This window comes from Cricetulus griseus, chromosome 6 (genome assembly GCF_003668045.3).
Source record: "Cricetulus griseus strain 17A/GY chromosome 6, alternate assembly CriGri-PICRH-1.0, whole genome shotgun sequence".
In the NCBI taxonomy this organism is placed as follows: Eukaryota; Metazoa; Chordata; class Mammalia; order Rodentia; family Cricetidae; genus Cricetulus; species Cricetulus griseus.
The window spans coordinates 138,534,310-138,671,122 of record NC_048599.1 but is presented as its reverse complement, the minus strand read 5'-3'; the positions used below and the strand labels follow the sequence as shown (position 1 = coordinate 138,671,122).

General features: G+C 47.0%; 10 protein-coding genes, 1 long non-coding RNA gene and 3 other non-coding genes across 23 annotated transcripts in view; 7 read left to right on the top strand and 7 right to left on the bottom strand.

Moving 5' to 3' along the window:
• Adamts13 (ADAM metallopeptidase with thrombospondin type 1 motif 13) overlaps positions 1–12,522 on the bottom strand; it is a 31,630-nt gene extending 19,108 nt beyond the window's left edge. The window contains exons 1-11 of the mRNA XM_035446936.1: positions 12,406–12,522; positions 12,051–12,120; positions 9,826–9,974; positions 7,314–7,397; positions 6,965–7,089; positions 6,696–6,842; positions 4,076–4,222; positions 3,467–3,629; positions 1,859–1,963; positions 1,005–1,156; positions 840–903 (exon numbers count right to left, since the gene is read on the bottom strand). Of these exons, the coding sequence (XP_035302827.1) occupies positions 840–903; positions 1,005–1,156; positions 1,859–1,963; positions 3,467–3,629; positions 4,076–4,222; positions 6,696–6,842; positions 6,965–7,089; positions 7,314–7,397; positions 9,826–9,974; positions 12,051–12,120; positions 12,406–12,522 (1,323 nt within the window). The remainder of the gene's footprint in view (positions 1–839; positions 904–1,004; positions 1,157–1,858; positions 1,964–3,466; positions 3,630–4,075; positions 4,223–6,695; positions 6,843–6,964; positions 7,090–7,313; positions 7,398–9,825; positions 9,975–12,050; positions 12,121–12,405) is intronic.
• Positions 12,523–22,530: 10,008 nt separating this feature from the next.
• On the top strand, positions 22,531–36,766 carry Rexo4 (REX4 homolog, 3'-5' exonuclease). 5 transcript variants are annotated; one of them, XR_004770436.1, is made up of 9 exons: positions 22,540–23,066; positions 25,081–25,424; positions 26,992–27,132; positions 27,331–27,524; positions 29,023–29,111; positions 31,191–31,265; positions 31,861–31,935; positions 32,859–33,100; positions 35,725–36,766. XR_004770436.1 is itself a non-coding variant. In XM_027423002.2 (8 exons), exons 1-8 carry the CDS (start codon positions 22,869–22,871, stop codon positions 32,979–32,981), a joined length of 723 nt encoding a protein of 240 aa, XP_027278803.1. In that variant the 5' UTR covers positions 22,531–22,868; the 3' UTR covers positions 32,982–33,700. The 5 variants fall into 5 exon arrangements, 3 of the variants coding, with proteins under 3 accessions (XP_027278803.1, XP_027278801.1, XP_027278802.1); XR_003486713.2 differs by lacking the exon at positions 35,725–36,766 and adding an exon at positions 33,563–33,700; XM_027423002.2 differs by lacking the exons at positions 26,992–27,132; positions 27,331–27,524; positions 35,725–36,766 and adding exons at positions 26,937–26,952; positions 28,040–28,046 and having other exon boundaries at positions 22,531–23,082; positions 25,266–25,389; positions 32,859–33,700.
• Stkld1 (serine/threonine kinase like domain containing 1) lies at positions 33,934–55,435 on the bottom strand. The gene is made up of 19 exons (XM_027422735.2): positions 55,172–55,435; positions 54,994–55,116; positions 50,620–50,664; positions 48,636–48,710; positions 47,323–47,427; positions 45,074–45,144; positions 43,530–43,645; positions 42,245–42,363; positions 41,892–42,055; positions 40,810–40,940; positions 40,286–40,369; positions 38,372–38,488; positions 37,408–37,548; positions 36,894–37,022; positions 35,949–36,077; positions 35,746–35,874; positions 34,658–34,798; positions 34,403–34,482; positions 33,934–34,181 (listed from the first exon to the last, which is right to left on the bottom strand). Exons 1-19 carry the CDS (start codon positions 55,433–55,435, stop codon positions 34,032–34,034), a joined length of 2,313 nt encoding a protein of 770 aa, XP_027278536.1. The 3' UTR covers positions 33,934–34,031.
• On the top strand, positions 55,322–68,730 carry Surf4 (surfeit 4). The gene is made up of 6 exons (XM_027422994.2): positions 55,322–55,481; positions 61,812–61,998; positions 63,110–63,186; positions 63,947–63,990; positions 64,431–64,617; positions 66,613–68,730. The coding sequence occupies exons 1-6, from the start codon at positions 55,434–55,436 to the stop codon at positions 66,877–66,879; spliced, it is 810 nt and encodes a 269-aa protein (XP_027278795.1). The 5' UTR covers positions 55,322–55,433; the 3' UTR covers positions 66,880–68,730.
• On the bottom strand, positions 68,595–72,341 carry Surf2 (surfeit 2). Of its 3 annotated transcripts, none has more exons than XM_027422996.2 (6): positions 72,210–72,341; positions 71,883–72,037; positions 71,211–71,314; positions 69,708–69,890; positions 69,403–69,566; positions 68,595–69,032 (listed from the first exon to the last, which is right to left on the bottom strand). In XM_027422996.2, exons 1-6 carry the CDS (start codon positions 72,285–72,287, stop codon positions 68,943–68,945), a joined length of 774 nt encoding a protein of 257 aa, XP_027278797.1. In that variant the 5' UTR covers positions 72,288–72,341; the 3' UTR covers positions 68,595–68,942. The 3 variants fall into 3 exon arrangements, with proteins under 3 accessions (XP_027278797.1, XP_027278798.1, XP_027278799.1); XM_027422997.2 differs by having other exon boundaries at positions 68,595–69,029; XM_027422998.2 differs by having other exon boundaries at positions 68,971–69,097.
• Positions 72,326–74,959, top strand: LOC100770865 (surfeit locus protein 1). Of its 3 annotated transcripts, none has more exons than XR_004770626.1 (9): positions 72,326–72,452; positions 72,646–72,697; positions 72,904–73,028; positions 73,108–73,190; positions 73,730–73,921; positions 74,152–74,224; positions 74,321–74,565; positions 74,666–74,747; positions 74,827–74,872. XR_004770626.1 is itself a non-coding variant. In XM_027422992.2 (9 exons), exons 1-9 carry the CDS (start codon positions 72,378–72,380, stop codon positions 74,894–74,896), a joined length of 915 nt encoding a protein of 304 aa, XP_027278793.1. In that variant the 5' UTR covers positions 72,326–72,377; the 3' UTR covers positions 74,897–74,959. The 3 variants fall into 3 exon arrangements, 1 of the variants encoding a protein (XP_027278793.1); XM_027422992.2 differs by having other exon boundaries at positions 74,321–74,483; positions 74,827–74,959; XR_003486712.2 differs by having other exon boundaries at positions 74,321–74,747; positions 74,827–74,888.
• An 81-nt stretch (positions 74,960–75,040) lies between these two features.
• Rpl7a (ribosomal protein L7a) lies at positions 75,041–78,050 on the bottom strand. Its single transcript, XM_027422995.2, has 8 exons — positions 77,903–78,050; positions 77,559–77,679; positions 77,085–77,234; positions 76,204–76,344; positions 75,941–76,020; positions 75,555–75,685; positions 75,288–75,357; positions 75,041–75,201 (listed from the first exon to the last, which is right to left on the bottom strand). Exons 1-8 carry the CDS (start codon positions 77,903–77,905, stop codon positions 75,097–75,099), a joined length of 801 nt encoding a protein of 266 aa, XP_027278796.1. The 5' UTR covers positions 77,906–78,050; the 3' UTR covers positions 75,041–75,096.
• LOC113830843 lies at positions 75,759–75,830 on the bottom strand. Its single transcript, XR_003486731.1, has one exon. It is a non-coding gene; the product is annotated as a small nucleolar RNA SNORD36 (small nucleolar RNA).
• On the bottom strand, positions 76,090–76,164 carry LOC113830842. The gene has a single exon (XR_003486730.1). It is a non-coding gene; the product is annotated as a small nucleolar RNA SNORD36 (small nucleolar RNA).
• On the bottom strand, positions 77,322–77,395 carry LOC113830844. The gene has a single exon (XR_003486732.1). It is a non-coding gene; the product is annotated as a small nucleolar RNA SNORD24 (small nucleolar RNA).
• A 58-nt stretch (positions 78,051–78,108) lies between the features above and the next one.
• Positions 78,109–83,510, top strand: Med22 (mediator complex subunit 22). The gene is made up of 4 exons (XM_027422999.2): positions 78,109–78,453; positions 79,709–79,789; positions 80,513–80,721; positions 82,771–83,510. Exons 1-4 carry the CDS (start codon positions 78,331–78,333, stop codon positions 82,958–82,960), a joined length of 603 nt encoding a protein of 200 aa, XP_027278800.1. The 5' UTR covers positions 78,109–78,330; the 3' UTR covers positions 82,961–83,510.
• Positions 83,511–84,856: 1,346 nt separating this feature from the next.
• On the top strand, positions 84,857–90,657 carry Surf6 (surfeit 6). The gene is made up of 5 exons (XM_027422991.2): positions 84,857–85,026; positions 87,603–87,800; positions 88,168–88,256; positions 89,542–89,742; positions 89,905–90,657. The coding sequence occupies exons 1-5, from the start codon at positions 84,933–84,935 to the stop codon at positions 90,382–90,384; spliced, it is 1,062 nt and encodes a 353-aa protein (XP_027278792.1). The 5' UTR covers positions 84,857–84,932; the 3' UTR covers positions 90,385–90,657.
• Positions 90,658–90,869: 212 nt separating this feature from the next.
• LOC103164322 lies at positions 90,870–109,280 on the top strand. 2 transcript variants are annotated; one of them, XR_003486711.2, is made up of 3 exons: positions 90,870–91,216; positions 91,317–91,434; positions 108,668–109,280. It is a non-coding gene; the product is annotated as an uncharacterized LOC103164322 (long non-coding RNA). The 2 variants fall into 2 exon arrangements; XR_004770517.1 differs by lacking the exon at positions 108,668–109,280 and adding an exon at positions 92,378–92,434.
• A 24,713-nt stretch (positions 109,281–133,993) lies between these two features.
• The window catches only part of Abo (ABO, alpha 1-3-N-acetylgalactosaminyltransferase and alpha 1-3-galactosyltransferase), a 10,616-nt gene continuing 7,796 nt past the window's right edge, over positions 133,994–136,813 (top strand). Inside the window, exons 1-3 of the mRNA XM_035447088.1 lie at positions 133,994–134,155; positions 134,529–134,663; positions 136,311–136,422. Coding sequence (XP_035302979.1) covers positions 133,994–134,155; positions 134,529–134,663; positions 136,311–136,422 — 409 coding nt within the window. The remainder of the gene's footprint in view (positions 134,156–134,528; positions 134,664–136,310; positions 136,423–136,813) is intronic.

The window sequence follows — 136,813 nt, the reverse complement described above, 5'->3', positions numbered from 1 at the left end:
ATGCGTATAAAATAAATTTTAAAAAAAGAAATGATGACATAAAAAAAAGCAGAAGCATTCTGGTCATATCATAGACTGTTCTTCAGCCCCCAAAAGGAAGGGAAGTACCGACTCATAGTACAACATGGACAAAGCTGGAAAATGTTATACTATATCAAAGGAGCTGGCTCTTTGCATGATGGTGTTTCCATATGTTCATAAATGCTTACTTATGTTCTGCATAAGACAGAAAATAGCTTTGAGCTGCTGGGATGGGGAAAGGAGACTGCTTACTGGTGTGAGGTTCCTCTGGGGTAAAGTTTGGAACCAGATAATGGTAGTGTGCTGTCTGTGCGCTGTGACCTTTGAAATGGTTGTCTAAACAAGATGCATTTCACATCAGTGTCTGAATGAAGCACTTCTTATTGTGTGCTCCTGGGGCCCCATTCCCAGAGTCAGTCCTCATCACAGGGATGTCATCTCAAAGGTAAATAGAAACTCTTGGAAAGCTGGGTGGTGGTGGCACACACCTTTAATCCCAGCACTTGGGAAGCAGGTGATCTCTGTGAGTTCGAGGCCAGCCTGGTCTACAGAGCAAGTGCTGGGACAGGCTCCAAAGCTACACAGAGAAACCTTGTCTTGAAAAATCAAAACAAAAGAAAGAAAGAAAGAAAGAAAGAAAGAAAGAAAGAAAGAAAGAAAGGAAAGAAAACAAAAAGAAAAAAAGAAACTGTGGGAAGGAAGCAGTCACATGGGTCTTTGCTAACCACCGTTTCCTTCAAAAGGGAGGCATGAACCCACAGGTGAGCCATTCTGGTGGCTAACTCCTACCCACCCTCCCATCTAGGAGATCAGCCTACCTGTGTGTTGCACATCTTAGCCTGGAGGTCCTCACCCACACATGTACGTCCCCCAAAGGCAGGCCTGGAAATGGCCACAAAACAAAAGGGGTGAAAGGTGACCACTGCTGCAGCCAGAGAATGGGGTGCAACTACCCTCCCTGCAGGGAAGCCTTCTGTAGGTACCTGGGATTGTTGCACCACCGTCTCCTGATGATCACACCTCCTCCACAGGATCGGGAGCAAGGACTATCGGAGCCCCAGCTAGACCAGTGTCCATGGACTGCTGCCACAGGGCTTAGCTCAGCTAGGGATTGGCAGCGAGCCTTGGAGCACCACTGCAAAGCAGGACAGCCCTGTCTCCCTCTTCCACAGGGACTCAGCACACATACAATGTGGCTAGCATACACAGGGACACTAACACCTGAGGGACCCTCCAGAACCCAAAGTTCCCTATCACACATAGAGACTTCCAACACAGGGATCATATCCCTCATTAGAATCTCTAACACACACAGGGATCTCACTGACAAGGAGCACCCCAACATAGAGACCCCCAGTACAGGCCACATACAGGGTCTCCCAATAGACAAGAGATCTCCCAAAACATACAGAGACCTCATAAACAGGTACCCTCCACAGAGGGACCTCCAACATTGGGCACAATCACACACCTCATTCTGTCTGGGAGCAAATGCTTAAGGGAAGACATCAGGCTGCCAAAAGAGGAAGGGTTTGGGTACCCAGTGAAAATGGGAGATGGTACAGGCAATGAAGGCAAGCAATCTCAGCAGGGATGCTTGGACCTTGCTGTCACTCAACAAATTGCTCTGTATATAAGAGAGGGCTGGAGGGTGGAATGGACAAGGAGTGGTACAGTGCCCTAGAGTGAGAGCTCAATAAGACCCTACTCAGGAAAGCATGGGAGTGCAGAGCAGAGGATCTGGTTCTCTCCCCACTCTCACCCTCATCCTCTCATTGCCGCCCCCTGACACAGATCCCCCCCCCTTCTCTAGCCTCATCCTTCATACTGCTCTAACCTTTTCCACACCACATTCTGTCCCATCCAGGAGAGGAACAAGGAGGCGGCTGCAGCTGCTTTGGTCCAGAGGGTCTGTGTGGCAGGATAGAGCCTGGCATACATCCTAAGAGAGACGGACAGGTGGTGCTTTGAGAGGTTGCCTGCCTAGTGTCCCTTCTAGACCAGTAAATATCCTGCTCTGATGAGTATAGCCTGGGAGAACAAAACACAGCTGACTGACTTGTCCAGCAGAAGCAAGGATGGACCTGGCCAGGACCTATCACCTTGCTTCTAGGGGGCATGAAAATGTCTTAATATTTAAAATCAGAAAGATGGCTCAGTGGTTAAGAGCATTGGCTGCTATTCCAAGGGATCCTGGTTCAATTCTCAGCAGCCACATGGCTATTCACAGTTGTCTGTAACTCCAGTTCCAGGGGATGATAGTCTACTACAAACATACATGCAGGCAAAACACCAACACACACGAAATAAAAATAAATAAATTGGGGGGGGGCTGGAGAGATGGCTCAGAGGTTAAGAGCACCAACTGCTCTTCCAGAGGTCCTGAGTTCAATTCCCAGCAACCACATGGTGGCTCACAACCATCTGTTATGAGATCTGGTGCCCTCTTCTTGTGTGCAGATATACATGGAAGCAGAATGTTGGATACATAATAAATAAATAAAATCTTTAAAAAAATAAATCAATCATTTACAAAAGTAAAGAAAAATAAGCATTCTAACACAGACCAATGAACATAATAATTCAGAGATGTTTGCATTTTATAAAATACTAAGCATAGCTTTTTAAATATAAGGTCTGTAGCCCACACTTACCTTGAACTCCCCATGTAGCCAAAGACAGCCTTAACTTCTGATTCTCCTGCCTTCACCTCCAGAGTTCTGGGATTACAAGTATATGCCACCACACCCAGTTTGTGTGGTCCAAAACCAAATTTGGGGTTTTGAATATGCCAGCAGAGAAAGCACTTTACCTATTAACTGTATCCCCAGCCCCTAAACATTAATTCTTAATGTTTTTGTAGAGGGAGGGAGGAAGGGGCTCACCTGGGCAAAGTGGGAAGGTCCTATACCTCCTAGGGAGAAATCTGACTTGGAGGACTCTGGCCTCTCCATTTACCAACTCTTGTGAGCCACATTCCTACTCTGTGTAGAGTCCAGAGGCTGCTATCTTCTGCAAGCCCTTTATGCTGAGCCCACCCCATAGGTTAGATGCCTTTATGCCAGGGACCACTGCATAATCTGTAAGGCCAAGTCAAACAAAATGTGGGGACTTCAGTTAAAAAATGTTTAATACCTCCAAGAGGAGGGTGGGGGAAATGGGTAGAAGTGATTGTAACGAAAACCTAATGACCTGAGTTTAATCCTCAGAACCAACGGTAAAAGGAAAGAGTCCACGCCGCACAGTTGTCGTCCTCTCTTCTTCACTAGTGTACTGTGACACACACACATTTCTTATTTAACAATAAACTAAACACAAGCATTAGACGAAAGTCAAGCCTGGGTGCATTCGTCAGCTGTGCCTGACACCCACCAGGTGGGGTCATTGTACCGGGGGAAATGAGCAGAGTGGAGTGAGACTGGGTGTTGGTGAGGGGTGAACTCACCAGACCCTCCCTGGAGAAGGTGCAGGCGACAGCCCCAGAGCCGAAAGCCACACGGCACTGATCGTCCGCACTGTAGTAGAGGCCAGGCTGTGCCATCAGCTGGTGCCATGAAAGTGCTGGCTGCGTCCCAGGTGGGTCCCAGAAGCAGTGCATTTGCCCTGTGCTGTGACAGATCAGGCAGGGCTCAAGACCTGGGTGGACACCAGTGGGATCAGGGTGGAGGAGGAGATGTGGGGCTGGGGACTTTTAGCTGGGTAGAGACCCGACAGAGATGGTTGAAGAATGGAGCAGGTGGAGTGCTCCAAGAGGGATGGAGAAGGCCATGGACCAATGGACAGGAAATGGCCTGGTATGGACGAGTGGAAGTAGGATGTACGGGAGGTAGAGAACAAGGGGCAATTGAGGGATGGGCCCAGGAGTGGGTCGGAATAGAGGAGTGAGTTCAGTGAAGTAGATAAGAATGACGGAGGAAGAATGGGAGGGGCCGGAGGAACGGATGCGGAAGTAGAGTGGGCTCTCGGACAGGGCTCTGGCAGCAGAGTGGGATGGGATAAAAGCTGTTGAGCAAGATGAGAACGACAGCCAACCTTGTCTGGGTGGAGGCTGTACCTGAGCAGGTGCTGCAGTTGCCTTTGGCTGCAGGTGGACCACTCCAGGGACCCTCCTGTAGGCACTGCACCATCAGATGCCATCACATGGCCACTGGCCTCACAGGTGCTGCCACTGCCTGGAGTACCATCATGGTCCAGGCCGAAGCTGTAGGGAGAAGAGACTCAGTCAGCTGGGGCTGGGGCTGGGCCACCTTTGTGTCCCCTGAACCTGGACTCTGCTAGTAGCTAAGCCAGCCCAACAGAAGGAGTCCTGGAGGCCCTGCCTCACTTTCCCATCTATATGAGGAGGGGAGGAGAGCTGGTCCAGCAGGGTGGCTCTTTTCTCCTTTGGCTAATAAATAGCAAAAAAAAAAAAACTCTGAGGATAGACTAACTGTCCAAATCCATGGTTACCAGCCTGGGGTGTAGAAGTGGGAACTGAAAGCCAGGTAGAGGCCTAGGGGCCAGCAGGTTGTTCTTCTGATGGCAGATAGCCTGGTTGTGTTCAGCTTTGGGAACTCTATCTATGCTGTAGCTGTCTTGTGTTTGAGAAACCCAGGAGCTGTGGCAGTTTTCCTTTTTGTTCCTAGATAGTGGTTTCTTTCAGGCAAGGCCTGAATATCCCCACGCTTCAAGCAGAGCAGACCCTAGGAGCCTAAGAAGTTGGGGCAGTGCAGAAGCTGTTGGGGTCAAATCCTCTGGGAAATCGGGAGAGCCTGGCTTCCACCCTTGGGAGCCTACACCATTCTTTTTCCATATAATTTATTTATTTTTATTATTTTATGTGCATCGGTGTTTTGCCTGCATGTATGTCTGTGTGAGGTGTCAGATCTTGAAGTTACAGGCAGTTGTGAGCTGCCATGTGGGTGCTGGGATTTGAAACTGGGTTCTCTGGAAGAGCAGTCAGTACTCTTAAACTGCTGAGCCATTTCTCCAGCCCCAGGAAACTCATTTCTTTACTTTGCAAATTTCCATATCATTTGATATTTTTTACCACAATTGGTTTATATTTGCCTAACTTAAAAAAATCCTAAAAAATCAAAAAGAAAAGAGACAGATATCTAGATAAAATGATAATACACAGGAGTGAAGACTTGCCCACTAGAATATACAATTCACACAGCAGCAAGGACTTAGAAACACCCTAACTGTCCAATCAGAGGAGACTATGCTGTAGTATATACAAAACAAAATGTAAAAGATCTGTGAGCTGAGAAATGTTGGGATGTATAGTTATATTAAAAGGCAAGATTTATGTGGGCTGATGATACCTACCTGTAATCCTGCCCAGCATTTGACAGATGGCTGAGCAACCATGTGAGACCGTCCTTTTTTTTTTTATGCAAACTGTACGAGGCTTTATTGTTGTTTAACAAGCTAACCCCATGTTAGCTCGGGTCTTTCATCCATCCACCATGGCGGATGGCTAGAAAACACGGCTCGAAGCATCTGCATAGAGAACTTATAGGGCATCATAAGGGGAGTGTCTAGGGGTACCCACAGGCTCAGGATTGGTGTGCCTCCAAGATTGGAGGGTTTGCCCTGTGTTGATTGGTCAACTGGTTGTTATGGCCCATAGGCCCTCCCAGGGTGGTTGCTATGCTCTGTGTGTCATTGCTGTGCACTTGAGACCCTGTCTTAAAAAACCACAATAGAATCAAAGTAACAATGTATGCTACAAGTCTGGTGTGTGCGTATTAATGACCAAAATTAAATATAAATCTGAAGAAGCATTTCTATAAGTGGTGTGTGGTAGTTTAAATGAGAAAGCACCCTGCCCCTATATATTTGCATGTTTAATCCCCAGCTGAGAACTGTTTGGAAAGATTAGTCAGTATGGCCTTTTTAGAATAGGTGTGTCCTTGGAGGAAGTGTGTGTCTGGAGGTGGACTTTGAGGTTCCAAAAGTCCATACCAGGCCCAGTGTCTCCTCTGTCTTGCCTGAGGATCAGGATATAAAGCTCTCAGCTATTGCTGCAGTACCATGCCTGCCTGTGTACCACTATGCCCCTTGAATGATGGACTGATGATCATGGACTAACCCTTTGAGACTGTGAGCAAGTTTGCAATGAAATGTTTTCCTTTATAAGAGTTCCCTTGGTCATGATGTCTCTTCACAGCAAGAGAACAGTAACCAAGACATGGCAGGACTTAGGATAATCTTCAGTTTGTTTTTGTCTTTACTGAATTACCTACAATACTTATTTTCTGGTCTGGCTCAGTGGGTAAAGACACTAGCTGCACAAGTCTAATGACCTGAGTTCAGTCTCCAAAATCTATGTAAAAGTGAGAACCAATTCCACAACGTTGTCCTCTGACTTTTACATGCATGCTATGGCGTGACCCTCACCCCACATCACACACACACAAAAATACATTTTTTTTAAAACTTTGAAAATTAAATTGTTTTCTAATTGCTGTTTGTTTATTTAGAAAAAAAGAGTTTATGTTAAACACTGTGTGATGTCAGCAATCATCAGCTTTCCCCTGCCTCAGCTTTTCCTGCTAAGACACTTGGACTGGTGGTATAGGCGTCTGACAGGCGCTGCAAAAGTTTGCTGCCTGCCTAGGCCAGCCCTCCACCCTAGGGCTCACACCAGCTGTCTGACCAGACTTGGCATAGCTAGTGAGGCCACATACCTGTGTCCAATCTCATGAGCAATGGTGACCCCTAGGTCGAATCCAGTGTCCTCAGTGATGAGGCAGCTCCAGGACAGGGAGCAGGCACCTCCCAGCTGGGTGACCCCCCGAACCTGCTTGTTACCATCAGGCAACTCCAGGTCAAACCTTGATGACAGAAAAAGAATCACATGGATGGCTCCACCAATCATATTGCCAGCGCAGAAAGCAGGGAAGGTCATAACGCAGCCCTTCTAAGCAAACAGCAGTCCTGTGGGGAACTCAGATACCTGGTTATATAAAGAATCAGGTCAGCATGACTTGGATCCCTGTCGTCATGGGGGTTGATTGTGTGGCTCCACTCACAGACACTCATCAGTGATGACGTGATGTTGGTCGTGATATTTGGAATACTCTAAGGAACAACCAAAGAGTCTGTTTCTAGGGAAGTGGTACTGCTGACTGTTGCCAGCATGCTTCTCGGTTGGTCCATTTTATAAACAATCCTATTGCTACCCCACATTACAGATGGAGAAACTGAGGCTCTGAAAAGCTTCAGGAGAGCCATCTGCCTCACAGTTACCACTCCCTATCAGTTAGTTGTGCAGGGAAGGATGAAGGGAATAGGTTTGTACCCACCTCTGAGTCAGAGAGAATAATCAGTTTCACCAGGTGCACTTGGAACTGAGCCCCCAGGGATGGGTCCCTCAACAGTTTTGACCCCTGCAGAAGACAATGGGGGAAGGGATGTGGCAACACATATGTTCAGAGTGGGTCCAGGAGTCCCAGTGGCAGGGCTGGTGGTGAAGAGGGTGCCTCGTGGAGGCAGGGGTGGGGTAGGAAGCTGAAATCTTGTCTGTGTGCTAGGAGCCAATTGCAGACTGTCAGATAAGCCTCTGGGCCTCTCTGTAGCTCATGCCTTGTGAATACCAACTAACAAAAAGAGCTGATTGCTGGCCTGAGTTTGAATCTAAGCTCTGCCTCTTCCTAGCTGTGGGCTCAGGTCACTAGTCACTATAACCACTAAGCCTAAGTTTCCTTATAGACTCTCTGGGTTTTTTTGTTTGGTTATTTGTTTGGATTGGCCTTTCAAAACAGGGTTTCTCGCCCGGCGGTGGTGTCGCATGCCTTTAGTCCCAGCACTCAGGAGGCAGAGGCCGGTGGAGCTCTGTGAGTTCGAGACCAGCCTGGTCTACAAGAGCCAGTTCCAGGACAGCCTCCAAAGCCACAGAGAAACCCTGTCTCAAAAAACAAAAAACAAAAACAAACAAACAAAAAAACAAAACAGGGTTTTTCTGTGTAGCCCTGGCTGTCCTAGAACTCACTCTGTAAGACCAGGCTGGCCTCAAACTCACAGAGATCCATCTGCCTCTGCCTCCTGAATTCTAGGATTAAAGGTGTGCGCCACTATTGTCCAGCTAGACTTTCTGTTTTTATTAGCAGAAAATAAAACTAGATATTCTGGTTCAGATACCACCTGCCCAGCTCTCCTAAACCAGTGGTTCTCAACCTTCCTAGTACTGCTACCGTTTAATGCAGTTCCTCAGGTTGTGGTGATGCCAAACCACAAAATTATTTTCGTTGCTACTTCATAACTGTAATTTTGCTACTGTTGTTAATTATAATGTAAATATTTGCGTTTTCCTATGGTCTTAAGGCATCCCTGTGAAAGGGTCATTTGATCCCTGCCCAGAGGGGTCACAACCCACAGGTTGAGAACCACTTTCCTAATGGCATGGATAACTCAAGGAAGCCTAGGATTTGGCAACTTAAAATTGGAGGGAGGGACCCCCAAATTTAAAGACAATGGTTTCCAATTGTCAGAAGTAATCATTTTCACTGAGACAGGCTTGTAGACAAAAAGCCTTACACAGGTTTGTGTGGACTTAGACCACACCTGTAAATGGGAGGGCAGGCCTGGGATAGATAGCATGGTGGCAGGAGACCTTTGGCCCTGAGCCTGGTGAGGTGGATGCAGAGAGGACTTCCCCTTTCTCCTGAAAAAGGTGACCATGCTGACACTGGAGCCATTCTAGAGAAAACGATAGTGCCTGGGACCAAATGCTGCCCTAGAGCCACAACCAGGATCTCTTTATGACTCTACCTCCTACCCCCATGTCTGCTGCAGACCTGGGAAAAGAGGAGAATGTTGGAGCTGTCAGTCACTGGCTGAAACTATTTCCTAGAGTTGGTCCATCAGATTTTTTTGGGGGGGTGCGGGTTTGGAGACAGGGGTTTCTCTGTGGCTTTGGAGCCTGTCCTGGAACTGGCTCTTGTAGAACAGGCTGGTCTTGAACTCAGGGAGATCTGCCTGCCTCTGCCTCCCGAGTGCTGGGACTAAAGGCGTGCGCCACCACTGCCTGGCTCAGTCCATCAGATTTTTACAACTTGTTTACATTTTTTTGTGTGTGTGTGTGTATGTGCACACATACGGAGGCCAAAGGACAGTTTGTGGGAATTGGCTGTCTCCTTCCACCATGTGAGTTCTAAGATTAAATTCAGGTTGTCATTCCTGAAGGCCTGGAATAGTCATATGTCCTGTGTGTGCTGTATAGATGTCGATACAGTGTTCCATGTTTTATCTAAGAGAAACTTGATGTTACTTATGTCTTGGCTGACACATTGCCATTCTGACATAAGGGTTAATGGTGTGAGGCACCTTTGCTCTCCCAACCATTTGATCACAGGGAGAAGGTTCCCGAAAAAAAGGGAGCCTCACATCTTCAGCCAGACTAACATCTGTTCACACCTAGAGTGCTCATCTGCTCTGTGCCTCCCCAAGGAGCAAGAGACCTGAAGAGAGAGCAGTGTTGGTCAAAAGAAGACTGGGGCAGAACTGAGAGGCTATGGGGAGGATACTTGTGTTGAGAGGGATTCCCTGACTTGGTCCACCTTTGCTCAGTGGAGATGGCGCTGGGGGTGGGGGAGAGACAGTAGTGACTTCCCTTTCTCTTCAGGGCTATGAGCTCTGACAAAGTTCATGTCTCCATGTTCTATGGGACGTTCAACACACTGAGTTGAACTAACTTTTGATCACAAGCTCTGAGGGTGGGACACTGTGTCCAGAGACTCAGAGGGAGAGCCCATAGACCCACCAGAGGTCTTGAGCCCACCTTCCTGCACAAGCCATTGCCGGCCCACCACCACTCACGATATTAAGGTTGGTGAGCACGTAGCGTTCTGTGTCCTCCTGGTGAACCTGGTAGACATCAGGACCCACAGCGACCAGTAGCTCCAGGTGCAGAATGTCCCCCGAAGTCCTTCTCCATCTCAGTCTCTGGAGGTGAGAGGAAGGGTGGCCTAGACAGGGAGGAGAAGGTTGAGGATAAATGTTTTTAAAAAACAGGTGCTGGGGAGCTAACAGAGAAGCGGTGGCCAGTCCCAGAAGTCAAAAGGCCGACTTCATGTCCATTCCCAGAGGCCAGTTCTCAGACTGAGGGAGGTGGTGAGGGAGTGGGCAAGAGGCCCAGCTCAGGCTGGAAAGAGAAGGTGAAATATTTTCTTAGGACCCCACAATGTGGATCCCCAAGCCTGTTCTCACAGACAAAGGGAATCAGGGCCTCAGTTAACTGAGTCACTGTAAGAGACAAGATCCACCTCCCTTTCCTTTGTTCCTCCCATCTGGGACCCTCCTGCTAAGGAAGAGGAGTCAGAATTCTTTCTTTGGTGAGAAGGGGGAGGAATCCAGGCTTGGAGACAGGGTCCTGCATTAGAGCCCTGTTCTTTCAGGCTCCAGAGTGAGCAGACTGCAAATTGCCTACTGTCTGGAACCTTGCCCGAAGGCTGGATCAGCTCTTGGCAGAGTCTCAGTGTCAAAATGGGTGTTCCATAAATAAGCCAACAAGGAGAACACCTCTGGACCCTGGACCATAGGAGTCCAGCTCACTGTCTTCTGCACCACAGGACTAAGAGCCCAGGTAACAGTGTCCTAGCCCTTCCAGAGCCCAGAGTAGGAGGACCAATGATCCAGACAGTGTGTATTCCACCCAGGCCACATAAAAACTGGTTGCAAGTAGGACATCCTCTAATCTTCTGTACCCTGACTGCTATCCCCATCTGTCTCTGGACCTTGCCAGCATCTGGTGATGTGTGGAGGCCAGAAGTCAACTTCAGAGTCATCCACCTTGGTTTTTTTTTTTTTTTTTTTTTTTTTTTTTTTTTTTTTCTTTTTTTTGGTTTTTTCTCTGTGGCTTTGGAGGCTGTCCTGGAACTAGCTCTTGTAGACCAGGCTGGTCTCGAACTTACATAGATCCACCTGCCTCTGCCTCTGGAGTGCTGGGATTAAAGGTGTGCGCCACCACCACCTGGCTACATCCACCTTGTTTTTTAAGACAAGATTTCTTACTGAGACCCAAAGCTCATCAATTAGGCTAGGTTGGCTGACCAGCAAGCTCCAGGGATTTTCCTGACTAGTGGTTAGGATAAAAAGGATTAGGAGATAGACCATTTGTGACCAGATTTTCCATGGTCTTGGAAGGATGCACACTGGGTTCTGTCTGTCTCTGCTCAGCACTGGAATTATAAATATATGCTACCGTGCCCAGCTTTTTTTTATATAGATGCTGGGACTAGAACTCAGGTCTTCCTGTTTCCACAGAAGCACTTTACCTAGCTCCAGAGTCATTCCCCCAACCATGGTGGGTTTGTTGTTGTTGTTGTTTTTGTTTTTGTTTTTTGTTTTTGTTTGTTTGTTTGTTTTTTGTTTTTTGTTTTTGTTTTTTGTTTTTTGTTTTGCTCTTTTTGGATTTTTGAGACAGAGTTTCTCTGTGGCTTTGGAGGCTGTCCTGGAACCAGCTCTTGTAGACCAGGCTGGTCTTGAACTCACAGAAATCTGCCTGCCTCTGCCTCCCGAGTGCTGGGATTAAAGGTGTGCACCACCACCACCCGGCCCAACCATGGTTTTAATCAAAATCACGAACTACTCTTCTGGGAAAAGGGATGGCATCCTGAGAGACACGGCCATAGGTCATGGGAAAGCTTTCACCAGGAGGAGATCTACAGGACAGGAGCTTGGCCTGGCACCTACCTTGTTCCCATAGAAGGAGTAAATATTTACAGCTATGGCCAGAAGTGACAAGTTCCTGAAAGTCAGCCAGCCCTTCGAAGGCCATCCATAGGCCAAAGAGGCCAGCCAATGAACGCCCCTTCCCTTGTGATACTAAACAGGACTCCAGTGCAACCAGAACACCCAGAACAGCTTTTATCAAGTTGGCAGGAAGCAATGAAGCTAATTTAACAGAAAGACACAAAGCTTCTATGACTTCCTCCTTCCATGGCCACCAGAACCCTCATGGCACTGACTCAGTGGGAACTCCCTCAGTACCCCACCCAGGACTCAAGAAATCCCCCTGACTCAGAGAACATCAAGACAGCTACCTGTGAGTGCAGCAGCATTGTTGCCAAAGTAAGTGGTTACCTTCTTGGGTTCCAGATCTTGAAGAAAACTCTGCAAAACAAAAAGACATAGAGGAGAAGGAAGAAGGAGACAACGCCAAGAAAAAGGGGATGACGGGAGATTTAGAGACAGAGAATGAGGGACCTTGCCTAATCAGGAAGCAGAGGAGAGCAGTCCACACAGGTCTGCAACAAAATAAAGTCTGTCATCTTCACCACAATAAAGGAATTTCCTTTTCTGCCAGCAGAAAGACCACACTCACTCAACCCAAGAGCTTTGGCATCCCCCTCTCCCAGGTGATGCCAACACACAGCACCAGATCTTATGTAATCTCACCTTCTGGAAATCAGAGAGCCCCCAGCAGCTCAGAATGAAAAAGGCACCTGTGAGGACTCCTCTGATACTGGCAGCATGAAAAGGCTGGCATGTCACCCATAGGCAAAGCTCGCTCATCCTTAGAAAAGGCAGCCGATGGCTGGACAGGAGCCCTGTGACTGGGAGTCTGGTTAGTGTGGAATGTGACAGACTTCATTTGCTGGCTGGGCGGGACATCAGGCAGTGTTTACTCTTGGGATCTTCCTCCCAGGGCAGGGCTTTGGGGCGGGCAGCAAACAGCTTTCTTCTGCTAGGAACTTGCCAGGGATGGTTCCCAGGGAAGAGCACCCCACCATGCCCTGTACCAGGAAAGTCCTCCTGCTGTGCACACCTAGCCTCCTGGGAGGGTCTGATCTAGTAATTCACTCTGGGCAGGAACAAGCTCTGGATAGGACCCTCAGGCTGTGGGTTTATGTGAAATGGGAGGCCTTGGATGGCTGAGATCTCTGACTGACCAATGAGAGGATGCATTAAGGACATGACAGTTCTGGCCCCTCGCCTGCCTTTTCTCTGGCACCTCCATTTCCTGGCTCTCTCTGTATCTCCTGTCCCTTTGTGCTTAGCAGAGTTTGTGCGTCTCACTGCATTTCACTGTACTTGCAGATGCCCTGTGCCCTCACCTCATTTCCTTGTCCTCGTCCCTACCATTTGACACTATTCACCTGGTCTGCACGTGCACCTGGTGGGAAATTCATGGAGCAAGCGAGTGGCCCCACATCTCTGCAATTACTGTCACTAACTGCCTGGCATCTCACTGCACCTCCTGGGAATTTCTCTTTCACTTGCTCCAAAATACTCTTGCATGCTCTTCACCCTGCCAGTCCCCTGTTACAGCTTGGGTCTCTGGGTGAGTTAATCTTAGTTGTCAACAAGATCGGATCTGGAATAGTCAAAGTCACACCTCTGGATGGATCTGAGGGTACTTCCTGGGAAGATTGACTGAGAGAAGACCCTCCTCCAGAGTGGGCAGCACTTCTTGGCAGCAGCCCTGGTATAAAGAGGTCCAAGGAAAAAGCAGAGCTGTTTTTGCCTTCCTGCTTTCACTCCTTGCTCATGAGTACATGCACCCTGTTGCTACTGCTACTGTCACCACCATCCTTCAAGACCGTCAGAATCCAGCTTCTTTGACCTTTTAACACAGAATGAAGACCAGAGGCTCCCCTGGAATCTTCCAGACCTTCAGTGACAACTAGAACGCTGGCTCATCCAACCTCATGCACTGAGCAGTTACCAGGTCCTCTGCCTCCTGAGTACACAAATGACCATTGGTGAACTTCCTAGCTGAGGTGGCTGTTCTTGGCTGTCAACTTGACTACCGTAACGATAAGTCTTTCCATCGCAGCCACCGGAGCCCTGCCGCCACGTGGACACTTTCTGCCAGGCTGCCCAAGTTCTGCCCACCACCGTTAAGGTCCCAAGTAACACACAGAGACTTATATTAGGTGCAAATGCATCTTGGCCAATGACTAGGATTTCTCATCTTATAGCTCAGTCTTAATTATCATAAATCTATGTATTTTATAAGACTTGTCTTATCGGACACCAACGGAAGCATCCTGTCTTCCCGGGCTCACATGGTGACTCCAAACTTTCTCCTACCTTTCCCAGAATCCTCCTTCACTCCTAGCCCCACCTATCTTGCTTTCCTATTGGCCAACAGTACTTTATTTATCAAACAATAAGACAATCATATACACAGAAGGACCTCCCCCATCATCTCCTCTTTTCCGTCTAAATAAAAAGAAGGGTAACTTATCTTTTATAATAACTGAAGAAAACTATAACCATATGTAGGGAGCCGTTCCTGCATTCTCCATTACAATGATGGTGCCTGCAGGCACCAAATGTAAATTATTTCGCAGGCGCTGGGTAATCTCCATTCCTTTGATCTCTGCCTATCCCGTGGCTCATTTGGCCTGAGGAGCTGAAGCCATTCATAGGGTAACACGTCCCAGGCGGCCGCGGCCAGCAGGCACCATCATTGTAATGGAGAATGCAGGAACGGCTCCCTACAACCATAACTATCTGTCCTCAACTCCATCAAAGACCACAGAAGGATAATATATAAACTCTAGAACTGACAGAGACATTTCGAGGCCTGGACAGTCACCCAAAGTTCCTCTGTAACGTTGGGGCATCCATCTTCAGCCTATAGGCCAGTGTGTCTGGCACACGTCTCCATTTCAGCAGGAACTGTTCAGTACTGTCTTGTTTTGTAAGTTCAGCAGTCACTTTCTTGTGGGTCCTATAAGTTCAGTTTATATAGCAATAAACAGTCCAGGCAAGAGCAGTTTCTTGCCCAAATGGCTAATCTTGTTGAAGGCAAACTCCATAATGAGTTTCTTCGATGCCCATCCTCCTTTCTGACGTAATTGATGTGCCAGCAGCAGTTGTGTCTCACTGTCAAGAAAAACCCTAAACCATTTAAATGCCATATTTCTGTAGGTCTTTGAAAGATTTGAATATCTATCCACCTCAAATACATCTCTAGAAAACCTAGCTAATCTAATTATAATTTTTAACTATTATAGGTGACTATATAATCTTATTTAATTATTTATTTAATTTAAATAATTAAAAGATCTGTATAAACACAATACCTAAATAAGAGGAGACATATACATATCACAAATTGACCTCATGGTTGTTAATGATAGATAATTTACACTGTTAAGTTTTAATCCTCTTTTAGACTAAAAGGGGAATTGTTGGGGAAATGTTAGCCACGCCCTGTTGGGTGCTAGCACAGGTGACGCAGACCACACACACTAGGGCGTGGTCAGTGACGTGGCAAGACCTTAAATATGAGGGTTGCACTCAGGTGGCTCTCTCTCTGTTCCATGGTTCGCCTGGTTTAGAGGACTGACTTGTTGTGTGAGTACTTTCCTATTAAAACATCTGTTCTTCAAACTTGGTCTGACTCCTTTGAGGTACACATTATTTGCGCCCCACTTTAGACTACATCTGGGATTAACTAAAACCCAAGTTGCTGGGCACAGCTGTGAGGGGTTTTGGCTAATTGGATAATTTGAGGCAGGAAGACCCTAAATCTGGGTCATATCTTCTATATGATCTTCTTCTATATGAAGAAACCTACAGAAAGGACAAGGAAGAAAGAAGCTTTTGTTCTTTGTCTCTGGGTTCCTAGTCTCTATTCTCTAGATTCTAATGGTGTATACTGAAGACCAAGACTGGCTGAGACATCCAGACTTGTGACTGAAAACTACTGTATTCTTCAACTTTCCATTGGGAGACAGCCATTGTTAAACTGGCTGGACCACAGCCTGTAAGCCATTCTAATAAAATCCCTTTAGATGATAGATAGATAGATAGATAGATAGATAGATAGATAGATAGATAGCAGATAGATAGATTCATTCTATCAGTTCTGCTCCTCTAGAGAGCCCTGACTAATACACTAGCCCATATCATGTAAGCCAATCCATTAAATGTTCTTTGTGATATATACTCATGCTACCCATTCTCTTCCTCTAGAGAGCCCTGACCATATAGATTTCAAATGTTCCTTGAAGGCACATCAATTGATGGCTTGATTGCCAGCCTGTAGAGGCTGGTGGAACCTTTCAGAGATGGGATCTAGTGGGAAGAAGTTAAGTCATTGAGACTGTGGCCTTTAAAGATATGGGTGACTGGTTCTTTCCTCTCCAGCTCATGGACTTCTGATAGTCATGAAGTAAGCAGCTTTTCTCTGTCAAATCATTCTGCCATGGTACTCTGCCTCGATACAGGTCCTAAGCAACTATGACTGAAACCATAAGCTAAAATTAACCTTCCCTCCTTGTAAAGTTGATTACCTCAGATATTTTGCCACAGTGATAGGAAACTGACTATTACCTCTCAATGATGATTACTTTGGCTCTCCAGCTAAACTTGCAGCCTCTCTTAGTCCCTGTACAGGGAGAATATGCACCCACCTATGCTGGGCCAGACTGGTTCAGGGTCCTTTCCTACCCTCTTGCTTCCTTGAGGTGTATTTTTTTTTTCAAGACAGGGTTTCTCTGTGGCTTTGGAGGCTGTTCTGGAACTAGCTCTTGTAGACCAGGCTGGTCTTGAACTCACAGAGATCCACCTGCCTCTGCCTCCTGAGTGCTGGGATTAAAGGTGTGCGCCACCAACGCCCGGCTTCTTGAGGTGTATTTTTAATGAAAAATTTTAGTTTATTTTTATTTGTGTGTGCATGTGTGCCTGCTTGTTTAAGTGTGTACCACCATGTGAGTTCAGGTGTCTACAGAGGCACAAAGAGGGCATTGAATCCCCAGCGTGGGTGCTGAGAACCAAATGCTATACAAGGGCAGCAAGAGATTTTGACCACTGAATCACCTCTTCAGCTCCTAGATTTTTAATTTTTATCTTTGAATTGTGTGTATATGTGTCATCACTATGTGGAGTTGCGCATGTAAGTACAGGGCAGGAAGCACTCTAAACTGATGAACCATGTTTTCAGTTCCTCTCTCTGATGTTTTGCTCTTTCAGCACTCTTTTCCACTTGCATTTTGACTCTGTCCCTCTACTAGATTCACCCACTCATTCATTCATATGGCATACATTTATCTGAGCTCTTGAAAGGGGTAAAAAAAAAAAAAAAGCACTGTACTAGACTCTAGAAAAGCAGCTTTGGGTCAATCAGAGAATGACTATTGATACTTGGGAAAGAGAACCAACAGCAAACTAACCAGATATACACACCATACATAAAAGACCTTAAATAACACCTTGCATTCTATTTGACCATTAAGATTAAAGCTATATGCCAACAACAAAAGAAATGACAGAAAGTATACAAACTCATGGAAGCTGAGAGGCTCACTACAGAATGAAAATTGGCTCAATTTTCATTTCAGAAATCAAGGAAATTTTAAAACATTTTAGAATTGAATTGAATAAAATGAAAACACAACACACTCAAACCTATAGGACACAATGAAGGTGGTCCTAAGAAGCAAGTTCATAGTGCTAAGTGCCTACATAAAAAAAAAAAAAAACTGGAGGTATCTCATATTAGTAACTTATTAGTAACATCTGAAAACTCTAAAAAAAAAAAAGAAGAAGAAATAATTGCTAGCAGTGGTGGTGCACACTTTTAATCCCAGCACTCAGGAGGCAGAGGAAGGTGGATCTCTGAGTTTGAGGTCAGCCTGGTTTATAGAGTGAGTTCCAGGGCAGCCAGGGCTATACAGAAAAAGCCTGTCTCAAAAAAAGGAAAAAGGGGGCTGGAGAGATGACTCAGAGGTTAAGAGCACTGACTGCTTTTCCAGAGGTCCTGAGTTCAATTCCCAGCAACCACATGGTGGCTCACAACCATCCGTTATGAGATCTGGTGCCCTCTTCTGGTGTGCAGATATACATGGAAGCAGAATGTTGGATACATAATAAATAAAATCTTTAAAAAAAAATAAAAAAGGGAAAAGGAAGAGGAATAATAACCAAAAAATAGATGAGAAGAAATAATCAAACTCAGGTTGAAATCAACAAAACAGAAACAAACAAAAACAATACCAAGAATCATAAAACAAAAAGTTGGCTAAGAGAGACATGCATGATACCCCAGAGAAGAAGAATCTTACAGGATCTCCTGAGCAAATTGGGAGTATGGGGGTGGGGGAGAGGGGAGGGGAGTGGGGAGTAATAGAGAGGAAGAAGAGGAGGGGAGAGGAGGACATGGGGGAGCAGGAAGGTTGAGTCAGGGGAAGAATAGAAGAGAGCAAGATAAGAGATATTATAATAGAGGGAGCCATTAAAGGTTTAAAGAGAAATCTTGCACTAGGGATATTTCCAGAGATCTACAAGGATGACACCAACTGGCATCTAAGCAATAGTGGAGAGGCTACCTTAAATGCCCTTTCTTGATCATGAGATTGATGAAGGCCATCCTAGAGCCTTCATCCAGTGGTTGATGGAAGCAGAGGCAGACACCCACAGCTAAACACTGAACTGAACTCCTTGAACCCAGTTGCAGAGAGGGACGAATGAGCAATGAGTCCAATGAGCAATGGGGGTCAAGACCAGAAACAGCTGACCTGAACAAGGGGGAGCTCTTGGTCTCCAGACTGATAGCTGGAAAACCAGCATGGGACTGATCCAGGCCCCATGAACGTGGGTGTCAGTGAGGAGGCCTCAACAATCTATGGGGCCTCGGGTAGTAGACCAGTATTTATCCCTGGCATACAAATGGACTTTGGGAGCCCATTCCACATGGAGTGATGCTGTCTCAGTCTGGACACGTGGGGGAGGACCTAAGCCCTGCCTGGGATGAAATGACAGACTTTGGATATCCCCCATGGAGGGCCTCACCCTCCCTGGGGAGCAGAGGGGGGATGGGGTGGGGGCTTGAGGGGGCTAGTGGGGGGTGGAGGAGGAGGGGAGGGAGAGGGAGCTGGGATTGACATGTGAAGCAAGTTTGTTACTAATTTTAAAAAAATAATGCTTGAACAAAAAGAAAGAAAGAAAGAAAGAAAGAAAGAAAGAAAGAAAGAAAGAAAACCAACAAACTTTTAGCCAAATTAACCAAAAGATGGAAGAGCCAAATTAACAAAATTAGAGAGGAAAAGAGAGAGAATACAATACACAGCAAAGGAATTCAGAGAATCATAAAGACATATTCCACCAAACTGGAAAACCTAAAAGAAACTGATTAATTTTTTGAAATATATGACTTACCAAAGTTAAATAAAGATGAAATAAACTAAACTAGGTCTGTAAGCCCTAGTTATGAGATTGGATTTAAGGCCTGCTGATTGGATTTAAGTCCTGCTCCATGAGATGGGACCCATACAGGACACTGCTAAAGTGGCCAAGCACCTGAGACCAAATATGTTATAGGTCTAGGAGGAAAACGACTACTATTATTCTGCTAAAGGAGCCTAGCAATAAAATGACTCCTAATGACATATTACTATACCCATAAATCAGTGCATCTCATCTCCATCAGAGACACTTCTCGCTGTAGATGTGAATTAACATAGAGAACAACTGGACAATGTGTAAACAGTGAGAGACTTCAGAGCACTTAGCCCTAAATGGGATGTCAAAATCTTCCCCTCAAGGCTCAGGCATCTATTTGGAAGAGGAGGTGGGAAGAATATAAGAGAGCCAGTGAATGACTCCAACAAAACAGTGTCTTTCAGATTAAAACACGACTCATACAAACTCACAGAGACTGAGACACCATTCATAGGGCCTGCAAAGGTTCAAGCCAGACAAAATCCTAGCACTGAGTGAAAGACCCCCGAAGGGATACTTTTGTAGAGGGAGACTCACACCCAGGAATCAGCGAGGCCACGAACTGGATGTAAAAACAAGAGGCTTTATTGGAGACGCGGGTACCCGGGGCGACTTAGCTTTTCTGAGGCCAAGCGCGCCGAGCCAAGGGAAAGGGGTCCTTATATAGGGAAAAAGGCGCAAGCTAGGAGCAGGGATTCTATTTGATGGTTCAAATGAGGCACAGAGCCATTCCAGATCAGCATATTCTCAAGGTCTGGTGTCTGGTACAACAGACTTGATTCCTCCCTCCGCGCCCAGGTGGCTGACCTTGGGGGCGGAGACCTTGGGACGGAGTGTTTCTCAACGGGGGGGGGCGTGGGGGCGAGGGGTGCCCTTTCCCTGCTCGGCCCCAGCCCCGGCGCGGTGCCAGGGCAGCCCCGCCTGGGTGAACCGGCTTGGGAGGGAAAACGGCAGCCGGGGGAAGTGGAGGCCGGCGGGGGCAGGGACAGCAGGATGAAGGTGAAGCAGGGCGGCTCTGCGGCAGCTCGCAGCTCCCGGACAATTATCGCCCCGCGCTGCACTCTCCAGCCCCTGGCCGTATCCTGGCTCTGCCCTGCTCCAGAGAGAACACCCAGCATCAGCATAGGCGGGGGGGAGACAGAGAGGCAGCGGGCCTTTCATGAGAAAGAGGAAGTAGACACAAAGTCCCACCCCTAACCAGGAAGTCATTTGTGATTGTTAACTTGCTGGGAAAGGTAAGGTAAGTTTTCTTCAGTGGAACGTCATTAGGTATATTAATCATACTCCAGGACAGGCTCAATGTCCAGGAGCAGTTGGCCACATAAAACAGACTCCATGGGGTTTTCCGTGGGCTTTTTGTTTTGTTTTGTCATTTGCATTTATTTTGATTTTAGTTCTGGTGAGAGACAGGGGAGGGAGAAAGAACCTGCAGCTGGGTGCAGAGTGAGAAGGGGGAGGATATGGAAAGAGGTGATGGAAGGAACAATAATCAAAATTGTATTGCATGAAAAAATTAAAGAAGGAAATAGCATGAATATTGACATTACAGGCCACAGAACTCAACAAATTAATTAAAATCCCAGTTCCTAGGATGAAAGTATAAAGGTAGAGGGAGTACTTGAGTAGTATGTGTAAAACCTTGGGTTTGATAGCACCAACAGAAAATTGGAAATAAATAAATCCTAGCTCCACCATAGTAACTATGTGACCTTGAACAAATTACTTAGATTTTTCTGACCTATTTTTCCATCAGTAAAAGTTAGTATTAAAACAGACATTTTTGGCTGGGCGTTGGTGGCGCCACGCCTTTAATCCCAGCACTCAGGAGGCAGAGGCAGGCAGATCTCTGTGAGTTCGAGGCCAGCCTGGTCTCCAGAGCGAGGACCAGGATCCGCTCCAAAGCCACACAGAGAAACTCTGTCTCGAAAAACCAAAAAAACCAAAAAAACAAAACAAAACAAAAACAGACATTTTGAAGGTGCGTGGTAGCACACACCTTTAATTCCAGCACTTGGGAGATAAAGACAGGCAGATCTATGCTAACCTGATCTACAAGCAAGTTCCAGCCCAGTTGAGCTACATAGTAAAAACCCAAAAACCCCGGCTCAAAAAAAAAAAAAAAAAAAGTGCCTCATCCAGTAGCTGGTGGAAGCAGAAGCAGACACTCACAGCTACACATGAGCTGAACTCTGGAATCCAGTTGCAGAGAGGGAGGCGTGATGAGCAAAGGGGTCAAGACCAGGCTGGAGAAACCCACAGAAACAGCTGACCTGAACAAGGGGTTGTTCATGGACCCCAGACTGATAGCTGGGAAACCAGAATGGGACTGTTCCAGACTCCCTGAATGAGGATTTCAGTTTGGAGGTCTGGTTAATCTGTGGGGCCTCTGGTAATGGATCATTATTTATCCCTAGTACAGGAATGGACTTTGGGAGCCCTCTCCACATAGAGGGATACTCTCTCAGCCTAGATACACTGGGAGGGTCTAGGTCCTGCTCCAAATATGACAGATTTTGAAGATCCCCCATGGAAGGCCTCACACCCCCTGGGGAGTAGAATAGGGTTGGGATTGGGGATCAGTGGGGGGCAGGGGAGGGAGAGGGAACTGAGATTGACATGTAAAAGGAGCTTGTTTCTAATTTAAATTTTAAAAAGCACCACTTCATGTATTGTTGAAATTACATAAATCAAAGTGTGTAAAAGCAATTGTCACGCAGTGAATGCTCAATAAATGAAAGGTTTGGTTACTACCAAGAGGTCATACCCAGAGGACATTCTGTAATAAGAAATGAGTAATCATGAAATGTGATTGTGTTCTAAGCAGACAGTACCTTGAGAGGGGAAAAATACCCACTTCGATTCTAGATCTCGAACTACCACGGATAACTATGCAAGTGCTAAATTTGCAATTTACAAAACTTCGTTTCTCTCCTAGTCATTGAACTCATCTGGATTCCTTGGGTCTTTAACTTAAGTAGAGAGGGATGCCAAACATGTTTGGCACAGGGGTTCTCACCACCTCCACCAAGTGTCTCCCTGACCTTCCTAAGTGGCCTGTGGACTTGCTGTACTTCTCAAACGAACGAAGGTGGAGGCCTCATCTGTGTAAATTAAGGGTCAAGCATGGATTGCTGGTCATTTATTAAGGCGGAGGTTAAGAAAAATATATGTACATTTTCACAATTAAAATCTTGTTTTATCATTGCTCTCAAAAATAACTGGCTTGCCACGCAGCCGTAAGATTCGGTAAACAGGACTAGCAATGCGGTCTGGCTGTGCAACCCTCAAAAGCTCCGCCCGAGCTCCTTCCGGCCTCCCGCGCGGTGCCACACCAGGAGTGGTCCTCCAAGTCTTTTCCGGTGTCGCTGCTTCTCATCATTCCCGCCCTCTGATGACTCCTAATTTTGGTAAAGGCCTGGGGTCCCTTCTGTCAAACTCTGGGTCCTCAGCCGCGGCGCCACTCACCAGAGCCGGCAGCCTGTATGGTGTTAACTGGCGGACCTGTTGCCCACTTCCCATGCGTGCGGAACCAGAGGTGCAGACTCGGTTTCCAGCAGATTGCGAAGAGAAGCGCTATCCGGGCTTCCTCAAGCGCTGTGGAGGTACTTTTGCGGGTGTGCTTCCGCCGTCGCCACTGAGTTCGAGTCTCTTCCCTCCTGGGTCGGGCTGCTGAGAACGACAAGATGAAGGCGAAGGCCACGGCGCCGGTTTCCCAACCTGAGCCTATCAAGGAGCTCGTTCGGAAGAAAGCCAGGAAGAGGTTCAGGAAGAGCAAAGCGCAGGGAGGAAGCGTGGCCCCGGGAAGCCTCCCAGCAGCTGTCGCAGTCCGACCGCCAAAGGCCCCAGAGAACTTTTCTCAAAATTGGAAGGCGCTGCAAGAGGTGAGACTGGCGACAGGCCACCTTCATCCCAGACTTTTGGTCGGGTAGCCACAGACCACGAAGGAGAACTGTGGGTGATTCCAAAACGTGGAAGGGCTGGCCGCTCCACATTGCGCAGACTCCTTCACAGGAACATCGGCCTTGTAGGCACGGCAGTAGTGCAGTTGTGGCTGTCTGGCCTTTTGACAATTTTAGTAGTGGCCGATGCTTCTATATACTATACAAGTTGCTCTTTGCTTTACTCAAATTATTATTTTTTCAATCATAAATCCCATATCTTGGTTGCTACCCTGCCAACGTCTTAAACTATATCCCAGAACTCTGGCCCCGACTACTCTGGAACTTGTGTAGCTCAGGGTTTTCCTGCACTAGTGGTAGTCCTCCTATGTTAGGTAGCCTCCCAAATGCTGGGATGACTGGTGTGAACCACTATATCAACCCTCACTCATACATTTTTACATTCTTGTGAGGTGCTTTTACTGTCCTTGTTTCTTAGATGGGGAAATTGAGACAGAGAGCATAGCATATAAACAGCAGAACTGGGTTACTGGCCATGCGTTTTGATCTGTTAAACTACAGGTATTCCTCTGGAGTGTATGCTATGGAGCCTCAGTTAATAAGAAAGAGTACAGACATTCTTGAGGTCCATAGCACTCCACCTTGTTCCTTTGTGTGGATTTTCCTGTCTGGACACACAGGACCAGCCAAACCCTGTGGACAGTTCTGTAAGCCAGTTCTTGTTTTTTTCTCCTAAGATAAAGTAAAATTAAATGTGTGGAATGCATATTTACTATAGGGAACTTTGAGTTGGCTCTGGTTTCTACAAGAATCTTAAACCCATTGTATCATCTCAGTTGTTTACCATCTTGCTGTGGTCTTAATTGGGGATTTGAATACACAGAAGAAATTGCTCTCCTAGCCTCTGCCTGGATAAGATCAAAGCTATGGCTCTTCTCACCATCCGTTGTTATGGGGTTTCTTCCTGCAAGGTCTGAGTAAACAGACCTAAGTAAACACACAGATGCTATATTAATTATAAAACTGTTGGCCGATGGCTAAGGCTTCTTACTGGCTAGCTCTGTCTATTTCCATTAATCTAAGTATTTCCACGTGGTCTTATCTTACCGGAGAATGGTCCGGACCTGTTCCCCTTCCTCTGCTACATGGCGAGCCTTTCCAGTGCTTCTCTGCCTACCTTTGCCAGAATTCTCCTTGTCTCCTAGCCCCGCCTATCTTCCTGCCTCTATCTACCAAACAGTGTTTTATTCATCAACCAATAAGAGAAACATATATACAGAAGGACATCTCCCATCAAACCATCTATGGTTTGACATGATTTCTTTCTTTCCATTGAACTCCCTTCCCTTGGGTCTTCCTCAGACCCTGAGGTGTAGCCAACCTCCAGAGACAGTGTAAAGGAGGTGTTCATTGTGTCCTTGAGTGTTGACCATGAATCACTCTAAATGCAACTTCTTATGAAAGAAGTGAAAATGATGCTCCTGCCCCAGGCTTAATGAAGTGCTCTGGTGTATTCAGTCACTCGGGTACACATGGTATAGAGCTTGAAATGCAGAGTGCAAAAGCAGCATTGCTGGGTTATGCATTGTAATAAGCAGAGGAAAGGAATCTCAATGCCAGTAAACCAGGCTTTTCCAGGGGCTGGAGAGATGGCTTAGTAATCAAGAATGTGGATACTCTTCCAGAGGATCCTGGTTTCATTTCTGGCATCCATATGGTGATTACAACTGTCTGTGATTTTAGTTGTAGGGGATCCAATGTCCTCTTCTGTCCTCTTTGGGCACCAGGCATGCATTTGGTGCACAGACACATGCAAGCAAAACACCCATGCATATAAAAATAAATTTTTAAAATGCTTTCCCAAATAATTTCCTATTGGGGATGGTGACTGGAGGTGTGTATGTGGATGGTAGATACATTTGCATACAAGTTTCTTTAATCTGGTATGTCAGTTCAGAATTGAAATGTGGCTTGTATTTAATTCTGATCCCATTAGCTGCTGAAACAGAAGTCACAAGCTCCAGAAAAACCTCTTGTCTCTCAGATGGATGACAAAATGCATCCCCAAATAATCCAGCAGAACAAAAAAGAGACTTCAGATAAAGCAAAGGGAGATGGGAAGAGGACAGAAAAAGACCAGACCATTAAGGGTTCTGTTACCGCTCTGTCTAAGAAGGACAGGAAGAGACCTGTACCTCCCACAAATTCCTCTGGACCAGAACAGAAGAAAAGTGCCCAGAAGAGGACATTTAGTGACAACGCTTCTCATCAGGAGGACATCAAGCATAAATGGAAAGCTAAGGAGGTAGCTGTCGTCTTGAATCAGTCCTCACCTACTGAGTGAGTATCAACTCTGCTGTGGTGACTAGTATGTCCTTTGCTGCCTGGGCCACAGATTCAGATGGTCCTTAATGTGCATCTAGCCTCCACTGTCTTCACCGATAAGAAGAAATGACCATTCGGCCCTGGTGCAGTCTTCCTCACCTGACACTATGGTGTTTGTTTTGTTGTTCTCTTGTCACGTGTTTCCCCTAGAGTGTGGGTTGCTGAAGGCAGACTCTATTGTACAGTCAGTGTGGTGTCCTTGGACCCCAACATAGAGCTTGGCATAAGGTAAATTCGAGCAAGAACTTTGGCATAATGTAGGCTGGAACCAGAATGAGTCATGTGAAACCCAGTCCTGCCTCTTGCCAGTTGATGACTTTGGGCTGGTTTCTTTCTCAGTGTGTCCTTCTATATAATTAGGGGGACTGAGGTGCAGCATGTGTTGCTTAGTGTCTTTTGGCTACTTAATGAGCACTGTAGTGACACTTCTCTTGGAATGGATATGCTTATAAGGCAAGCTGGCTCCTGCTATCTGAGCCTTCCCTTCCCTTCCCTTTAGCCTAAACAAAAGCATCTCCTTGGGAACCAGAAGAAGGAAATGTATTTATGAAAGCTTTGTCAAGTCAAGCTAACAGCCCCTGACAGACTACAGGACATAGTACTGAAGGGTAAAGGGATGTGGGCTTGGCTGTCTCTTCTGAGTCATATAGGCAGGCTGACCTAGACGGGCAACATAGGCGTCTTTCCTAAGGCTAATATAAGCAGGGGAGGCACATAGATGTTTACCTGAGCATTTGTAAGGGGGTGGTCAGGGTAGCCTAGTGAAGAAGGCAAAGAACACAAAACAGGAAGCCTGTCAGTTGAGCACTTTTGAGTAATGACATTGAAATCAGGCTAAAAAGCTGGAGTTTACAAAATAGCCGTGGAGCATCCACTATCAATTGTCTTTCTCACTCTTGCAAAATGTGAAGACAGTGCAAGGCATATGTCCCTATCTGTCATGCAGTCCTCCTACCTGTGTGTCTTGATAGCACATCTATTGTTTAATTAGAAAATGTTAGTGGTCCTTCTACTGGTGAGTCACATGTTTCTGTTTTACATTTGTTGTTTTTATCTGTAGTTCCTAAGTCTTGGATAATAGGTATATTTGCAAATTTAAAAGAACAGCGGTGAGGGGCTGAAAAGATGGCTCAGTGGTTAAGAGCACTAGCTGCTGTTTCAGAGGCTTGGATTCCCACATGGAAGCACACAACCTTCTGTAACTCCAATTCCAGGGGATCCCATGCATGCCCTTTTCTGGCCATCACAGGCACCAGGTATGCAAGTAATACTTGCAGGAAAAACACCTATACGAATAAAATAGTCAAGGAAAGAAAGAACAGCAGTAAAAGGGAAGTGCAGCAGCAGGTTCAGCTGGACAGTGTGTGCAGGGGAAATAGTCCTGCAGCCCTCATGGTGCTGCCCTCTCACTGCCAGCCTTCCTGCTCCTCACAGCCTACCAACTGGGCAGAGAGATTCTTTGAATAGGCATCCAGTGCCCCATGTCTTTTCACAGCTAGGTACTCTCATCTTTGCCTCACAGGGAAGACATCTGGTTTGATGATGTGGATCCAGATGATATTGAGGCTGCCATAGGCCCAGAGGCAGCCATGCTGGTACGGAAGCGGCTGGGACAGAAGAGCAAGAGTACCATCTCCCTGGTGAAGGAACAGGCCTTTGGCGGGTAAGCTGTGCTTGGGCCATGACTGCTGGGAATGCTCTGCCTTCTGGGGCTGGAATCTCTCGGGAGGAGAAGGGAGCATTGAGCCATGACTGCCCAGCAGGTCTTAGGGTTGCAAAATGGTGATGAATGGGCTTGGCTCACTGGCCTAGAATCCCAGCCTGTGATATTTATTATACTGGGGCCTTTGGTTCCCCTCAGCCTGACAAAAGCCTTGGCCCTGGATTGTGAGATGGTAGGCGTGGGCCCCAAGGGGGAAGAGAGCATCGCAGCCCGTGTGTCCATCGTGAACCAGTATGGGAAATGTGTTTATGACAAGTACGTCAAGCCAACTGAGCCGGTGACAGACTACAGGACAGCAGTCAGTGGGATACGGCCTGAGAACCTGAAGCAGGGTATGATGCCTGTAGGATTTGAGTTTAGTAATGGGGATGATAGCAGGACTCATTTCTCTCCTTCTTCCCCTTTTGAGTTCTGGAATAAGGCATGACAGAGGTCCTGGCATTTCTTACCTCTTCCCTAGAGTAGCATACTTGCGGATTCAAAAGGTACCTTTCCTGACTGTTGTGTTGTGTCCTGTGTTTGCCTCCTACCCAGGGCAGTGCTCTTGGATTGCTTTCTGTTTTATGGCAGTGAGGGATAAAATGGAGTGTGTTAGGGACTAGGAAGGAAGCCATGAAGGGTGAGTAGGTCACATGGTGGGAACTGGGGGACAGATCACAGGGTGGGAAACTATTACAGTGTTAGCATTGAGGTGTCCAGCAGGATCCTTGGTCATGACATTCAGAATAGGGTTGGAAGTCAGAAAACTGGTTCTGAGGTGTAAATGGAGTTCTTAATTGGTCTAGATAATAAAAAGCCAGAGTCAGATATAGAGGGAAATGCTGAGAGATCAGAGAGAAGGAACAAGCCACAGCGTACCTTACCTCCTTACCGTCTCAGCAGACAAGAGAGTAGTGATTTCTTGTTTCTCCCTGCTTATATCCTGATTCTGCCCAGCTACCTCACTGTCTGTCTGTACAGACCTCCAGACCTCTATGGTTAGCCAATGGCAAGCTCCATTCTCTGACCCTCTGACAGGCTTTATTTGTACAAGCAAGATATTACTACACTGAGGCAGGGGTTGGATAGGGCTAGGTTGCTGGAAGACATAGCAGAGACTGGAGATTTGAGAGACCTGGAGACCACTAGAGATGCAACCTTGTGATCTCTCCCCCAGTCCTCCCTGCACACTCCCTGTTTGTTTATCTTGGTATCCATGGCCAGCAAGGTGGCTCTGTTGCTCCTTGAACCACAGGCTGACCAGCAACTCTTGCTTTCTATCTCAGAAGGGAGGCTGGTCCTATTAGCTCTGAACAAAGTTGGACAGTGAAGTGGATTTGGTAGGAGTGGGGGCAGTGATCCCCAAAGGGTGTCTGCTGGGAAAGAGCAGTAGAGCAGACTCTAGGGTCCATGCAGCCCTCCTTGCACTGTCTGTGGGAGAGATCCAGTCTGAGTCCACTTGGGAAGTCCTAAATATGAGTTGTATTGAGTGGGAAGCATATTGTCAGGTGTTCCTGAGAAGTCTTAAATGTTCTTGTGCGTCTCCTGGGGTTTGCTAACTGCTGCCAGTCCACTGATAGTGATTGGCTTTGAGTAGAACTTGTCTTTTTTTTTTTTTTTTTTAAACTGTCCCTAGAAGTGGGAGCAGAGCACAAGGCACAGTGGGTCCCTCCTAGCCTTTGCACTTCCCTGGGGTCCAGTGAGACACTTCTAGGGGCCTATCTTCCATCAAAGCTTGTGTATCATTAAGGGCCTGACCTGTTGTCATCAGCCTGGCCAGGGAATGGGAGGAACTTCCTTAGAATCTTGGTGAGTTATGTGTTGTTAACCATGTCTTTGTTTGGTTTTCAGGAGAAGAATTTGAAGTCGTGAAGAAGGAAGTGGCAGAAATGTTGAAGGGCAGAACCCTGGTTGGGCACGCGCTGCACAATGATTTAAAGGTGCTGGGCAGCCGGGCGGTGATGGTGCACACCTTTAATCCCAGCACTTGGGAGGCAGAGGCAGGCGGAGCTCTGTGAGTTCGAGACCAGCTGTTACACAGGGAAACCCTGTTTCGAAGAAAAAAATAATAATAATAAATAAATAATAGAGGTGCTGGGCTTGGGATCATAGCTCTTTCATGTGAGCTACACACAACCTCACATGCCTGTCTTTAGAAGCAACACTATGGGGGATTTTTCATTTTGAATTTTTATCTTGACTTGGAAATTCTTTAGGAATAGTATCAGGTACCTGAGCTTTGGCTGTGTTCAAGAGAACACATTAGGTACTTGTTTTTAGAGTCCTGACTATACTGTGGTTCCAGTGCCAGGGTCCTGACAGCTCTATGTAGGGAGCTTTGAGTGTCACCTATCTGATATGGCAGAGGGCCTGATGACCAGAGACAAATTTCTCTACACTGTCAAAGCCCTAGAGTTCTTGTTGTATGTCCATTTTATATCTAGGCATTGCTGTGATGCTGGAAGTCCAGCCTCCTGTTCTCCCCTGGCATCTGAGGAAGACCTAGCCTGGGTTTATTACATAGGTCACTTTAAGTTCACAAGTAAACTGCTGTCTGATCCATTTGAGCATAACCTACTTGATAGAAGGGACACCTCTGCTGCCATCTGGTGTGATGGACTTCTAATGCCAAGCATCAGTGCCTTAGTGGGGGGCACCAGCAATTACATAGTATAAACAAATCTTGTTTAATCCTTTGGAGATGAGGAATAGGCCTGTGGGTGGCAGAAATGAGTTTTAGGGTGTTGGGAGAAGGCTCCAGGAGAGCAGTGGGTATGCACTCAAGATACCTCCCCCACTGATCCTCAGCACACCAAGCTGGCAGAGCTGACTGTTGCTGCTGCTATTTCAGCTGTTCCTGGGGGTCAGGAACTGGATGGGCATGTGTTTTCTCAAGGCATTCATTCCAGCTAGTCACTTCCTTTGAAGGCTGGCCAATTATCAGCTAGTTAGGTGATTGAGCTCAGAGAACTCCACCCAACGCTGGAGCATCTGACCTCTAGCTTCTGCCTTTTTAGATGCCCGCTGATTAAACAGTGGACATTGTCCTTCCTGGGTATGAACTGTGGTGTCACTTTATTCATGTGTTTCAGGAATCTCTAAATGGGAGTTTAATTCCCATTCTAATGTGTGGGATAGGGTTGTAGCGTGGTGGCAGAGTGCACGCTTTGTATGTATAAGGCCCTGAGTCTCATCCCACCACCAAAAAGATGAAAATAATATGTTAACAATTAAAAATTAACTAAAGTCGGGCTGGAAAGATGGCTCAGAGGTTAAGAGCACTGCCTGCTTTTCCTAAAGTCCTGAGTTCAATTCTCAGCAACCATATGGTGGCTCATGACCATCTGTAATGAGGTGTCCTCTTCTGGCCTGAAGGCATACATGCAGACAGAACACTGCATATAATAAATAAATCTTAAAAAAAAAAAAAAAATTTAACTAAAGTCACCTGCCTACTGATATGTTGAATCACCTTAGAGAAGACTGTCACCAGGCCACACTTGCTTCCTCTAGTAGGTTACTTTTTTGGGCTGTGTGAGTCTAGAAGTCTAAGTTGCAGGGTAAGCTGCTAACTTTCATTTCTTTCCTCCCCATGAACAGAATTGGCTCAGATAGAGAAGGTCGTTTCAGGTTCATTAACTTTTTCTCAACACCTTGATGTTAAGATTCTATCCTATTCTTATTCCTATTATTATTCCTAGTCCTTGTCCTTGTCCTAGCTCCTATCCTGTCCTGTCTCATATCCTATATCCTGTCCTGTCCTGTCCTGTCCTGTCCTGTCCTGTCCTATCCTATCCATTTTTTGATCCACCTCCAGAGTGCTAGGATTAAAAGTATGTACCACATATGGCCAAGATTTTTATTAATATTGGGCATCACCTTAAGTAAGAGTGATTAATTTGAGAAGCTCTGCCTTTTTCTAAGTATTATATCCTCTGACGTGCTGTGAGATGTTCTTTGGAAAAGGGGCTCCACTACTGTAAGCTGAAATGAATATACTTGTCATCATTTTCTTCTAGGTTCTGTTCCTTGATCATCCAAAGAAGAAAATCAGGGATACCCAAAAATTCAAACCTTTCAGAAGTCAAGTAAGGGTATGTAATGAATGAGTCTTGAACTGTGGCTAGTCCCTGGCACTGACCCCATAACTAGAGGGGTTTAATTTGTTTTGGTTTCTCATTTTAACCTTTAAGAGTGCTTGCTGCATAAGTCTGGCAACCTGAGTTTGATCCCTGGAACCCACATGAAGGCAAGAGAGAACCAGCTCCACAAGGTTTCCTCAGACGTGGCTCAGTAGTTAAGGGCACTTGCTACTCTTGTAGAAAACATGGGTTAAATTCTTAGTGCCCATGTCAGGTGATTCACAGTCATCTATAACCTCTAGCCTTTTCTGCATGTATATGCACATACCCATATGCAGATAGACATACCTATATATCACTAATAAAAATTGAAAAATTAAAAGCACTCTACCAATTGGTAGATCTCCAGCCTCCAACTCCTCCTTTATTGGCTGATAAGCAATGTCATAAGCCATAGCAGGCTAATTGTTGCAGCCCTTAGTGTTACAGATACTCCTGGTGAAAGGGAAACTGAAGGTAACTTAGGTGTGCTCAGTAGCCAGCCCTGTCCTCCTTGGCAGAGCCTGTGAAAGCAGCACATTCAGCTGTGTGCACCTTTTCTCTACAGAGTGGAAAGCCATCTCTGAAACAACTTTCTGAGAAAATTCTGGGGATCAGGGTCCAGCAGGCAGAGCATTGTTCGGTAAGTATCATTGGGTAACAGCCCCTGACTGTAATAACTAGGCATGTGTCACTGACAGTAGACACAGAAGAGAAGATCCTAGGTATATCAGACTTACAAAAATGTTGACTATATCTTAAATATATACATTTAACTTGAACTCAATTCAAAAAATAATATACTGACCTGGATCCAAATTCACCAGTCTAATTGAAGGCTATTAGTATACTTAAATAGTTTTTTACTAAATACCTGAGGTCGGGGACTTCATGGTAATGAGGCTTAGCTGATCAGAGAGATGCCAAGGAGGGAGGAGCAACAGTTCACTCTTGGCAGAACTAACTGGTGTCCCAAGAATTACCTCATGTGTTTCTAGGACCCTTTGGTACCCCCACATTAGGCCCCAACCCTGAAAGGTCCCATTACCCCTATAATGCCATGCTGCAGACTTATGGCTCCGTCACTTGAGCCATGGGAGACAGCCTTTCCAAACCCTAACAGGTGCTTTAGGACTTTATGGCCCTAGGCTCTCAGTCCCAACAGCTCCTCCCACTCCCACCCTTTGGCCAGGAAGTCTTTTTCTGGAGAGCAGGTTCCCCTGAAGTACAGGCTCTAACTCTTTGAGCCCTTGTGCCTATCTCAGCTGTGTCTGCTGTAAAGCTCCAGCTTCCTGCTGCTGTAGGATTTCCCCTTCTGTCGCTGTAAACAGAATGGCTGAGTCTGAAGCACAGGAGTTAACTTGTGCTCTGATGGCCCAGCCATTTTTCATGGTTTTCTCCTTCACTGCCTTACCATAGTCACCTCATGAGGCATGCGCCTCTCTTGGCCTTGCAGCCTCAGTGTTGTGGCTATTGTGAAGACTTGGTAGTCATAGGGTTGCTTCTGTGGCCTGTGGCCATGTGTTCTCACTAGCTGGATAGTCAACATTGCTGTGTGTCACCCAGGTCCAGGATGCCCAGGCAGCGATGAGGCTTTACATCATGGCAAAACGGGAGTGGGAGAGCATTGCTGCAGACCGGCGCCCCCCAGCCACCACCACCCCAAACCGCTGCAGCGAGTACGCTTAGCACCAACCTACTGCTGTCACCCACCCCACCCCCATCCTTCAGTGACTCTTCAATCCAGTGACAGTTGTGATGGGGCCACGGAGGCCCTTCAGGTCTCCGCACAACAGGGACTCACTCTGGTGAGCATTTTCAGAGCCATGGCTGCAAAGGGTGTCATGTGAGCCACTGGAACTTCTTCCTCCTGGACTCTGCTACCAGGGCCTGGTCCTGCACCTGTGTGTTGAGGTAGACTAGTCAGATACCAGGACAGAAATCAGGGGTGTGATGTAGGTTTACAGGAAGGAGAGCATTGGAATGGATGAATGTTCTGCAGTGTCTATGTTTGCTGACCATCTGTACTACCACTTAACAATGAACACAGCTGGATTCAGCCAGGGCACTCAGCACCTTCCCCTAAGGAGACCAAATGTCTTCTCTTGTGGGTAATGGGACAAGTACTGCTGCACTTAAGGGATCCAGGCTAAGGGCCTTCAGTCTGCTGCAAACCAATCTGTCTAATACAGCAGCTGCCCAGTGAGGACTTTCTTAAAGCTACTGTGCTGGAGGTACTTTCTCACTCCTATGTCCTTTGCTTGGTCCAGATTCACCTAAAATGCCAACATCCAGCATGGTGTTCTCCACACTGTCCTTGGGATGAGACTTGGGGCGCAGGTATACCCAGAGGTGTAAGATCCTACTGCCTGGGGCACTGTGAACAGAAAGGCTGTCTGCCTGCTATCTACTAGCAACAAGTGTGGAGTGACCAGTTAACTTTATGGACCTACCTGGCAACTCTTAGAATGGAGCTGTGGACTGGGGTGTGACTTGGTACTCTTCCACTATGTGCAAGACCCTGGGTCCCAGTCCCAGCACTGTCAAAAATAAATGGATGGATAAATGGAGTTTGTGGAAGCTTAGCTTCTTCCCATCATCTAGAATTTCCCAAAGCCCTGCAGTGTAGGACCACTGACACCACAGCCAGGCATGCCATGAACAACTTAGGGCTTCTTTATTAGTGCAAAATACAATACTGGTCCTGGTGATACTTTCCAGGATCAGAAGGGCAGCATCTCAGCGCTGGAAGATAGGATCTTCCTGATGTGGGAAGGAAACCTTGGGGGCTTCCAGCTCTGAAGCAGGTTCAAGCTGCTTCTCCTGGGGCCTGGAACATGCAGCTGCCTCCAGTGCCTGAAGTACTGTGTCAGCATAAGAAATCAACTCCTAGAAGGAGGAAACAAGTGAACCATTTGTTACAGTGGCTTCAGGGTCCAGGAGCAATTACGTTGATGACGTAACACCAACTGGATAGTCTAACTGCCCTTCTATCTTGGGATTGGATTCAGCCCAGTCACAGGAAGAGAGTAGAGGAAAAGCATCACATGGAGCTCTGGGTCAGTGTCATTCAAGTGTTCTGGCTTGATAGGGATGTCACCATGACTTACCAGGCTAGAAGTAAACCGCCCCCGGATCACACGGACTAGGTCCTTGATGCCTGCAGACTCCAGCTCTGGCAGGATCTCCTCTGCAGTGGAGCAGAGAAGGTGATGAGGCTCAGAATCCCTGCCCACCAGCCAGATAAGGTCGGTCAAGTGCCACTTTTGCTTGGAATTAATGAGTGGAAAGTCACAGGGGTTTCAGAACAGGCTCTGGGGCTCCTTCCCTTCCGGCCAGGGAGAGGACAAGGAAAGGGTCCTTACTGTAGGAAGCCAGGTAGGCCAACAGCATGCAGAGGTTCTCAACCACCTCAGGGTCATCCTTGTAGAGCTGGTACATATCTTGGAGGAGGTAAAGGCCACTGCTGCCCTCTTCCATTACCACCACTTGGAAGGCCACCAGTTCTGGGGGAGAGAGGCAAGGGAGTTTGGGTTTTTAGTACAATTTAGTGTAGTCCCTTTGCAGCTGCCCTTCTCAGCTCCCTGTGCCCAGTGTCCCTGGGAAGGAGCACTATAGTTGTAGGGTTGCTGGGAGAGCTCTCTTTGGCCAGGAATCCCAATCTTTTGTGAAGGAAGCTCTTGAAGTCAGGGTTGTCCCCTGCTCTGTGTAAACTGTTGGAAGAGATGATTGTACCATTTTATCTGGTCCTGCACCTGTAGAGTACAGCTTATCTTTGCACCTGTTGGCAGTAAGCCCCATACCCAAGAGAAATACAGCGCTTGGGTTCCTCTTCCCCTTAGAAAAACTGAAGCTGTGGTGTAGCACTGTGGAGAAGGGTCTCCTGTGTAGGTGGCCCTCCCACCCTGCAGCAGTTAACAGGGTTCAGGGGTGCTGAACCCTCCCCACAGGGTGCTTTGTATAAGGGTGTCAGGGATAAGTCAGGGGAGCTAAGATCCCCAACTGCTTCCAGGAGGACCCACCAGCTTGAGTAGCCCAGTAGAATGGCATGAGTAGAACCCAGGAGTGAAACCAAGAAGACAGCTCCTGGAGCATGGGAGAGGGATCATTACAGACTAAGGATGGGAACATCCCTGCCATTCACTGCTGGTGACCATGGCTTGTTCCTGGGCCCAGGGTTCTCTACAAAGGACAATAGTACCAGTGCTTAGTGTGAGACCTGGCATAAGCCTGGACTTGGAGACAGACCTATATGTAGGAAATCCATACAGCTGTGAGACGTGTGTATTGGAGGGGAGGTGGTACCAAAACACCAAAATAGAGATGTCCCAGTGGTGTTTCCTGAAGGCTGGTTTTTCCTGTTCTAGTTTATGGTCACTTGGTGGACATCACTGGAGGTAGCTAACTTTTGGTTCCACCTCCATGGTGGCAGCCTGTCTTGTCCCAGACTTACCGGACACCTTTGCAAGGCTAGCCAGGCCACGACAAGCATTGTTCACCAGCAATACTCTGCGAGGGCACAGCTGGATGCTTCTCAGGAACAGCTCTACCACGTGCTCAAACTGACTCTCCTTTATGCAGCCTGCAGAACACAAGCCTTGTTGCCTTATGTGTCCAGGCTCACCCTCCCTGTTACCAAGACCTCAGGCTGCTCACCCAACAAGGACAGCAGCCAGAGCACAGCACAGCCAGCCTCAGCTATTTCCACGTCTTCAGGATACGTGGTTAGCACCCAGGTGACCATGGTTGAGAGCGTCTTCAAGGGCTCTTTGTCCACATCGGTAGCTAGAACCAGGACAAAGATGGGAGACACCAGGCCAGGTATGAACAGAAGTACCTGCTGTATATGTGCCCCTTCATACTGCTCCCTCCCACCAAGAACAACAGAGGAGAATCAAGGGAACAGATGTCTTCAGAAATGGGAACTGGCTTTCCAGTGCCAGAGTCTGCAGTAGTCATCAGTAGAGGTGAGAACTTTCTGCACTTGTGTTAACAGGATCTCTGCAGTTTTCTGGGGTTGCCATGTCTTGGAGCCCTCTTTCCTAGGGCAAGACAGTATCTAGAAGAGGGGGAAGGACAGGCCTCGAAACCCCATCCTAAACCAAAAACCAGGACAGAGCATCAAGTCTGGCTGACCTCTAAAGCCAGGGACTGCCTACTCACTCATTGGACAAGACATCCTGAAGGCCTTCCTTTCTTACTTACCTCTCTTGTGTCTCCCTGTGCCATGTGCTAGCTTCACAGGGGCTGGGGTTGCCCTCCTGTGCTTAAGGGATAGAGCAACAGTTCTCAACCTGTGGGTTGCAACAGACTGAGAACTGCTGATACAAAGGCTCTAGCACAGTGGTTATCAACCTTCCTAATGCTGTGACCTTTTGATACAGTTCTTTGTGTTGTGGTTACTCCCAACCATAAAATTATTTGTGTTGCTATTTCACAGCTAATTTTGCTACTATTAACAAATCATAATGTAATATCTGTTTTCTGATGGCCACCTCGGTGAAAGGATTGCTGGACCCCCAAAGGGGTTGCGACTCACAGGTTGAGAGCCACTGCTTTAGCAGGTCTCATGCAGTGGGGCTTGTGGAGGGAGGGCCTCACCATCTATCAGGAGGGACCAGAGCAGGCTCAGGATAGCGAGGCAGATGTTCCTGTTCTCCTGGAAGTTTTCTAGGTGCTCTTGGATAAGCTTGAACAACCCCCGTTCCTCCAGCTCTTCAGTGAGCATCCCTGTGGACAGCCACAAGCATTTGAAAGAAGGGTACCCAAGAAGCCTTCCCCAGCATTGCCTTTTCCCAGTGGGCTAATGCAACACCTAGTCTGTCTGACTGGTCTATTTTATGCCTACCTTTAATACCTCTCTCACCCAAGTGGGCTTAGTGTGTGTGAGAGGTCAAAGATCTGAAGTGACCCAGTGCTTAGCCTTGACCTGACAGTGGCCATCTGATTCTTGACCATTGTCCTCAGCTTCCAAGTAGTGCCCATGGCTGCCATTGAGAGCAGACAATAGTATGTCTGTCCATCTTAGGAATGAGCCCCTCTCCTGCCAAGGCCTCTGTTCTGTCCCTGAATTTTTAGAGCAGAAAGGAAGGGCAGAAGGCCAGCACACACTCACCTTGGCTGGAGATGATGGTGAGCAGGTTGTAGACTGTGGTGATGAGCCTCTCAGAGCCAGGGTGGCTCCTCAAGGCATTCATCAGGAAGGAGATGATAGAATCAACCCTTGGGATCTCAGCTTCTGAGTCTTGTGCCAGTGCTGTTTGGGCCAGAGAAAGAACATGGGTTAACCCTACAGTTGGGGCTCTAAGGTAGACAAGTTTCCTCCCTCCTTAGCGGGGACAGCATTACTTTTTCAAATTAAAAAAACAGATCTGCCTATTCTCTAGTCACTGGGCAAGTCTTTGTAAATATGGGGGCCATGCTTACCAACAAGCTTATAACATTTTGTTCCAGTTCAGGATCTTGCTGGTCCTTCCCAATAATTGGGCATGAACATTTAGTATAAAGTATTTATGGACTCTTGCCTAGTGGTAGAGTGCTTATCTAGTATGCAAGAGGGCCTGGATTTGATTATCCCCCACCCCTGAGAAAAGATACAATCTGTGTGGTGGTTAGGCCCTCGGTATTAAGACTAAAAAAGTAAAGAGTAACTAGATGCTCTAGGCTTAAAGATGTAGCTGATTTTCTTCCTGTTCCTGAGAGCTGGGGGAGCTCAGCGACAGAGGCATCTACTAAGGACTTGAGTGCACTGCTGTCCCCTCCCAGCAGTCACACCCTCCAAACCTCTCTTGGACAGGAAAGCCCACTAGACCATCCTGTCCAGCTCTTATAACATAGCTGGTGAATAGTTGAGAGAGACAAGCTTATCCAGGGTCCCAGCTGACTGGGTCAGGCCCTATGTAGATCTGGTATATGCAGACATTAATTATGCCCTCTATCACTCTGTGATGGAGTCACATAGGCACAGAAGGGTACAACAGATTGGAAAGGCAGATGCCAGGGATGGGTGGGAAGTTGGAGGAGCTGGTGAGGCAGAGGACCCAGGAGGGTAGGGCTTCTCCACCCATTCTGGTGCCTACCATGGCCCAGAACACGCAGCAGCAGGTTGCAGGTATTGAGCAGAATGTCCAGGATCCTCTCATGCTGCTTCATGATGGCAAGCACCTCCTCCAGCAGCTCTGTGGGCCATGGCAGGCCTGTAGAGTGCATAGCACAAGTGAAGCACAGGAGCAGCTGAGCTGTGACCCAGACCTGATGCCCGGATGCTGCTGGGAGCCCACTAGTGAATACAGAGGATCCAGGTGGGTAGATACAAGGGCAGAGAAGGATGATCAGCCTATGTGTTCACAGAGTTCATGAAGCACACCACTGCCAAGGGTCACATTCTATGTTGTCCAGGCTAACTTGGTGTTCCTGGGCTCCAGTGGTTCTCCTGCCTCAGCCTCCTGAATAAAAGACCACAGGCACAACGACTCCATGCCCAGCTCTGCCAAGGCATATACTTGGAGCAGCTTCATGAAGCAGGTCTTTCTTCTCTGCCCTTACTTTCAGATAACAAAGCTGAGAGTCAGTGATGAGTATTCAGCATTAAATGACTATGTAAACCCAGCAGTCTGACACCGGGGCCTGTGGCTCTGACTGTCTTTAGACTTGACTTGTGATAGGGACGTCAGATTCAGGAACACTGGTGCCCAGGAAACAGCTACAGGCAGTCCTCTCTGATGAGGCTGAGGAAGAGGCAGCTCCAAGGTGGTTGGTGAGGCCCACTGTTGGGCAAGATCTACCTTGTCCCGGGCTTTATCTTGGTCATGGTTTAGTTGTAAAAGGGACTTTGGGAGAGTAATGGCCAATATGAGGGGTCTATTAACTCATTAGGAGTCACACCTCAGCCTCCATGTGACCTCCACTGTCCTAACCAACAGAATAGATCTTTATTGTCCTTTGGATGTATTTTGTGAATGGACAGGTAGAGAGGTAGGTAGATGGAGGAATGGATAAGATGGGTGGATAAACAGATGGAAGATTGTGAAAAGAAAAGGATAGAAGAAGGGAGGGAGTGATGAACTAGCTGGAGGGAAGGGTTATGGATAGCATACAAGTATGATATTTGAGCAGGAGAGACAGCAGAGCATGTCTGCAGACATTTAAACTCCCAAGAAGCTTAATACCCATCAGAGGTAATGCTGGGAAAGAGCTGTTCTCAAGCACTCCGGTAGGAAGGCAAGTTGGCATGCTTAGGGAGGATGGAATGAAGCACTTAACTCTGATACCAGGGGTACATCTGACAAGCACCCATGGCCACATGTCAAGTGGCCAGTATGGCAGATGATCAATCGTAGTGCTATTCATAAAAGTGGAAAATAAGCAACTCAGATACCCATTATAGTATAGAGAGATGGTGGGACAGATGGATGAGTCTCTTCAACCAGGTGTGATGGTGCACACTTAGAATTGTAGGAACTCTAGAGGCAGAGGCAGAAGGATCACAAGTTCAAGGGCTTTTTGAACTATACAGTGAGTTCGAGATCAGCATGGGCAACTTACTAAGACCCTTTCTTAACTTTAAAAACAACAACAATAAAAACCCCAAAGAGCTGGGGAGGTAGTTCAGCAATGAAGCAGTTAACTAGAATTATATAAGTCTCAGTCTCTGGTACCACTACAACCCCCTAAAAGTGGTTCATCTTTTTTTAAAAAAAATAAAATAAGGCCTTGTCTCCCTATAGATCAAGCTGTCCAGGTATCAGTCCTCTTGCTTCAGCCTCCCTAATGCTAGATGGATTTCCTGTTGACCTGTTGAAATCATTCAGTGAAGCCAGCCTCTCTTCTACTGTCCTCTGCTAGTAATCATGGGATCAGGAAGAATTCTAGTTAGCAGCACTGCCCAAAGAGCCTGTAATGAAAGGCTGTCAGTTCCCATCTCCCTCTACACTGCTCCATTTTCACCTCCCAGTCTTTCCCAGGAGCTTCTGGGAAAGGGGCAGGACCTTTACCTAGCTCTTCCTCTGTCATTTTCAGAAGCTTGTTAAGGGCCCTGAGCTGGACCTCTGGTCGGTTGGAGAAGGTCTGCATGACATCTGCAAGAACAAGAGGATATAAGAAATCCTACTGAGGGCCAAGCCATGGGGGTGCTGCCCCTAGCCTTGCGTCAGCCAGGCTATGAGGCAGCACTCCTATCCTCACTTTTCAGAGAAGGTTTGCTCAGACCCGGGGACTTAACCAAAAAATCAAATCCAAGTCTGTGGGATCCTATCTCTGAGCCATAGTGCCAGCTGTCATGCATTCTGGCACATAGGAAGCACACAGCCTAAGACAGGAAGACACTGGGTATCTAGGGCATGAAGCCAGAGGGCATAGGACTCTGGAGAATATGGGTAGTGACAGGTCTTAACTATACAGGGGATATGTCCAGTGAGTGGGGTGGGAGTGGGGCACAGAGACACCAAACCTCTAAAACTAATGGCAAGGCCACAGTAGCTCCCACTGTGTCTCTACTGTCCTGTGTCCCCACTGTCACCTAGGATGTTGGCCATGTTTCCTTCTAGTAGCACGTCAGTGATGAAAATGGGAACTGCCTGCCGGTGCATGTTCAGAGCAACGCAGGAGTTTCTGAAGGAGGTGCTCATGAAGGTGATTCGGATCACATCCCTGGCAGAGGGGCAGAGAGTACAGGTGGCTTTCCATAGTGGCAGATACTGAACACCAGCCTTCCTGGTGGGTAGGGGCTCTCTGAGTTCCATGTGTATCTAGTAAACATCTTTGTAGTTCCACTTCTAGGGACCTACTCTACTCTGTGAAGTCACAGGACTTCCTCTGTGGAAGGGCCCCTAAGGATAGTCTTGGGTTCAGCACTTTTGCCTTCATGCCCCCTTCTTCCTTAAAAACAAGAACATTGGGCAGTGGTGGTGCATTCCTTCAATCCCAGTACTTTGGAGACAGAGGCAGGTGAATCCCTTGAGTTTGAGGTCGGCCTGGTCTACAAAGCGAGTTCCAGAACAACTAGGGCTGTTGCACAGAGAAACTCTGTCTCTAAAAACCAAAAACCAGGCTGGAGAAATGGCTCAGAGGCTAAGAGCATTGGCTGCTCTTCCAGAGGTCCTGAGTTCAATTCCCAGCAACCACATGGTGGCTCACAACCATCTGTAATGAGATCTGATGCCTTCTAGCCTGTAGGCAAACATGTAGGCAGATCACTGTATACATAATAAATAAATAAAAATATTTTTTAAAAAACATGAACAGTTTTTCTGATTGACATTGTTAGAATAGAAACTTTTTCCTGGGCTTCTGAAAGTGTTATGTGTCCTTGAAGTTGTTCTGTACCCAGTGGGAAAGTAGAGCTGCTTGCATCTCTTTTTCAGAGACAAAATTCCAGCAGTCAAGAAGCTGAGGCAGGAGGATAACTGGATTCACAGCCAGCCTGGGCCACAGAGCGAGACCCAACCTAAAAACAAGAAAAACCAAGTATATATTCAAGATTAGTGATTGCCAGGTGGTTGAGGAATGCGTGTGGACAGACAAAAACAGCTCTGTGTGGGAAGATGGGAAGATGCTCAAAGGTACACTGATAGGCTAAAAGAAGACCAGCCTTGAGCTCACCTGATGACTAGTCGTTCTGAGGGTTTTATCTGCAGCATGAAGGGCATAAGCAAACAGAAGACCTCTGAACAAGGGATCTGCTTCTCCTCCATGGTCTTCAGGATGGGCTTCAGGCTGCCTGGGTGATGGCGGATGGCTTTCCGAAGGTACATGGCTTCTGTGTCCTTTGAGGAAAGAGGGCTTCTGACCTGGGCTATTCTTAGCCAGGAAGATGACTGCTGCTATCAGTGCTCCCTCACCAGGCTGAGCAAGAGCTGATTTAGGGGCCTGAGTAAAGTGAGCGCACTGTAGAGAAGGTCAGGGTGGCATGGTAAGTAGGATGAGAACAGGTGACTTCTCCATAGGAAGCTCACGTTCAAGAAGGAGCAAGTGGCCATGTCTAAGATGATGCAGCCCAAGGACCAGATGTCAGATTTGCAGGTGAAAGAGAATTTGAGAGCTTCAGGAGCCATCCAGGACTTCTGGCAGGGGTCTGTGGGCAGGATCAAGGTAGGAGAACCACTGAGTCCTATGTTCCCTGGGGTCAGGGAACAGAGCAGATCAAACCCGTCCAAGCACTACCACTCCCAATCTTCTTCCCTCTACCTCCCAGTGCTGAGACTTCAGGCTTGCTCCACCACACTCAGCTACGCTGTCCCCACTTTAGTATTCCTTAGCAAGGGCTTAAGTCAGGAACCCTTCAGTTACCCTCCTTGGGTGAGATGAGAATTGCAAGCTGTAGGCAGTGAGGCCTCTGTTCTAAGAGACCTTAACCTTACCAGAGAGGCTTGTCCATTTGGGCCCGTGTCTGCCAGGCTGGCTCTAGTGTCTACCTATCTATGGCAGCAGGCAAGAGATGGGAGAGACATGTTCCAGAAAAGCTAAAGTGTGGGTCTCTTTGAAAAGCTTATCCCCTCTAAATGTCAGGACCTCAGGGCAAAGTTCTGGCTGCCCTGACATAAACCTAAACCCTGCAGTAAGAAGTAGAAGTATAGGGACCTTGTCCTGTTCTATCAGTGTGTTGGACCCAGGTAGTCACTTCATTTCCAAACCTCTGTTTCCCAGCCAAACAGCAAAGGGCTAGACTCCAAAGACACACATCATTGACACCTTCAAACAGCCCTTTCATGTGCCCACCTAATCACCAGCTCACCCATCCATCCGTCTTCCCATTCGTCTCCGTACCCACCCATGCTGTGTGCCAAGGACAACCACTGCCACCACAGGATTCTGAATTTTCTTCCAAGGTTGCTCTGTCTGTCTGGGACAGCTGTTACAGGCTTGATACTCCACCCTTTATCCTACCATCTTTTCATTCCCTGTGCTATTTCAGGCCTCTGTGTAGCATGCATTGTCAGTGCCTACACCCCAGTGGACTTCTGTACCCCCCAAATGTAGATTCTGTCCTTCTTGGGACAGAAGCTTCCCCACAAGAATTATCTTTATGGGACCACATCCATTGCTTTGTTCCCCAGGGCTCTCTTTCCCATGTTGGTGTCCATACCCACAGCAGCATGTCTATTGTGTTATGACCTAGGTAGGAGGTCTCTGAACCTTCTGAGCCAAAGAACCCAGCCCAAAGAGTAGCCACTACCCTCTTGATGTCAGGAGCCACCACCTCCCTTGCCATTCATTCCAACCCCTCCTCCCACCAGCTACCTTCTTCTGCTCGGACATTCCACTTGGCTTCATGGGTCATCAGTGCCTCGGAGCTCAAGTCCTGCAGTTTACAGTGGTTGTCACTGAAAAGAGCGATGTTGGAAGGCTTCAGGTTCCTGCAACCAAAAGCAGAGATCCCTGGTTCCATGCAGCTGCCTGGGTAGGACTAGCACATGCCTGAGTCTTAAGCATGCTCTCCAACCCAGTCAGTTCCAGCCTTTTTCACTCTTCAAGAAAATGCCCTGCTTAGCCCACTTGTTAAATAACTGTTTCTTAAAACATGACTTCTAACATGAGGGATGGGGATGGTTGAGTTGGGAGAGACAAAGAGGGAGAGATATCTTGATAGAGGGGGCCCTTATGTTATTAGGGAGAAACCTGATGCCAAGGAAACTCCCAGGAATCCACAAAGATGACCCCAGCTAAGACTCCTAGCAGTAATGGAGAGGGTGCCTAACTGGCCTTATCCTGTAATCAGATTGGTGACTACCCTAATTGTCATCAGAGAACCTCCATCCAGTAACTGATGAAAGCAGATGCAGAGATCCACAGCCAAGCACTGGGCCAAGCTCTGGGAGTCCAGTCAAAGAGGAGGAGGAGGGACATGAGCAGGGGGGGGTGGGGGGGTGTCAAGATCATTATGGGGAAACCCAACTAGACAGCTGACCAGAGCTTGTGGGAGCTCACGGATTCTAGGCAGATAGCTAGGGAGCCTGTATAGGACCTATTTAGGCCCTCTGCATGTGGGTAATAGTTATTTAGCTTGGTCTGTTTGTTTGTGGGGCCCCTAGCAGTGGGACCAGAATCTGTCCCTGGTGCATGCTTTTTGCTCAACCTTGATGCAGGGAGGAGCAGCTTGGTCCTGCTTCAACTTGGTATGCCAGGCTTTGTTGACTCCCTAAGGGAGGCCTTACCCTTTCTGAGGGATGAATGGGAGGGGGATGTAGAAAGGAAGTGGGGGAAGAGAACAGGAGAGGAGGAGGGAGGGGAGACTATGGTTGGCACGTTAAATAAAACAAAAAAACAACCATGACTTCTCAGTTTGTGTACATTAGGGGAAGACCCCCCCTCCACTGTAAGTATAAACACCCAAACACCTAGGTCACTCATTAGAGAAGGTATCCATTATTCTGTACATGTGGTAACATTAACATGGGCACCCATTCTCTTTGCACATATGGCCCATATCTGTGGGTCATGGGCCTGAAGCTGGGTTCAGGGGCCAAAGGCTAGGCCCAGATTGCAGCAACTCATACTGACCTGTCCAGAGGCTGTGGCACTGCACGCAGCCTCACCTCTCTTCCTTGGCATCTTATCTCTATTTCCTTGCCCTTTAGAACCACCCCGCCCAGCCCCCACATTCCCACAGCCCTGTGCCTTTGGGGTGAGTCAGGTGCTCAGAGGCTTTATGGGGAGGTGTCCTGTTCTCTCAGTTAAGAGGAAGGTGAGTTCACAGAAGATGCCCCACCTGCCCAGATCTGGTCCCCGGGCCTTAGCATCTGGACCTGGGTGTTTTGGCCAGTCTCTAGAAGAGGCCCCATCACCTGTGAATGATGTTCTGCTGGTGTAGGTACTCGATGGCATCCATCACCTGGCTCATCATGGTATGTATCCACTGAGGAACAAGTATGGGTTGTGGCATTGGAAGGGCCCTGGGAACTCCCTAAGGAGGTCTCTGCAGAGCTGTGTATGATCATACAAGCAATCAGTGAGACAGTGACATGCTGGGTGCCCTGGGGTCCCCCAGTGACCACTCTGTGGGCCATACTGCTCATGGGAGGTTACAGATGCTGAAGCCTGCAGTGCCTGTCCAAGCTTATGCTTTCTGCTGTCAGAGTGAAAAGAGCCTGTGAACACCATGGGAATAACAAAATACACCTAGTGCTCAGGTCTACCATTTTCAAACAGTGAAGCCCACATCTGAGGTTCCAGAGACTGGCTGGGTAGCAGGAAGCCCACATCCTCCCACTGTGGTCCCTATCCTGATAAAGGAACTCACTTAATGGTTCTGTGAATATCTCTGTCTTCCCAGATTTCTACCAGTGACAGAGGTGCAAGCCCATTCCAGAGCTTGCCCCTGAGGTGCAGGCAATGAAATGAGCTACATGCCCCCTCTGAGCTTCTCAGAGAGGTGGTGTCTGGCCTGTGGGAGCACAGAAATTCTCAGGGGAAAGTATGCTCAGATCATCTTGGGAGGGCACTAGGCCCAAAGGCAAAAGAGAAAGTTTTTTATTTTAAATATTTTATTTATTATGTATACAACATTCTGCTTCCATGTATATCTGCACACTAGAAGAGGGCACCAGATCTCTTAATGGATGGTTGTGAGCCACCATGTGGCTGCTGGGAATTGAACTCAGGACCTCTGGAAGAGCAGTCAGTGCTCTCAACCTCTGAGCCATCTCTCCAGCCCCCCAAAAGAGAATGTTTATAAGCTTCTAGAAGAAAACTGAGAGCCTGTGTCCTGGGGTAGGGAAGGCTGCCTAAGACAGGACCAAAGGCCCTGACTACAGAGAGGACATCCATCAACTGGCCTCCACTACACCAAGAATTGCCTACCACAAGGTGGTATCAAACAAATGAACTGATTGCCGGACGTTGGTGGCACACGCCTTTAATCCCAGCACTCAGGAGGCAGTTAGGCGGATCTCTGTGAGTTCGAGGCCAGCCTGGTCTCCAGAGCAAGTGCCAGGATAGGCTCCAAAGCTACACAGAGAAACCCTCTCTTGAAAAAAAAAAAATGAACTGGCAACAAGCCTCAGACTAGGTAGAGATATATGAACACTGATGTGTACCATATGTAAAGAATGTCTACAAATCAACAAGAAAAAAACCAATTTGAATGGGCAGAAGATTTAAACAGGCACAGAAGAACTCTGAATGGCCCAAATGTTGCTGGATGTAGTGATGGAGGCCTATAATCCCAGCACTGAGGAGGTGGAGGCAGGAGTATCAGTTCAAGGACATCCTTAACTATGGAGTTCATGGTAACCTCAAAAAACAAAACAAATAAAAAATCACAACAAGAACACATCTAAAATGTGCTTGCCATGTCTACTGATAGGGAGGTGCAAATTGAAATCATAACAAAGTATCACTACCTCTTGCACTCTTGACAGGGAAAAAGAGGCCCAGTGGTAACTGGCCAGAGGGCCATATGGAAGGGGAACCTTCCTTGTTTCTTGAGAAAGTAAACCCTGATCAACCAGCTTCTTCTAAAATGCCTACTGAAGCCACATCCCCTGCTCTGTGACCCAGCAACCCAGTCCTAGACGATTAGGCAAGAAACACTAGCTCTTCCATAATGCTCCTGGCAGCCTTATGCTACTGGGGGGTGATCAAAGGTTCATCAGTGCAGGAGAGGTGAGGTAGACCCACTGAGCACTCCCTTGCCTTGAACAAAGAATAATCAGGGCATGGCTAGACCTCAGAGGCATGGGGCTGAGTGGACAATGTGTGTTCTGATTTGAGCCACACACAGAACTCATCTCGATGAGTGCATTACAGTGTCCGGAGGCAGAACCCCATCAGTTGCTTTTGCCCTGGAACTTTTTGAGTCCTAAGGACACCTAACCCTTAGGTCGGGGTGGTGGCTGGAGCTGCTAGGGGTGTGTGCACACTTGTAGTGCATCAAGATATACAACGGAGATATGTGCATACAGTGGTATAATGTCTCCAGACGTGTAAGTGAGACCTAAGGCCAGACTTCAGTTCTTCTGTCTCCTACTGCAGGGGTCTTCGGGGGTATGGCTTTAGGTGGCTCCAAGACCTGGTAGCCCAGAGTGTCTCTTACCTCGGAGTCAATACTCTCTCTTATCTTCCTCTTACTCTCTATGACATTCTGGAAGGTTCCTCGGGTGGCATAGTCCATCACCAGGCAGAGGAACAGAGAGGAGATCTGTCAGAACACAAAGCCCCATAACCAGCTGCCCAAAGCGTGGGCCTGGGGGCTGTGTAGGACCACTTGCTCCAGGTCATCTTCCAATGGCCATTGTATGGTGGCAATGGTAGCCCTGCCCAGTGGGGATCCCTCACTCTCTTGCCCCGATTCCTATGCCATACCACACCAGGCCTTGTTAGTTGGCCTTTCCTGAAAGTTGCAGTTGTTCCTGGCCTCTGCACACACACAGCCCTTTGTGGAACTGTCCTTAAAACTGGGAGCTGCTCTGAGGATCCCACCCTGCTCAGGGCTCAGTATGTGGCCAGCTCCATTTCCTCCAGTGAAATGTCCTCTTTGCCAGGTGTTGGTGGCGCATGCCTTTAATCCCAGCACTCGGGAGGCAGAGGCAGGCGGATCTCTGTGAGTTCGAGGCCAGCCTGGTCTCCAGAGCGAGTGCCAGGATAGGCTCCAAAGCTACACAGAGAAACCCTGTCTCGAAAAACCAAAAAAAAAGAAAAGAAAAGAAAAGAAAAGAAAAGGAAGGAAGGAAGGAAGGAAGAAAGAAAAAAAAAAGAAAGAAATGTCCTCTTTGAAAGCTTCAGGGTGCTTGGGAAACTCCTGAGGGGTTACATGTGGGTGAGCACCCTCCCTAGCCCTGAGTTGTCAGTCCAGCAGGGAAACTGATGTGAAGATGGGACACAGTGGAGGCTCCTCAGTCCCCTTTGACCCCGCTGGAAGTGTGCTTTAGGAAGGGCCTACTCATTGCCAAGACAAGAAGTTCTGTTGCCAATAAGTCACAGGTCTGGGAAGCCCCACTCAGGATCCACTAACTGAGGCACTGGGGTTTCAGACCCCATCGTGAAATGAGAATAGTGTTCCCGCCCTGCTATCCTATCTGGTAACTGTTCTGGAGCTATGGGGGTAAGGAGTCCACAGCTTTGGGACAATAGGGGGAGGGGACAGAAGGGCAGCTTCCTAGTATCAGCCCCTTCCACAGAAACCAAAACCCCACCATTAAAGCTGCAGTCTGACCTCCTGCTTTAGCTGTCTTCTACCTGAAGCACCCAGGGGGGTAACTCTTAGCTTCCTATTCTGTCAAATGGGCTGATCGGCATCCTGGTTGTTGGGGGATGAGATCGCTTGAGATCGTGCATGGGCCCCAGGCAACGCCTGCCTCCTAGAGGGCTCCGTGCTGACAGCTGCAGGCGGTAGGCGCTCCAACCCACCTCATTGTTCCACATGATGAACATCTCATGGTACAGAGAGATGTTGGGGTGCTGGAGCTTCAGCAGGGGCATAAGCTGTACAGAGAGGGAACAGAGTGTCTCAGCCGGTACTGCTCTACTACATATTCCAAGCAAGAGATGAGCCACTAGTTCTGGGTGAGGTGTGATGTGGGTGTGAGGAAAGTGTGCATGCAGCCTGCTGGGGAGAGGCCAGGAGGCTAGTGTGGGTCTCCAGAATGGGATGACCGCGCTGTGTGACCAGGACTTGTTCTTCAACCTTTCTGAGTCTCACAAGTACCTATGAGAATGGTGACGTAAGTTCAGGAATAGAGCCCTTCTCTAGCATGCACAGAGCCCTGGATTTGATACCCAGCACAACTTCCAACCACCAATAAGCTGGTGCAGACCCAGAGGGGCGCCAGGAGAGGAGACAGCAGGGCTGGAGAAGGTGCTGTGTCCAAAGTTACAGTGAGAAAAGTACTTAGGAAACAAATGTAGTCAGGCAGCAGATATGGCCTCCTGGACACTATGGCCAGAAGCTGGTGGGAAAGCACCTGGTCTGGCAGATGGGAATGGGAACGGACAACATGGCAGTGTGATGGTGGAACCTCCCACGCTGTTTCCACATGTCAATCTGTGACTAGGTCTTTCTCTGCCCCGGTGATACTGTGCATGACACAAGAGATGTGGACTGGCAACGTGCAAGGGCAGGCAGCTCTGGAAGGAAATGAAGCTGCAGGTGGCCATCGTGGAGGAGGAGACTCCTCTCACCTCAGGTGAGATTTCTAGAAAGGCCTAAAGAAACTGCTCATAGCCCCGGTCTATAAATCTGGTAACTGCTGTCACTTGTGGCTCGGTGAGGTGTGCACCAGCAAACTCAACTCATTGACTAGTTTACATTTTCTTTGTAAACATTTTCTCTGTGTGTCTCCCCAGCTTTGTACTATTCTTTTATAACTAGGGGTGGGGGAAATTTCCAGTGCTGGGGATAGAACCCAGGGCTCTGAGCAATTGAGGCACATGCCCACCACTGAACTACAGCCCCAACCCTAGAGAAAAACATCTTCAGAAACTGGGAGATGGCTCAGTGAGTAAAGGTACAAGAAGAGAACCAACTCCCAAAGCTGTCTTCTGAACTCAAGTGTGCCTCAAGTCATGCATATACACATGTACATAAACACTAAACAAATGTAAAGAAAACAAGAACAACTGTTTTCCAGACAGGGTTTCTTTGTGTAGCCTTGGTTGTCCTGGAACTCAAACTCAGGGATCAAACTCAGAAATTGGCTTGTCGATGCCTCCTGAGTGCTGAGATTAAAGGTGTGTGCCACCACCATCCAGCAAGAACATTTTTTTAAAAAAAGGTTATTGGGGGTTGGTAAGATGACTCAGCAGGTTAAAGTGCTTACTTTGAAAACTTGACAATCAAGCCAGGCATGGTGGCACATGCCTTTAGTCCCAGCACTCAGGAGGAAGCAGTGGCAGATAGAACTCTTGAGTTCAAGGCCAGCTTGGTCTACAGGGTGAGTTCCTGGACAGCCAAAGCTACATAGTGAGGTCCTGTCTCAAAAAAAAAAAAAAAAAAAAAAAAAAAAAAAAAAAAAAAAAAAGAAAAAGAAAAGAAAAAGAAAAAGAAAACATGATAGTCTGAGTTCAACCCCCAGAACCCACATAAAGGTGGAGAGAACTGATTCTACAACCTTGTCCTCTGACCACTACACATAGCTGTGCTATGCATTTTTTGTCCCCCTGCAACAATAATAATAAATAAATAAAAATTTAAAACATGGTTAGTGGTAGAGTAGCCAGATGTTAGTAGAGGGGACAGATGTCCCAAGTGATAACTAAAAAGTGGATTCCTAAGCATGGACCCTTTATGACCACTTCAGGCTTCCCTTCACCCTGTCACTCAGCAAGTGGGCACAAAACACAGTTCCTGTATTTGCTGAGTCCTGGTCCTCTCTGGGGAAACACTGATTATTACCTCCTCCAGGGCCTTATTGGCATGATGCTCATCAATACACTCCACCTGTAGGGCACAGGCAGACAAGCTCAATTAGTAAATGTGGAGTGAAGAGTGGCTTCTATTACCACTGCTGTCCGGATCACTGTCACTGTGACTATCATAGTCATCACTTTCCACCCACTCACCTCCAATACCACCATCATATATCGACCACCACCAACTCTGTCAGCACCCCCACCTCCGCTGTCACCAGCTCACCACTTCTCCCTCTGCCTTTCCCTCCACCACCACCACGTCAACTGCCACCTCCAACACTGGTATCATCATTGCCACCACCTCCATTTATAGGAAAGTTAGTCAAACAGTAACGTGTTTCACTGGGCATGCACTTAAAATCCCAGTGCTTAGGAGGCAGAGGCAGACCTCTGTGAGCTTCAGGCCTCCCTAGGCTCAAAAGAAAGAAAGAAAAAAAAAAAACAAACAAAAAAACCTAGTCCAATCCTGCCTCATAACCAAACCAAACCAAAAAATCAAACATTTACTCTAAAATAATGTAAAGAATAAATTGAACCAGTGATTCTGGGGACAGGATTTTGCTCAGTGATGTAGTGCTGTGTGCTTTTAATCCCAGCACTCTGGAGGAAGAAGCAGACAGATGGATCTCTGTGAATTTGAAATCAGCCTGGTCTACATAGTGAGTTCCAGGACACCCAGGGCTACATAGAGAGGTCCTCAAAAAAAAAAAAAAATGTATTTCTTTTACAGTAAAATCTTTTACTATTTCCTGAAGTCCTACTCTGTGGATTTTTTTTTCCCTAAGGAAGTCCTATATGCTTCCTTAGGGAGGGGAAGACCCTATAAAGGTCTCTAAAGATGTTTATCACAGTTGTTTATGCTGGGGAAATGCAAAGCAAGCTAGAGCCATGTGAGAGGACAGGCTGAGCCAACCAGAGCACCTGAAGCAAGGCTAGTTGGGAGGAGACACAACTATCAGTTTGGAGAGGAGGAAGCGGTGGTGACACATGAAACTGTCAATACATGAGATGTTATCAACCTCAGTACCATTCTTACAAACATGTAAGAGACTGGAAAGACACACAGACTCCTGCCTATAAATCCTCACCTGATTTTTATTTAGGAAAACCAGTCGGCTAGTTTTGCTTGTCATACTGTGTAGCCCAAGCTGGCCTTGAACTCCAGCTCTACTAGTCTTCCTCCCAAATTCTGGGAGTAGAGTAGTGTGCCATCATGCCCGGTGTGGCTAGATTTTTAAAAAATCTTTTAATTGCTCAGAAGACATTAATTGCTCAGAAGACAAGCAGCCACTTTGGCCACTGGTCTGTGAGACAAGGCACCTGAGCCCACAGCTAACTAGCAGTAGAGGTACATAAACACTCTAGCCCCAGCCCCCTTGGGCTAAAGCTGCCGGTAGACCTGGCAGGATATGGTTAGGCCCCAATCGACAAGGTCCCTGTCACCGCCCCAGAGGAAGATGTACACAGCAGCCATTCCTCTCTAGGGTGCTCCTGTGGGCCTTCACTCCACCCCCTCTTTGCTAGTTATATGCCCTTTGCTCAGTCTCTGTGATTCTGCAACACCCCCCCCCCCCCCGGTAATCAGTAGTACTGTGCTACCACTTATCAAATTCAAATCCTCTCAGAAACTGCAACCCTGGTAAGAATGGAACCCTGAGTTTCACTATCTCTGGCTATGGAATGGGGGTAGTTGTTGTGGGCTGGCAGGGTTGATGGACCCGGTGAGATGAGAGCAGCATACAACCATTGTGGTTAGTGGAGTAAAACTTAGTATTTCTCCTCACCGAAGTGTTGGGGGTGGGGGGAGACAAAGAGAGAACTCCAGGAAGCTTCATGGTACAGCCTGCCCCAACCAGGCCTGTCTGGGGTCCTGCTGGGAGTCTGGGAAAGCTAACATGGGATGGTGAGCCCGGAACTGGGAGGGCTCACAGGACTCTGTTCCTTACCTGTTTTATCACGCACTTGGGGGCAGTTTTTGTTTCCTTCACCACCAGGTTCATTCCTAAGGCCCCAGGACTGAGCACTTGCAGAATCTACCCTCGAGGAAGAGAGAGACTTTGAGGAAGTGCTCACTGCTCTGTATTTCCCACATGTGTTGACTGCACATTGGGCCCCACAAAGCAAGCATCTTTTCTCAAGTTGGCTGTGGAGGAAATGGCCTCAGGTAACTGAAAAGCCCCCTATGGTGGAGCCAATATGATCTCCTTCAAAACCCATTCTGGAGTGCTTATTTTACAGCCTCATGACCCTTCTCCAGACTTCAGGGGCAGCCTGACAGTAACAGCAAGCTGCCCTGAGACAAGGGGCTTAGTGGTTGTAAACCACAGTGACATCACCTTCCAGCATCCTTCTCCAAAGAGAGCATCCCAACAAGGCTGTGTAATTGGTGAAAGTGGTGCTGTCATAGCCTCCTTCAGGGCTCAGCACTGCAGGAAGTACTGCACAGCCACCCTCTGAGACCTGCACTGGTGCTAGCTACCTACAATCTACATGAGAGACACTGAAGCCTAGGGAGCAAGGTCCTTGTCTAAGTATAGCACTCTGGGGTCTGAGCCAGAGTTTGTGATGGAAACCACACCCTCAGAGCTGGCCTGAGGTTGACTGAGATCTCTTAGTGCTGAGGCAGTTATCAGGGTGGGGGAAGGGGACAAGATACCTAAAGTCAGTACAGGAAGGATAGAGAGAATCCTGGACCAGCTCAGGAATGAGTCTATTCAGCCTTGCTGGTGGGCAGTGGATCAGACCACAACATCAAAACTAGATTATTATTGTTATATTATTATTATTATTATTATTATTATTATTTCTTTACTTTAAAATTGTCTGGCCACTGAAAGTGCATTGGCTAATGCACTTAGAGAACCCTGCAAAAGTGAGGAAAATCTAACCCACGAAAGTGAAGCTTTTATTAGGTAGCTGAGTCTAACATTTTTTGGGGTGTGTGTGTTTCGAGACAGGGTTTCTCTGGATTGTTTTGGAGCCTGTCCTGGAACTTGATTGGCAGAGCAGGCTGGCCTCAAACTCACAGAGATCCGCCTGTCTCTGCCTCCTAAGTGCTGGGATTAAAGGCGTGCACCATCAATGCCAGATGCTGAGTCTAACATTTAATAAGGCTGTCATGTCAGAAAAAAAAAAAAGCAGTTAAAAAAAAAAAAAAAACCAAAAACACCCATTCGTCCCAATAAGATTACCAGCACCCCAGGAAGTAGCCTAAAAAACGACTCCCACAGAGCACATCGACCCCAGATGCTGTCTGGGAGGCCAGTACAAGACTGATCCAGACCCCTGAACATGGATGTCAATAAGGAGGCCTCTGCACTCCAGGGAGCCTCTGGAAGTGGATTAGTATTTTTCCCTGGTGCAAGAAGGGACTTTGAGAGCCCATCCCACGTGAAGGGTTACACTCTGGCCCTGGACACATGGGGAAGGTCCCAGGCCCAGCACAGGAAGATTTGGTGGACTTTGCAGAGCCCCTGTTGAGGGCCCTACCCTGCCTGGGGAGTGGTGGGTGGATGGGGTGGGAGGTAGGCTGGGAGTGGGGGAGGAGGGATGGGGGTGAGGGGAGGGAGAAGGAGAAGGGACTTACATGTGAAACAAGCTTGTTCCCTAACTGGAACTAATAAAAACAAACAAACAAAAAAACAAACAACAACAACAAAAAAACAACTCCCACATTCCCCCAAAATGGATTATGGATGTTTGTTTAGCACGATGATTACGAGTTGATATGGATAATGGTTAAAAAAAAAAAAAAAGCTAAAGGAAGGGAAAAAAACCACCACCACCAACAACAAAAAACACCCATTCAGGTTTTTTGTTCCCAGTGTTCCGCCCCTAGACCCAGCATACAGACACACGAGGGAAGGGCACTCGCACCATTCTCCAAGCAGATGTGAGATTGGGGGGATGTCACATTGGGGGTTAGTCATCATTTTAGAGAGGGAAATTGAGGCCCTGGGAGGCAAAGGGCTTGAAGAATGGCACATGCGGGATTATGGGGTCATACTGCGATGGAGGCTGGCCCTGATTTTGTGGCCTTCGGACTTGACCCCGCTGCCCACGAACCCTGGGCAGCACCTGATACTTTTCCATGGTATCTCGAGGAGACACTCTGCCTCACTGTCCCTCTGCTGGGTACAGGGAAGACAGTCCCTCGAGCCAGGCCGGTAGTCGGACCCTCAAATGAGCATTCTCAGTAGTGACTACCTGTGCGCCGACCCAACCCCCACAGCCCCACTATCTAACTTCGACGACCCGGGGCGTGTCTGCCTAGCCCTTTGGAACACGCAAGGTTCCTTAAAGAAACCGCAGAGAATAGGATGTCACGGGCAGGACCGGTGGAGGGCGGGGCATGTACTGTGATGACAACGGTAGGAGGGGCTTCAATCTCCAGGGGCGGGAGCGTGGGTGGCAGGAAGTTTAGCGCGGTGGGTGGGGCCTGCTGTACGGTGAGGATGTAAGGTGGGCAGGGCTTTGGATTCTAGAGGAGACAGGGCTGGGGGTGACCCGCAAAAGCTAGAAGGGGCGGGACGGGCGTGTAGGGGGCGGGGCATTCTCGTGAAGGGCGGAGCGTCGGCGGGCGGCCCCTGGAGCGTGGCGGGCGGGGTCTGGAGCGTGAGGGCGCGCGGCAGGCGGGGCGGGGCGCGGCGGCGGCGCGGCCCCTTTAAGGCTTGGCCTACGTGGCAGCCGCTAGAGCCGCCGCGGCACAGCAAGGCCGGCCGCCGGGCACTTCCTGTGGAGGCCGCAGCAGGTGCGAGCGCCGAGGACCAGCCAGCTGAGCCCGCCGCCGCCGCCGCCATGGGCCAGAACGACCTGATGGGCACGGCCGAGGACTTCGCCGACCAGGTGCGGCCCGCCCCACAGCCCTCTGGCCCTCACGGCCCGATGGACGCTCGCCCTCGCCGTCCTGCCTGCCTCCACGGAGAGATCCGCGGGCGTCTGGGTGGGGGTCGGCCAGGAAGGCTCCCAGGGCCCGCGTGCTGCGCTCTCCCCTCTGCCCTCTGCCCTCTGAACCGCGGGAGCCCCTTGGGGACTTCTGGGGATGGGGATACCCTGTGTGCGCCCCGCTGCCCTCCGTCCGGGACCGTGCTGCCCCTCCCTCTTCGCGGACTCTGGTTGCCCGGCCAGGGTCCACGACGCCGGAGGAGAGCAGCCTGTCCCTCGGCTTTCCTTCTCTCGAGTACAGGTGGCGAGTGAACCACAGGGAAGGCCTGGGACGAGCCTGGGCCCGAGCGACTTGCCGGGCAGGATTAGAACCTGAAAGAGGAGCAGGTGGCACCCACTTTTAAAAATTTAGTTCGACAAGAATGGGGTGGGAGTTGTGTAGGTGTGAGCCTTTGACTTCTGAAATTGCTCCGTTATGTCTGCGAAGTGTAATAATGGAGCCTAAACTAGCACTATAGGCTCAGTGGTGCCGGGCCCTCCCGCCAGCCTGTGCTGGTTCACTTAGTGTGTTCGTGGCTGTTGGTGATACGAGGAAGCATTTTGTGGCCTAGACTACTGGAAGGCTTGAGTGTGTGTTTGTGCTTCTTCAAATGAGCTGTGTGTCAAATAAGCTTCTCTACCCCTCTTTTTGAGGGGAGTCATCTCTCATGTTCTTACTGGGTTCTGCAGAACTACGCTTCTGTGAGCTGTTTTTTTTTTTTTTTTTTTAGTCATTTTCACCCCCTTTGAAAAGGTTTTTTTTTTTTTTTTTAAGATCATGATTTTGCATTAAAGACATAACCGTAAGATTGTATTCATCACAGAGACACAAAAGTTCTCAAGGACCAAGGTCTTCCTAATGTGATCGTTTCATTGACATAATTGTCAGTGACCCAGTTTTATCTCCCCGAGTAGCAGCTCCCTAAGAAGATGGCTCTATAGTTAGGGGAAGTTTGTGAGCTGCTCACCTCACAATCTTCAGCTGGAAAACCCTCCATTTTGCAAGTGGATTTCACAACCTGACCCAGATAAAATATCTCCAAGCAGCTGCCAACTATCGAGTGATAGATTTCAACTAGAGGAAAAGTTCATCTGTTATGAAGCCCTCTATGCATTTTGTTTTGATTTAAGCAAAAGAAGCCAAATTTTGGGACTGGTCATGCTTTTGTGGGGAACACAGTGTCCACCTCCACCAAGTGTTTGGTTTAGACTCTTGGCACCACCCAGGAAGAAACTGTGGGTCTCCTACTGTAAGCCTGGTGTCCAGGGCAGCTTGCATCCCAGGCCTGGAGTTACATTTCAGCTACTCATCAATGTGAAGATGGCAGTGCTGCAGACAGCCTGTTGCTTAAAACTGGAATTCCCACTGAAGGTTCCTGCTGGCAGGGATTAGCCTCAAAGTCCACATGGAAGATAACAGAGGATACCACCATAGGAGCGTATGTGAGGCTCCTGGGAGATGTGACTCCTGCTTTTCTGAACCAGTGTCAGGACCTGTGTCACCAGTGAGCAGGCAATAGGGAGTCAGCCTTCCTATGGACTCAGTGTGACCAGTCCTGGGAGCTTTTGTGTTGAATATTCATCTGTAATATTGAGGATGGTGCTGATAGTCCAGCTTTCTAAATGAAAAGATCTGATGGTTAGGAATCGGCTGTTACCTCTAAGGTTGTCAGATAGTGTCACACATCCATGTTGTCTAGCCTTGAGAAAACAAAAGTAGAATTGACTTTGCAAAAACAGATTTGCCCAGAAAATCAGGCTTCTCATCTGAGACCTGGAAAAGTGTTTGACAGTGATGACAACACTGAGCCATTAACTGGGCATCCCTACCTTCCTGGGAGGCTGGCCATCAAGGCTCCATCTTCCCAGGCTACAGAGGTTGGTCATGATCTGCACAGTCGTGGACTTGTTACCCAGAGGTCACCATTCCCCCCCTGTGTTGGCAGAACTCAACCTTTCCTTTTAGTGTGGTGGAGGCTGATCCCTTGGGATGTGCACTGTTGGGGCCCTGCTGGCAGGCTCCTGTGAGCTACATACATCTCTGCCCTGGCATCAGCCTCCTTGCACTTGGTGGCCAGGGAAGGTATCCTCTTGCTCCCAGAGAGCCAGACCCTGAAGAAAGTGCTGAGATTCAGGAGGTAGGCCCTTAGAGGCTATCAGAAACCAGATGGGAAAGAGCTAGGAGTGACTCAAAATCAGGCTGCTGCTTGATTCAAGCTAGACAGATTGTAGTTTCCAAGTGAATTCACACCAGGAACATAGTGCATAATGGGTTCTGCCTGATGGCTGTTACCAGGGTGACAGGAAGGCTACAGGGGCCTTACCTTCCCAGTGTGGACTTTGGTGTGTTGACCTGTCTTTAAGAGTGGCGTAACTAGATCATGGAGCTGGTGTGGGCCTTTGTTGAATTAGTGCCATCATAGTGGTCCTGGTGAGGTTCCTTACACCTCATGTACTCATTGGCTTGTGATTGACACCATATGGCCTGGTAGGGCCTGGTGTGTGTGTGTGTGTCGGGGGGGGGGGGGGTGGGGGGGGTGGGGGGGGAGGAGGTTGAGCCTTTCCTTTTCCAGTGCTTTGCCTTCTTGTACCTCTGAGACCTTAAGGATTGGGGGAGCTGACTCATGGCTCTGCTTGCTGGTCTTGACTGGAGGTTGAACAGTGCCCCCTTCTGGGAAAGTAAGGTAGACATGGGAGACTGGTTCTCACTGTCTTTGGCTCTCTTTTCACTGCTCTAGTTGGTAGAAAAGGAAGGAGGTCTTGCAGCAACTATGCCCTTGGTGCATCGACCTATACATGGTGTTTGGGGGATATTTTCTGGGGTTCTAGAGTCCAGGGGAGCCACCAAACTGTTGAGCTGACCTTGCCTGCCTGTTGCTGCTCTCAGCTCCTTAGCTTGTGGGTCTTTTGAACAGGGTCCACCCAGGCAGGAACCTAACCTGATGTTTCCTTAAAGTTCTCCCAAACTGAGGGCAACAGCTGCCCTGGATCCCTTTTTGTCCTGAACATGAGGAGATTGGTGTTTCTGCTGGTAGCAGCACTCCCTGTGTGATCCTGACCTGTTTCCTGTGTCCGATCTCAGGACAGATAGGATTATGTCCTAAATCCCTCAGTCCTCTCGCATGATAACCCCTGAGGCAGACTTAACTGTCCTCATTTTTTTAATTTTTGTTTTTTTTTCCAAGTGTATGAATATTTGCCCAAGTGTATGTCTGTGTACCCCTTGTGTGCCTGATGCTCAAAGAGTCCATAAGAGGGCATTGCATGCCCAGGAACTGGAGTCACAGATTGTTGCAAGCTACCATGTGGGTGCTGGAACCAAACTTGGGTCCTCTGAGGTTTTCATTTCAAGCCATTTCTCCAGCCCATCTTCTCATTTCTTATGCTACTGGGATGCTTCACTGCCTGTGAGCACATCCTGCTTGTTTGCAAAGCTCGTGAGAAGCCTGTTTGTCAAGGTGGGTTGATTTGACTGCCTTTCTTCCCACAAGCTTTCCTCATCAGAATCCACCACTGGCTTTTCCAGGCTTTGCAATGAGAACTGTGGTTATGGAGTTTCTTTCCCCTTGGTATTCATGACCAGTATGAGCTGGGACACTGGCAGTTGCCTGTAAGCACAGAGAGGATGTGGCTATGGGAACACTTTGCAGCAGCATGATGTGAGCTAAGAACTGTGAACAGCATGCATGTGAAGGGTCTGTCTTTGTTGTTACACTTGACTTTTCTCCTGTGTTCAGATGCACATCAAAGGAGGGCTGGTGCCCTGTGGCCACCTGACAGACGCTTATCTTTGGAGAGCAGAGCCCAGCAGATGTGCTTAGTTCAGCACATATTACCTGCAGTTCTGCACTTTTGCCAGAAGCAAATCACTGCATCGTTCTCCCAACCATGCTGGTGACTTGTCCCTCCCTCCATTACTGTCTTCTACTCTTTAATCCTCTTGACCCAGACACTCCAATTAAGAGGAGCAGACTCTTCGGGACGTTTTAACTACATCTAGTGGATTGTGCTGGATAGTGTTTGTAGCAATTGAGCATCTGTGGTGAGGTTCTTGAGGGAAGAGCAGACTTCAGTAGGGCTGGGCTGGTTTGTTCACTCAGTGGGTGCAGCCCCATTGTAATTGTGTAGGGAAACAGTTCTCATTTAGAAGCAAGTCAGAACACCTCCAGTGTCTGTGGCTGCCTGAGAGTCCACACCCTCCTGTGGTCTGCATAGCTTCCGTTAGGTGCTTCACAATATGAGGGTCATTTCTCCGGAGTACCCTGAGAATCTGTGGTGGTATTCTTTACCTCTTTCGTAGAATATTGGTGATTGCATCACCGCTGGCTGTTTCTAGAACACAAGGGCCCTGAGGCAGAAACTGGGGGATGAGTGGTGTCACTTGTCCCCTCACCTAACAGGATGTAGTATGCATGTTCTCTACCAGGGCCCTAAAACTCAAGCACATTTGGGACTTCTTTTCCTTTTGTATTTGTTGTGAGATTGGGTCTCTATGCTGCCAAACATGGTCTTGAAATGCTAGGCTCAATCCTCCTGTCTCAGCCTCCCTAGAAGCTGAAGTCACAGGCATTTGTATCCTCATGACTGGCTATTTTTTTGTTTTAAAGCATGACTTCTCTTTTTTATTCTTACAGGTTTTTGACTCTGCAAGTTGGGAAGAAATCTTAGCAGCCAGTAATTGTGAGGTTCCTACTTGTTGAAGGGTAGCCACTCCTACCACCCTTCATCCCAATTGCCCAAAGTAACTGGCTCACTGTGCCTGGAGCACATTGTTGGTCAGGGTCAGACAAGGTCAGTTGGATAGGGTGAAAACAGTGGCCTGAGTACCTGTGCTCTGACTCTCAGAGCTGCTGGCTGGTCTCTGTGGTGCTATCAGTATGGTGTCTGCCATTTCTTCAGTAGGCTTTAGTAAGCACATGCAGATACACACTATGGGCACAGGCTGTGTCTGAAGGATGTGAGCATCAGTGCTGTGACTTTGCTGGTCCTTGCCCCAGGTGAAGCTTGTCTGCACTGCTGACCAAGCCAGGCCTGGGCAACCCCTTTATGGGTGAAAGGCTGATCTGACCACCCAGGTGCTCTGCAGCTGAGATGGCAGCTTGAGCAGTGTCTTGGGCTTTGAAGCAGCTTTTAAAGTGCTGAGAATTCAGAAATAATCTTAAATACACCCTCATCTATTCCAGCAGCTGGTTTAGTCAGCCCTGGGAGGGCCTGCACAGCCCATGTTCACTCCACTGCCCTGTCCTGATCAGACTCTGCCCTTTAGACTCTTCTTGACACGTCAGTCCATGGGTGGCTCCTTGATCTTTCTCTTGGGCCACCATAATATCCTTGGATTTCTTTCTCCTGCAGCTCAGCTCTGGTGAAAAGTATGAGAATATTATAGAGTTCACCTACATGGCATTTGCATCTAGCTACAGTAGGGTACTGGCCTCCTAATCAAGCCATCAAATGCTGTCTTCACAGGGATGAAGGGAACCATGAGTGTGCATTTCAGAACTACCTTTTGCTGGTGATTTGCACACTTGGAGTTTCACTTCAGTCATTTGTCAGTCTCATATTTGGCAGTTTTAACCTTGCTTTGGGTCATACAGGCTTCAAGAACATTCCAGGGCTTTCTAGCCCATAGCCCAACTGTTCATCTGTGCTACAGTTACCCCATAGGATATTGAACTTTCTGGAGGGATTTTGTTGGGGTGGAAAATGGTGGCAACAATAGAGGCATTTATTTTGGTGCCATAGTTGGGAATGCTGCTTATGGCATCTTGTGGGTGGGGTCAGGTTCACTGCTGATCTGTATTCTTCGGTGCTAGGGATAGCTCTGGGATGCGAGAGGGCTGAGGTATGAGAATCCCTGGGCAGGAAGATCTGAGAGCCTTTCAGATAGTGTCTCTGCCTCCCACTTGTTAATGCCCCTCACTGGGTATGGAAACTGTGTGTCTTGTGACATTTTTCCCTTGGTGGCTCTGGAGGTGGTGCAATGCTGGTAGATAGTACTACACATTGCCTTATGTTTCTGTGCCAGATACATGTGATGATGTCTTTGTCTCTGGGACTGAGTGTTGGATCATCACGTGTGTCTAGACTAAGAGGGGAACACCTACAGCAGGCACTGAGTCCTATGCCTGCCCTGGGAAGATATTGGAACTGCCGAAGGCCTCTGCCTTGAAGAGAGCTGGCTTGTCTCTCCTGCCCTGTTGCCCACATAATGAGGCTGTAGCCACCTTACCAATGTGTTCTGTGGTCCTGCAGTTCCTTCGAGTCACCAAGCAGTACCTGCCTCATGTGGCACGCCTCTGCCTGATTAGTACCTTCTTGGAGGATGGCATCCGCATGTGGTTTCAGTGGAGTGAGCAACGTGACTATATTGACACTACCTGGAGCTGTGGCTACCTGTTGGCCTCATCCTTTGTGTTCCTCAACCTCCTGGGACAGTTGAGTAAGTGGCTCTGAGCCTTTTGTTTTTTTGTTTGTTTGTTTGTTTGTTTTTGTTTTTTGAGACAGGGTTTCTCTGTGGCTTTGGAGGCTGTCCTGGAACAGCTCTTGTAGACCAGGCTGGTCTCGAACTCACAGAGATCCACCTGCCTCAGCCTCCCGAGTGCTGGGATTAAAGTTGTGTGCCACCACTGCCCGGCTAGGCTCTGAGCCTTTCTAGTAATACTTCTGGGGCATCCTGTTCCCTTGAATGACACTCCCAAACTTGTGGTTGTTGGCCATTAAGAAGCTGTGTGTGCACTTGAGGCCTGGGTACCCCCTTCTCAGGATGAAGGCTGATGGTGACCAACATTCAGGTGCTTGTCACCTGAGATTACAGTGTTAAGACACAAACCCTGGGTTTGAAGCATGAAAGCCATGGTTTATTTCTGTGAGCATTTGGATGGATGGATGGTCCTTAACCCAGGCTTCTTTTGTTATAGAAATGGGGCATAAGCCTGGTGTGATGACTCACACCTTTAATGCCAGCATTTGGGAGGCAGAGGCAGGTAGGGGCTGCCTCTTGAGTTCAAGGCTAACCTGGCCTATGTAATAAGGCAGGTTCCAGGGCAGCTGGGTCTATATAGTGAAAATGTCTATAAATAAAAAATGTTGGACATAGTCTCTGCTTTATAAATGCAAGAGGAGATGCTAGAGCCTGGGCAGTTAAGACAATCAAAGAAGGAGGTGTCCAGAAAGGACAAAAGGTTTTAGTCAGCAGAGAACCAGGGCATTTGAACTCATATTGATCTTCTGACAACCCATCTTCTGGTGGTAGCTTTCTTGCCTTTGCATGATAGAGGTGAGAAGGACTTGTGCTTTTTTAAGCATTGTTGAATGTGCTCCATAGTGGAACAGTCAGTCCTGCACTGGTGGCCCTTGGCACAAGGAGTTATGGCTCTCCACAGCAAAGTATGGTCTGGACTAGTATTCTTTAGAAGCTGGGTAGGCTCCTTGCCTGCCATTAAGGCTCTGGGAATGTGCTTTGCTTGACATGCTGCAGCTCAGCAGCACTGCAACAGAGGTGTCTTGTTGCCCTGGACACACCGCAGCCTCTAACTCTGTCCTCTTTCTAGCTGGCTGTGTTTTGGTGCTGAGCAGGAACTTCGTGCAATATGCCTGCTTTGGGCTGTTTGGAATCATCGCACTGCAGGTACACAGACACCTAGTGGTTCTCACTTTGGGTACATGGGGTATGGGGTAGGTCTCACTTTGCTTTGCTTTGGTGGAGCTATGTATTGTGTCCAGCATCTTCCCACTTCGTCTTCTCCATTCTGATTCTGACTGTATAGAGCTGCTTTTCTTTTTGGAGAAGTGGCTAATCTTCCCTCCTAGCTAGGGTTTAGGAGAAGATGGCCCCAAAAAGGTGTCATTCCCTTTTTCCTGAACTTCTGTGACAAAGACATAGGCCACAGATTGGCTGCAGCTGTATGTGAACTGGGAGTCACTGTATTTTACAAATAAGGATACCTAATTACCCGGAATGGTATGCTTAAGCAGATAGTTCAGCCTATACTTGTGGTCTTGTTCTAGGACATTGCAGCACAATTTTGATAGTTAAGTGGGTCCAGAGACCACACTGCACTCTGTTAGAAACACTGAGTCAGGAGCTAGAGAGATGGCTCAGTGGTTAAGCGTACTGGCTGTTCTTCCAGAGTTCAATTCCCAGCAGCCATAGGTGGCTCACAACCATTTGTAATGAGATCTGGCGCCTTCTTCTGACATGCAGGCAGAACACTGTATATACATAATAATCTTTAAAAAAAAAAAAAATACCGAGTCAAGTTGTCCCAGTGATCTGCCTTTAGTGTCTTAGTTTGTGTATCTTATGTTTTTATCCCATTGGATGATCCTGCCTTATACTTTTATGAAATCTATAGAAAATGCTAATTCATGTTTCTCTGTTCCTTCAGACAATTGCCTACAGCATTTTGTGGGACTTGAAGTTTCTGATGAGGTATGTTCATTTTGGGTGGTAAGAGTAGAGTCCTTGGCCCTTTCACTGAGCACCTGTAGGTTAGTGCCACCTTCTGTGCCTCTTGAGAAAGCAGGGTTTCAGTGGGCACAGTAGGGCTTTTCCCCATAGCTGGAATTCTGGCTTGGTAGTGAAGGGTCCTGTAGTGAAGGGTCCTGTAGTGAAGGGTCCTGTCTCCTAGCCCCATATTGCATGGGTGTATAGACTGAGGATCTGAGTAGAAGTAGGTAGAGACCAGAGTTTGGTTCCATGTACATCCAGTTCAGTGTGTTGGTTCAACTTGAGTCTGGTCCTTTGCACTCAGCCCGACCTGGTCCCATTGAGTGGTGGTTTATTTTAGAAAAAGGGGAGGGTGGGCTTTGGTGTGCCCTGGCTTGGTGGACAGACACCTGGTAAATGTAGGTGATGTTTCTGTTCCTCAGGAACCTGGCTTTGGGAGGAGGTTTGCTGCTGCTCTTGGCAGAGTCCCGCTCAGAAGGGAAGAGCATGTTTGCTGGTGTTCCCACCATGCGTGAGAGCTCCCCTAAGCAGTACATGCAACTTGGAGGAAGGGTCCTGCTGGTCCTGATGTTCATGACCCTCCTTCACTTTGATGCCAGCTTCTTTTCCGTGAGTACCCTATGGGCACAGCTGTGCCTGAGTACAGCCTCAGGAGACCAGCCCATGCTTGTAAATGAGCCTGCCTGGCTCTGCTAGGCAGAGAGGCCAGTGCCCTCTCTGCAGACGCCTGACTTCTCTACTTCAGAGTTCAGTTCACACTGTTGGTCAATACATTCTCATTTCTATATGTCACACATTAGAATTTGGCAGAAGGGTATTGTTGGAGGAGGGGGAGGAGTGTTTTCCAGCATGGGTGTCTAGGTGGGTGTAGATATATAGGGACCAGGGTGGCACTTCAGGTGTTACTTATCTTCCCCAAATATTTTATACTGACATATGGTGCTTAGGGGCTGAGAGATGGCTCACTGGCTAAGAGTGATTTCTCTGTGACAAATTGGGACCAGAGTCCAAATCTTAGCACAAGAGTAACTGGTCAGGCATCCAGCAAATGCCTGCAATCTGGCCTTTGAGGAGAGCAGAGACAGGTTATTTGATTGCTGCTTCCACCCTAGCTGAGATGAGCCCTAGGTTCAGAGAGAAACCTTTTTCAAAAAGGAATAGCTGGAAAGTGACAGAAGATATCCAACACCCTCTTCTGGCCTCCTCCCTCCCACACATATGCATGTACTCAAACATAAATACAAACAAGTTCCTTCCTTCCTTTTCTTCTTTCTTCATTCTTCATCCTTCTTCTTTTTTTTAATGTTGCTTAGCCAGATGTAGCACAGACCTGAAATCCTAGTGCCTGGGATGTAGAGGCAAGAGACTAGTCAAGGTTACATACACAGACCCTGAAAAAATCATCTTTCATTCTCTACCACATGGCCAGAGAATTTTTCACATGTTTCCACATTTTCCTAGTTATAGATTCAGTCTTTGCACGCTTGTTTACTGTAAACAGTCAGGATCAAAAGTAGCCACATACAACCTTTGCTGCTGCTAGGTTTCTTCTGCCAGATATAAGTTCTGTATTCTGTAAGGTCCTAGGCATAGACCCAATGTAGCTGAGTTCACTGCAGCTTCTTTTTATTATTATTATTATTATTATTATTTTGGTTTTTCAAGACAAATTTTCTCTGTTTAACTGTCTGGCCTGGAATGTACTCTGTAGACCAAGTTGACCTACAATTTAGAGATCCACCTGCTTCTGCCTCCTGAGTGTGGGGATTAAAGGCATGCACCATAGTTCCCAACCTTTATTGCAGTTTTATAACAGGAATGACCTTTGCAAACCCTTGTTTCATGTTTACTGTTCACACCACAATAGGACACTGGCCAAGGCCATTGAATACTACCAGTTAAGTTCTGGTCTTTTCCTTTGTCTTTTCAGCTCTTTTCTAGAGTAGCTGTCGCTGCTCCATTCATGACAATATGCGTCTAAATGTTTTCCAATTTCTGACCATTACCCTGTTCCATAGTCAGGTGCTACTTCAGCAACAGCCTCATTTCTTGACACCAGTTTTCTTAATTCATTTTCTGTTGCTGTAACTGAATACCACAGAAAGAGCAACTTATAGAGAATATTTTATTCAGCTTATGGCTCTGGAAACAGGGAAGTCCAAGGTGAAGAGTTCTGTGAGGGTCTTGTGGTAAGGACTCTGTAGAGTACCAAGGGAATACAGGGTATCTTATATGAGACTGAGGAACAAGCATTCATTCACAGCCTAATTACTCCAGAGTCCTCACTGGTAAACACCACTGATAGGATTTGAGGGATTCTCCAACACATGGTATTTGGGGAGTATGTGTAAAACCATAGCTTCTTTAATATAGAATTCTTCTTAGAAGTTCAGTGTTTAGTATTGATGAACTCACCCCCCACACCAGATGTTTTAGGGTTTGTGTGATCCTTCTTCTGCCTGTCATTTTCAGTTCTCATCATGTCTTAGTGAGTTATGTGAGCCGGGCTCATATAAAGTGTGCCCAGCTTTCTTCCTGACCTCTGACCTTTAGTCTGAATGTTTTTTGTTTTTGTTTTTGTTTTTTTTCTTTGAATCTGTGCAGATCGTCCAGAACATTGTGGGCACAGCTCTGATGATCCTAGTAGCCATTGGTTTTAAAACCAAGTTGGCAGCTTTGACTCTTGTCGTCTGGCTGTTTGCCATCAACGTGTATTTCAACGCCTTCTGGACAATCCCGGTCTATAAACCCATGCATGACTTCCTGAAATATGACTTCTTCCAGACCATGTCAGTGATTGGAGGCCTGCTCCTGGTGGTGGCTCTTGGCCCAGGGGGTGTCTCCATGGATGAGAAGAAGAAAGAGTGGTAACAGACAGATCCCTCCCCTCCCTGGCTGAGGCACAAGGACTGGTTCAGGGTAGAGTCAACAAACTGCCAGAGTTTATGTGTCCGCTTCCCTTCCCTTCCCTTGGTAAAGGCACAGATGTTTTGAGAACTTTATTTGCAGACACCTGAAAATTGAAGGTAAAATCTGCTTTGGAAACAGTCTGGAGTCTGACTGTCCCGGTCTGGCCAGCTGGGTGGTCATTCCTTAGCCAAGGCTTTGAGTAGACAGTGGTAGGCTATGGCCTCAGTCCTGTCTTTGAGTTTCTTTTGGGGGGTGAGGGCCTTCAAGTTGTACTGAGCTGTACTTTATCATTCAAACCAATTTCCCCTTTAGTTTTAAGTTTACATCCTTAGCCCAAACTACAAACTTCTAAATGACTTAGGACGGTCCAGCCAAACACCAGTTAAAACCTCCAGTTCAGAATCCTACCAGTGGCCCCAGTATTGCTTCTGCCCCTGTATTTTATAGGATCAGTGGAGATGTTAGAGAAACCTCAAGCCTAGAGAACAGTACAGTATTGGAGATGTGGCTGCTACTGCTGGCCCAAGTAATTGATGCCAGCTGGCTGAATGCTGTTTACTGGGTGAAAGGTACCCTGTGAATTTTCATGGCTCTAAGCAGGGATGGAATGGGGTCAGGGTGGGGAAGTTCTTGGAAAGCTGCTGGTTTGGGTACTGTGATCCTCTCAGGCTTGGTGGTGGGAAGGGCAGGAGAGCAAGCTGCTCATGGGATGGCCCACCAAGGAACCAGCCTGGGGAGTAGTAATGCCATGGGGCCCAGAAGTGAGGAGCCCCAGTACTGAAGACACCCAGGCTCAACCCAGTTACCTCACACTTGACCTTCTCAGAGCAGGCCTGGACCCCACAGGCAATGCTCCCCCCAGCTTAACTCCCTGTTTCAGGCTGAGTTTTCCCCATCAACAGCCCCGACGCCACCATTTCCCTGAGGCTGTTGCTTGCTCAGTTTTTTGTCAACTTGCTCTGCTGGGTGCAGCTAGGATACTTTTTACAATTTGTGATGCCTTACCAATTTGATCTCAGTCCTGTATTTAAAGTTTTCTAACATTGCCTTACACCGTGTTTCTCTTTTTGGGGGGTGGGGGGATGTCTAATGTTGTGGTCCTGCTAATCTTCATGGTAGTGCCACGAGGGTAATTGGGCTCCTCCTGGACCTTCCCCAGGTCTATTGGAGGGAATAGGTAGGCAGGCTTAGAACCCCTGGAGGGGAGCTGGCAGCTCGTTTCACCCTTGGGTGCAGAGTCCTGGAGGTCCTCCTTTCTGGCATCAGCTGGGTAGGCAGGACTGTGTCCTCCGAGTCACCTTGGGTCAATCCTGCCTCTTCCCCTTGCCTCTCTGGCTCTGAATCCACTTCTCAACACCCAGTCCATGTTCTGCAGCCTTATGGCCTGCCTATTCCTCCCCATGTGCGTTCCAGCATTGGCTCAGGCCATGACATTTCCTTAACATCTAGTCCCTTGACAAGGAGAGCTGCCTCAGTGAACACCCATCTGCTTTGTTACCTGCAGTGACAGCCCCATGACATTCCAATTTGTGGAATGGGGCAGACCCTAGGAGGCAAGTGCATGCCTCCCAGCAGTGGCCTCCATCCCAAGTGTGCCCTGGATCATCTACCAACTTTGTGGGCTATGCCTGGGATGGGAGGAAAAAAAAAATGGTCTACACATTGGTTTGGCAAAATGGTTTCTGAAAATGCTTTAGCTTTATGTGGGAATAGGTATAAACCTCATTTTTATGCTGTATTTTATATCTTAGTTGTGTTTGAAAAATGTTTTGATCTTTGAAAACATCAAAATAAATAATGGCATTTGTGGTATATACTGTGAGCCTATGTGGTGACCAGCCAGGGTGGGGGCCTGGCCAAGCTCAGGATGCTACATCAGCAAGGGCCACAGCAGACCATGCACAGAGAGGAATCTTCAATTCCCTGCTGTTGCCATCTTCTGAACACAACCTCCATGCCCACTCTGGGCAACAAACAGCCAATGTCAGGATATCAGTGGTCAGTTCCAAGTTTCTCTGCATACTTCATTTCCCCAGCTGTTTAAAGGAACTGAAGTTCTTGGGCTTGTGGTGATGATGGCTCTTGAATTTCTTGGTCAATGAGGTGAACTCCTTCTGTGAAAGTAGAAAAGTGACCAGGGCCTTTCCAAGTCCACAGGGAAGGTGCTATGTGTCTAAGGCTGAGGAGGAGGCAGTATGGGGTCAGGGAGAGGGCAGCACGGTTCCCTACAGACTGTCCATCCTGCTCCTCTGGCAGAATCCCCACTCCTGAATCCTGTGTTCTATGGCACCCAGCTCAGAGCTGAGAAGCTCTTGGTCAGGACCTGATCCTGGAGACCTGAAGTGGCCTTGGCTTCCATATTTATAGGCCGTTACCTGACAGTGCACTTGCAGAATTTGCTAAAACCATGGGGAGCAGTAGCTGTGCACTCAGCCTGGGCCATGCAGCCCTCCTGACCTCAGCACTTGGTGGCATGCTACTAACCTTCCTGAGTTTACAGCGCCTCTTGTGGTCCATTTTGGTCTCTCTTCTCTCCCCAGTGCCCTTCTCTCTTGACTGCTTTGGCTTCTCTTCCTCTTGGTCTGTCAGAAAGTCTTGAGGAGTATCATTCTCAGACTTGTCCATATCTTTTTCTGTGAATAGCTCAGCTGGAAGGAACAGACATCCTGGCTGAGCTATGCCACAGGTAAAAGCACTGCTTCCCTGGGAAACATGGCTAACAAAGCAGGACCACAAGATACTAAGCAAGAGACAAACATGAAGGCAGGAGTCAGGCTGTGCCTACTTACGTGGGTATAGGTCTGTCATGCTGTCATCGCTCAAGGATCCTCCTTCATCACTGGAAGCTGGCTCCCAGAAAGCTGTTCTCTGGCCAGATAGCCCATCTCCGTCCATGTGGTCCTCCCTCTTCCTCTTCTTGTGCAGTAGGCAGGCAGGGACATACTCCACACCTTGTTTCTGACACTCCTCATCTAAGAGATGAGCAAGTTTACGTGCTGCCCTCTTGGTGCGGAGCTAAGATAGGGCCTATATTGTGGCCGGGTTCTGTTCCTTTGCCCCACTGGACAAAAATGGGCAATTTGGAGGCTATGGAGCTCAGGGAAGCTGTCTGGTCTCCCATCTCTTGAACTTGGAGCTGGAATGAGACTTCATGGAAGGCCTTGCTAGGGTCACCACTGCTGTCTTCAGGTCTGAGCTTCTTGGGCTTCCCACTTGGTCCAGCACCATCTCTTTGGGTGGGGGACACCAGCTCTAGCCATTATTGCTCTTGGGGTGACAGTCTAACCAGGACCTGGCATCTCTGAAACCTTTTCTCCACTTTATCTCTGCCATCTGCTCCCAGGACCACTGTGGCCTCCTCATGAGTACTCAGCACAAGGTCTGGTCCTCAGCAGGCCAACCTGAAGTAGTCTCCCTGCTACAACCCGGCAAATGACAAAGCTAACAAAGGCATATCCAAGCCTTAACTGCCATCTGTCAGTGCAGCCCAGATGCCAGCTCCAGGAGCTGCAAGGTGTATGGGAGGGTATGGCTGTGCTGTGCAGGATATAGCCTGCACATTCCTTACCAACCTCTGAATTCTTGCCCATTGGGTTGGACAGAGGTAGTGCCTCCCTCTCATCCCCAGCCTCTGCAACACCCCCCCCCCCAAGTCCTCCTTGCCAAGGCCTGTTTCTGCCTAACTCCTTCATCCCAGTAGCCTCCAAGTTACCTAATCTCAGTCACTTTCTTACCCTCATCTTCCTATGGTGACATGGGTGACCTTCATTCACCTCCCTCATGCTAAAGCTGGCCTCCATCCTCCCTAGCCCACTTGGAAGTTAGGAGTCCCCACTGATGCCTTCCTACCCTTGGCCTATCCATCAAACACCTGAGGCCATCAGATCCTCTTCCCTGCTCAAGCCATCACCCCTTTAGCTGCTAGTCCCCTCATCCTCTGCAGCCTAGAGGACTGTTTGTCCTCTAGGTCCTGATAACAGTCCCAAAGCTCTCCTGCAGTGTCAGATGACTCTGGACCTGCTTTGGAGTTCTAGCTCTGCAGCCTCAGCTTGAGAGCCACCCAGAGATTGTTCCTGCTATGCAACAACAGGTCCCAAACCACTCACCACAACTCCTTCCCAGCCCACTTGTGGCTTTACAGTGGTGAGGTCAGGAGCCACTGGCCCTCTCCTCATGTGCAAAACCAACCAAGTATACCAACAATGGACAATGAAGGACGATCAAGGCATCTTTCTGGCTTTTGGGGACAGGGGACATACATCCTAAAGCCTGAGCCTCTGGTGGTGACTTACATTGATGAAGTGCTCTCTGATACCTCCGGCCTTGGGTGTGCCTCAGCACATGCTCTGGAAACTTGTTGATGTGCCTCAGGGTGAGTTTGCAGAACAGTTGGTGCCTACAGGGCAAACAGATGATACGGAGAGGCAGTGTATACAAAGGACCAGACCTATGGGCTCCATCATGACTGCAAGCTGCAAACACCTGCCTTTCTGCGGGGGATGCTCTGCATTTAGTCTCAGGTGTCTGCACTTTGAAAAACTCCCCAACCACAGGGCATAGTAGCCTGCTTATAATCCCAGTATCCAGGAGGCAGAGAGGCAGGTTGATCTCTGAGTTGAGGTCAGCCTGGTTTACACAGCAAATTCCAGGCCAACCAAGCTACAAAGGCTTACTTTCAAAAACAGCTTCACAATTAGCGTATGGGATAAGGACCCAGATTGTCACCCACCCAAGAAAAAGAAACTGCAGTTTCACACTGCTCCAGTGTTCGTGTATGGGGAACCGGCTCAGGGAGTTCCATGTGAGGATATATCAACCACACAACCATAGGAATACCAAACGGTGAAAGCGGCACTGTGGCCTCGGGTGACTATATGCAAGGGCAAGTGGCAGTGGAAGACCATTATATGCTCAGAACCGGGGCACAGGCTCTGCACCCTGGTGCTGGCCGGCCACCTACGTACGGATTCTTTGTGCTGGGCACGATGTGTGGCTCGAACGCTGTGTAATCGAAGGCCGAGGAGGCTCTGGACAGCCGCTGGTACTTCTTGCCGCGGGTGTAGACCTGAAGCTCTGGCAGACGGCAGGGTAGCTCATGGCCAGTTAGGGAGCAGCGCACCTGTAGATGGAGCCCTGTCAGCAGGTGGTTCTTGCCAGCCCCGCCCCTCCCCTGCACTGTCCTCCGGGTCCCACTGCTTTCTACTCCCGGGTCCCACTCCTCCCCGAAACGGTCCTTCCGGGTCTCACTCCTCCCGAGTTCCGTTCTTTCTAGTCCCTACTCCTCCCCGGACCTTGTGAGTGTTGGGCAGAAGCCTCAGGCTGGGGTGCTGGCGCAGGAAAGCTCGCACATCAGGAGATGGTTCGTCCATGATGTGAAACACCCATCAGACGCCGCTGCTCCCACGTGGGGCAGAGCGCCGTCCCGGAAGCAGATTTCTCTGTCCCGGAAGTGTTCAAAGATGGCCGCGGTGATGGCTTTCGCTGTGCTGCGGCAGCGGATGATGCGGTGGCCCCAATCGTCCTACGCGGGGCTGGTGAGCACGGGACCCGGGAGGACCCTGCCCAAGAGGGGCCGGGAGAATCGAGCTGAGAATGGAATGGGGTCGAGGAGGACCTTGCCCAAAAAGATTTGCCTGGGGTCGAGCGGGACTGGGTTGGACAGCGTCAGGTGCTCGCGCTTGGCGTCCCTGAGCTTACTTAGCCCCGTGCCCTGTTGGGTTCCTGTAGGCCCCGCTCCGAGTTGCCAGAGGGAGCGTCCTTGGATTTTCTTTCCGCTCAGGTGAGAAGGGCTCAGACCTGGGTGCGGTTGGGACACCTGCCTTCATTCAGCCCGCTGTGGTCTACTGGGTGTATTGTAGTGGGAGCGGATTGGGCACAATTGTCCTTCCTACATCCTCTGCGGGCATACCCTAAGTCTTGTCGAGGAGTTGGCCACACAGTTCTAGGGCTTCTGACCCCATGCCAGTATTGTAAAACTCTCTCCAGGGATGGTCTGGAGGCCAAGCAGTTCTACAGCTGAAGCAGCCGCCACTAAAGCAGAGGACAGCTCTTTTCTCCAGTGGTTCCTGCTTCTCATCCCTGCTACTGCTTTTGGCTTGGGGACTTGGCAGGTGAAGACTGGCCTCTAATTTGGGTGTTGCTGGGCCTTGGGCCCCATTGTTGTTTGCTTAGCTCACGTTGTTTCTGTAGGTCCAGCGTCGGAAATGGAAGCTGAAACTGATTGCAGAATTAGAGTCTCGAGTCATGGCTGAGCCCATCCCTCTGCCTGCAGAGTGAGTGTGGCTGCCTACCCATTCCATCCTATTTAGTAGCAGCAGTGGGTCCCTGGCTTCTGTTTGGTTCTGTCTTCTCAGTAATTTCTCTGCCCTTGGGCAGGAATCCTCAAAATTTCCCACTAGGCTGGCTGCTGATTGCCTTTATGAAGCTGCCAAAGAGCGTGGAACAATATAGGAAAGATGTGTATTTGATGCCAGATTTCCCTTTCCAGGTCTTGCTGGATCCCCCATAGTGGTGATAGTTCTTTGTAGCACCGGTGGGTGATAATATAGGTCTCAATATGAAGGTGACAAAAGTGTCCTCTAAAGAGAGTCCAAACCACGGGATAGGTAATATGTGGTTTGGACTCACATTTTGTTAATTTATGTAAAGTGGAAACACTTCCTTTGAAAAGCTGGGTTTTGGTGGCATCAAAGGCTGGTGTTGAGATCACCCCTATAAACTGATGATCCTCACTGGGCCTTTCTTATACCCTTTCTGTCTGATGGTCTTGGTAACTTGCCCATAGCCCTTCCTTCCCCTCTTCTCATTGTAGCCTAATGGAACTGAAAAGTATGGAGTACAGGCCAGTGAAGGTCAGGGGGCACTTTGACCACTCTAAAGAGCTGTACATTATGCCTCGGACCATGGTGGACCCTGCCCGAGAGGCCCAAGATGCTGGCAGAATCTCCTCCTCGATGGAAAGTGGAGCCTATGTAGTTACTCCTTTCCATTGCTCTGACTTGGGGTGAGTAGGCCATGGCTGATCTGACAGCTTCCCTTGCTGTGCTCAACCAACCTTTAGACCTTGGGGAATCCATGAGATCCAACTAATACTGCATGATAATTTCCAAGATCTCTAATTCTGACATCAGGCAACTTTCTTAGCCAGTTGTTGAACTGGCTACAGTGACTATTAGTGATGATTTGTACTGAAACCCTTCCTCACCCAAAGGAACACTTTTATTATTGCTTCAGAATCACCATCCTGGTTAACAGAGGGTTTGTTCCGAAGAAGAAAGTGAATCCTGAGACCAGACAGAAAGGCCAGGTGAGAGATGGGAGCTCTTCAGCCTAGGAGATTACACTAAGTCACCTGTTCTCCATATAGAACCCCTTTAAAAAGCAGTCCCACCTTCCTTTGCAGGTTCTCGGAGAAGTAGACCTAGTTGGCATAGTGAGGCTGACAGAAACCAGGAAGCCCTTTGTTCCTGAGAACAGCCCACAACAGAATCACTGGCATTACCGGGACCTGGAGGCTATGGCCAAGATAACAGGCGCAGACCCCATTTTCATTGATGCAGACTTCCGTATGTTGTGGCAGCTTGCCCTGGGAGAGCAAGCACTGTCCTACCTCCATTTCCTTCCCTGGCTGGTTCATTCTGCACTTTGGTATGGGGACAGAAGGAAACATCTTGAGGGTTTTAGTAGGGCCCTGACAGGGCTGAGAATCCCTTCCAGAGGTGGATATTAAGCCCTGCTGTTTCTACAGAAAGTACAATCCCTGGAGGACCCATTGGAGGGCAAACAAGAGTCACTCTTCGGAACGAGCACATGCAGTACATCATTACCTGGTTAGTACTACTGTCTCTTGTCATATATGGCCCCACCCATCACTCAAAGGCCAGACAACCAAATTTCTTTCAATCGCAGGTATGGACTGTGTGCAGCCACATCGTACTTATGGTTTCAAAAATTTGTGAGGCGGACACCAGGTCTATGATGCTTAGGAACCTGATCTAACCTAGAGATCACACAAAATAAACATTGTTATTTTTTAAAATTCTGACTTGACCTTGCAACATTTTATATAGGCGGGCATTAGTTCTAAAAACAAGTTTACAACAACCAAAATAACCCAAGACCATTAGATGGAAGATAAGTTTGTATTTATGTACAGAAAACTTAGCAGTGAGTGTACATTTAACCCAGTTTAGTAGCGAGTTCTTTAGCCTTTGCCTTTTCCAGCTTGGCAATTCGAGCCACAGATTTAGGACCCAGGACATTGCCTCCCCAGTGGCGTCGGATCTGAAATGACAGAAACAGCTGTCAGTTTGGCCTGAGCAATTGTTTAAAGCACCAACCCATCCCATATTCTGTATAGAGCTGCTCACCTCATCATATCTGTCGTTGTAATTGGTCCTAATAGCTTCCACCAGCTTAGCCAAAGCACCCTTGTCTTCCCTGTCAAGGAAGGGGAAAACCTTATTAAACTCTTGGGGAGCAGCAATAATTTTTCCTAATACAAGCTTTTTTTTTTTAGCCTCAGACACAGTATGACCACACAGCTGATTCAGGTGAAGAAATTCTTAACCATCATTGGCAAATGGTCCCAAACCTGGGAGGATAAGAGAAGCTTAGGGACAAGCCTGAATACTCACGAGTTAACCTGTGTGAAGGCAACGGTGGTACATGTTTTCCTGTGGACCAGTCGTCCCAGCCTGGCTTTTCCCTTGATGATGCAGTAGGGGACCCCCATCTTCCGACACAGGGCAGGCAGGAAGACTACCAGCTAGAAGCAAGCATGAGCTGTAGGTAGATGTTTGGAGGAACAGCAGCAGCAGCTACAGTGCTACTTTGTGGCAAATGCTCAGGGTTAAAAAGCTCATGTAATTGCACATCAAAGCTACTTCAGTCAAAGATTTACATCATTGCAAGAGCCACACAAACAGATCCCTTTTGTTCATTCAGCAAAACTGACTCCACCCTTCCAGAAGCAACAACACAGGACCTGGGTTCTGTGCTTGATGCTTAAAACCAGACCTACCTCAATGGGGTCTACATCGTGGGCGATTACCACCAGCTGAGCCTTCTTGTTCTCCACCAAGGTGGTGACTGTGTTGACTCCTGGAACACACAACCACTTTGCCTGAGTGCTCAGGCTGCCACAGTCACAAAAAAGCAGCTCCACCAAGCTGTGACTCAGGGTTAAAAAGCTCGATTTCACTCTTCACAGTGATTTCAGGTGAAGAAATTCACACATCATTGCACAGCCCGCTACCCCCTTTCTTTCCCCAGGGGGCCACTTACCTGCTCGAAGAACAGGTGGCCTCTTAGTTGGGACATCCCCTTTGCCAGCAGCCTTCTTCTCAGCACGGGCCAACAGTCTTTGCTTCTTCTCCTGCTTTGTCTCTGGCCTGTACTTGTGGGCAAGCTTGAGCAGCTGGGTAGCTGGGAAAAACATTCTTCAGTTAGACTCTAGACTCGAAGTTTTTCTTTAGGTCTGCTATGTAGCTTCCTGTGGGCTGTGGTTACTTTGCAGGCAATCTCATGCTCAGGCCCAATTAATTGTATGTAACGTTTATCACTTAAGAGGCATTACAAGCCTGTGTGGAGGTTCTCTGAAAACTTTAACAGAACAAATTTTAGAAAAGTTAAAAAAAAAACCCTTGTGCCGGGCGGTGGTTGCACATGCCTTTAATCCAGCACTTGGGAGGCAGAGGCAAGTGGAAAGGCGGAACTCTGTTAGTTTGAGACCAGCCTGGTCTACAAGAGCTATTTCCAGGACAGCCTCCAAAACCACAGAGAAACCCTGTCTTGAAAAGCCAAACAAAACATACAAACCACCCTTGTGGCATATGCCTTTAGTCCTGGCACTTCCGAAGCAGGTCCAAAGCCCACCTGGATCAAGCCCAGAGCTCCAGAACAACCAGGACTACACACACAAAAACTACCCTTGTGTGGCATGTGCAGATCAGGCTAGGGGTCAACGTGAGCCATCTTTCCCCACCCTACTGAGCTTTAAGCTTGCTGGTTGTTTCAGGTAGAGTGACTGGGGATCCCATTCAACTCTCCCCATTATGAACATTTTAAAATGATGACGCACTGTTAGAAAAAAAAAAGGCAAGCTCAGGACTATTTTCATTCTCTCGAAACACGAAACTGGCCCTGTGACACAGAACCAACCTCACCTGTTTGCCGGTCCAGGGCCTGGGTGAACTGGTTAATGGCAGGAGGAACTTTAAGCCGCTTATAGAGGATGGCCCTTTGCCGCTGCAGCCGAATGTATCGGGGCCATTTGACGAAGCGTGTGAGGTCTCGTTTGGGCTGGATGTCCTGCCCTGGGAAGCAAAGAGGGACACTACGAATGAGGTGTCGCCGCAGTGCCGGGCGGCCTGTGTCTGGGCACGCACTCAGGAAGGTGTTGGTGCATCAGCGATCTTGGTGGTTCAAATGTCATCACCGTTTTTCTGATAGCAAATATTCTTTTACATCATCTGCACACAACACCACATCCCCTTCTAACGAAAAGCCACGGCCTGCGAGCAAGCATAACAGCCGCGGTGGCCGGCGGCCCCGTCTGCTTCGGGTCGGAGCCAGCCCCAGCCCCCTGAAACCGCCTCGTCCTCGGCCGGGCCCTTTGATCCCCCCCCGCCGCTTCTTACCAATGCCGAAGTTCTTAGGCCTCTTCTCAAACAAAGGGTTCACCACCTTCTTGGCCTCCTGTTTCTTCACGACAGCGGGGGCCGGGGCCACCTTCTTCCCCTTGGCCTTCTTTCCCTTGGGCTGGACACAAGAGAGAAACCCCGTGAGGCTGTGTCTTCCGCCATCACCATCCCATCGGACAGCAAAGTCGCTGCCTGCGCTCCGCTCGCCACCGCTCCCTTTCAGCAAAGCGGCCCGAAGCGCCAGGGGCGACCGCAGACCCCGCGAGACGGCGGCGGGCGGCGGATGGAGGCGGATGGCGGCGGATGGAGGCGGATGGCGAGAGGGGGCTGCGATCACTCACCATCTTGCTCGGCTGCAAAAGAGAGAGAGGGAGAAAAAGGAATTGTGGGTAATATGTAAGAGACCGCGGAGATCGCGAGATCTGGCGCCCGCGCGGGATTTCGGATTTAAAGCGACCGGACCACACGGGATTCTGCCGGCGGGGGCGGGGCGGGCGGGGCGTGAGCGGGGCGGGGCGGGGCGTGAGCGGGGGCGTGCGGAGCTGCGGCTGCGCGTTCGCCGAGGCGGCAGAACCAGGAAAGGCACTGCAGGCTCCAGTGGCGGCGGGCGGCTGGAATAGGGAACAAAACCCGCGCGCCGGAGTGGGCGCTGTGCGTCTGCGTTTGGCAGGCCCGCTGCGGGGTTTGTGTTCGCGGAGGGAGCTGATGTAGCGTAAGCTCCCCCCTTCCCCAGGTCAGACGAGACTGTGGCTGTCACCCTGGTCCTGCCATGGCCCAGCAGAGAGCCCTGCCCCAGAGCAAGGAGACACTACTGCAGTCTTACAACAAGCGACTCAAAGACGACATCAAGTCCATCATGGACAACTTCACTGAGATCATCAAGACCGCCAAGGTGCGTGGTCGCTGTTCCGAAGCCACGGGAGAAGGCAGGAGCCTGCTTTCCCCGGGGTCTGGGTACATGGGTGTCTAGATTCTGCTGCAGAGGTGGGGATGCCAAGGGAATGTCTGTCCGGTGCGGGTGGGAGCGCCGAGGCGTCAAAAGTAGAGATCAGCAGGTAAATAGAAAAGCCAAATGATGACACGTGCAGATAGAGCAGCGTAGAGAACTCTGGCCGAATTGGCCAAGGCACTAGACTACCTGGGCTGAGTTTCCTCCATGCAGTAGATACTGGTGATGACAGGTGAGTTTAGTCCTTTAATACAGTTCCTCCTGTTGTGACCCTCAACCATAAAACTGTTTTAGTTGCTACTTCATATGCAACTGTTATGAATCGCAACGTTGAGAACTGCTGCTCTCTTTATTTTTGAGATGCCTTAAGACCGCTGAGGTCTGTGTCGGTCTCCAGCTAGTCCATCTGTAAGTTGAGAACAGTAGTTTAGGCTTTTGTGAGGAAGCCCTTCCTGCTTAGTTGGCTGGTACCTGCCCAGAAGGGGTCACTTGAAAAGTCACTTTCTGGCTGGGGATGTTGTTGGGATTGTAAAGTGCTTGCCTAGCAACTGCAAAGCCCTATGTTCAGTCCCTAGAACTGAATAAAATAGTGTTTTTTTTTTTTTGTTTTTTGTTTTTTTTTTTTTTTTTTTGAGACAGGGTTTCTCTGTGTAGCTTTAGAGCCTGTCCTGGCACTCGCTCTGGAGACCAGGCTGGCCTCGAACTCACAGAGATCCGCCTGCCTCTGCCTCCCGAATGCTGGGATTAAAGGCGTGAGCCACCAACGCCCGGCTATAAACTAGATCTTGACACAGTTCTTTAATGTCAGAACTTCAGAAGTGGAGGCAGGAGGATTAGAAGTTCAGGCCAGCCTGGGTTACATGAGACTCTGCCTTAAAAACAAAGATCAAAAAATCCTGTCCTTTTACTCCTTTATTGAACATCTTCTTTCGTGTAAACTTTTTCAGAAAGACTTGGCAGTGTCCTTTTGATGTGATGAAGTCACCTGTTGTCATCCACAGAACAAGAGGGGGTTGGAGGAGACATTGCCAGCTGTCTAGATAGGAAGCAGGGTGCTGGGTGTGCAGGAAGGCCTGATAGATAGACTGTGGTGATGGCACTCAGGGTGGTGGTGGCTGGTCACCTGTTGGGTTCCTGTGAGCCAGGCTAAGCCAGGTGGTTGCCTGTGTTGATTCTAGGCTTTCTTATTTGTCCCCAGATTGAGGATGAGACACAGGTGTCACGGGCTACTCAGGGTGAACAGGACAATTACGAGATGCACGTTCGAGCTGCCAACATCGTGAGTGGCCAGGGGGGAAAACACCCCTGAAGGGGTCACGGATGAAATTCAGAGCAGCAAGGGCAAATGGGAACAGTGGGGTGGGGCAGAGCGCATTTTTCGGAGATTGCCCCCGGTGGGCATGGGGTGGGGGCAGGGGTCAAACAGATGGCCTTGTCCATCTTGTATAGTAGTCAGGAGGAAGGCAGCCATTCTTGCTGACATGAAAGTTCCCCAAGGCTGGTTGTGAATGGAAAGGCAAATGGCTGAGTGAATCCCATGTGAAAGGTGAGCTCCTCTAGATGTTACAGGGAAAGCCCAGTAGACCAGTATCTGTGCAGTGGCTACCAGCAGATGACAATGTGTGGGGCAAAGACCCCTGTGAATCCTTTCCAACTTGCAGTTGTGCCATCTCTGGGAAAGAATGAGTCAGGAGGAAACCCAGGGCATAGACTTAAGTTGGCTTTGAGATGAGTGTACAGGATGTGTTCATGGTCTGAGTGGTTGGTCGGGGAGGGAAAGCTCCTTGAAGTGAGCAAATGTATTCCACCTGTAGTCGGATTCTGATGTCTTCTCAGCTCCTCCTCTACCCTCACAGATGACTCCATGTAGGCTGGTACTTTCCTTTGTGGATCATGGAGTTGAGATCTCCAGAAAACCCACTGTTGACCTACCACCAGTCACGAAGAGCAGGGCCACCGTCTTCGCCTCCTCTCATATTTACCCTGATTATGATGTTGGCAGGTCCGAGCTGGTGAGTCACTGATGAAGCTGGTATCTGATCTCAAGCAGTTCCTGATCCTCAATGACTTCCCATCTGTGAATGAGGCTATCGACCAGCGTAACCAGCAGCTGCGTGCCCTGCAGGAAGAGTGTGACCGCAAGCTCATCACCCTTCGGGATGAGGTCTCCATTGACCTCTATGAGCTGGAGGAGGAGTACTACTCGTCCAGGTACAAATAGGGCTGGACTCGCATGCAGGCGGGACCTGCTGCCTGCCCAAGCCAGCTAGGGCCTGCAAGGGCCTTGTGTTTTTCCAAGTTCTCCTTGGCAGCAGAGCCCCTGACTAGAGCGTTGATGGACACTCACAACCAGCCCCCAGCTGGTGCCCAGGCCACCCCTCAATGAAGTGGGGTGAAAATCCCAGGACTTGGTGTCAGCAGCTGAGAGCAGAGAAGGGCATTCCCCAGGGGGCAAGGACGCCCTCCTGGGCAGTGCAAACTCTGCCTCACTGCTCCACATCTGTCTAGACATTTCAGTCAAGGCTGGATTGGTCCCTTGTGGCCTTCTGGGTCTATAACTATGTCCACTCTCCAGGACACCACTACTACTGCTTGCTCAGAGACTCAGTTCCATGTGTGTATCATCAGATCCCACAGTGTAGAGGCAGGGAACACTGGGAAAGGAGGAGGAAGGAGCTCAAGCAGAGTGGCTTTAGGAACTGGGCCTGGATACTTGTATGTCCTGTTTTGGGGCAGTTCAGCCTCCTGGTGTCAGACCTATGCTAGCCCCAGAGTTTAGCAGCAGATAGCATCTGTCACCTCGCCCTGCTATAGGGTCACTTAAAACTTAATACTTTCCGAGCCAGAGAGGCCTTGAGAAATCAAGAATACAATGTGAAATATGTGGGAAACTGAGCCTGGAGAATGGAGACCTTGCTCACATCCTCTTAGCTTGAAATTAAGGTTCTGTCCTGCAGCTCCCTTTCCCAAGCAAAGCCGTTTTCCCCTGGTGGTAGATTTGCTTCTGTTGCACAAAAGCTGCAGAAGGAGCCACAGATGTCCAGAGCCAGGTGGTATGTGATCGAGGACTTAGTTGTCCCATCATAGACTCAATGTCACTGCCCAGTTCTAAAGTTTTCCAGAGAGTTCTGGGGTTGTCCTTGGTCGCATTATTCATCAACTTAGCAAACAAATGGGACCATTTCCTCTACCCCCAAAAGACAGGTTTACACACTCACCCAGGATGAATTCCTTCACATCTTCCTGTCATTACCCTTTAGACAGTTAGTTACTGCTTTAAGGGCCCCCTGGGTGGATCAGTTTTGGGAAGACGGGAACCCAGAGTGCCAGGTTTCCAAAGCCTCAGTAAGTCCCTGTACATCACCTGCATGGGTTTCTGGGACAACTTGTGTCCCCTTGGGGCAGTCACCTTTTCCATATTTCTCATGGTAAAGCAGTGCCCCTCTAGCTATGAATTATCTTAAATGGCAGGGCTCTTCAGTGCAGGGGCCTGTGGGTTTCATCTGCCCCTATCAACCTCATGCCCACATCACCGCCAGCTGCCAGCTTCCCCTCTGCACAGCTATTCCTGCCTATATACTCACTGCTTGCTAATTCTGGCTTTGCCTCCCCTCCACTCTCCTGGGGGTGCTACTCTTGAATAGTTCTGAGAGGAACTGCTGGGGCAGGTATAGGGCCAGAGCATAATAGACAGCTGTGGAAACAGATTTGCTCCAGGTAACCACTTCCATGACCGTTGAGGATTAATCCTTGCCTGTTCTCTCTCACCTCTTCCCTGTATAACATGGGGAACTGGAGTGCATGAAACTTGGAGCTTGAAGCTATAGGGCTGGAGCAGTGGCGTGTAGCGAAATGCTTGGACCTCTCTGCTCCTGACTTTTTATAGTTAGGCAAGTGTCTGATAGGGACAGACACAGGTTTCTGCCACCATGAGCTCTTTGTAAAGTGTTATCACTACCCTGCTAGTAAGGGGTGGGTGGGCAGGATGGAAGAAGACCCACAAGGACAAGGGGAGTTCTAAGTGTCAGGAAGGCCATGCGGCCCATGGGGAGAGCTTGCCTAAGTCATATGGCCTGTTGATGGCATCTTTCTTTGGATGCAAGTGTGGCCAGAACTGGTAGCAGAGGGGTCAGCCAAGAGGAGAGGAAGGGGAGGCAGTCAGGTGATGTTCATTTCTTAACTCTTGCATCTGTCTTGCTTTCCCCACCCTGGCTTTCCTCTGCCTGCTCCTGTCACTCCTGGGGGTTTCTTGTGGCAAAGCTCAAGTCTCTGCGAAGCTAATGACCTGCCTCTATGTGAAGCTTACTGGAGGCTGGACCTCGACACAGATTCTGCTGATGGCCTCTCAGCCCCTCTTCTGGCGTCCCCGGAGACTGGTGCTGGTCCCCTGCAATCTGCAGCCTCTGCCCACTCCCATGGTGGTGGCCCTGGTCCCATAGAACATACCTGAGCTTCTTGGGGTACCCTCTCCCAGTGCCCTAGTTTATCACAAAGGAAGTCCTGTGGATGTCCACCAGAGCCTAGCTTTTTCAGTCTTAGCTCCCACTTGGGGACTTTGTGATCAGGAGTCCCTGTAGCCAGGCCAGGGCCAGTTACCTGTGATAATTGGGGAATGCTGTTCAGTTATTTACATGCAGGTGGCCCTTCAACTCTAGTGGCTACCTTCCTGACTGCCACATGGAAGCTTGTCCCATTGAGGACCTTGAGAAGGGAGGGTGGCTGGTGATAGGAAGACAGCCTCGGTTTGTTGTTTAGAATTGGAAGGTACTCAGTGGACCGTAGCCAAATCCAGCCACCCATCCTTGGCTCGGGCTCCTGTGTAGAGAGCCCTGACCACTGCCTGGTGCCTGGACCACAATTGTCTGTGCCACAGCTGACAGTCATAGCAAGACTGTGAGAGGCAGCTAGCCAGGGCATCTTCCTGGATTGTGCCACCATTTCCCGTCTACTACTTTTGTGATGAAACTGTCGAATAAAGCATTACCTTTTTTTGTTGTTCATCTTTGTTTCCTCATCAGTTCAAGATTGCCCTTGGGTTCCTCGAACAACAGCCCCTCCTCCTCGTATAATAATAGCATCTAGTAGTTCCCTGACATTTGGTAAATGAATGAAAATCTGCCATTACTACAAGTTATATGACTGCAGCACTTGTATCTTTGGTGCCACCTATCCACCCCAACTTAGCACTATCATGTCTACATCTTGGAGTGGGCATGGGCTTGGAAGGGTGTGTCATGCCTAGAACCACAGGCTGAGAAATTAAGTGGCAGAAAGGACTAGGAACTCAGACCCCATTGCCTCTCAGTACCAGGCTCATTACTGACATACAGAAACCATGGTACTGGGGCAAGTGTGTGCCTTCAGTCTCTCCTCTACCTACCATCACCATGCTCCATGAAAGTAGTCATTCCCGGTTTGTGAGGAACGTGGTCTGGTCATCAGGTGGCCCAGCACCTGCATAGCCAAACAAGGTAACACACAAGTGGGTAGCTAGGTGGAAGTCACTGCCCCAGTGAGGGAGTTTTCCATCAGGGTGATGTCTGTAGTATGTTGACTGCTGGAAGAGCTTGTGTCACAGAGAAAGCTTAGGGTTGAGGAGTTGGGGAAAACACTAGAAGCAAGGGTTTGGAATGGTTTTCCAAAAACTTAACGAAGGACAGATTCTTGCGCTTTATTCTGTCGTTCACATTTAAAAGAGAAGCTTCTCATTTAAAGGGTACCACTACCTTTCTCCGGCTTGTGTGGCTGGGGCAGAGCTCCTCGGGGATTCAGTTCTCTAGAAACTCCGTGTCACCAATGACTGATGTAAATTCTGTGTCACCTTTTTTCACTAGCTTTAACTGACCCACGCTTTTCGATGTAGCATGTATTAAGGCCCATGCAGACTCTACTAGGGATTCGCTTTTTCTTCCATTTCCTCAAATATATGCCGCTTTCAACGCCATCTGCAAGGCGTTTTTCATGCCTCAATGCCCAGTACCATCAAAACTGATATGCAATGGCTAATGCATGTAGTCTAGGATCCACGCCATACTCATGTCTCCGGTTGCTCCTCCCTCCCACCCACCACACGTCTTTTTATGTCTGTGTTTTGCTCCGTGTGGCGGAGTGGCTGTGGGGCGCTGGGCATCTATCTCATCCCCTCCAGGCCAGTTCTTGGACTACAGGTGGCATCTTTCAGAGTCACGCCTCCACGTTAAGGAGTAGCCAACCCCTCAGGCCTGGCTAATCGAGCTCCGCGTGGGTCGCGGCTGCGTACACTGTGGCTAGCTAGCTAGCTAGACGGCACCTGCGCATGCGGTACTTCCGGCGTAGTCAGGCTCGGCAATCGAGCGCTTGGCTATCGGCGCCTGCGTACATGGTGCTTCCGGCGGGCCGCAGGGCTGCGGGAACCTCCGAGTGTTGAGCACTGGGCTCCAGCCATGGCTTCTTTGCAAGCCAAGGATGCCTATCTGCAGGACTTGGCCAAGAAGATCTGCGCACAGCCTGGCCCCGAGCGGCAGAGGAGCGAGTGGGGTAAGGCAGCCTACCCGAGCGGCCTTTGGGAGTGGATGCCGTCGCACGGGCCCGCTGTCCTTCCTTGGTCGGTCGGGTCCGAACCCTCCACGCGTGATACAGGAGTGAGCGGGTACTAGCCGGGATAGCTACGGGTCCTGAGGGCGCTGGGCCCCGATGGAGGGGAAGGTAGTTAGGGAACTGCCAGACTCATACGGAAAGAAAACCGTGCTCGCATCGTTGGAAGTGGGAATGCATCTTTCATCATCAAGAGTTCATTGCTGCTTGGGCCTGGTTGGTGGGGAGGCTGAGAAAGAACCTCGAGGGTAAAGGCCGGTAGTAGGCCTGACAGGGGCCACATGGTAAGTTAACCTCTGCGTGGGCAACTTCAGGAAACCCTCTCAGAAAGTAAAAAGAGGGGCTGGAGAGATGGCTAAGCAGTTAAGAGCACTGTTACTCTTGAATAGGACCCACATTCGGTTCCCAGCACCTACGTGGCCGCATACTACAAACAGTCCCTAAGTCCCTAACTCCAGTTCCAGGGGATCGTAATCCGCTTCTGGCCTCCAATGGCACCAGGCACGGTTACGATGCACAGGCATGCATACTTAAAAACACTCTTAAAATAAGACTAAATAATAATTTTAAAAAAAGAATAAATGAGCCTTTTGAGGTAGGATGGGGTGGGTAGTGGCAACTGTGTACCACATGCCTTTAATACCATCGCTTGGCAAACAGAAGCAAGGCAGATCACTGTGAATTCCGGAAACCTACAGCCTTCACCATAAATAGAATAGTTTATTCTGGAGCCCGTTTTGAACGACTGTGGCCTGGGAACAGAGATTTAGGTTACCCCCCTAATTCCATTTTCCAACACAAAATGTTCTTGAAGCAGTTTATTGAAGTTTTACAGAACAAAGAAAGCCAAGGCAAGTTTAGAATACATTGATGTGCACATCAGGTAGTTATAGCAAGATGAGAGAAGCTTTTCTAGGCCCAGATGCTGATGACATTTTCTTTTTCAAGATTTATGTGTATACAGCGTTCTGCCTGCATGTTGCCTGCAGGCCAGAAGAGGGCACCAGATCTCATTATAGATGGCTATGAGCCATCACGTGGTTGCTGGGAATTGAACTCCCTCAGGTCCCCTGGAAGAGCAGCCAGTGCTCTTAATCTCAGAGCCATCTCTCCACCCCATTTTTGTATTTTGAGACAGGGGTTCTCTGTGTAGCTTTGGATGTCCCGAAACTCACTCTGTTGAGGACCAAGCTGTCTTCAACTCAGAGATCTGCCTTCCTCTATCTCCATCTCCAGATTGCTGGGATTAAAGGCATGTGCCACCACGCCCAGTGCTGATGACATTCTTAACTTTTAAGTTGATCTGCTAAATTGATAGATTATAAAAGGTTTTTATCTATTAGTCACAGATACAAAGGTGGCCAAGGAAAGGATTATTCTTGGGTTTAAGCTAACCTAAGATAATGATCCTCTGGACCTGCAACATTCCAGCCTCTCCACATCACTGCTGTTCAGTCTTTGCAGACACAGGAATGACAGGCCAAAGTATGGATACTACTGAAGTCCAGTGTGATTAACCAGTGAGCTTTATTAAGGCGACATACAAGAGCAGACATGATTAAAAATTAGCTGTGCCGGGCGGTAGTGGCCCACGCCTTTAATCCCAGCACTCGGGAGGCAGAGGCAGGTGGATCTCTGGGAGTTTGAGACCAGCCTGGTCTACAAGAGCAGGTTCCAGGACAGCCTCCAAAGCCACAGAGAAACCTTGCCTCAACCCCCCCCCCAAAAGAAATAGCTGTATCACCAAAGCCCACCCCAGCTTGTGGTGATGGGCTTGTGGTGATGGGCTTGTGGTGAAAGCACTGGTGATGGCTTTCAAAAACTAGAAACCTGGAGTGTACTGCACAACTTGCAGGCAGCTCAGCAGGTTGGAGAGTGTTTATTCCATGTGGTCCTGCTTGACTAAGCATCACTTGGCCTTCCTCTTGTATGTGCTTGGGGAAGAAGGGGCTAGTGAATCTGGTCAGTTCCAGGACTTCCTGAAGCCTTGGTGTTTAGTTCCTGAGCTTAAGGAGCTTTCCTCCAAGATGGAAGATTTTATCTGGGAGGAAATTGCTATACAGGAGCCCAGTGTTCAATCTGGGGCAGTGAAGAGAAAGTGTAGCAGCACCATCATTTGTTCCTGGAAGTGGGTGTTTATATTTAGATAATGTGATGACCAACCTGAAACCAGACTTTGTGTTCTATTCCTTATGTGCATGTCCTCTGGGTCGTGTGTGTGTGTGTGTGTGTGTGTGTGTGTGTGTGTGTGTGTGTGTGTGTAATTTGCATTAAAAAGAAAACATTGTTAGTTTATTTTGTTTTTTGAGACAGGGTCTTTTATCTAGCCTAGACTTAGCCTCCAAATGCTGGGATTACAGATGTGTGACCATCTGCTGCCCAGGTGGTTGGTGTCACTAAGCTCTGGACAGGTGGCACTGGCTTAGCCACCTGGTCCTTTGCATCACTGGGATCAGTGCCTTTGCAGGATCTTTGCTGAATTGGTAGAGAGAAGGTATTCATCTTGTTTTGCATTTCAGCTGTCAAAACAAAACGCTTGGAAGCTGCCGAGCTCCCCAAAAAGAAGAGGAAGAAAGCACAAAAGAAATCTCAGGAACAGAAAGCTACAGAGCACAAGACTAAGCCCCTAGTGAAGACGGCTCCTCCCTCTTCTAGGGCCAAGAAACCAATGGAATCTAAACAAGAGAAGAACTCTAGCTCCCTGGAGTCCCCTGAAGGTGAGGGGCTCCAAAACATGCATGATGAGGGCGGGGATGGGCCCAGAGGCAAATGTCCCCACTGCTCAAAAGTGCCAACAGGGTTAGGGTAATGCTACAAGACTTTTCTGTGAAGGAAGATCATAGGAGCAGAATGGCAGACAGGGCATAAAAGCTCATGATGGTCCTGTGCCACGTGACAGCCAGGTGACAAGGTGACAACAAACACTGTTTTTCTAATGTCATAATGACCAGCCTCATGATACAGTTGTTAGTTACCTGTCTTAAAGGAGTTGGGTGGCCTGAGAATCCATGCGCAGCACTGGGGGAGGAAGGGTGAGAGATGGTGGTGGGAAGTCCCCTTTCATCCTAGTCTCCTTCCCTGCAGATAGCCAAGTCACAGCACCTGATTCTGTCTTTGCACTGGATTTCCTGCGACAGCGGCTTCATGAGAAGATCCAACTGGCCCGGGGCCAGGTAAATGGGGAGTAGTGTTCCTGAGCACCTGGAGTAGGCTTGTAGAGTTTTCCCTCCCCATTTCTGTGCTGATGTGAGATTTGGGGCGCTGTAGGTGTTTGTTTTGTTTTGAACTCTTTCTCTTGGGGACTCACTGCCCAGCTCCCTAATAAATACTCAGAGACATATTCTTACTTATGAATGTCTGGCCTTAACTTGGTTTGTTTCTACCTTTGCCTCTGGGCTTTTACCTTTCTCTATTCTATTTGCCTGTTTCCTTCTTACTCCGTGTGTGGCTGGGTGGCTGACCCCTGGCGTTCTCTTCTCCTTTTCCTGCTCCCCTACTCACTTCTCCTCCTGTTTATATTCTCTGCCTACCAGCCCCGAATAGTTCTCTCTCCTGCCTAGCTATTGGCTGTTCAACTCTTTGTTTTAGACAGGCAAAGTAACACAGCTTTACAGAGTTAAACAAATGCAGCATAAAAGAATGTAACACATCTTTGTATCATTAAACAAATATTTTATGACATGAACAAACTTAACACATATTTAACTAATATTTCACAACAAGGTACCTCTTGGCTGAGGTAGTAGGTGTAGTTCCTTTTCTTGAAGTACATCAGTCCCCAGAGGCATGTGCCTCTTAGATGTTTGGTGTCCCTCAGAGAAGCATGGCTGCTTCCTTTGGGGAGCTGCCTCCACTGATGCCACATGGGTAGAGTATAGCCTGAATTGTCAGTGACCATGCCCCCCCCCCCCACACACACACTTTCTGATGCGCTTTTCTTGAGCTTCTTACCCTTCCAATATATGCCAATCACCATCTCCAAGTTCCTAAGAGGGGATCAAGACTCAAGGCCTTCTGTCCTGCAGCATAGGCCTGGGTTGGTTGGATACATGGTGCTCTCTGGCTATGGCAAAAGAACGGTTACAGAGAATACTCAATCTGTGTCTGTCATGAACAGAGTGGTTAGGACAGGCACTCCTATCAGGCACTCCATCATAGGAACCCAACCTAAGTTCTGAATTCTAGGACAGTGGGTGACTATGTGCGAGATGAAGTGCTCTGGTATGCTGGGGGAGCCTGGGAACTGGAGCAGTGATTCTTACTAGAGGGTCCTTACCATACCAGTATTATTTGCATCAGGGTAACAGGTCATATACTGGTGGTTTGTGGCCATTATGGACTTGTGGCCTGCATGAGGGTTTCCTCTAATCTCAGCCATGTACCAGACCGAGGACTTTGAGGTTGAAAGGGCCCTGATGAATGAAGCTCCATCTTTTCCCTTTTATCTTTTCCTCTCAGGGCAGCACCAAGGAGCTGTCTGCTGCCACGCTAGAGAAAAGACAGCGGAGGAAGCAGGAGAGGGAACGGAAGAAGAGGAAGCGGAAGGAGCTTCGAGCAAAGGAGAAGGCTGCAAAGACTGAGAAAAAAGAGGAGCCAGCTGAGGCACCTCCAGAAGTGCCCTGCAAGGAGCCGCAGGCATCAGGACTGATGTTTAATAAGGTAGAGGCTGCCTGGGCTGAGCGCCTGTGTCTAACTTTGCACCTTGCTGATGGTGTAGGTGCATGTTGGCGATCCCCATCTCAGGGAACAAAAGCCATGTCATTGGTCTGTGTCACTGGTGAGATATGTGTGTCACCTCATTGACGGACCTCTTACCTGCAGGTGGAAGTGACTGAAGAGGAGCCGGCCAGCAAGGCCCAGCGTAGGAAGGAGAAGCGGCAGAAGGTGAAAGGGAACCTGACACCCCTGACAGGCAGGAATTACAGGCAGTTGCTGGAGCGTCTACAGGCGCGGCAGGACCGGCTGGAGGAGCTTCGAGATCAGGATGCGGGCAAGGCCCAGGAGCTGGAGGCGAAGATGAAGTGGACCAACTTGCTGTACAAGGCGGAGGGTGTGAAGATCCGTGACAACGAGCGCCTGCTGCAGGAAGCCCTGAAGCGCAAGGAGAAGCGAAAGGCACAGCGGCAGCGCCGGTGGGAGAAGCGCTCGGAGCATGTGGTGGAGAAGATGCAGCAGCGCCAGGACAAGCGGCGCCAGAACCTGCGCAAGAAGAAGGCGGCCCGGGCTGAGAGGCGGCTGCAGAAGGCCCGCAAGAAGGGCCGGGTGCTGCCACAGGACCTGGAGCGTGCGGGCCTCTCCTGAGCAGCTTGTACCTGCCACATTTCTGCCCGGGCACCTCGGTGACAGACTGGGTCTCCTATGTGAGATCGGCACGTTCTTGCACCACAGAGCCATAGTGTGTGCCAAGAGGATGTTTTGGCATCATCCTTAAGTTGGGCAGTGTCCTCCAGTCCCTGGGAGGGAGGGAGGGGATCTGTGCCCAAGTTTTCTTGTGAGGTAGGGGTGTGTGTGTGTGTGTGTGTCTGTGTCTGTGTGTGTCTGTGTGTCTGTGTGTGTCTGTGTGTGTGTGTGTGTGTGTGTGTGTGTGTGTGTGTGTGTGTGTGTGTGTGTGTGTGTCTGTGTGTGTGTGTGTGTCTGTGTGTGTGTGTGTGTGTGTGTGTCTGTGTGTGTGTGTGTGTGTGTGTGTGTCTGTGTGTGTGTGTGTGTGTGTCTGTGTGTGTGTGTGTGTCTGTGTGTGTGTGTGTGTGTGTGTCTGTGTGTGTGTGTGTGTGTGTGTGTCTGTGTGTGTGTGTGTGTGTGTGTGTGTGTGTGTGTCTGTGCGTGTGTGTGTCTGTGTGTGTTTTCATGTTTCTGAAGGCCCCAGAGTCGGGAGTAGAGGTTGGGGTGAGGTACCCCACTGACCTCTTTCTGCCCACTTGTATTTCCAGTGGCCATGAGAACAAAAGGCCTTGACTACTGCTTCTGTGTTCCAAGTCCCTGGCAGCAGAAGAGAGCCCAAAGGAATTCTTGAGAGAATCTGATCCAGTCAGGCATGTCTCCAGAGTCCTACAAAACCCAGAGTCCTTCCAGGGTCCACAGGATGTGCCTTGGGTCACATGGCCATCTGAGAGCCACTTGGTGGCTGAGGCTTGAGGTAGTATGAAATAAACCTCCCCCAAGTTGCTTTTGGTCATTGTGTTTTGTTTTATCACAGCAATAGAAAACCTATTGTGTCGGTGTGCTTTTGGTGACAGGAAGTCTGGAAGAATGGCTCTTGGGGTGCTGGCTCTTGGTGAAGTTGTGAATGGAGATAGGACTGCTGTTAACTAAGTTAGAGGAATGGACAGACTAATTACAATGTCACCCTCCCAGGTGAGAGCTTGGGTGCAGGAGTGGGTTGGTAGGGCTGAAGTATCTTTGTGATTACCAAATTCTGAGCAGAATTAAGGAATGATTGTTGGGTGTGGTGGCATATACCTTTAGTTCACAGCACTCAGGAGGCAGAGGCAAGTGGATCTCTTGAGTTTGAGACCACTCTGTCTCAAAAAAAAGGTGGCACTGGAGAGGCTGAGGCAAGATGCTAAATCTGGGTTACAGAAAGAGTTCCTGCTGGCGTGAGCTTCAGAGGGAGACCCTGTCCTAAGAAATGAAAACTGGGGAGGTGCTTCAACCGGTAAAGCAATAGCTGTACAAGCCAGATTTAATCTTTGGAGCCCTTTTTAAAATCCAGACAAAAATGCACCTTTAATCCCAGCACTCACTGAAAGATGGGAGGTATTGACAGAATTTTCCTGGAAGCTCCTAAGGGAATGCACAGAATGTACATTCCTAAGGGAATGTACCAGAAAGAGGAGAGACCCTGTAAGATGCAAGTCAGAATCAACTGTGAAAGCACCTAGGCATATGTTATCCCCACCCCAACAAAAACAAACCAAAAACATTGGGTGAGATTCTCAGTGGGTAAAGACCTTCCTGTATGAGACCGATGATGACCTGAGCTCAACTTTTGTTTTGAAAATGATAAGTTGACTAAAGAGCAGTATATATGAACTTAGGGAAAACAATATAATGAAAATCCTCTAGATGACTTGAGCAATTCATACATGCACTAACAAATTAAGGCATTCCACATACTTCCTCAAACCTTAAAATCCATCAGTGCTGTTTTTGAACCTTTTATGTTGGACCCTAACATTTGGACCTATAATTAGTTCCTTGCTTTTTGTGTTGGTTCAGAATGACATTTAAAAAAAATCATCGTGTCGGGGGTGGAGAGATGGCTCAGCGGTTAAGAACACTGACTGCTCTTCCACAGGTCCTGAGTTCAATTCCCAGCAACCACATGGTGACTCACAACCACCTCTAATGAGATCTGGTGCCCTCTGCTGGCATGCAGGCAGAAGACTGTATACATAATAAATAAAATCTTAAAAAAAAAAAAAAGAAAAAGAAAAACATCGTGTTGGAGCTCGAGAGATGGCTCAGTGGATAAGAGCACTGACTACTCTGACAGAGGATCTGAGTTTAATTCCCAGCACCCACATGGCAGCTCACAACTGCCTGTACCTCCAGTTTCAGTGAACCCAACACCTTCACACAGACATACATGTAGGCAAAACACAAGTGCACATTAAATAAATAACTGCTGGGCAGTAGTAGCACATTGGACCTCAGCACTGAGAGGCAGTCGCAGGTGGATCTCTGAGTTTAAGGCCAGCCTGGTCTACAGAATGAGTTCTGGGACAGCCAAGACTACACAGAGAAACCCTGTCTCAAAAAACCACAATAATGTGCATTATAGCCTTGTAGGAGAGAATGGTACATAGCCTGCATCAGGGATGTCTGGGTTACGGTTCTAAAATGTTGTGTTTTGTTTGCTGAATTTTCATCTTGAGCTATGTGATTCTTATGGTTAGAACTTAGGATTCTTCTAGGATGTATGTTAAAGCTGTTAAGCAATGTTTAGAAAAGATCCATTTTCTTCTTTTCTTCTTTAGATGTGCTAAGTAACCTGCACTCACATGCCACTAAGAAAATCTTATTCCACTTGTCAAAAAAAAGTTTCTGTGTGAAGCCAACTCCTGAATCAAGGCCTGAGCCCAATCTTTAGAGCCTTCAGTGAAGGAGAGCATTGGCACCCTGTGCTGTGGCATGGCTGTCATACAGGGGAATAATGGGGGAAAAAAGCATCAATTTTGGGCAGATACAGTTAGGCTAGTGTTCTAAGTTTATGAAGGAGTAAAAAATACATATATTCTAAATTATTTCAGGAAAACCAGTGGTTATGGTTTGAATCCATAATGCCCTCAAAGGCTGTGTGTGAGTAGCTGGTCCCCTAGTGGTACAGGTGCTCTGTGAGAGGTCACCTTTTTTTTTTTCCCTTGTCTAAGCTGGTTATCCTGACAAGGACCTTATTCTTTGGGCGTCCTATTCCTCCTTGTGCCAACTAGCCGATCAGATTGTAAAGTTGAGCCAGCCACCACCTGAGCCTGGGATAAAGAATAGGCCAGCTTGTCCTGTTTTTACAAAGAGAGTGCTTTGTTGAATTGTTTTCACTATGTATGTTCTTTGTGGAACACTGAAATTATTTTCTAACGGCATGGCTGACAGAGAAGGGACATTGAAGTTGGGCCTTGAGGGCCGTAGCCTACCTTGCTTCTATCCTGTTCTCTGCTTCCTGAATTTTGCCATGATGTGACTACCAGGTACCTTAAATAACACTCCTGCCTCAGTCTCCTGGGATTACAGACCTCTACCATGTTTGGTGAAGCAACAATAAAAATTATCAAGGGCTCACTAGGGCTGGAGAAATGACTCAGAAGTTAAGAATACCTATTGTTTTCGAAGAGAGCACCCATATGGTGGCTCACAACTGTCTTTTAACTCCAGTTCCAGGTATCAGACACAATCTTCTGGCCTTTGAAGAGACCAGGCACACACATGCTGCACAAATACAAGCAGGCAAAACACCCATATATATAAATAGCTCATAACTAACCCACTCCTATGATAATATAGTTATTATTGCTAATAGGGTGGACACTCTCCTGGCCCACTTTTTGGAGCATGGGAGATTTTGTTTTGTTTGAACAGGGTTTGGGTTTTTTTTTTTTTAAGGGAATATTATTTTATTCAAATTGAGGTATTTTTTTTATTAGTTCAAATTAGAAACAAGCCTGCTTCACATGTCAATCCCTGATCCCTCTCCCTCCCTCCTCCCCTGCCCCCCACCAGCCCCCATCCCATCCCCACTCTGCTCCCCAAGGAGGATAGGACCTAGGCCCTCCCAGGCCAGCATGGGACTTATCCTGACCCCTGAATGTGGGTGTCAGTGAGGAGGCCTCTGCACCCTATGGGGCCCTGGTAGTAGACCAGTATTTATCCCTGGCATACAAAAGGACTTTAGGAGCCCATCCCACGTGGAGGAATGTGCTCTCAGCTTGAACAGGGTTTTTAACATGTAGCCTAGGTTGGCCTTGAATTTAATCAGCCTCCCAAGTGCTGGGACTAAGTGTAGCCACCATGCCTGACTCCTGCTTCGTTTTTGTTTGTTTTATTTAGACAGGGTTTCTTTATTCCTGCTGTACTGGAATTCACTCTGTAGGCTGGCCTTGAAGTTACAAAGATCTGCCTGCTTCTATTTCTTCCCTAGTGCTGTGATTAAGGTCTTGGCTCATACTAATTCAAAAACCATACACACACACACACACACACACACACACACTGGCGCTGAATCTTATGTTTGGGTGGAGGACACTCAAACTACAGCAACCACCTAAAGACCGAAGTGGTTCCACTAGGTGAGGAGGGCAGAACAGCAGTTTTCAAGGGTACAGCAGGAGCAGGGCTTCACAACCCATTCCACAAAAGCAGGAAGTGCTTCCAGGGAAAAGAAACAGAGACAAGGAAGCTGTGAGGGGTGAGGAGTAGTATCTGAATGATGCTTTTTACAATGATCCCCAAACGCAACAAGTAAGAATGTATAGTCTTGGGCCTGACACGGTGGCACATGACTTTAATGCCATAGAACTCACTATGTAGACCAGGCTGACCTTCTGCAGAATAACCCTCTTGTACACTGTATAGATTTGTCACTGTAACCGGCTTAATAAAAAGCTGACTGGCGGGGGCTGGAGAGATGGCTCAGAGATTAAGAGCACCGACTGCTCTTCCTGAAGTCCTGAGTTCAATTCCCAGCAACCACATGGTGGCTCACAACCATCTGTAATGAGATCTGGTGCCCTCTTCTGGTGTGCAGATATACATGGAAGCAGAATGTTGGATACATAATAAATAAATAAAATCTTTTAAAAAAAAAAAAAAAAGCTGTCTGGCTGGTAGCCAGGCAGGAAGTATATCCAGCACAGCCAAACAAAGGATGAAGAAGGGCACAGTATCTGGAGATGCCGGCAGATGCAGAGGAGGCAGGATGTAGATAAGAAATATGGGTTAAGCCGGTGGTGGCACACGCCTTTAAACCCAGCACTCGGGAGGCAGAGGCAGGCAAATCTCTGTGAGTTCGAGGCCAGCCTGGTCTACAGAGCAAGAAATATGGGTTAATTTAAATGTAAGAGTTATCTAGTAACAAGCCTGAGCTATTGGCTGAGCATTTACAATTAATATTAAGTCTCCATGTCAGTTATTTGGGCTGGAAAGAAAAGTCTATCTATATTGACCTCAAACAAAGAGAGATCAATCTGCCTCTGCCTTCTAATTACTGGAGTTAAAGGTGTGCACCAATTTGGCCTAAGATTACTCATTAAAAAAAAGTCCTTCTAGGTTTTTGGTTTTAGGTATAATCACATGATAGGGAATTCCTTCTGTATAAATGTCTCTCTTACTGGTTGATGAATGATAAAACACTTTTGGCCAATAGCCAGTAGAGGCAGGAAGATAGGCGTGGCTAGGAGACAAGATAGGTAGAGAGGGACCACCATGTAGCTGCCAAAAGGAGTAACAGGTTCAGATATTCAGATATTCTCCGGTAAGCCAAGACCATGTAGAAGTACATAGATTAGTAGCTACGGGTTAATAATTAAGACAGAGCTAGCCAATAAGAAGCACTATCGGCCAACAGCCTTATAATTAATATAAGTCTTTATGTGCTTACTTGGGTCTGATAAGGGCGGCGGGACCTGGCAGGACAAGAAAATTACAGCAACATTCCCCTCTTCCCTTCCCTTTCTTTAACCCTTATGAAATACCTCCTTGCTTTCAAATTTATGGCCTCTATTTCATTGTTTCATATATATATATAACATATATATTGGTTTTTCGAGACAGGGTTTCTCTGTGTAGCTTTGGAGCCTGTCCTGGAACTCACTCTGTAGACCAGGCTGGCCTTGATCCCACAGAGATTCACTTGTCTCTGCCTCTTGAGTGCTGGGGTTAAAGGTGTGTGTGCCACCACCGTCCAGGTATAATTCTTTTTTTTTAAATTCATCGATTTATTTTACATCCTGGATTCTTCCTCCCCTCCCAGTCCCTCTCCCCCTGCTACTCTCCAATCCCCTCTTCTGTCTCCATCCAGGAAAGAGCAGGTCTCCTATGACTACCAATACAACATGACCTGTCAAGTTGTAGTAAGATTAAGCACCTCCCTGTGTATTAAGGCTGAGCAAGGCAACCCTGTATGAGAAGGAGGGTACTTAAAGCTAGTAAAAGAGTCAGAGACAGCCCCTGTTGCTGCTGTTAGGAGTCCCATAAGAGGACCAAGCTACACAACTGTAATACATATACATAGTGCCTAGGTTGGTCTCATGCAGGCTTCCTGGTTGTTGCAAGCATATGTATATATTTCTAAATATATAAATACAACCTGCTCCGTCTATAATGTTACTTGTATGTAAGTGATTTCATGGCTCACTACTTGGTGTTGAATATCCAATTTGTGAGAGCCTAAGTTATATTTTAAGTTTTAATTACTATGCCTTAGAGATTCATGAAACGACAATGCCTCTAATCTGCAAGCCCTTTGCCCAAGGACAGATAGTTCCAGAAATGCTGGAGGCTGTTGTTTATGAGAGATAACAAGCCACATGTTTTCACTCCCTAAACAAGTTTGTTTGACCCATCTGCACCAGATGTGCTTGATCACATGTGGGCAGGAGGTTCACAGGCAGGAAATACATCAGGATATACATCAGCCCCTGATTGGATGTAGACTGGAGATATGTCAGTATGTATGCTTACCCCTGATTGGACCTGATGAGAAATGCAATGAATTATGGGTTTTCCTTCTTAAGTTGCTGCAAACCATGACTTGAGGCCATATCCCAGGAAGCTGGGTATGGACCTGGCTAGAGCCCATCTACCTGGCCAGTATTTAATTAAAGCGTGCTTCAAATTTGGCTTTAAATTATGGCAGTGGTCTAATTCTCAATCGGTCAGGTTAACGTCTCTGAGAACTCCCACTCTCAGCATTTTTTTAGTTGCAAAAAGCCTATCAATTGCTGCTATTATTCAGCTCTTGTTTAGGGAGCCATGTTGATGAGACTTCAGGGGTTAGTTTCTAAGAGATGAAACTTCACTACAAACTTCCTGTTCCTTTGACTCTAACAATCTTTCCCTTTTCTGCAGTGATCCCTGAAACTTAGGAACAGGAGTTGTGTTGTAGATGCAGCAATAGGGGCAGGGTATCACATCTTGTTCTTTGCAATTTGATCAGTTATGGCTTTCTGTTATGGTCTCTGTCTCTTGCAAGGAGATGTTTCTGTGATGAGGGATTATTTTTACTTTTTAGTGTTATTATTTTTGCTTGTTTATTTTCCCAAAGATTTATTTATTTTTATTATGTATGAGTGTTTCACCTGCATTGTAAGTGCACTGTGTATACATCTGGTACCTGTGAGGCCAGAAGAGGGTGCTGGGTCTCTTAGATTGGTTGTGAGCTGCCATGTAGGTTCTGGGAACTGAATCCCCATCCTCTGGAAGAGCAGCCAAGCGTCCCTAACCACTGAGCATTTTTTCCATTCTTAATAATCAATTCTTGGAGGTCTTCATTTTAGCTAGGAAAGTTTTTTCAGGGTATGATGGTGCATGCCTTTAATGGAAGGCAGAGGCAGGTGGATCTCTGTGAGTTTGAGGCCAGCCTGGTCTACAGAGTGAGTTCTTGGACAGCCAGAGCTGTTACACAGAGAAACCCTATTTCAAAAAACCAAAACAAAAAGTTAGTTTTCTTAGAAGGGGGCTGGTAGGGGGCAACAAATGAATAAACCCAGATAGAGAATGGGTAATTTTGTGTTCCCATGTTTTGCATGGATGTTTCTTGCCCTGCTCTGCACTGGACACTGGATTTCTCATACTTTGGCAGCACTCAGCAAGTACCAAGTCCTCTAATGACATTTCACTGATAGTTGTAAGAAAGTTCACCAGTTGGCTCACCAGTGCTGCTGCTACTAGGGAATGCCGGGGAAGGCACTGACATTAGAAGACCATACCAAGGTTCTTGCCGTGATAAGGGGTACTTCAGAGGTGAGGTATAGTCAAGAACTGGGAGGAAGTTTTGTTTCAGATTCAAAGTATACCAGATAGAGGAAGGAGGGGTAGGAGCACTCCTTAAGAGAGTCACATCCCCTAGGAATTTGTATAGCTCTGACTTATGGGCAGACTTTAATACTCTAATAGAGAGGAAGGTTATTCATGAGCTAAGATGGGAAGAAAGGTAGAAACCTGTTCTCCCGGTGGTGGTGGTGCACGCCATTAATCCCAGCACTTGGGAGGCAGAGACAGGTAGATCTTTGTGAATTTAAGGCCAGCTTGGTCTACAGAGTGAGTTCCAGGACAGGTTCCAAAGCTACACAGAGAAACCCTGTCTTGAAAAACCAAAAAAAAAAAAAAAAAAGAAAAGAAAAAAGAAAAAAAAAGAAAAAGAAAAGATTCTCTCCTCTCTTCATACTGATTTTTCAGATGTGTCATGTGCATGATGGGAGACAATTCACAAGACTAATTATATGGAGATGCCATTGTGATAAAGCAAAAGTAAAATATGGTTAGTGGCAAGTCATCTCAGTTGGCCTTATTGGTCCCAGTTGGTTTTGGTTCGTCTTGTGTCTTTACTGGTACTGGAGTGACAGAACTGGCTAAAGTCTAGACTCAGCTATCCACCCTAACATGTTATTAAAGAGAGGAGTCATGATGAAAACTAGAGAAGTGGTTTACTCAATACAGCCACATTGGGGAAAGCTCAGATAAAAGTGTCCAGTGATCCCCAAGCCCTTCTTCAGGGAAATTTATCATGAGGTTTGGCTTGAGGAGATAAAACAATTAAACTGAGTTGACCAAGGTATAGCCCCACAAAACATTATCTCAACTCCAGTCCTGCAAAGAGGCCTGATGAATTGTTACCCTGTTGGTAGTTGTCTTCCCCTGAGTGGACCAATCTGGTTTCTTTTTTTTCTTTTTTCTTTTCTTTTTTCTTTTTTTTTTTTTTTTGTGGGTGGGGGGTTAAGGCAGGGTTTCTCTGTGGCTTTGGAGTTTGGAGGCTGTCCTGGAACTAGCTCTTGTAGACCAGGCTTGTCTCAAACTCACAGAGATCCACCTGCCTCTGCCTCCCGGAGTGCTGGGACTAAAGGCATGCACCACCACTGCCTGCCAATCTGGTTTCTACAAGCTTATTACCTCTGTTCCAGAGTAACTGTTACCCTCTGGAGCTTGTGGAATATTTATCCTGTGAGGGTTTGCTTTTCTTGGAATCCAAAGTAACTCCAGAGGAAAAAGTTAAAGCCTGTCATGGTGGCACACACTTCTAATCCATCACTCAGGAGGCAGAGGCAGCTGGATCTCTGAATTCAAGGGAAATCTGTCTAGTCTACATAGTGAGTTCCACAGCAGACAGGTCTATATAGAGAGACCCTGTATCAGAAACAAACAAACCAAACTAACAAAAAAAGACAAAGTATTTCTGTGCCTTCAGCCTAAGTAATGGAGACAGACCCCAAGAGAAGGCAGATGCTCCAGGATTTCATCTTGTTTTTATTTTTGTTTGTTTGTTTTTGTTTTTTTCAGACAGGGATTATCTGTACTGGTTTGGAGCCTGTCCTGGAACTCAATCGGTTGCTTTGAACTCACAGAGATCCACCTGCCTCTGCCTCCCAAGTGCTGGGATTAAAGGCATGCGCCACCAACGCCTGGCAGGATTTCATCTTGTATTCAGTCACTTTGTGTGCCCAAGTGCATGGTCAGCACTTTTATGGAAAACAGCACATAGTTCAGTACTGTTCAATCAGTTGCATGGTGCTGGGGAGCACAGCTCCGAGGTGACGTCAGCCACTGGCTACCTCACATGTTCCTTTGCATCCTATGCCTACTGTCACAGTAAACATTCAACTAGATTTTGTGGGAAATGGAAAGGAAATGTGCCACTTTCCCCCAGAGAGAGCTTTGCTTCTAAATCAAGCAGGGCTTTTAATGCTGGCTCCATGTGCATCTTCTTTGTTTCTGGTTCACTCTTCCTTGATGGGCAGGCCTGTCATCTCAAAAAGCTGTGTTAGAGCTGTGTTAGACCCCTGGAAAAACTCAGGTATCCGGGGTCCCAGGCCATGACCATGGTCACCCCAATCACCAGGCAGATTCGAGAACTTGATGCAAACTGCATGAGGCTTTATTGTTTTTTAATGAGCTAACCCCATGTTAGCTCGGGTCTTTCACCCACCCGCCATGGCAGATGGCTAGCAAAGACAGCTCCTAGGGGCTTCATAGAGATCTTGTAGGGCAGCATTAGGGGAGTGTCTAGGGGTACACACAGGCTCAGGATTGGTGTGCCTCCAGGCTTGGAGGGCTTGCCCTGTGTTGATTGTCCAACTGGTTGTTATGGCCCATAGGCCCTCCCAGGGTGGTTGCTATGCCCCCTCTCGTCATTGCTGTGCACTTGTCTGTAAAGCACACCCAGTGCCGTAAAGCATAACGTCACCAGCTAACTTCTGATTGGTTCCTTGCCACGAGGCACGGATCTGACTTTCTAGTGACTAGGACAAGGTCAAACAAGCATGTGTTCAGCTGTTATGGCTGTTGACAGGGGCAGGCATCTGACCTTAGTGACTAAGACAAGGTCAGACAAGCTGTTACGGCTGCCGAAATGGGGAGCCGGTCCCTTCAGCTGTGAATTCTGGACAGGTTCCTAGCCTAACATTTACCTAAGATCAGAACATATGTGCAAGGTTACATCCTGTTCTCAAGTGTAATTACACTTTGCTTATCAATTGTATTACTTTTAAGTTTTTGTTTGTGTTTTAGCAGGTCACATGAGAATGTGAGGCCAAACTCTCACCCACAGTGACAAATGGGACCCCCTTTGTATTAGCAACAAAACCCTAGTGGATGTCGGGCAGTGGTTTTTACACCCTTTTAATCTCAACACTAGCGAGGTAGAGGCTGAGGCTGGTGGATGTCTGAGTTTGAGGCCAGCATGGTGCACAGAGCAAGTTCAAGGACAGCCATGGCTACATAGAAAACCCTGTCTCAAAAAACAACCCCCCCAACAGAAAACAATAACAACCACCAAAAGAGAAAAAAGAATTTTTGTTTGTGTGTGTTTCATGTATATTTTTACATATGAATATAAAGAAATGGGCATTGGATACCCTGGAGCTATAGTCACAGGCAGTTATGAGCTGCCTGACATGGGTGTTGGTGTTATGGAGTTTCTGACCCCTGAGAAAAGAGCATAAATTAAATCCAATTATAAGCTGGGCATTAGTGGTACACACCTTTAATCCCAGCACTTGGGAGGCAGAGGCAGGCGGCTCTCCGTGAGTTTGAGGCCAGCCTGGTCTCCAGAGCAAATGCCACAAGAATACCTTCAATATTGACAATATCGACACAAGCAAGCAACAATTGGTCTGTTCCTCCAAGTTAAGTGATTAGGGCAACTCAAAATAATCTTTGGGCCAGGCGTTGGTAGCACACACCTTTAATCTCAGCACGCGGGAGGCAGAGGCAGGTGGATCTCGGTGAGTTCGAGGCCAGCCTGGTCTCCAGATTGAGTGCCTGGATAGGCTCCAAAGCTACACAGAGAAACCCTGTCTCGAAAAACCAAAAACAAAACAAAACAAAACAAAACAAAACAAAAAAAACCTCTCACCTTATAAGCCTGGCGAAGATTGCTGTTTTTTGAAACACCTGCCTCCAGCGGTAATGGAGAAACTTGGGTATGGCTAACTGTATATGAACTGGCTTCTGTCACTTTTTAGTAGATCTGGATAAAATATACCCTTCTCAGATCTCTGAATCTCTGAAATATTAATGGTTGTCAACTTGGCAGCATTAGACAGTCAGATCCACTATAGACTAGTCAGTATGTTAGCTGGTAAAATAATGACTATCTACTGTTCAGGGACAAGCTCAAGGTTTTTAAGTTTATTTTGGTTGTCATCTAAGTACAAACTTAAAGGGCTTTTCATCAGGCCAAAGGCACCTCTGTCCAACCCATACCTGGCTCTCTGGACAGAAGAAAAATGTACATGCTTATAGCCCAAATCTGTAGTTTTTGCTAGGACTCAAAGTTATAAATATGTTCCTGCTGTTTGAACAGATATCCAGATATCTGCTTTTTCTGCACTGTGGGCTTCAGTAAATAAGTTTTAACCTCTGTTCCTAGTTTAAACATGTCTTAAACAGGTTTCTGCTTCTGGCAGACATCTGAGTATCAGTTGCTGACTACAGGCTGTTCTAAGTAGACTGCGAGCCATGGACTTGCTATGGATGTAAACCAGTCCAGCTGATGTGGACAACCCCTGTCTTTGCAACAGAGTCTGCCAAAAGCAGATGGATTCCCCATTGCCTAAATTCCTTTTTTGCTTTTGACTAGCATTTCAACTTTCTGGGGTCCCTAACTTCGTCCCAAAGTCAGCAGGAAGTAGTTTGGAAAAGAATTCGCCACCCATTTTCCAGGGGCCAACACCAGGATAGGCTCCAAAGCTACACAGAGAAACCCTGTCTCAAAAATTAAAAAAAAAATAATAATCTTTGAGTATCCGTGTAAGGAAGTTACAGAAGTTATAAAAAAAAAAAAAAAAAAAAAAAAAAAAAAAGCACTTGTCTCATAACAAGTAGATGGTCATGGCTATGGGGGGGTGGGCACTGAGTCAGGGTTACTGGGAATTTATCTTCCAGAGACTGGAGTCAGACAAACTGCTAGTGGATACCAAGATGGATGCCTGGCAAAATGAGTTTCTTTTTTTTTTATTAGTTTTTATTTAAATTAAAAACAATCTTATTTTACATACCAATCCTAGTTCCCTCTCCCTTCTGTCCTCCTATTTTCCCCACTGACACCCCCCCCCCATCCCACAGCCTATCCACTCTCCAGGGAGAGAGACGCCTCTGATGAGGGATCATCAAAGTCTGTCACATCATTTGGGGGAGGACCTACCCCCCCAAGCCCATTTGTGCACTAGGGATAAATACTGGTTCCACTGCCAGAGGCCCCACAGACTGCCCAGGCCCCCCAACTAACACCCACGTTCAGGGGGCCTGGTTTAGTCCTATGCTGGTTCCCCAGCTGTCAGACTGGGGTCTGTGAGCTCCCACTTGATCGGGCCAGCTGTTTCTGTAGGTTTCCCCAGCATGGTCTTGACCCCTTTGCTCATCTCTCCTTCCTCTTTACAACTGGATTTCAGGAATTCAGCTCAGTGCTTAGCTGTGAATCTGTTTCTGCTTCCATCAGCTCCTGGGTGAAGGCTCTAGGATGGCATTTAAGGTAGTCATCAATCTCATTGTAGGGGAAGGGCATTAAAGGTAACTGTTGCTTAGTTAGGATTCTTAGTTAGGATTATCCTTGTGAGTCCCTGGAGATTTCCCTAGTGCCAGATTTCTTGATAAACCCACAATGACTCCCTCTATTAAGGTATCTCTTTTCTTGCTCTCCTTTTCTATTCTTTGTTTTTTGTTTATTTTTCAAGACAGGGTTTCTCTTATGGCTTTGGAGGTTGTCCTGGAACTCACTCTGTAGACCAGGCTGGTCTCGAACTCAAGATCCTCCTGCCTCTGCCTTACAGTGCTGGGATTAAAGGTGTGTGCCACCAACACCCAGCATTCCTTTTCTATTCTTAAAATGGAGTTTCTTTATCTATCACATTAGGAAGCAAACTCAGGTCCACTGGGAGAATAGGAAGTGAGCTGTTCTAACTGCTGAGTCATCTCTCAGGCTCTCCACCTTTTCATGTACCCCTTGATGGTATCAATAGGGGTTAGGATTATTTATGGAGTAAAGAAGCCTGGAAATCTGAGGCATGGAGAAGGATGAGGGGAGGTAAGGAAGGGAAACTAATTTGTGGTTTGTGTATAATCACATTTTCCAAGGTTCCGCAGAGCAAATGTCTAGTAAACCAGAAAAGTGGGCTCTAGAGCTCTAGGGATGAAATTTATAACCCTGTGTTTTCAAAATGCCACGTGAAGGTCAGAGGATAACTTGCCAGAGTTAGTTTTGTCCTTCTGATGGTTGGACAAATTTAAGGCCAGGGTCCCCGGAAGTGAACAGTTTTATTCTCATCCTTGCCCAGAAACAGAAATGTCTTTGGTTTTGTCTTATCTGCACACTAGAAGTCAGGGAAGGGAGCTCTGATCTTACAGCCAGCCCCACAAGCCAACATCCTTGCTTTGAGGCTGTATGTGAGGGTGTGACAGAAACTCTAGCCACCACTCTCCCTCTGGTGAATGAATGCTTTGTATTGGGAGGTCTGAATTTTCATGGTGGAAATGTGTTGTCTTGCTCATCTCCAAGTAGTTCTTGGGTCTCAATTCTTGAGTGAGGACTGTGACAGTAGTGTTGAGGACACTGGAGACAGGTATCAGGGCTCTGCGGCTCTGCCGGGGTCCATTGAAGACAAGTTATTTCCTCCTGGTCAAAAAAAAAGAAAAAGAAAAAAGAAATCCATCTCCATGGGTAGAGACATTACATTCTGATCTGCCTCCAAGATTAAAACATCACCTAGCCAAGAGACCACCCCAAAGAAGGACTGATTCACCCAAAGTCATTCTAAGGAAAGGGGAGGAGTAATTATCCTCTTAATGAGAGAATTTCTTGTTTTCCCCAGAAAATCTACCCTTGGTACTATAATTATAGTGTTTCCAACATGTGACATTATGGAGTATGTGTGTATATACACACTTGTGGATGCCCACTGAGGCCAGAAGAGGACATTGAATCTCTGGGATTTAACAGGTGGCTGTGATGCACCCAACATGGGTATTGTGAGCTGAACTCAGGTCACCTCCAATAGCAGCAGGCACCTTAAACTCTTGAGTCCTCTCCGCAGTGTCTTGCTTTTCTAACTACTCAGAGAAGCAAAAGAACCTTTTTTTCATTTCTCTTCTTTGTGTCTCTTTTTTTATGAACATAAGCATGCTTTTCCCAAGCTTTGGGCCTGCTCATGCTTTTGTTTGGGCTTGCTCACTCCTAGCCTCTTTGTTTACCAAAGGTTGCTTTCTCTCTTTCTCTTAGGCATCTTCCTCCTCCAGACAGCCACCAAGACTCACAATTTGTCTACCTCAAATTCTCTAAAACTCCAATACAACTGTTCTTAAGAGTCCCTCTGAGTCCTTTTATAAAATCTTTTACAAACGGTACTAGAAATCCAAAAGAGGAAACCCCTATTTCCATAATACTTCTACCATACAATCTGTGAGGTACCACACTCCTGCTGTTAGGTTTGGCATCAATTTCCTCTGTCCACTGAACCATCTATCAGCCAAAGGTCATTCTTTAGACACGTGTACACACCCAAAGGAAAGGTCAGTGTTTTTTTTTTTGTTTTTGTTTTGTTTTGTTTTTTTGTCAGTTTGCAGCAGATAAAAGATAAAGCTGGGGCTGGAGAGATGGCTCAGAGGTTAAGAGCACTGACTGCTCTTCCAGAGGTCCTAAGTTCAATTCCCAGCAACCACATGGTGGCTCACAACCATCCGTTATGAGATTTGGTGCCCTCTTCTGGTGTGCAGATATACATGGAAAAATAATGTTGTATACACAACAAATAAATAAAATCTTAAAAAAAAAAAAAAGATAAAGCTATCTATAAACCTCTCCAAAACAGTCAGTCCTGGGCAGGATAGCAAGCACACCAGCAGTGCTAGGCATAGCATGGCTGGCATGTGCATTACTTCTCCTTTTGCCTAAGCAGCTTCTGAAGCCAACACCAAAGGGAGTGACCGGCAGCTGGTGAGCTGGAGGCTGGTTCAGGACATCTCAAGAGAAGGAATAATACTGTGCTTTTTTTTACTTCTGGTGGGAAAAGAGAGCAGTTCAGGATTTTTATAAGACAAATAAATATTAATTTATTTGTGGTTACAGGGGTGATTTGAAGGAGAAATGCCCCATAGGCTCAGGCATTTTCAAAGCTTGGACCCCAGTTGATGGTGTTATTAGGGGAGGTTGAGAAAGTGCAGCCTTGCTGGAGGAAGTATGTCACAGTGGGTGGGCTTTGAGAGTATAGAGTCTCATCCTGCTTCTAGTTCAGTCACTCTGCTTTGTGGGTGCAGTACGTGAGCTCTTCCAGGTGGTGGTGGCCACACCTTTAATCCTAGCACTTGGAAGGCAGAGGCAGGCCTGGTCTACAGAGCTTGTTCCAGGGCTGTTACATAGAGAAAGAGAAACCCTGTCTCAAAAAAACAAAAAAAGGGATGTGAGCTCTCAGCTCATACTGCCATGCTTGGCACTTGTTGCTTTCCCATCATGATGGACTCATCTCTCTGGAACTAAATGCCAAAGTTAATACCGCCCTTAAGTTGCTTTTGTCCACAGTGTTTTATCACAGCAACACAAAAGTAACTGATACAGTTAGAAATACATTATTGTTTATAAACGTGGGAGCTGGGGAGTGGGGCAAGGCAGCCCTTCCAGCATATCTTGTTACCCCAGTCACAAAGCAGAAGCATGACTGGGCACAGCTGACTAGATTGGTATGCTCATCCCAGATGACGAACCGGTGAAGAAGCTGATGGTAAACTGGGAAAAAGAACCTTAATTCCAGCTTGAAGACAGGCCTGAGGGCTGTCTCTGGGTATTGGTAGCAATCTTAAGGTTTGAAAGTAGGGAGAAAACAAGGGCAAAAGTGGACATGGTTTTCTTAGCGCAGAGTCAGGGGATCAAGGCTGTCACTGGTCCTGGGAGAGGAGGATAGCCATTAGGTTGAGGAAACTGCTTCTGCACAGCAGGCAGTCTCAATTTGCTTCATGTTTGCATGTGATCATGGAATCCAAGCTGAACAGGAAGAGCAATTCAGAAACAAATCGAAACAAAACCCATCAGACACAGACAAATGAAGATGGCAGTAGCCCAGCACTCCATCAGGGACCGCCACTCAGGGAAAACTGGACCCTCTATAACACTGTAGAAAAGAAATTCAAGGTGAGCCAAATGAAATCAAGTTAGTGAGTTTATTTATTTTAGGAGGCTGTAGTTAGAGGGTTTGCTGTCCTTGGAGAGGACCTAGGTTTATTTTCAGGAACCAGTATCAAATGGCTCTCAACCACTATTAATTGAAGTTCTCAGTGATCTGATGCCCCTTCTGGCGTTTGCAGGCACCTGCACACACAAGGCATGCACACAGACTATCAGGCATCCACACACACAAATAAAAAATAAAATAAAATAGTTGAAATGTATCCAAACAAAGTTATAAAAGACTAGTATACATGCTCAAGTCATGAGTGTGGGCTTCGAGAGAGAAACAGAAAGAGTGTCATGTTTAGATGTCTTTACAATGGCTATATGTTAATACATAATCCCATGTCTTTCTAAATTCCTTATTCAGAGAATGTGTTTTATGAGAAGGTTTGATAAAGCAAAGCTTAAATTTAAGTGAAATTTAAAAGGTAAGTAAAAATGTATGAGCTGGTTTTCTTCTTATTATTTTTTTTAATCTTCAAGAATTTCATTTTGAGGTTGGGCGTTGATGGCACACGCCTTTAATTCCAGCACCCGGGAGGCAGAGGCAGGTGGATCTCTGTGAGTTTGAGGCCAGCCTAGTCTACAGAATGAGTGCCAGGATAGGCTCAAAAATTTTTTTTTTTCATTTTGAAAATAAAATTTTGTCTGTTTGGATTTAGGGTTGAAAGAGGAGTGATCGTATGTTAAAACATGATTACAAACATTCGGCCCTACAGGAAACATACACAGTTCATCATTTCCTGATTTTTAAAAAACTTTTTAATGGTTTATTTATTTTTATTTTATCTGCATTAATGCTTTTGCCTACATGTATATCTGTACGAGGGTGTCATATCCCCTGGAACTTAAATTACATACAGTTGTGAGCTGCCATGTGGGTGTTGGGAATTGAACCTGGGTCCTCTGGAAGAGCACCCAGTGCTCCTAACCACTAAGCCATCTGTCTTTCCAGTCCCTTGCCTTTTAAGTTTACTATTGTGTATTGTGTATGCCTGCACTTCAGAGTGGAAGTCAGAGGACAACTCAGAGGAGTTGGTTCTCACTTTGCACCACATCCGTCCTGGCATTGGAATCAGGTTATCAGGCTTGGCAGCAAGTGCCTTTGTCCACTGAGTCTTCCGCCAGTCTCCAAGAAGCCTACTGGTTACTTTTCTGTTGTTGTGATAAAACATCCTGACCAATGCAACTTGTAGAAGGGTTTATTTGCACTTGTGGTTTCAGAGGGACAAGTGGCTATAAGCAGCAGGCATGATGGCTGGAACTGGATACTGAGAGCCCACATCTTGAATTGCAAGCATGAACCTGAGAGAGTAAATTGCAAAGAAGGCGAGGCCTTAAAAATCTCAAAGCCCGGCCAGCCTGGTCTACAGAGTGAGTCCCAGGACAGCCTCCAAAGCCACAGAGAAACCCTGTCTTGAACACCCCCCAAAATAATATCTCAAAGCCCATCCCCGGTGACACACTCCCTCCAGCAAGGCTGCACCATCTAAACTTCTGTAAAGTATTCAAATGGCTGAGACTGTGGGGACATTCTCATTCAAACCGTCACAGCAAATAACATAGACAAGTAACTGAAAGACAGAAAATCTCTATTCAATGTGGTCACACTGAGAAGAGGAACAAAAAAAGATGTCAAATGAACATCTCCATCCCCAGGCTCTGGACGGGAGGCTTAGGCTTAAGTGGAAGGCAAAATGTATAGGTAGCTAAGTGAAAGATTTTAGTTTGCTGAGAGAAAAAGTTTCCCACAGGCCTTGGCCCAGGACAAGGAAATTGGCCCCAACCCGAGGGCAGACAAACAATCCTTTTTGGGTCACACCTGGCCAACAGACAATCCGAGACTTTTCAGGGTACATTCTGTGGTTTTTTCCTTTGTAGAAAAGCAGGTCACACCTAGGTGACCACTCTAACATGAGATCATACTTTGTAATCAATCACTTTATGCCCCTTGCCTGTATGCTGATCTGTGGTTTTTTCCTATATAAGGAGCTTACATCCCATGCTGGGGTGTGCAGCTTCCCCGATATTGCTGACACCCAAATGCGCATTCGTTCAATAAACCCTCTTGCTTTTGCAGCTCTTGGTCTGGTTTCTGAGTCTCGGGGGCTCCTCAGGATCTTGAGGCCCTTAGGGGTCTGGGGGATCTTTCATAAGTAGTCCTTATCAAGTTGTGGTCCTGCCCATCAGTGATCCATTGTTGTCTTTTTACGTCTCTTGTGACCCTAAAGCATTGGTCTTTACTGCTGATGACTGGGAGGGATCCTGGAGCTGACTGCAACACCTGTCCAGAGTTTTCCTGTTGAGGGAGTCTGCACCTGGGTACTCCTTGTAGTCACTTTATCCCTCTTGTTTTCAAGGCTCTTTATTAAAGTACTGTTTAATTGGGCTTCTAAGCACTCAGTTGAGAGGCAACTGTTGTGTGGTTAGTTAGATATTACCAGGCTTGGAGGACAGATGGTCTGGACCCCACCCTCATAATCAGGGTTAGGTTTAGGGTTAGCCTGTAAAACTAGAGACGGCACTCATGCTGTAATTACTGTTCAGAGGAATGGGACATGAGTCAGATCCCTGGACTTGGTGGAGACATAACATTCAGAACTTCCTGGAGAGTCATTATAGATGACTATTAAAGCCTGGTTTCTGGAAACTTAAACCTTACAAGACTCCTGAATGGCAGGAAGCATTGTGATAAAGAATATGTGTGAAAGCCGGGTGTTGGTGGTGCATGCCTTTAATCTCAGCACTTGGGAGGCAGAGGCAGGCAGATCTCTGTGAGTTCGAGGCTAGCCTGGTCTCCAGAGCGAGTGCCAGGATAGGCTCCAAAGCTATACAGAGAAACCCTGTCTAGAAAAACAAACAAACAAACAAACAACAACAACAACAAAAACAACAAGAATACCTGTGAGTGTTGCTTCTGCTGCAAGAGTGAAATCCTGTGGGACAGAGAGTGTTTGACAAAGGTGGAGACAAATGTAGCCTGAGAGACATTCCTCTGCAGTATGCCTGTCCTAAACATCAGAGGAAAATATCATGTCAGAGTGCATACTCTCAAATCCTGGATGACTATGGATAGATGATTCAAAAAAAAAAAAAAAAAAGAAAAAGAAAAAAGAAAAGAAAAGAAAAAGAAAAGCCATTCAAACCAGCTGTGTCCAAATGCTCGGGACAGCAAAACCATCCTCACCCACTGTATCCCAGTGGCAGTTTCCAGATAGAGCTCTCCTGACTTGATTCAATACACTGTTGTATGTTGCCTATCTGAATGGTTTGCCATGGAGTGGTCACGAGGCCAGGAGAATGTAGGGTAGCTTCAGATAGCATCCAGTGACTCTGTAGCACTAACCCCTGTCCCTGATTATCCCTGGGATGGATTGGCAGATGCACCCTAAGATTTCCTTAGACACTGGAGTGACAGCATTCCCAATTCCCTCTCTTTTTAAAGATTATTTATTTCCTTTTATTAATTATACATAATACTGGCTTCATAATGACACTTTGATTCATGTACATGGTTTATTTTGCACATACTCAACTTCTTTCAGATGATGGGTTACCTACTTTTTTCCCATCCCCTCCCATTCCCTTGCCCTCCCATCCTCCCATGTTCCCCACCAACACCCCCCAACCTATCTCCAACTTCTCCCAAGGGATAGTGAGGCCCTCCACAGGGGACCTTCAAAGTCTGTCATATCATTTGAAGGAGGGGCTTGGCCCTCCTTGCTGTATCCAGGCTGCAATAGTATCCCTCCATAGGGAATGGGCTCCCAAAGTCCATTTGTGCTCTAGGGTTAAAGACTGGCTCCACTCTTAGAGGTCCCATAGACTGTCTTGGCCTCCTAGCTGGCACCCACATTCAGAGGGATTGGTTCGGTCCAATGCTGTTTCTCCAGCTTTATGACTAGGATCTCCATGCTCTCAGTAGGTCAGGTCACCTGTTCCTGCGGGTTTCTGCAACACCGTCTTGGCTCCTTGCTCATCCCTCCTCCCTCTCCACAATGGGATTCCAGGAGTATGGTTCAGTACTTAGCTGTGTGTGCCTGTTTCTGTTGAACAGCTAGGAATGGTAACCAAGATAGACACCAATCTCATTATAGGGGAAGGGCATCAATGGCATCGTCTCCACCACTGCCTGGATTCTTAGTTGGGTCATCCCTGTGGATTCCCTAACATTTCCCCTGTGCCAGACCTCTCTCCATACATGTACTGTCTCCCTCTCTCAAGGCATCTCCTTTCTTGCCCTGCTCTATTCCTCCCTGTCTCAGGCCTCTTGTTCTCCTCTCCCCTCCCTTTCTTCCCTTTTCACCTCCTTCCCCTCTCCCCCATGCTCCCACTTTGCTCAGGGGTTCTTGTCCCCATCCCCTTCTTCCAGGTACTGACTATTCAATCCTTTCCTGGTGTCCTCCTTCTTTCTTAGCTCCTCTGACAGTGTGGATTGTAGACTGATAATCCTTTGCTCCATGTCTAAAAATCATATATGAGTGAGTATATACCATGTTTATCTTTCTCTGACTGGGTTACCCCACTCAGAATGGTTTCCTCTAGTTCCATCCATTTGCCTGCTTTCAAGATTCCATTGTTTTTTTTTTCTACTGAGTAGTACTCCATTGTGTAAATGTACCACATTTTCTCTATCCATTCTTCATTTGAGGGGCATCTAGGTTGTTTCCAGGTTCTGGCTATTACAAATAATGCTGCTATGAACATAGTTGAACATATGTCCTTATTGTATGAATGTGCATTCTTTGGGTATATGCCTAAGAGTGGAATTGCTGCATCTCGAGGTAGACTGATTCCCATTTTCCTGAGAACCCGCCATTACTGATTTCCAAAGTGGTTGTACAAGTTTGCACTCCCACCAGCAATGGAGAAGTGTTCATCTTTCTCCACATCCTCTCCAGCATAGACTGTCACTGGTGTTATTGATTTTAGCCACTCTGACAGGAGTAAGATGGTATCTCAGAGTTGTTTTGATTTGCATTTCCCTGATGGCTAAGGATGTTGAGCACTTTCTCAAGTGTCTTTCAGCCATTTTAGATTCCTTTGTTGAGAATTCGCTATTTAGTTCTGCACTCCACTTTTTAATTGCACTGTTTGGTGTTTTGGTGGCTAGCTTCTTGAGTTCATTATATATTTTGGTGATCAGCTCTCTGTTAGATGTTGGGCTGGTGAATATCTTTTTCCATTCTGTGGGGTGGCGTTTTGTCTTGCTGACTGTGTCCTTTGCCTTAGAGAAACTTCTCAGTTTCAGGAGGTCCCATTTATCAATTGTCGATTTCAATGTTTGTGCTACTGGTGTAATGTTCAGAAAGGAGTCTCCTGTACCAATTTGTTCAAAGGTACCACCTACCTTCTCTTCTAGGAGGTTCAGTGTGGCTGAATTTATGTGGAGGTCTTCAATCCATTTGGACCTAAGTTTTATGCATGGCAGAGCTGGAGAGATGGCTCAGAGGTTAAGAGCACTGGTTGTTCTTCCCAAGGTCCTGAGTTCAATTCCCAGTAACCACATGGTAGCTCACAACCATCTGTAATCAGATCTGGTGCCCTCTTCTGGCTTGCAGGGATACATGCAGACAGAAAACTGTGTTTGTAATAAATAAATCTTTAAAAAAAGTTTTGTGCATGGCAATAGATATGGATCTATTTGCAATCTTCTACATGTTCAAACCTAGTTATGCCAGCACCATTTGTTGAAGATGCCTTCTTTTTTCCATTGTATAAATTTAGCTTTTTTGTCAAAAATCAGTTGTTTGTAGGTATGTGGGTTATTATTAGGGTTTTCAATTTGATTCCATTCGCCAACCTGTCTATTTTTGTGCCAATACCAAGCTGTTTTCAGGACTATGGCTCAATAATAGAGCTTGAAGTCAGGGATGGTGATGCCTCCAGAAGTTCCTTTATTGTACAGGATTGTTTTGGCTCTCCTGGGTTTTTTGTTTTTCCATATGAAATTGAGTACTGTTTATTCAAGGTCTGTGAAGAATCATGTTGGGATTTTGATGGGAATTGCATTGAATCTTGCTTTTGGCAAGATTGCCATTTTTACTATGTTGATCCTACCTATCCAAGAGCATGGGAGATCTTTCCATTTTCTGGTATCTTCTTTAATTTCTTTCTTTAAAGACTCAAAGTTCTTACTATACAGATCGAAAGATCTCATTTTTGGCTAGCGTTACCCTAGGGCATTTTATGTTGTTAGTTGCTATTGTAAAGGTGATGTTTCTCTGATTTCTTTCTTGACCCGTCCAGCAGGCCAGGTTATTCGCGGGTCTCGAGGGGGTTGTCACCTAAAGGGGTCATGAGGGCGAGAGAGGAGAGAGACCATGCGGCGCAAGAAAGGACAAGAGTCCGTCTGTGCAATGTCAAGGTCTCGTTTATTGAAAGGTAAAGCTTGCTTATATGCAGGGGATTTTTACTCAGGGCGGGGTAAGGGAGCAGGAGGAATGGAAAATTTTCAAGAGGAAATAGAGGCAAGGTAAATCTTAGCCCATGGTCCCATTGTTAGCGAACCGCAGCTATTTCTGAGAAAAGGGAGAACATTTTGCAACATGTATTGTGCAGCTTATCCGGAAAAAACATCTTGTAGTCGCAGCGATTCTGGTCATCTAACAATGATTAACTCTTGACTCAGTATGAGGCCCCTTTTGGCCCTCGACACTTTCTCAGTGCATTTATCATCTGTATATAGTAGGGCTACTGATTTTTTGTTTTGTTTTGTTTTTTGAGATAGGGTTTCTCTGTGGCTTTGGAGGCTGTCCTGGAACTAGCTCTTGTAGGCCAGGCTGGTCTAGAACTCACAGAGATCCGCCGGCCTCTGCCTCCTGAGTGCTGGGATTAAAGGCGCGTGCCACCACCACCTGGCGATTTTTTTGAGTTAATCTTGTATCCTGCCACTTTTCTGAAGGTGTTTATCAGCTGTAGGAGTTCCCTGGTAGAGTTTTTGGGGTCACTTATGTAAACTATTGAAAGACCCCCCAGATCCCTAAGGGCCTCAGGATCCCGAGGAGCCCCCGAGACTCAGAAACCAGACCAAGAGCTGCAAAAGCAAGAGGGTTTAATAAACGAATGTGCATTCAGGTGTCAGCAATATCGGGAAAGCTGCACACACAGCAAGGGTTACAGGCTCCTTATATAGGAAAAAACCGCAGATCAGCATACAGGTAACGGGCACAAAGTGATTGATTACAAAGTATGATTTCATGTTAGAGTGGTCACCCAGGTGTGACCTCCTTTTTTTATAAAGGAAAAAAACCATAGAACGTACCCTGAAAAGTCCTTGATTGTCTGTTGGCCAGCCAGGTGTGACCCAAAAAGGGTTGTCTTGGCGATTGCCCCCGTCTAAACCATAGGATGTGCCCGGGGGTTGGGGCCAACTTCTTTGTATTGGGCGAAGGCCCGTGGGAAACTTTTTCTCTCTGTGAACCAAAATATTTTAAAACTTTTTCTCTCAGCAAACTAAAATCTTTCACTATCATATCATTTGCAAACAGTGAAAGTTTGACTTCTTCCTTTCCAATTTGTATCATCTTGATCTCTTTTTGTTGTCTTATTGCTCTACCTACAAGTTCAAGTACAATATTGAAGGGATATGGAGAGAGTGGACAGCCTTGTCTTGTTCCTGATTTTAGAGGAATGGCTTTGAGTTTTTCTCCATTTAGTTTGATGTTGGCTGTTGGGTTACTGTATATTGTTTTTATCATGTTCAGGTATGTTCATGTTATTCCTGATTTCTCCAGGACCTTTAACATGAAGGGATGTTGGATTTTGTCAAAGGCTTTTTAAGCATTTAGTGTGATGACCTTGTGGTTTTTCTTCTTCAGTTGGTTTATATGGTGGATTACATTGACAGACTTTCGAATATTGAACCAACCCTGCATCCCAGGGCTGAAGCCTACTTGATCATGGTGGATGATTTTTCTGATTTTTTTTTATTCTATTTGCCAGTATTTTATTGAGTATTTTTGCATCTATGTTCATGAGGGATATTAGTCTGTAATTCTCTTTTTTAGTTGTGTCTTTGTGTGACTGGGATACCAAAGTAATTGTAGCCTCATAAAAAGAGTTTGGCAATGTCCCTTCTGCTGCTATTGTGTGGAACAATTTGAGGAGTACTTGTATTAGCTCTCCTTTGAATTTCTGGTAGAATTCTGCACTGAAACCATCCTGGCCTGGCCTGTTTTTGGTTGATAAACTTTTGATGACTGCTTCTATTTCATTAGTGGTTATAGGCCTGTTTAAAATGCTTATCTGTTCTTGATTTAATTTTGGTAAGTGATATCTATCCAGAAAATTGTCCATTTCCTTTAGATTTTCAATTTTTGTGAGTAATTTTCAAAGTATGACCTGATGATTCTCTGGATTTCCTTGGTGTCCGTTGTTATATCCCCTTTTCATTTCTGATTTTTTTAATCAGCATGCTCTCTCTCTCTCTGCCTTTTGGTTAATTTGGATAAAGGTTTATCTATCTTGTTGACTTTCTCAAAGAACCAACTCTTTGTTTCATTGATTCTTTGTAATGTTTTCCTAGTTTCTACTTTATTGATTTCAGCCCTCAGTTTGATTACTTCCTGGCATCTACTACTCCGGGGTGAGTTTGCTTCCTTTTGTTCTAGAGGTTTCAGTTGTGTTGCTAATTCTCTAGTGTGACTATTCTTCAGTTTCTTCATGTGTGTCAGAAGCCAGCCTTGGTGACCTCCCATGCCTAGCTAGCCACCAGCTAGCCTAGCATCCCACCCCTCAGGTTCCGGGACCTGGCCTGAGAAGCAACTAACACCTTCCCCCACTTCCTTAGTTAGTGCTTGAGATAAACATAGGAGATTCCGGATACCTGCCTGAGAACAATTAACATTCAATCCCCCCCCCCACCTCCTCTTTCTCTGCTTCTTCCTTTCTCTTTAAAAACCCCTTGTAATAATCAATAAAGGAGACCTTGACAAAAACCCTGCTTGGTCTCCTCCTTCTTTCTCGCCCATTATTTTCAGGCTTAATCCACCTCGGACCCACGAATTACTGGAGCCCCGAGGGCCGGGGCACATGTGGGCACTTAATGCTATGAACTTTCCTCTTAGCACTGCTTTCAAAGTGTCCCATAAGTTTGGGTATGTTGTGTCTTCATTCTCATTAAATTCTAGGAAGTATTTAATTTCTTTCTTTACTTCTTCCTTGATCCAGGAATGGTGCAATTGCGCATTGTTCAATTTCCATGAGTTTGTAGGGTTTGTGCAATTTGTGTTGTTGTTGAATTCTAACTTTAAAGCATGGTGGTCTGATATGATACAGGGGAGGGTGTTGTGGGGGAAGTTGGGGGCAGAATCTAGGGACTCCACTCCAGCAAGAACTGAAAAGCCATATGCAGAGGATGAAGAAGAGATGGACCTTAAAAATTATCTTATGAAGATGATAGAGACCAATAAAGAGGAAAGAAGAAAATCCCTTAAAGAAATAGAAGAAAAAACAAGCAAACAAGTGAAGGAAACAATTCCAACAGTTCATGGTTTGAAAGCAGAATTTGAAACAAGAAGGAAAACACAGAATGAGGGGAGGCTGGAATTAGAAAAGCTGGGTAAATGATCAGGAACCCCTGATATAAGTATATTCCACAGAATACAAGAGACGGAAGAGAATCTCAGGTGTTGAAGACTCACTAGAGGATATACAATCATCAACCAACAAAAATCTCAAGTCCAAGAAATCCCTAACACAAATATCCAGGAAATATGGGACACCGTGAAAAGACCAAACCTAAGAATAATAGGTATAGAAGAAGAAGGTGAAGAAATTCAGCTCAAAGGTACAGAAAATATATTCAACAAAAACATAGAAGAAAACTTCCCCAACCTAAAGAAGGATATGCCTATGAAAGTATCAGATGCTTACCGAACACCAAATAGATTGGACCACAAAAAGAAGTCCCCTCGCCACATAACAATCAAAACACCAAACTTATACAATAAAGAAAAAATATTAAGAGCAGCAAAAGAAAATGTAACATACAAAGGCAGACCTTTCTCAATTACACCCAACTTCTCAATGGAAACTTTCCCAGTTCTCAAATGGCACTTCACAACTATCTGTAACTCCAGTTCAAGGGGATCCAGTGCAGCCTTCTGGCTTTCTTGGGCACTAGCCATGCATATGGTGCACAGACATACATGAAAGAAAAAAAAAATCCATATACATGAAATAATTTAAAAAGAACTCAGGACGGGAGACAGAGGCAGGCAGATCTCTATGAGTTTGAGGCCAGCCTGGTCTACAAGAGCTAGTTCCAGGACAGCCTCCAAAGCCACAGAGAACTGTGTCTCGAAAAACAAAACAAAACAAGAACTCAGGAAGATGTTGTTGTTTGTTTTTACTTTTTCTGCTTTTTTGTGTTTTGGGGGGTCCACCATCCAGCTCCCAAATAAATCCACACAGAGAAACCTGTTATTACTTATAAACACCAGCCTTAGCTTGGCTAGTTTCTAGCCAGCTTTTCTTATCTTAAATTCACCTATTTACCTTTTGCCTCTGACTTCTTTTTGTCTTATTTTCACTCTTATTCCATGGCTGGCTGGGTGACTGGTCCCTAGCATTTTCTTCTCCTTGTTATCTTTTGCTCCTTTCCCTTTTCCAGGTTTCTCCTATTTATTCTCTCCGACTGCCAGCCTGCTTATCCTTTCTCCTGCCTTGCTATTGGCCATTCAGCTTTTTATAAACCATCAGGTGTTTTAGGCAGGCAAGGAATCACAGCTTCAGAGTTAAACAAATGCAGCATAAACAACAGCAACATATCTTTACATCATTAAACAAATGTTCCAGAGCATAAATAAATGTAACACACCTTAAAATAATATTCTACAACAGGAAGGGATAAATGGGACCCTACCCTTCCCTCAGGAGATTGTTCTGTTGAGAACTCTCTGTTTAGATCTGTAGCCCATTTTAAAATTGGATTATTTGATGAAGACTCAGTTTCTATTCTGCCTGGCCCTGCAGCCGTTTCGCCCCAAATAAACACACAGAGGTTTCTGTTAATTAGAAACTGTTTGGCTGATGGTTGAGGCTTTTTATTGGCTAGCTCTCTCTTAATTATTAACCCATAACTACTAATCTATGGATTTCTACATGGTCTTATCTTATATGGCCTTATCTTACCAGAGAACACCCAGCGTGTCCTGTCTTCCCAGTATCTACATGGCGTTTCTCTGGTGGCTTCTCTCTGCCTTCCCCTCCCCAGAATTCTCCTTGTCTGGTAGCCCTGTTAGATTTCTGCTTAAATTAGAAAAAGAGGCACAAGATGAGACATGAGACTATAGAGAACACATTAACGATAGTTTATTATATCACGGGAGAGGGAATGAGAGAGAAATAGAAGAACAGAGGACAGAGAGTAAGAGAGAAGAGAGACAGAATTAACGGCTGACCGCCATGCTTGGTCACCAGAGAGAGAGAGGGAAGTGGTAGGAAGTTGGAACTTTTAAAGGGAAGACCATGCATGTGCACTGAGGTTTCACGCATGAGCAGAGTCCTCAGGCAGGTCTGCAGTGTGTGACGAGTGGTGATGGTGGAGCATGTCCCTGTGCATGCCTGGACTGTTATCAGGGGGTGGGGTCTGTCTCTTAAAGAGGTGGAGCAGGTCAACATTAATACCTGAACCTTTCAAGCCCTGCCTATACTTCCTGCCTGGCTACTGACCAATCAGTGTTTTATTCATCACCAATTAGAGAAACATATGTACAGAAGGACATCGCTCATCAATTTGGTAGATTGATGTCTAGTTTCCTTGAGTTCTTTGTATATTTTGGAGATCAGCTCTCTGTCAGATGTGGGGTTGGTGAAGATCATTTCCCATTCTGTTGGGAGGAATTTTGTCATGTTGACCATGTTCTTTGCTTTACAGAAGCTTCTCAGTTTCATGAGGTCCCATTTATTAATTTGTTTGGACCTTTTTGGGGTCTGCTGATCATCTTGTGACTAAGGGGGTGGCCCACTGTGCCCTTGGGGTCCACTGATTGTCTCCTGACTAGGTGTTTTCCAACTAGGCCTGAATGCAAGAATGCAAACTATCTGCCCATGGGAGGGGGGGTGACAGGAGTGGAGGGTGGGGAGAGGGACGACTTGGGGGCTTGAACCTCTGACCTGAGTATTTTTTCACTATGACTGTTATGGAATATAAGTCTACTACCCTTTGAAATAAATGGCAAGTTATTTAAGGGACCAGCTCGGAACTGAGAACTTTAGAGTGTACCACAACTCTATGTCCTGGAGCTCTCCTCCACTAACCTGAAGCAACCAGTCCATTAAGCTGAGAGCCGCCTGGTTCTGAAACCGGATACCACGACTTCTGGCCCTCAGAAGACTCTACCGCCTGAATTCAGAGGAACAGAAGTCCAGAGCCTGAACCTGCTGCCAATGCAGGAGAGGTACCTGTTAAATTTTTGTTTAAATTTAAGATAAAGAAGAAGAGGAGGAAGGCACAAGATGAGACATATTAGACATATTAGTAGATTTATTATAGGCCCGGCAGAGTAGGGAGACTAAGAGAGAAGAGAAACATGGTTAATGGCTGACCACCATGGCCGGTCGCCATAGAAAGGCAGAGAGAGAGAGAGAAAGAAGAGAAGAGCAGAAGCAGAGAGAAGAATAGAGAATGTAGAGAGCGAAGTGTAGAGAGAGCGTAAATGGGCAGGGATTACAGGGTCCCTTTGCACCTGTGTGCAGAATTAGTTCCCATGGAACCCTGGGCTGACCAGGGTACTGCCTGTTCCACCAGGTAACAAGGGCAGGCCAGCATAATGCCTGAACCTTTCAATACCCCGTGCTATGAGCCTAGTGTCTATGGTTCTTAGGATTGTTTGCTTATTATGCTTCTCTGTGTTACTTTGACATAAGTCTGAAGTAAAACTTATATACTCAGAACCAACTTACTGAGTTTGTTATTCCTCCCAGGTTAAAATCTGGTAGGGGCTCAAGACAATACCCGACACCCCAAGTAAGAAGGTCTTGAGGGACTTTCTTGGTGTCATCCTGTGGATCTTGCTGGAAAACCTGTAGGTGAGGGTCAGAAGGGGGGGGGCATCCTGCATGGTGTCTTTACAGAAGAATATGCATCATCACCTGTCGGGGCCCAAAAAAGATCCATTATAATATTTTGGGGTGCAAACCTCAGCTCCATTCCAGGAGTCTGAACCTCCTATTGTCTTTCAGAAGCCAGCTTATTACCTCCAGATGGCTTGGCCTCAGTGGAGAATGTCTCCTAGTTTGCATAACAACAGACCTAAGCCCTTGGAGGGCCCACACCTATTCTGAGGGCTTGTATGTGTGCCTAGGGACTGGTGAGAGACTGGTGAGGACGTCAGTTTTAGGGGTGTCTCTGGGGTTAAAGGAAATGTTTGGTATCAGCTTTATACATGATAATAGATTTCTTCTGATGTTACCCTCGCTCTTGGAAAACTATTTAAGTGGACTTTTCAATAAACCATGGCTTCTAGATATCCACCGGGGAGCCCTCCTGAGATGATCTGGTGTTTCCTGTCTCATCATGAATGTCGTTGGGTAATTAGCTTCCCCTGGTCCACACACCCCCACTCAGAATTGGACCTGGGGCTGTACGGCTGTCTCCATTCACAGCCCCGAAGACAGCAGTCTGAAAAAATCACCTATAGAAAGAAATTAAATGTTATTACTGTTATTCTTTTGTTTAAAAAGAAGAAAAGAGAAATGCTGAGACATGAGACATAAGACTATAAGTTTATTATAAGGCCCGGCAGAATGGGGAGACTAAGAGAAGAGGAACAGGGTAATGGCTGACCGCCATGGCCAGTCTCCATAGAGAGAGCGCATAGGTGGGAGACAGAGTAGAGAGAAAGCAGAGCAGGGAAACAGAGAGGAAACAGAGAGTGTAAATGGGCAGGGACTGTCTTTTAAAGGGGTCCTCTGCACCTGCGTGTAGACTTAGTTCCCATGGAACCTTGGGCTGACCAGGGTACTGCTTGTTCCACCAGGTAACAGGGGCAGGCCAGCATAATGCCTGAACCTTTCAATTACTGCTAGGGATAATAAATCAATGGGTTTGAGGGATTACTCCCATTCCTTTTTTGAAGTTGTAGTTTTAATATTTTTTTTTAGCCAGCTCATCAGTAGTTTGTCCTGAGGGATTACAAGGAATGCCAGTTTTGTGCAGAATACCTGGGAAGTAACAAAAGTTAGGAAAGCTTGTGAAGTGTATATAGGTTTGTTATTTGTTTTGATCATGTGAGAAACTCCTCAAACAGCAAACGTAACAATACAGTGATCCATCATTGGCTGAGCTGTAGCCTAGGCAAACTGAAAGTGTGTGGATACCAGGCAAAGGTAAGAGGAAAGACATAGAGAGAGATCCCAGGGACACAGTGCATCTGGATTGAATTCAGGAGTGTTAGCACCTACTCTTTGAACTACCTTTTGTGATTGTTACCTTCTATTTGATGTGTTTAATTCTTATTTGAGTCATTCCTGAGGACCCTAGGTCTTTGTTTGACTTGATTATGGAAAACAGAAAACTGGGAGGTCTCATGACTAATAATAGCTTACGCAAATGGTTCCTTCAAACAACTCCAGAGATAAGAGGTTTTGTTACCAGGAAGTTGCTTTTTTTTTTTTTTTTTTTTTGGCTAAGCAACATACAGTCAGTTCACCAGAAGTGGATCCACCCTGCTGCTTTTGCTAAAGCCTAAATTCATCCTAGAGTGACCCTAGGACACTGTCAAAGCAGAACAAGGACAGAAGGGATCATATGAACAACAGGTGTGCTGTGAGAATTGTAGAATCTTATCACTGGGTAACGATGTAAGATCTGTCCTGTAGAAGAAGATAATTGTGTTAGTTATGGGAGACCAAAAGAATAATACAGAAATAACCTCAGAGGCATAAAAAAGAACAGTAAAACCTGGGTTTCCCTAACAATGGTTCAGGCAGGAGGCTTACAGCAGGCGGGTAGGGCTGACTAATAAGATCTGGGAATGAAAGAACAGTACATAAATGTATCATTCTTCTCAAGGCTCTTTATTCTTTAAAAAGTTCCTCCCCTAAAGTTCTCTTCAAAAGTTCAAAAGCTCTCTTTAAGATTTCTCCTCAAAAGTTCTCTCTAAAAATTTTCTCTCTAAAAGCTCTCTTGAAGTTCTCTTTAGAAGTTCTCCTTAGAAATTCTCTCCTTAAAAATTCTCTAACAGGCCGGAAGTTGGTGGCTCACACCTTTAGACCCAGCACTTGGAAGGTAGAGGCAGGTGGGTCTCTGTGAGTTCGAGGCCAGCCTGGTGTACAAAGCTACACAGAGAAATCCTGTCTTGAAAAACCAAAAACAAACAAACAAACAAACAAACCCAACTTTTTGACAGACTTTGGAGATTCCCCCATGGAGGGCCTCAACCTCCCTGGGGAGTGGTGGGGGACGGAGTGGGGTTTTGGAGGGATTGGTTGGGGGGCGGCCGAGGAGGGGAGGGAGAGGGAGCTGGGATTGACATGTGAAGCAAGCTTGTTACTAATTTAAATAAAAAAAAATTCTCTAACAGATCCCATGAGGTTTCAAGTTTATATACCTGAACGTGAGGATATAATTATTTCACTATACCCAAGATAAGTGATAAATGGGTGTTCATTGGGAACAATTACACAGAAAAATGCCGAGAACAGCGGGAGCATTTCCCTGCTCTTCCTATCGGATCCCCTGACCCACCAGAAAGGGCATGCAAAAGAAAGCCATGCCTCAAGCTCCTCTTTCTGCTTCCTTCAGCCTGAAGCCACACCCAAAGGGGTGTGGCCATCGTTTAGGGTGCACAGACCAAATGCCTATATATACCCACAGTTAGCAAAGAAACTAGGCATGTACATGTCTCAGAGCCAGGGAGGATGATAAGGTCTTGACAAAAGCAGGACACCTCATATTTCAGAGGGGAGATGTGGCTTGTAAAATGTTCAGGCAAACAAGTCTCAGAGGAGATGTGACTTGTAAAAAGTGCTATTAACCGATTAAAGGGACTTCTCATGGCTGTATCAAAGGGAAAAACTAAGGCTATGTAGTGTGAGATCTAGAAGCTGCTGCCTCTAGCCTCAGGGCAAGAAGTGGGGTGCTCCTACTGCTGATGCCCCAGTGAGAAGAAAATTCCTTTCTTTGGGGCCTTTTTGAGAATATAAAGCACCCAGTATATTTTCTCCATCAGAAGTTAATTCTGGTGGGTTGATACCTAGAATATTAATTGCTACTTCTATAATAAATGATAAAGGCTCCCAACATTTCCATAGCTGAATTTATCGTTTACACCCTTTTTCTATGTGGTGCAAAATTAATATTAAGCAGATAACAGTCTATTGGTATTGAAATAGCAAATTTGTGTCTTTTATGATGCTTAGGACAGGGGTCCATTGAGCCAGCGTGCCTGTAGGAAGCACAGATATATTCAAAATGTAAAGGTATACAATTAAGTCACAATGAACTTTTGTCAGTTGAATGTTTTGACTAGCTTTCTCAATCGTTACACAGGGCATGAGACTTAGCAGTGAGGATCCACGTAGAAGCTAGGTCAGGATCTCCATTAGCAACATAAGAAGAGGTTGGTATTCAGCTGTGGAAATGTGTATCAGTCCTTCACATAGTTAATAGCACACAATAGTTTGTGAAAATTATCACGTTTTTGTGAGTGACATTTGAAGCTGTACCTTTTGAGGGTATACATCTATAATATATCAAATATTGTATACAATATATGAAAAGGTGCACGTTTTATTTTTTCTCATTGAAGGACCAAAAATTAAAATTCATGAAAGTTTAAAAACCTAGGTCCTGAAAAGGGAACTTTTAATGACTGGGAATTCCCTTCCCCCTCCCCTGGGCTCTCAGAGAAGGGGAAGTCACCCTCTTCCACTTGGGTCAACATTCCTATGTCTGCTAATTGCTGGTCATAAGGTTGTAAAGACCCCCAGCCCAGGGGATAACTGACAGACACTGTGACTTTGTAACCCTGCAAACCTGTGTCCTGTCTTATCTTTTTTTTTTTTTTTAAAGATTTTATTTATTTATTATGTATCCAACATTCTGCTTCCATGTCTATCTGCACACCAGAAGAGGGCACCAGATCTCATTACGGATGGTTGTGAGCCACCATGTGGTTGCTGGGAATTGAACTCAGGACCCTTGGAAGAGCAGTCGGTGCTCTTAACCTCTGAGCTATCTCTCCAGCCCCGCCCTGTCTTATCTTAATCAAATGCATCTTGCGTAAAATATATAGCTACTGCCTTACTCTATACTTTGTATGACCTGAAGTACCATGGAAACTCTAAAATTTGTGGCCTTCAACCTTATGGTCTTCCCCTTTAAAAGCTTCTCTTTATGGCTGGTTGGGATTTCATTTCCCCACCATGGAGCAAGATCCAAGCTGGCCAGACTGAACAATGAAAAGAAACCTTTGCGGTTGCATTGGACGTGTCGGCTCCTTGGGTTGGCCTGGGGTTCTTTGAACCTGGCACAACATCATGTGATTTTGAGACTAACCTTTTCAAGACAACTGATAACATTCTGGAAAATTTTGAACAGTGGGAATTTTGTGGGTAAAAAGAATATCCTATAATATATAAGTTTTAAGGTATTTTTGCTGCATGGGCAACAAGGCTTCAGCCACACATACACACAAAAAAAACATTGACACATATTGGAGCTGTTAACCATTCTCTGAGGAAGAAATTTCCACTGACGTCTCTGTATAGGCTCCTTATTACCCAGTTCAGATACAGAAAGGCAAACTTTGCTTTTATCCTGGTAGGCTGGAAGAATAGCAAAAAAAGCAATGTTTTAAATCTCTTACAGTAAGGGGCTAATCTGTAGAAATGACTGTGGGTGAGTAAAAACCTGGTGGCATGGGCTGTAAGTAAGTTTTGCAGCAATTGTCATTTTTTTCTGATCTTGTGTGTATGGTGAAAATTGGAGGATTCCAAGGACTGTTGGAGGGTTCTCTATGCCCCACATCCAATTGTTGCTATACTTTAGCTATATTACATTCCATCTCCCCCTTTTGTTGGCCACTGATTAACCAGAATTGGAGAAATTAGTCAACAGATGACAGGAAAAGTGTAAGACCCCAAGGAACTCAGGCATCCAGAATCTTTTCCCAGGACTTCGGCCACCCCAATCACCATGCGGAGGCAGAAACTTGATGCAAACAGCAAGAGGCTTTAATGAAATGTGGATGTTTGTACAAATGGGCTCTCTCAGCATGCAGGCACAGGTATTTAAAGGCAAAAACCACAAGCTTAGGGAGGGGCCTCGACTCTCTGTTGGTTGAGTATGTGACCAGAGTCATGGGTTCCTAGGAGGCCCTTTGTCTTGAGGAGAGGGCTGGGAATCAGATGGCCTCCTGACCCACCAGTTATAAAACATGCAGACCTCAGGATATGCTTATCTTGCCTGAGCAAATGGTAGCTATCTCTTTGTTTCATAGGGACCCTTAATTGTTAATTATTGACACATTGGCCAATGGGGCAATCTGTTTCCTCCTTGAGCCCCTCGGGGAGGGTGGCCATCTGGGAATTCTTGGTCCCCAGTTATCTTATGGCCTTGTAAGCTGGTAAATTCCAGGCACTAAGTCATAGTAGTGGTCTTAGTTTCTGGGTTAGGCTGCCCTACATTCAGTTTGGAGAGTTTCCTTATCTGGGCTATATTTCTTTGCTAATTTTTAAGTCTTTCAAAAAGTACATATTTAGGTTTGTGCATTACCAGTGACAATTTCTATAAATTTAGATATACTAAACCAAATTGACCATTTTTAAACAAAAATCTCAAGGGATGACATTAAACCATCTTTATTTTTCCCAATCTTAGGGACATAGGTGCCTTAATTCTATTAGAAGGGGTAGCAACTTCCATATGAGACAACAAATCTCATCCTCATATAGTCACAGGAATGTCTGTCACAAACAGCTGTATAGATTCCATTTGTCCTTTATGACCTCTCTATTTTAGTATCTCAGAACTCCTTGTTTTCAATCCAGCTGGGGACCCAAGATTAATCAAAATGGAGGATGATAACCAAGCAGGCTATTTTTGTAGTCAAAAAGAGGAAGCAATAACAGTGACATCAACATCAGTATTGATAAGACCAGAAAAAGTTTTATAATTTAAATAAAAAAGAGGGTTGTTCCCTGGGTGAAAGGCTCAGGCATTATGCTGGCCTGCCCTGTTACCTGGTGGAATCCACTCAGGCAATACCCTGGTCAGCCCAAGGTTCCATGGGAAAGAAGTCTGCACGCAGGTGCAGAGGACCCCTTTAAAAGATAGGCCCCTGCCCCTTTACGCGTGCTCTCTCTCTCTGTTCCTCTGTCTCTCTGTTCCTCTGTTTCTCTGTCTCTCTGTTCCTGCTCTCTGTCTCTCTGTTTCTCTGTCCCGCTCTCTCTGTTTCCCGCTCTGTCTCTCTATGGCGACCGGCCATGGCGGTCAGCCATTTACCCTGTTCCTCTTCTTAGTCTCCCCATTCTGTCGGGCCTTATAATAAACTTATAGTCAATATGTCTGTCTCAGCAATTTCTCTTTTCTTCTTTTTAAACAAAACAATAACACTGGGAATATGCTGTGATCATGAAGGACTTAAGAATTAACAAAGAAATAAAATAAAGAGACCTAAAAAAAACAAAACAAACCTCTCACCCTAAGAATGGGGAGACCTGACTTAGAAACCTAACCAAGGTCACAATGACCGAGTCCCTGGAATTTCCTAGCTGGCAGCAATAACTCCCTTACAAGGCCACAAGACAACCTAACTAAATACCAAGAATTCCCAGAAGGCCACCCTGCCCTGAGGTCATGAAGATAAGAACAGACTATCCCACTGAGTCAGGAGACCATCCAGCCCCAAAGAGATCTCCAAAGGATCTCTGACTCTGGTCACGTACCCAAACCCCTAAAAGCCTATGGTTTTTCTCCTATAAAAGAAGCCTGCTTTTGAGGAACAGGGCTTTCCTTTGTCTGTCGGACTGGGAGGCTCATTTGTGCAAATGTCCCACAATAAACTTACCTCTTGTTTTTACATCAGCTGGACTAGACATTAAGTGTTTTTTGGGGGACCGTCCGATTTGTGGAGACTCTTCCATCCGAGGGTCTTTCAATCACTTGATATGGCATTTTCCTATACTTCTAACCTCTTGGTATCCTCACTATAAACTTCTTTGGTTCATTGGACATAAAATAGTAACATCAATTGAGGAATAGAGCTTTAATGATCAATAGACAACATTCCTCTTGAAGACATAAGTACCTTAGTTTCTCCAGTTATTATCCTCATCAACTATAGCAAGAACAGCAGTAACTGTTCCCAAAACAGCACTAACTACCTCCCCCAAAACTGATCCCACTGTGCATGGCGAATAGGTCCTCCCAAACTGTAGGCACTTCTTGTATGTCCATTGCAATTTTTTTTTTTTTTCTGAGACAGGGTTTCTCTGTCCTGGAACTAGCTCTTGTATACCAGGCTGGGCTCGAACTCACAGAGATCCTCCTGCCTCTGCCTCCCGAGTGCTGGGATTAAAGGTGTGCACCACCATCGCCTGGCTGTCCATTGCAATTTTAAGAACACATGCCCAGCTGCTGGCAGGTCTAATCTTGCATCTTGAAATTCTCAGGCAAATGGATGGAACTAGAGGAAACCATCCTGAGTGAGGTAACCCAGAGACAGAAAAACATGGTATGTATTCAGTCATAAGTGGATACTAGATAAAGACCAAAGGATAACCAGCCTACAATTCACAGCTGCAGAAAAGCTAGGAAACAAGGAGGAACCCCAACGTGTACCCCTCCCCCCCAAGAAGGGGAAAGGGACAAGATCTCCTGAGTAAACTGGAAGTGTGGGGGGAGGGAGAGAGGGAGGTAAAGAGGAGGAGACAAGGGGAGGAGGTAAGAGAACATGAGTGATCAGGAAGGTCAAGTTGGGGGAAGGACTGAGAGGGAGAGCAAGGAAAGAGATACCTAGATAGAGGGAGCAATTATGGGATTAGAGAGACACCTGGCACTAGGGAAATCTCCAGGAATCCACAAGTATGACCCCAACTAAGGATCTAAGCAATAACGGAGAGGCTACCTAAAATGCTCTTCCTCTATAATGAGATTGATAACTACCTTAAATGCCATCCTATAGCCTTCATCCAGTAGCTGATGGAAGCAGAAGCAGAGATTCTCAGCTAAGCACTGAGCCGAGTTCAGTTGTAGAGAGGGAGGAGTGATGAGCAAAGTGGTCAAGACCATGTTGGGGAAACCCACAGAAACAGCTGACCTGAGCAAGTGGACCCCAGTCTGACAGCTGGGGAACCAGCCTAAGACTGAACATGGGTGTCAGCTGGGCTGCTTGGTCAGTCTATGGGGCTTCTGGCAGTGGGACCAGTATTCATTCTTAGTGCATGATTTGGCTTTTTGGAGCCTGTTCCCTCTGGCCTTGCTCAGCCCAGATATAGGGGGGAGGGCCTTGGCCCTGCCCCAAATTATGTGACAGACTCTGATGATTCCCCATGGAAGACCTCACCCTCTCTGAGGAGTGGATGTGGGGGTGAAATGGTGGGGGGAGTGGAAGGATTGGAGGGAACTGGGATTGGTATGTAAAATAAGATTGTTTTTTAATTTAAATAAAAAAACCTTCCTGTAATATGCATGTAATGTGTATTCTAGGCTGGTGTGTGAGAAGAGTCTCTCCACAGGTAGTCTCTGGTCTGCTTAATAGAGATCTCAATCTGGACTTTGGTGATGCTGAATGGTCTTTGTGTCCTTACCCTGTAACAGCTATATCCCCTGAGTTATTGATAACTGCAGTTATTTCCTGGTGTCACAGGAAGACAGGCAAGGGGTTGTCCATCTTTATCAAACTTATCCTCCATTGATAAGCCCAACAAGTGCAGAATTTGCATGTTAAAGTTAACATTAGACTGTCTGGGAGCCACTGAGGCATCTCTGCAATCCTTCTGTAGGTGTCTGGGTTTCCTACATCTAAAGCAGACAGGCCTACCTAGTCTCAGTGCTTGTTTCTAATGGACAAAGACTTTGTTTTTGTTGACTCAGCAACCATCTGTGTTTTTACTGCTTTTGTAAGGCATCCAAGAAATCAGCAAAAGATTCTGAAAGGCTCAGGGATATTTTGAGGAAGGTCTGGGTAGGTTTCAGGCAGTTTTTATAGTCAGTGAAATGTGTTTTTTTCCCCTTAGATGAGGCTGTGGACAACAGGCAGTGGCTGTGACAGTGGCAGCCAGGAGAGAGACACACTTACCAGAAAGAAACTAAAGGAGGCAAACATGGAACAATGCTCTTCCCTGGACCCTTCTATATCTGGGCCACTGCAGGAAGGCGCCATTCACTCAGTTAATACTTCCTGGAAATGTCTTCCCAGAGATGTGTCTTAGTCGATTCTAGATTGCCAGAGTCCAACTCCAGTGGGGTTCTTATGCCTCAGGAAGGATGTGTGAAGTTGATAAAAACTGAGGAGTCTGACGATCAGTTGTCTTTCAAACTGATGGCCCCAACTAGCTCAGGCTGTCTTTATTTATACAGGTTCTAATGCATTTAAGCATGAGCAGTTTCAAAGCATTTCTCGTTAATCATTTTCCAAGAATCATTAACATTTTAGTTTCTCTTCTTTCTCACTCTTTTGACATCATTGGCCTTTACCCTATATCATTATATAGCAAGCCAAATGTTTGTATCTAGCTAGGTACATCTTATTCATACTGTGCCCTAGCTGGCAGCAAACATGCAGTTACAAAGTAAGAGATTTGAGTACTGTGATTAATTCTTAATAATATGAGGTCAGTAGAGTATATTGTGATGCCTAGAGTATCATTTTTAAGTGTATATCAGTTTCTGAGTAATCTGTATGTCAACTTTATCATGTGGATTGCAGTTATCTTATTTGTTATACGTTCTCAAAATAGTAATGATTAATACCTAAAACTTCAACTATTGAGACAAAGTTTCTTTATTCTTTCTGGCAATTTCTAAATGTACTTGTTCAAGAGGAACTAGGAGTTTTAGGTTCCTTTATTGATACTTTGATGTTGGAAAAATATCTGAGTGTTCATATCCTGGTGCCAGAGAAATGTCTGACTTTTAATGTCTTATCTCTTTTTCCTTCTGTGTTCCAATAGGGTTTTAATGTCATCTTTTAATAAACTGTTTTCTTGGTTCTTACATTCTTTGGGATATATTTATTTCTTTTTGGTATTGAATAAGCAATAAGCATTAACCTTAGTGAGTTCCTCCTGCTTATTCAGAAGGACTGCAAAGGCAGCCAGGGACAAATGGAGAAACTGGTTTCTGTAACCGATCAGAGAAATTCGGTTTTTCTTTTTCTTTTTCTTTCTTTTTTTGTTTTTTTTCGAGACAGGGTTTCTCTGTGTAGCTTTGGAGCCTATCCTGGCACTTGCTCTGGAGACCAGGCTGGCCTTGAACTCACAGAGATCGCCTACCTCTGCCTCTGGAGTGCTGGGATTAAAGGCGTGCGCCACCAACGCCCAGTGAAATTCGGTTTTTCTGTAAAGGCTTTTATTCCCAGTAAACTCAGGCATAATCAAGACTAACAAGGCAAAACTAAGAGTTTCCATAAGAATAAGCTTAGCAAAAGTTAGAGAAGCCTGAAGTTCATGAGCTTCCGAAGATCAGAGCAGGAGTTTGAAGTATTGTATCCATAGGTCCTTGCCAAATAGATGGAATTCTTCAAAGGGCCTTGCCTTCTAAGGAGCTCCATTTGCAGCACACCTATGCACTGTTTCCAAGAGTGACAGCATGGCTTCTGCCACTAGATCTTACGCAGGTGACACTTACACCACAGTAGGATTGGCTGGTTTTATAAGGATGGATTTTATGAATTCTTTTTTTTTTGGTTTTTTTCGAGACAGGGTTTCTCTGTGGCTTTGGAGGCTGTCCTGGAACTAGCTCTTGTAGACCAGGCTGGTCTTGAGCTCACAGAGATGCCTCTGCTTCCCAAGTGCTGGGATTAAAGGCGTGCACCACCGACGCCCGGCATGAATTCTTTACAAACGTTGGATGATAGTCCATCAGATAATACCTTCTTTAAAAATTTAAATTCTTTAATTACTACTCATATTTACATATCCATTCCCCCCATTCCCTTGCCCTCCCATCCTCCCATTTCCCCACCAATCCCCCCAACCCACCCCCCAACTCCTCTCCAGGGATAGTGAGGCCCTCCACCAGGGACCTTCAAAGTCTGTCATAAGATTTTGTTGAATGTGTTTTCTGTTACCTTTGAGCTGAATTTCTTCACCTTCTTCTATACCTATTATTCTTAGGTTTGGTCTTTTCCCGGTGTCCCATATTTCCTGGATATTTGTGTTAGGGATTTCTTGGACTTGAGATTTTCTTTGGTGGATGACTGTATATCCTCTAATGAGTCTTCAAGACCTGAGATTCTTTCTTCCATCTTTTGTATTCTATTGGTTATGCTTACATCAGGGGTTCCTGATCATTTACCCAGCTTTTCTATTTGCAGCATCCCCTCATTGTGTGTTTTCTTTGTTGTTTATAATTCTGCTTTCAAACCATGAACTGTTTGAATTGTTTCCTTCACTTGTTTGCTTGTTTTTTCTTGGCTTTCTTTAGATTCTTTAAGACATTTGTTTATTTCTTGAATTTTTTGGTTTGTCTTTTCCTCCATTTCATGTCATTTTTTTAAAAGATTTTATTTATTTATTATGTTTCCAACATTCTGCTTCCATGTCTATCTGCACACCAGAAGAGGGCACCAGATCTCATAAGGGATGGTTGTGAGCCACCATGTGGTTGCTGGGAATTGAACTCAGGACCTCTGGAAGAGCAGTCAGTGCTCTTAAACCTCTGAGCCATCTCTCCAGCCCCCATTTCATGTATTATTTTTTTTTTTGCTTTTTTTTTTTTCTATTTCTTTAAGGGATTTTCTTTTTTCCTCTTTAATAGTCTCTATCATCTTCATAAGATAATTTTTAAGGTCCATCTCTTCTTTATCCTCTGCATTGGGCTTATCACTTCTTGCTGGTATGGAGTCCCTAGATTCTGGTGGTGTCATATTGGTCTTTCTGCTGTTGAGTGTGTTCTTATTCTATCGTCTTCCCATCCCTTCTTCCACTGGGTGCAGGTGGGGTCTCTCCCTCTCTCAGGTGGCAGGCAGAGGGCTCAGGCTCAGGTGGCAGAGGGCGGAGTGGGGACATTGGTGAGGTGCATCTGGACTCAGGGTGGGCCTTCCGGTCTGGGCAGGTCCACTCTTGTCCAGGAAGAAGCGAGCAGGGGGTGATGGGGGAGGTTGGGGGCAGAGCAGTGCCCAGACTCACCTTAGACTCAGGCAGCAGCCAGAGGGCCAGATAATACCTTTTGCAATCAGTTTATGGCTTGTCTTCCCTTTGCTCCTTTGTTAGAGTAGAATATTTAGTTTTGAGGAAGGGTAGCTTTTAATAATTTCTTTCATGTACCCTGCCTTTGGTGTTGTATCTAAGGTCATCACCAAAACTCTTATGGTCTTCATTTCCTCCTGAGCGATCCTCTAGAAACTGTATTTGCATTTAAGTCTGTGATCTGCACTGGATTAACTTTTATGAAGGCTGGGTGGTGTCTTGCTTGTTTTGTGTGTGTGTTCAGTCAATCCAGCACTGTCCTTTCACCACTGTATTGGCCTTCTCCTTTGCTGAAGATCTGTGGACTGATATCTGTGGGTCTATTTCTGGGCTCTTTATTCTGCTCCATTCATCTTTGTCCAGGTTTTCAAATACCATGCTGCTTCAGGTAGTGGGAGTCCTCTGGCTTTATCACTCATCACTGTGTCAGCTGTCCTGGGGGCTTTTACTTCTAAATTTTAAAATCAGTCTTTTTGTTTTTTTGTTTTTTCTTTGACACAGAGGTTGGACTCACTATGTAGCCAAGGATGACCTTGAAATCTTAATTCTCTTGCCTCCACCTGAAATGTGCTGGGATCACACTCTGGCTTTGTGTATGCATAGGAAAGCCACTCTACCTGCTGAGACAAATTCCCAGCTCTCAGTCAGCCTTTTGATACTTACAAAGTAACTTGCTAGGATTTTGATGGTGCTCTATTGACTCCATATAGCAGGTTGGGGAGAGGAGCAGCTACGCGGCCCCCCCCACCCGTGTGTGTGTGTGTGTGTGTGTGTGTGTGTGTGTGTGTGTGTGTGTGTGTCTGTGTCTCTGTGTCTGTCTGTCTGTCTGTCTGTCTGTCTGTGTCTGTGTGTCTGTGTCTCTGTGTGTGTGTCTCTGTTTTAGTCTCTCTCTCCCTACCCCCTAATGAGCCAAATGAGGAGAGGGAGAGTGGAGGCTTGGCCACTGGTTTCCAGTTCCTTGTTGAGCAGGCCAGCTAGCTCTCAACCAGGTAGTGGAAGTCTGAGAAGGAGTGTCTAGGAGATAAGTGAAGGTCAATGGTAAGATATGCTGTGGCCCTAAGGAAACAGGTTTCTGACTCACAGAGGCACTGGGGCCTAGGCCCAACATGGGTGGGGAGATGAAAGCAGTTAGCTGACAGGAATTAGAGAGGACAGGGGAGTAAGAAACATTTAAAAATTAATCAAGCTATGGGGCACCAGACTCCATGCTGCTTGACCAGGTCACCTCTGGGTGAGTCTGTGTTCTTACCGCTAAAACTGGATCAGGAGAACTGGAAGCAGGAGAAATGTGAAGAGGTCTCTAAGAGGCCTGGGAACACCAGCCACTATAGGGGACCTCCTTCTGGCAGGGTACAGTGTCAGTGTCTAGAAATCCTATCAGGCAGAGGACAAAGCCTAGGTCTTGGGACAGGACCATGGGGCTGGAGACGCAGAGGGGTGCATCTGAGTCCTGAGAACTGGAGTGGCAGGGTGTAGAGCTGCAAGTATTAAAGGCCTTGCAGGGAGCTGAGGGGTTCTAGGCAGGAACTGCTCAGGATGCTCCAGGGTGGGATCAATGGAAGGGGCGTGTGTGTGTGTGTGTGTGTGTGTGTGTGTGTGGGGGGGGGTAATGGTCTGGGAGGGACGGAGATACAGGCTGGGAGGGGCGGGGCTTCTCGGCACCACCTCCAGCCTTTATTAGTTATGCGACCTCGGGTTCTGTCTCCGAAACGGTTGTCTTTAGGAAGCTCCGGGTGTGGGAGGATCTGTGTTCAGGGGCGCGTGCCTCCCTGCCAGTATCCTTCGGGCGGACGTTGAGCTCAGATGCTACGGTGGTGGGTGGCGCGAGCTGGAGCAGGTGCGGAGGAGCTGCGGTTGGGTGAGTGACCTCAGCGGGACCGCCATAAGCCGCACGGGCTGTGTGTGTCGCGTGCCACGGGCGCGTGGAGGCTTTCTCTCCACATTTCCTTCCTTTTTCTAATGTCACCCGGGTGGGAGCACAGTCTCAGGCAGCCTCCTGGAAAAGTGTCCGCAGGGAAATGGGAGCTAAGAACAGAGGAAGGCAGAAGGACACGGGAATCCCTGCAGATGGGGTGAGGCCCCACCCCTGCTTCATTAAACTTTTTGCCTCATTGAGCACTAGACTTATCTCTATTATACCTTTCGGTGCTCCTTTTCTCCTCACACTGGGTGGGCATTTTGTATTTTTCTTTGCCCAGCTTTTTTTTTTTTTCATTATAGATCTGCGTGATTACTAATAACGCAATGTCATTTGCCCTGTCAACAATTAGGTTGTCTTTAAATCTCTTCTTCTATACCATCAATCCAAAACTCTTCAATTTAGCCTCTGGCATATTTTTTTTTTTTTTTTTTTTTTGGACAAGGGCAGAAAGCAGCTACGTTCTTTGCCGAAATATCACAAGGATGGTCCTTAGGTCACTAACTAATTATTATTCTTTCCCTCTGAAACTTGAGCTGGGCCCTCATAATTTATACCACTCTGAGCACTGTTGTCTTCCATGCTGCTACTAGGATGCATAATAGACCCGGCTTAAAGAGTTCAACCACTTTTGTAGCCCAGGATTGCAGAGTCCACATTCCGCCGACAAGCCACAGCAATACCTGCTCCCTGGTATCAGCTTCTGTCTTAATCACTGTTTTTTTTTTTTTTAAACAATTCTGTTTTATTGAGATATATAATTCACAGACCACTTGAGGGACACATTTATTTATTTATTTTTATTTTTTTCTTTCCATTTTTTATTTAAATTAGAAACAAGACTATTTCACATGTCAATCCCAGCTCCCCCTGTCTCCCATCCTCCCCTGCCCCCCCAATCAACACCCTACCTATCCCATACCTTTCTGCTCCCCAGGGAGGGCGAGGCCCTCCATAGGGGGTCCCCAGAGTCCGCCACATCCTTTGGGATAGGGCTCAGGCCCACCCCCCTGTGTCTAGGCTCAGGGAGCATCCCTCCATGTGGAATAGGCTCCCAAAGTCTACTCCTATGCTAGGGTTAAACACCGATCCACCACAAAAGGCCCCATAAATTTCCAAGGTCTCCTCACTGACACCCACGCCCATGGGGTCTGGATTAGTCCCATGCTGGTTTCCCAGTCTAAGGTGGATGACAGAGGCCTGACAATCACCCAGGTAATACTGTTGCTGTTTCTGCTCCCACCCACCCTCACCAAGTAACAGAACCACTGTAGCATGAGCAGCACCTAGGAACTTGTTAGGGGGCGTCTGCTTGGGCTGCATTGTAGGCTGCCTGAATCAGAGCCTGTATTTTGGAAGATTTTTTTCCATCATTTTAAAAAGTTTATTTTGCATACCAACCAGTTTTCCCTCCCCCTGTCCCTTCCAGCTGCCTCCCCTCACCTTCTCCCTACTCCCCCCATCCACCCCTCCTCTGTCTCTACTTAGATGGGGTAAGGCCTCCCATGGGAATCAACAAAGTATGGCACATCAAGCTGAGGCAGGACCAGCTGCCCCATCAAGACTGAACAAGACATCCCACCATAGGGAGTAGGATCCAAGAACCAGCTCATGCATCAAGAAAAGGTCCTGATTGCATTGCTAGATGCTCCACAAAAGACCAAGCTAGACAGTTGTCACCCAGATACAGAAGGCCTAGGTCAGTCCCATGCTGGCTCCCTCCTAGCTGTCAGTCAGTCCAGAGTCTGTGAGTTCCCACAAGCTCAGGTCGTCTGTCTCTGTGGGTTTCCCCATCACAATCTTGAACTCCACCCCTTGCTCATATAATCCCTCCCCTCTCTCTTCAACTGGACTCCTAGAGCTGGGCCCAGTGCTTGGTGACCACAGCAACTCCTATAAAAGAAAACATTTAATTGGGACTTGCTTATAGTTTCAGAGCCTTATAGTCAGTCCGTTATCATCATGGTGGCATATTTGGCTCTAGTACAGTAACAGAGAGCTACATCCTGATCCCCAGGCAGCAGGCAGAGACATGGGCTGGGCATGTACTTTTGAAACTTTAAAGTCTCAAAAAAAGGAAAAAAAAAACC

What these genes read in the sequence shown, in the direction of transcription:
- Surf2 (XM_027422996.2), bottom strand. Translation starts at nt 72,287, where the DNA reads ATGGACGAACCATCTCCTGATGTGCGAGCTTTCCTGCGCCAGCACCCC. An exon ending in TTCTGCCCAACACTCACAAG is followed by an intron (nt 72,038 to 72,209) that starts GTCCGGGGAGGA and finishes CTCCATCTACAG; the next exon opens with GTGCGCTGCTCCCTAACTGG. An exon ending in GGCGCTGTAAACTCAGGAAG is followed by an intron (nt 69,033 to 69,402) that starts GTTAGTAGCATG and finishes CTACTTTCACAG; the next exon opens with AAGGAGTTCACCTCATTGAC.
- LOC100770865 (XM_027422992.2), top strand. Translation starts at nt 72,378, where the DNA reads ATGGCCGCGGTGATGGCTTTCGCTGTGCTGCGGCAGCGGATGATGCGG. An exon ending in AATCGTCCTACGCGGGGCTG is followed by an intron (nt 72,453 to 72,645) that starts GTGAGCACGGGA and finishes GGGTTCCTGTAG; the next exon opens with GCCCCGCTCCGAGTTGCCAG. An exon ending in TGGATTTTCTTTCCGCTCAG is followed by an intron (nt 72,698 to 72,903) that starts GTGAGAAGGGCT and finishes AACTCTCTCCAG; the next exon opens with GGATGGTCTGGAGGCCAAGC.
- Stkld1 (XM_027422735.2), bottom strand. Translation starts at nt 55,435, where the DNA reads ATGGCGGCGGCGGCGGCGGGCTCAGCTGGCTGGTCCTCGGCGCTCGCA. An exon ending in TCATCATGTGGAACAATGAG is followed by an intron (nt 47,428 to 48,635) that starts GTGGGTTGGAGC and finishes GTGTTCTGACAG; the next exon opens with ATCTCCTCTCTGTTCCTCTG. An exon ending in GCTGCGTGTTCTGGGCCATG is followed by an intron (nt 37,549 to 38,371) that starts GTAGGCACCAGA and finishes TGGCCCAAACAG; the next exon opens with CACTGGCACAAGACTCAGAA.
- Surf6 (XM_027422991.2), top strand. Translation starts at nt 84,933, where the DNA reads ATGGCTTCTTTGCAAGCCAAGGATGCCTATCTGCAGGACTTGGCCAAG. An exon ending in CTCCCTGGAGTCCCCTGAAG is followed by an intron (nt 87,801 to 88,167) that starts GTGAGGGGCTCC and finishes CCTTCCCTGCAG; the next exon opens with ATAGCCAAGTCACAGCACCT. An exon ending in TCCAACTGGCCCGGGGCCAG is followed by an intron (nt 88,257 to 89,541) that starts GTAAATGGGGAG and finishes TTTTCCTCTCAG; the next exon opens with GGCAGCACCAAGGAGCTGTC.
- Rexo4 (XM_027423000.2), top strand. Translation starts at nt 22,869, where the DNA reads ATGAAGGCGAAGGCCACGGCGCCGGTTTCCCAACCTGAGCCTATCAAG. An exon ending in ATTGGAAGGCGCTGCAAGAG is followed by an intron (nt 23,067 to 25,080) that starts GTGAGACTGGCG and finishes TGATCCCATTAG; the next exon opens with CTGCTGAAACAGAAGTCACA. An exon ending in AAGGAACAGGCCTTTGGCGG is followed by an intron (nt 27,133 to 27,330) that starts GTAAGCTGTGCT and finishes GGTTCCCCTCAG; the next exon opens with CCTGACAAAAGCCTTGGCCC.
- Med22 (XM_027422999.2), top strand. Translation starts at nt 78,331, where the DNA reads ATGGCCCAGCAGAGAGCCCTGCCCCAGAGCAAGGAGACACTACTGCAG. An exon ending in ACGTTCGAGCTGCCAACATC is followed by an intron (nt 79,790 to 80,512) that starts GTGAGTGGCCAG and finishes TGATGTTGGCAG; the next exon opens with GTCCGAGCTGGTGAGTCACT. An exon ending in GAGGAGTACTACTCGTCCAG is followed by an intron (nt 80,722 to 82,770) that starts GTACAAATAGGG and finishes CTTGTGGCAAAG; the next exon opens with CTCAAGTCTCTGCGAAGCTA.
- Surf4 (XM_027422994.2), top strand. Translation starts at nt 55,434, where the DNA reads ATGGGCCAGAACGACCTGATGGGCACGGCCGAGGACTTCGCCGACCAG. An exon ending in CAACCTCCTGGGACAGTTGA is followed by an intron (nt 61,999 to 63,109) that starts GTAAGTGGCTCT and finishes TCCTCTTTCTAG; the next exon opens with CTGGCTGTGTTTTGGTGCTG. An exon ending in TTGGAATCATCGCACTGCAG is followed by an intron (nt 63,187 to 63,946) that starts GTACACAGACAC and finishes CTGTTCCTTCAG; the next exon opens with ACAATTGCCTACAGCATTTT.
- Rpl7a (XM_027422995.2), bottom strand. An exon ending in GCCTAAGAACTTCGGCATTG is followed by an intron (nt 77,235 to 77,558) that starts GTAAGAAGCGGC and finishes TTTGCTTCCCAG; the next exon opens with GGCAGGACATCCAGCCCAAA. An exon ending in GCCTTCACACAGGTTAACTC is followed by an intron (nt 75,358 to 75,554) that starts GTGAGTATTCAG and finishes CTTCCTTGACAG; the next exon opens with GGAAGACAAGGGTGCTTTGG.